This window comes from Dipodomys ordii, unplaced genomic scaffold (assembly GCF_000151885.1).
Source record: "Dipodomys ordii isolate 6190 unplaced genomic scaffold, Dord_2.0 Scaffold62, whole genome shotgun sequence".
Taxonomy (NCBI): domain Eukaryota; kingdom Metazoa; phylum Chordata; class Mammalia; order Rodentia; family Heteromyidae; genus Dipodomys; species Dipodomys ordii.
In genome coordinates, this window is record NW_012267278.1 from 3,801,394 (window position 1) to 3,934,990 (window position 133,597).

The 133,597-nt window shown below is 41.9% G+C and overlaps 2 protein-coding genes and 1 long non-coding RNA gene across 6 annotated transcripts in view; 1 reads left to right on the forward strand and 2 right to left on the reverse strand.

Annotated features, from left to right (window-relative positions):
* Nucleotides 1-29,003, forward strand: part of Atg5 (autophagy related 5) — a 75,825-nt gene extending 46,822 nt beyond the window's left edge. For both annotated transcript variants that reach the window (XM_013022439.1, XM_013022440.1), the window contains 2 exons: nt 14,367-14,484; nt 26,892-29,003. In XM_013022439.1, the coding sequence (XP_012877893.1) occupies nt 14,367-14,484; nt 26,892-27,028 (255 nt within the window). In that variant the 3' untranslated portion in view covers nt 27,029-29,003. The remainder of the gene's footprint in view (nt 1-14,366; nt 14,485-26,891) is intronic.
* A 52,936-nt stretch (nt 29,004-81,939) lies between these two features.
* Nucleotides 81,940-94,806, reverse strand: LOC105990093. Its single transcript, XR_001175282.1, has 2 exons — nt 94,652-94,806; nt 81,940-82,179 (listed from the first exon to the last, which is right to left on the reverse strand). It is a non-coding gene; the product is annotated as an uncharacterized LOC105990093 (long non-coding RNA).
* A 2,403-nt stretch (nt 94,807-97,209) lies between these two features.
* On the reverse strand, nt 97,210-120,541 carry Prdm1 (PR domain containing 1, with ZNF domain). Of its 3 annotated transcripts, XM_013022441.1 has the most exons (7): nt 120,253-120,541; nt 118,293-118,541; nt 111,214-111,333; nt 107,295-107,547; nt 101,170-102,275; nt 100,641-100,769; nt 97,210-100,252 (listed from the first exon to the last, which is right to left on the reverse strand). In XM_013022441.1, exons 1-7 carry the CDS (start codon nt 120,292-120,294, stop codon nt 99,677-99,679), a joined length of 2,475 nt encoding a protein of 824 aa, XP_012877895.1. In that variant the 5' UTR covers nt 120,295-120,541; the 3' UTR covers nt 97,210-99,676. The 3 variants fall into 3 exon arrangements, with proteins under 3 accessions (XP_012877895.1, XP_012877896.1, XP_012877897.1); XM_013022442.1 differs by lacking the exon at nt 100,641-100,769; XM_013022443.1 differs by lacking the exons at nt 111,214-111,333; nt 118,293-118,541; nt 120,253-120,541 and adding an exon at nt 108,616-108,690.
* Between the last annotated feature and the right edge of the window lie 13,056 nt (nt 120,542-133,597).

The window sequence follows — 133,597 nt, forward strand, 5'->3', positions numbered from 1 at the left end:
GACCATGTTTCTGTCATTTACATAACAGTTTAGTATGGTGTGTGAGTTTCAGATTTGTGTTCCTGAAATCCAGGTGCTTCAGTATGAGCCAGTATTCTAGAAATGAGGTTAATGACAGGAAGTGTTTCAGAAATGTAGCCAAAATCTTATTTAGAACATATATCTAAGAAATGGTGATTTAATAAGGTTACCTGTCAATACAAAATGGTTATGAAGTCTTTTGTTTTGTAATGAAAGCTAGGTATATATCATTTCCATTTTTAATATATCAAGAAGTATAGTGCAATACATAAGTAATTTTTCAGCATTTCACCATTGTTTGTTCTCCTGAAATAGATATATTTTCTCTGTTAAGAATAAAGCATAAATCCTCATAAGGACAAACCGTATTTTATTTTTCGTGTGTCCTATAGATGTTTTCAGACTTTGTCCTAGTAAATAATTTGCTTGGTGTTGATTGTTTCATCTAAAACTTTCACACCTTTAAAAAGCAATAGGTAAATTGAAGCCTGTAGGTGGCAGCCCAACACAGCAAGTTTTGGAAGCCATTACCGAGTAAGCTACTACTCAGATCTATTTAGGCTTAATTATTGCCTTTGAGGTTTTTTTTTTTTTGTTTTGTTTTTTTTTAATGGAAGCAATGTAAACTGTTTTGGGCCAGATTTTAAAACCATAATGTATAGGAGTTGGAACAATTTGATGCAGATGATGTGCAGTTTTGATTTTAGAGCATTGATTGAGAATAAACATGACTACTTTTTGAGCTTTTTAAAAATTAGCCTTATCTAGTAATTTCAGATTAACCTGATGGGAAATATTATGTCTGTCTTTATAGCTAGAAAAATGTAAATGAGCCAAGTTAATGGTATTAGTCCCAATTAAAATAGTCAAAATAAGCTAGGTCATTGTTTCATTTAGTACTTGTGAAATTAAAAACAGGCATAGTAATTTAAGCTAACTATATATGGTAACAATAATTAATATTTGTTGTACTTAGTGGTTGATACTGTTTTAATTATTTTTCCTGGATTTTTTTACTTTCTCATCACTATTGGCCTCTCTGTTATGCACTAATATTGTTTTATTTTTTAAAAAACTGAAATAATTGAGATTAATATTGATAAATGGGAACTTGTTCAGGTTCACCTATCTATTAATTAAGTAAGCTCCCCTTTCTCGTGGGTTGCCAGTACTAGGGCTTGAGCTCAGGGTCCCTTGCTTAACTATTTTGCTCAAGACTGGTGATCTACCACTTTGACATATGTTCAGTTTCCAGCTTTTTGCTGATTAATTAGAGATAATAGTCTCTTGTATTTGTCTGTCCAGGCTAGTTGCCATTTGGGATCCTTAGATCTCAGCTCTACGAATAGTTAGGATTATAAGTGTGATCTACCAGTGCCTAGCAGAGGAGAGTCAGTATTTGAATCAGATTATGTAGTGTGGCTCCAGAGCTTGTCTTTTATATTTAAAATTTTTTATTTCTTTAGTTTTTCCCCTTTACTTAATTTTCATTTGAGACTGAGTTTCAGTTTTCATACCTATCAAGCTTTTTATTATCTTTCCTCTGTGTAGAGAAAATGCCTGAACAGGCCTGGGAAGGTGGCTCAGTGGTAGAGTGCTTGCCTTGCATGCCTGAGGCCCTGGGTTCGATTCCTCAGCACCACATAAGCAATAAGAAAAAAGCCGGAAGTGGCGCTATGGCTCAAGTGGTAGAGCGCTAGCCTTGAGCTGAAGAGCTGAGGGACAGTGACCAGGCCCAGAGTTCAGGCCCCATAACCGGACCACCCAAAAAAAAAAGAAAAGAAAATGCCTGAGCAGAAAGTAAAACCATAATGGCCTCCCTTTTTAATGTGAGTTTAATATGTAGAAGAAAGTATTTTAAAGTTTATTTTCTCACTTTTATTATCATTTATATTTTACAGCACTCACAGTTAATGTGAGACTTCCTATGGAATATTGTCAGCACTCCTATCAAATGCCAGGATAACCTGTACCTTAGATTCCTGATACTACTAGTCTCATATGATGTTAGCCATAGCAACCTATGCTTAGTCCTTGTCCAAAGAATGTTCATTCCCTCAACCTAATTCAGAAATATCTCTCTAAAGCCCTGATTAACTTCTTTATATCCTATTAACATTTTTATTTCAGTTCTTTTTATATTATGTAATGATAGCCTCTAGAATATTTCTTAGGATGATCATTCATCCTATTGACAATTTCAGGTTTCAGAAATCTGCTTAATCATTTATTTCAATAGTGAAAACAACTAATTTTTTCCTGTTCTTCTCATAAATGATTTTCATATACCATGCCAAAACACATAACACCTGTCAGGGAAGAACAGAATTACTAGGCTTTGATTCTTAGTAGTGGTTCCTTCTTTTGGGTAAATATGAGAGTTGCTTTTGGTATAGTCATACTTTAAAAATTACTAATGCTAATACTTTCAAGAAGGTTGTATATAAGAGAATATTAGATAATGTCAGAGTCATTTGTGAATATTAGAAAGAAAATCTATTGAAAAGAGAAAGTCTAATTATCTTCTTTTTTTCAGTCTTAAGTGGATATCAGAGTTGTTGGGTCCTGTTTCTGATTTTGAATATTCAAGGTTTTATAGGATTTCATATTTACTTTCCTTTGTAGTTCCATGCAATTTTTCAAATAATAATTACTGAGATGAAGCAAGTACAGTTATATGTACAGGAATGCTGACATGTACACAGATTATATTGATACCACATATACAAAAAGTATTGACATCAGATTCAGACCATCTATAACTTGGTAACTTGGCTAGTAGCCTCTGCAGTTTGTGATATATTAGAATCGTAACTCTCAGTTAAGAAATACAGTCTGACAAGGTATTGGCACTCTAATTTCTCTTTAGAAGAAAAGGTTAGATTTCTCATTGGAACAAAAGAAAACATTTTAGTTTTGCTCTTGCTGGGTTTGTCAGGCGGGGCCAGATGCCCCTCCCTACGCCTTTCACAAAATCTCATGTTGGGATAGGTGACAATGTTGTCTGACATCTTGTATTCATATGCTGTTTTGTCGAATGTGGGAACTTCTTTGTACAACTACTTAAAGATAATAATAAAAAATGTTAAAAAAGAAATATAGTCAGATATAAATATTTAGCTACGTTGTCTGATTTTACAAAATGGAAAATTTTATAGAGTATATTGCATACTGAATAGATGTATTTTACAATGTCCTCCTTAAAGACTGATATAAAGGAAAGTCAATGCTGGTTTAAGGAACTACTTACTATTTGAGAGTATTGCTTAGAGAATTTAGAAAGGCTGAGAGAGAAAGATCCCTAGTAATGAAATCTAATTATAAATACATTCAGTAGGATTGAATTCACATTTCAAAATCATATTAAGATGACTGCATGTCTTGTGGATGTGATCTTTTGTGAAAGTCGTCCGCCTGTGCCACATGCATGTTGGGACATACTTATGAATACATAACAAACTAATTGAAATTGTATTAGTGAAATTATATCAATCACAGCTTCAAATGATTATTGAGTTCATAGATAAATTATGTATAGTTACTGGTCACGTTAATGTGAATGAACCAGAAATCAAGCTAATATAAATTACTTATTGTTGAACATTTAGCCATATTAGAATTTGTTTTCATGTCTTTGTGAAATTAGAAATTTAGAAATGTAGAAGTGGCACTATGGCTCAAATGGTAGAGTGCTCACCTTGAGCTGAAGAGCTGAGGGACCGTGCCCAGATCCAGAGTTCAAGCCCCAGGACTGACCAAAACAAAAAGACTAAGAAATTTAGAAATGCAGGGAAATAATATATATTAAGAAATAGCATATTTTCAAAGCTAAAGACCTAGTACTCTAGTGTATGCTTATTAATATTTTGTCTATTTTTGTAAAACAAATATAAACAGGTTACTTTACATACACTGTAGGAAAGAGCTCATTGTGCTTGTTTAAAGAATCTATTTCAGTAAGTCTACCTTGGTTTTCCTTTTATCTTTTTTCCTGCCCTCTTTCTTATTTTTTTGCTGCCTCATCTTTTCTTCCTTATATCATCCTTTTTTCTTTGCCTCACTAATCTGAAAAGTGTTTCTACTACTTGTAGAAAGCATTTCCTATTTTAATTAAAGTCTTGAAGTTTACATTTTAAAGCAGAGCTTTGCTAAAGGAAAACTACCTCTCTTAGCTTACATTTAGCTTTTCATCATGATGAGGATAATTATCTGTTGCTTCTAAGAAGGTAAGCCATAGCTAATTTCTGACTCTGTTCATGTTTAAAGTAACTTAGAATCAGCTTCGGAGAGTTCTGACGTCTGCTTATGTAATGTAGCATCTATCTTCACTAGGTGTTCATTTTAGCTACAGATGCTTCATATAAAACAGGGTAGAGTAGCTTTCAAAAGGATTTGCACATCAAAGTGTAACCTCTGCTTTTTCATTGCTTCAAGAATGCTTAATCGAGTAGAATTAACAAATTTGCTTTCCCCCAAATCATTGTCATTTTTAAAGAAGATATCCATACTTTTAACTTCTAAGCCTTTCTGTTCCATAGCATAAATAATGAAGAAGTAATATTAGTTTGGGATGGTTAAACAATGGTCACAATAGATACTTTTGTAGTTCATGTTTTGTGCAATGAGGAAAGTTTCCCTTAGATGCAATTCATTCTGAGCAATGACACTGCCATTCTTGAATTCTTTTTTTTTTTTTTTTTGGGTCCAGTCGTGGGGCCTGAACTCTGGGCCTGGGCGCTGTCCCTCAGCTCTTCAACTCAAGGCTAGTGCTCTACCACTTGAGCCACAGCACCACTTCCGCTTTTTTCTTTTTGCTTATGTGGTGCTGAGGAATCGAACCCAGGGCCTCAGGCATGCAAGGCAAGCACTCTACCACTGAGCCACCTTCCCAGCCCCCATTCTTGAATTCTTAAATGAAATTCTTTGAATTAAGCATCTCATTTTAAGTTTTAGTACCATACTCTTCTCATTTTTGTAGTTTGGTTAATAGTTATTCATGAGGCATGGGTCATGAGACAGCAAGTGTTATGTTAGATGCTGTTGGCTCACCCATGTAGCTAACTCAGGAGGCCGAGATCTGAGTATTGTGGTTTGAAGCCAGCCAGGCAGGACCTCTTAGGTCCAATTAACCACAGAAAAAGGATGAAGTGAAGCCGTAGCTCTAGTGGTAGAGTGCTAGCCTTGGGCACAAAGGAGCCCAGGGACTACACCCAAGCTAGTGTATTCTTTGCAGAATTGTTTTTAGTTCAATCCTTTTCTATTTCTCAGATGGATAAATTAAATTACATCAGACTTTGATGTATAAAATTCTCTTAAAACCATATTTTAAAAAAATCATTGCTTTGTGGTAATAAAAAACAATTCTTAACTATTTTAAAATTTGAATTATGGAAAAGAAACATAATATGACCTGTTGAACTGGAGTTTTGGACTATTCTCTTGAAATAAAATAATACTATTGGGATGTATGAACTTAATTTGGATTCTATATACAGTCCCCTGTTCATATATTATACAGGAGCCAGAAGTAGATTTTTGGCTCCAGTGGTAGAGTGCTAGCATTGAGAAAAGAAGCTCAGGGAGAGCACCTATACCCTGAATTCAAGTCCCAGGACTGGCACAAAAAAAAGGGGGAAAAAAAACCTCACCAACTTTATTGATGTATAATTCTGATATCCAACAGGTTATTTATTTAAAGAATACTATTTGGCAGACTAAAAGCTGTAACTATTGTTCTGTTTATCAAAATGAATACCAGGAAGTGGAAATGTGTTTTTTGGGGGAGAAGGTAGAAAGCACATGTGGTCATTATAGTCAATGTACATAGCGTAAGTATTGAAATATGTAATTTGAAGGTAGGGTTGGGAAAGACAAATGTGGAGAATGATGGAAGGAGGGACATTGACCAAGAATGATTGTATTCATAACCTGATTAATGAATTGCATTCTTTGTAAAACTACTTAATAATTTTTAAAAAGGATACTGTTTGTTAAATTTAGGATATTCTAAATTGTTTCTGCATATTTTTGATATTTGTTATTTTCTGCATATTTCTAAGCAGTTAGTAATTACGATATAATGCAAAGTCCTTTGTTTATTTCATGTCCATATATAGTCAAGGTTCATTCTTATAGTAAAATATTAGTACCTCATTTTTTATAGCTTAGTAATGTCTCACTGTATGCTAATTTAACATTTTGTTTATCTTCTTAACCAGCTGGTAGACATTTGGATTGTTTCTATTTTGGGCTATTATGAATGTATGCTGCAGCGAACACTCATGTATAAATTTCTAGTGGACATTTATTTTCAATTACTGTGAGTAAAGTTTTAGGAATAAAGTCATTGGGCAGTTGTGTGTAATTGTTTATTAAATAATCTTTTGAAATATCATATTGCCAGTCTATTTTCCTAAGCATCTGTACCACTTTACTTGCCTAACAATAATGAATGAAAACTTTAGCCTCCTAGCCAACACTTCCTATTTTTTGTTGTTGTTGTCCATGTTGGGGCTTGAATTTAGGACATGGGTGCCCCTGAGCTTTTTTTTTTTTTGGCCAGTCGTGGGGCCTGAACTCCTGGACGCTGTTCCTCAGCATTTCAGCTCAAGGCTAGTGCCCTACCACTTGAGCTACAGTGCCACTTCGGGCCTTTTCTGCTTATGTGTGCTGAGGAATGGAACCCAGGGCCTCATGCATGCAAAGCAAGCACTCTACAACTGAACCACCTTCCCAGCCCCCCTGAGCTTTTGTGCTCAAGGTTTACACTCTGTCACTTTGAGCCACAAGGCCACTTCCATTTTATTTGGTGGTTAATTGGAGATAAGAGTTTTATGGACTTTCCTGTCTGGGCTGGCTTCTAACTGCTATCCTCAGATCTCAGACTCCTGAATAACTATTATTATAGGCATGAAGCCACTAGGGCCCAGATCCTATATTTTCTCTCAAAGGGTGTTTTTTTTGTTTGTTTTGTTTGCTTCATTGTTTTTTTAATTTATTTATTTTGTGCTGGCCAGTGGCTTTAACTTTTGTGCCTTTTTTGCTTTCTTCTGGGTAGTCAACTTGCCAGAACTTCACTTTCCAATGTCACATAGCTCCTTTTAAAATTCATTTGTTTTTGTTTTTACTACTTTGATTATTTGTACAACTTAAAGTCCTGCTTAATTTGTTTTATGTAAGTATGTCCTAAAGATAAACAAGTTCTTCAGGTACCTGTGATCATGCCTGTAATCATAGCTACTCAGAGGCTGAGATATGAGGATGTAGTTTGAAGCCAGCCTAGGCAGAAAGGTCCCCAGGAGGCTCTTATTTCCAATTAACTACTCATAAACTGTGGAAGTGACGCCATGGCTCAAATGATAGAGTACTGGTCTTGAGTACAAAGAAGCTAAGGGACAGTGCCTTGGCCCTGAATTCAAGCCCAACAGCTGACCCCCCCCCCAAAATTAAAAAGTTTACATTCAAAAAGTTCTTGACTTCCAGAAGAAAATATTGATTACATTATTCCCCCTCCCCTTTTTTTTTTTTGGCCAGTCCTCAGGCTTGAACTCAGGGACTGGGTACTATCCCTGAGTTTCATTTGCTCAAGGCTAGCCTTCTACCACTTGAGCCACTTCTAGCTTTTTTTGTGATACTGATGAATTGAATCCAGGGCTTCATGCATGCATGCTAGGCAAGCACTCTACTACTAGGCCACATTCCTAGCCCACATTATTCTTGTATTAGTCTTTATAGTTTGATACAATAAAAACGCAGAAATTGTTTATTTATTTGTACCAGAACTGGGGCTGTGTTCAGGGCCAGGGCATTGTCCTTTAGCATTTTTTGCTCAAGGCTGGTTTTCTAGCTTTCTACCACTTGAGCCACAGCTTCAGTTCTGCTTTTTTGATAACTAATAGAAGATAAAAGTCTCATGAATTTTCCTGTTCCAGCTGCCTTGAAATTGTGATATTTAGATCTCAGCCTCCTGAGTTGCTCTAGGATATTATAGGCATGATCTAAATCTTAAGGCCGATAATAGTGCTAACCTGTAATGCTGTTGCTAGTATGTCACAAAATATATTTGGTATTGTCTAGACAGAATTAGAATGAATATAATTTAAAGAAGACTAAACAAACTTTAAACCAGATATGTGGATATTATTTGCAAGAGTGCTTTTCTTTAATCATAGTCTCAATTAAGACACTGCTTCTTTGAGATTATGTGTCCCTAACTATAGTAATGACAGCTTTCCAAATGTTAATTATTATTTTTTAGTGTTAGGAATATTAAAAATGAACTTCAGACACTACTACTGCTTATTTTCAAGTCTACTTTCCTCTGTAAAAGATAGTTTCCTTCCCATTCCTTTCCTTGTTCCTTCATTCCCCACTACCAAGACCGTTTATAGGATCTGGGAAGGTGGCTCAGTGGTAGAGTGCTTGCCTTGCATGCCTGAGGCCCTGGGTTCGATTCCTCAGCACCACATAAGCAAAAAGAAAAAAAAGCTGGAAGTGGCGCTATGGCTCAAGTGGTAGAGCGCTAGCCTTGAGCTGAAGAGCTGAGGGACAGCGCCCAGGCCCAGAGTTCAGGCCCCACAAAAAAAAAAGACCATTTACTGTAAAAGTCTAAAAGCACTAATATTAATTTGGTCTTTTTTTTACTATAAAAGTGTGGATATATATGTTTTCCCCCATGTCCTGGGGCTTGAACTCAGGGCCTAGACACTGCCCCTGAGCTTTTTTTCCTTAAGGCTAGCACTCTACCACTTGAGCCACAGCGCCACATCTGGCTTTTTCTGTGTATGTGGTAATTTAACAGGAATAGGTATATCTTAGGCCAAATACACCTGTCAGTTTGAAGTATTTATCTCTTGTGTTTTTGATGCATATATCATTGTTGGTAAAGTCTAGCAGTATATTCTGTGTAAAGCCCTGGTTCCTTTTACTTTGTACCACATAGTATTAATAAGATAACAAAGAAGACTGAAGGTTGATTTGCTCTATAATGAATTCTCTAACTTTTCTTTGATTCTACATTTAATAGTTTAAAAGAGGAATGGAAAAGACCTAGTCATTGTTGACCACTTATTTCATTAGTTTTTTTTTGGGGGGGGGCGGAAGGAGTGGAGGGGTTGTGGGGCTTGAACTCAGGGCCTGAATGCTGTTCCTGAGCCTCTCTGTGCTCAAGGCTAGTGCTCTACCTCTTGAGCCACAGCTCCACTTCTGCCTTTTTGGTGTTTAATTGGAGATAGCTGGCCTTTGCTTAACTTTGTTTTTCTTTGCTCAAGCTCTACTACTTGGCCCACCCTCCAATTATAAGCCTTTTGCTAGTTAATCTGAGATAAGAGTTTCACTTGCATTTTTGCCCAGGTTGGTTTCCAACCAGGATCCTCAGATCTCAGCCTCCTAAATAGTTAGGATTACAGCTATGAGTCACCGGTTTAACTCTTTATATGTATTTCTGTTATCATTTACCACTGTATTACAATATGTGTTTTTGTATAAGTCAATAAATTTATTAGCATAATGATGTTCTATTCAATGTACAGTAAATGTTTTACGGCTATTTTTTATATAGTTTTTGTTGTTGTTGTTATTCTTGCATCAGTAGTGTGAGGTCCTGGTCCCAGATACTACTATATTTTAGGAGATTTGCCTTGTTATCCCTATGCTTTTGCTTTATGTTCCCTTTAAGCCCTTTTTAAGCAGGAAACAACAATATTCTTTCTTCTCAGTTCTCATAATACCTGTTATCACTGTTAATGGAATGTCATGTATGTGATTCAGTAAAATTCTGTATTATGATTTATAGTCTGATTGACAGTGTAAGTTTTTTATTTGAAATTCGATATTCAATGAAATTTATATTCTAAGTTCTTTACTCATATTTAATAATATTCTGCATTGTGCTTTTTTAAAATTAAGAATCTTTAAAAAATGTTTACTAGTATTAATAGTTTGTAAGGTTTGTTTTGAGACCAGGTTTCCCTAAATAGCCCAAACAGGCCTGCAAGTTCCTATGTAGCCCAAGCTGTTATAACTCTGCCTTCTGGTGTTGGGATTAGAGGCACATACTCTCTTGGCTGCTTGTTTGAAAATTGAGTATCAAGCTGGGCATAGTAGACTGTGCCTATAACCCCAGCCACTAGAGAAGAAAAGATCACTTTGTTTCAATGAGTAGAAACTCTTAGTGGGATTCTTTCATCTCTTGATGGTCACTGACTATAGCTATAAATTATCATATATAACAAATCAAAATCTCTTTATTCACAAAAAATGTCTTATCACCAAAACTACAAAAGCTCATTAATACTAAGCTAGGAATAGAGTTGACTATGGGGTATGTGTTATTATAATCATTATAGTATGTAACCATCTTCTTGGTTCATACCTCAACATAAACCTTTATTAGTGTTCTGTAAAATACTATAAAGTATCACTTGGAGGTGGTAGGGTGTTGAGACAGGATCTGGCCTGGAATTGTGCTATCACTGCCAGCTTAAAGTCACATTTAATAAGAATTATTTTGGTAGGTATGTAGTGGTAGTACATTGTGATTTTTTACTATATTTCTTTAATAATGATGTGTTGAGCATCTGCTTAAAAAAAATCATTTCTGTGTTCTCTTTAACAAAATTTCTGTCCCTATCTTTTGCCAGTTTTCTAGATTGTTTTGTGTGTGAGTTTGTGTGTGTGTTTTGTAAGTCCATGAGGGGTTGAACTCAGGGCTTGGGGGGTTCAACTCAGGGCCTGGGTGCTGTCTCGGGGATCTTTTGCTCAAGGCTAGTGCTGTACCACTTTCCGACATAGTGCCACCTCCAGTTTTCTGGTGTTTAATTCCTGCCTGGCTTATTCAAACTGTGATCCTCATCTCAGCTTCCTGAGTAGTTAAGTGTGAACCACTAGTGCCCAGCTCCTAGATTCTTTATTTTTTTTAAAAAATATTGAATTTTGAGCATCTGAGCATGTACCATATATTAGAAATTCAGACTTTTGTTGGAAATATTTTTTAAAATCCAGTTTATCAGTATTTTATTTAATGGTAGTAGTACTGAGGAAAGTGCTATACCTGTCTGAGACATGCTCACCTCTTGGTATTAAGTTTTAGATGTATTTTGGATAATGTCCTAAAATGACTTTGTTTTTTTCTTATTTCATGTAAGTGAATACTAAAATATAAGCTGCTGAATTTCATGATTTGGTACCTTTTGTATCAAGACAAGTGAATTTAGAGTAAAGAGATTGAAACTCAGAGATATAAAAGTTTGTACTACATTTGTATGATGTTAAGTTATGCATAAGATAATGGTTACAATATGCACAGCAGTGTCCTAATATGGTGGTGATCCTGGTAGCGGTATGGGCCTTTCAGTTACAAGTTGCCATATGCCAGGGTTATACTGTACATTTCATTATCTCAAAACCTATACAATGTGGGTGTTACATCCATTCATATAAATCCATATGTGAGTTATTTTCAGTTGAGGTAATTGAAGTTTACATATGTTAGATATTGTGCCAGTAGTTCCAAAATAAATAGTGGAACCAAGACTTTCAACCAGTTCTTTCTGGCTTCAATGCCTACCCCTCTTTTACAATTTTTTGTTGTAGTATATACTGAAATCAGTCATAAGACTCAAACTCCTATCTCTATTTGTGGTAATGTTCCTCTTACATTATCTATATATTTTCCAATTTTTAAATTTCTGAAGTAAGTCAGCATTTCTTGTTTTATCATCACTGATGTTAACCTACTTGGCTGTGCTTGGGATAGGCTCTTTCTTTGCACTTGCAGGCAGCCCTGAGAGTTGTCATGATACCACTACAGAATTTAGTATTGTTAACTAAGTGACTATGTTAATTGCACAAGATTGTTGATGAGCAGACCTTTTTATAAATAGCTTTTCAGTGCAGAGACTGGAAGGAGAGGTGCTTAGAAATAACAGGGCTTTTTTTTTTTTTAATATGTAGCTAGTGTGACTTGAGTATTCCTGGTTATATTGTTTTCAGGTAATTTTATAAGAGCTAAGCCACCTTACAGGTCAGACTATAGGTAGTCCATTTTGAGTGTTTCTTTAAACTGAGAATGCATTTCTGCCCTTGTTCTACTGTCCCAGCTGTCATTATATAAACTTGTCTTATTCAGTCAACTTCTCGCTGGCTAGCCTCATTTTACCTTTTAACCAAATCATCACACTCAGTGGGACTTGCCATTAGACCTCATCACTTCACTTCCTTTGCCTCTTCCTAGCCCAAAGTGCATGGTGGCTGTCTTGTTGCGACTGCAGTCTTCTAGCTGTTCCTTCCATCTGAACTGTTAACCCTTATTATCTTTACCTAGTGAACTACTTGTCTGGGCATGCTCTTGTTCTTGGTTTCAATTTGTGTGGGGAACTATGGGCTGCTTAAACAAGTACACAGCCAGGCACAAGTGGCTCACGCCTGTAATCCTAGCTACTCTGGAAGTAGAGATCTCGGTTCAAAACCAGTCTGGGCAGGAAAGTCTGTGACACTCTTACCTCCAATTAACCACCAGAAAACTGGAAGTGGCACTGTGGCTCAAGTGGAAGAGGGCAAGCCTTGAGCTGAAGAGCTGAGGGACAGCATCCAGGCCCAAAGTTCAAGCCCCATGGCCGATGGGGAAAAAAAAAGGCACAGGATGGGGGTGGGGGTGGGCAAGGAGAGAATTTTAGGGACAGCGCCCAGTTCCAGCTTTCAAGCCCTAGAATGTGGCTTGAGGAGCCAGACTTTAGTGGCTTACACAACCTACTCAGGAGGCTGAGATCTGAGGATTGTGGTTCAAAGCCAGCCTGCACAGGACAGTCCATGAAACTCTTGTCTCCAAGTAAGCATCAGAAAAAGCCAGAAATGGAGCTGTGGCTCAAGTGGTTTAGTACTAGCCTTGAGGAAAAAAAATCTTAGGGACAGGCCCTGAGTTCAAGCCCCAGGATCCCTCACTACATACAAAATTTGAAGTACATTAATCATACATTTAAAAAATTACTAAAAAGTTCAGTTTATGATGTGAATTATGTGCAATTGCATATTACTGAGATCTTATTTCTGAGAGAGAGTGCAAATGAATGAATTCGTGGTCAAGAAAAAGTGGTAGAAGATGAAATGCTCGTCATATACCAGTTGGCAAGAGCCTCTGTATTCTGGACCTTGATGCATCCATCAGTAGGGTAGTTGAGGAAAATGAAGCTGTTTTAAATGTGGGTAAAGTCATGTAAATAGTATTGTAAATATTACTCAAATTCTTAGGAGCCTGTCATGCCATAGAAATTTGCTTAATAAATTACCTTGAAATTTTATAATAGACTTGAAAATTTTTCTTTATTTTTTGAGGGGTTTGTTTGTTTTTGGATTTATTTTGCTGGGAGCCAGTACTGGGTCTCAAACTCAGTCTTTATTTTTTTATAATTTTTTGGGGGGGTCTGGTCATGGGGCCTGAACGCTGTCCCTCAGCTCTTCAGCTCAAGGCTTGTGCTCTACCACTTGAGCCACAGCGCCACTTCAGGCTTTTTTCTTTTTGCTTATGTGGTGCTGAGGAATCGAACCCAGGGCCTCAGGCATGCAAGGCAAGCACTCTACCACTGAGCCACCTTCCCAGCTTAAACTCAGTCTTAAGCTGGGTCTTAAGCTCTTGCTTGGCTTTCTTGCTCATAGCTGGCACTCTGCCACATGAGCCACACCTGCCTCTAGTCCCCCAATGTGTTTAGCCAGAGTTTATTGTTGAACTTGATTGTTAGGTCTTACCAGACTATTACTTGCGTTATTTTTTTGTCACCTTTGTCCCTTTTTACTTTTAAATATATTCTGATCAGGGGCTGGGAAGGTAGCTCAAGGGTAGAGCGCTTGCCTTGCATGCATGAGGCCCTGGGTTTGATTCCTCAGCACCACATAAGCAAAAAGAAAAAAAGCCGGAAGTGGTGCTAAGACTCAGGTGGTAGGGTGCTAGCCTTGAGCTGAAGAGCTGAGGGACAGCGCCCAGGCCCAGAGTTCAGGCCCCACTACCGCCCCCTCCCCAATAAGTAAATAAATAAATAAATTCTGATCAGAATTTCCCTCTCTGTTCTTTTTCTGTTTTGTTTTTCAAGGCCTGACTTTTTTGAAGAGTTTGGCCAGATATATTTAGAATGTCTTGTGCTCTAGATTAGCACAATTGTATCCTACGGATTAGATGTGCTTGATTTATCATGTTAAAAGTGTTACCACATCTCTGATGTTAGGTATCTTGATTACACCTTACAATGCCAGCATAAAAATGCAATGATCTATTAATCTCTAATTAGCAGCAGCAAAGGTTTCATTGTTTATTCATTTTATTGGCTTATTTTATTTTTATTTTTTTTTTCAAATAGACAACGACAGAACAGCCTTTTATTCAGAAGCTATTTCGTCCAGTGGCTGCAGATGGGCAACTGCATACACTAGGAGACCTCCTTAAAGAAGTCTGTCCTTCTGCAGTTACTCCTGAAGGTAATGTTGTGCATAGCAACATTTCTGTTTTAAACGCTTTGTTACTTAGGTTAGGACAAGCTTGTTTTCATATATACCTCAAAAATATAGATAGGTTTATGGTAATTTTCTATAATATTTTTGGTGTTCCCATGATTTGAGCTGTCACATAGAGTTAGATGTGGAATTTCTCAATAGTACTATTATATTGATTGTATTGGTATGTAAAATGTTTGCAGACATTTCATATTTGTACATTAGGGATGCTTAATCATACCCACATATGCACATGCACACACACATTTCTTCTGTTAATAATTTCCTAATGACTGGATTCTAATTCAAGCCTATGATTAATCATTATTGATTAACTTTAGGAGAAATTTTCAGTGGCACATTGCCATGTTCACTGAAACATTGAATAGCCTTTTTTATTGTATTAGTTTAGTGAAAATTAAGGCATTATTATGAAATTAATATTTTAATGTTGCTTGTGTGTGTTGCCAATACTGGGGCTTCAACTCAGTTTCTTGTGCTCTAGCTTGCCTTTTTCACTCAGGACTAGAGCTCTACCACTCTTCAATTAGAAGCATTTTTGCTGGTTATTTGGAGATAAGAGACTCATCATAGACTTTCCTGCCGAGGCTGGCTTTGAACCAAGATACTCAGTTCTCAGCCCTCTGAGTAGCTTGGAATACAGGTATGAGCCACTGACACCTGGCTCTATTATGTGTAATTTATGGTTATTTTTTCCACAACTCTGTAACTTTTCATTTTATTTTGAAGAATAAAAATATTCCATTTTGGTGAAGTACCCTTAAGTTCCAATTGTGATTTAGAAAATCTTGTTTTTTTTTTTAAACTGGTCTATTGCTCGAACTCCAAGCCAAGGCTCAGTCCCTGAGCTCCTTTTGCTCAAGGCTAGCACTCTACCACTTAAGCCACAGCACCAGCTTTTTCTGTGATTAATTGAAGAGGCTCATACTTTTCTGCCCAGGCTGGCTGTGAACTCTGATCCTCGTAGCTCAGCCTTCTGCATAGGTAGAGTTACTAGCTTGAGCCACTGGCACACAGCTAGAAAATCTTTCTTCTCTTTGCCTCTTCTTTGGTCACATCATAGATATTTTTAGAAAATAATAGTCATTTAAAGAATTTTAAGGAAAATAGCACCAATTAACTGTTTCAGTAAAGAACTGCTCACTGTTTATGGTTTAGTATACCTATATTGTATACACCTATATTTAGTACTCCTGTATATTATGAGGTCTGGAGCATATTGACATACTGACACTCAAGTGTCAAAAACTTTCAACTTATGTGTATAGTACAGCTAAGAACCGGCTGTCATACAATAAAAAGAGAAAGTACTTATAAAACTTAGGTGGCTCTATTGTCTACCACTCCCTACAAAAAATGATTCAAGTGTCAAGGAGGAATTTTGTCTTAATTTATCATATGACATTAGAATGTACTAATATTTATGAAGACGTGCATTAGGTCATTGTTCTTGTGCAGTAACTCATCATGACCTGGTTTATGTGTTGTCTTCTTTTGATTTGTAAGTGCCTAGGGGAGTTAGCCTAGTTAGAGGTAACAGGAAATAATCAAAGGTGAGCTAAGGTAAATTGTTTCTTGTGGTTTTGCTGTAATTAAAAATGACTCAGATTTAAGATTCTGTACTATACCTGAAGTGAAATACTTTATTTGTTCATTAAGAACAACATATGCTAAAGTTCCAGTAACAGAATCTTAGTGTTAGATTTCTACTTTTGAAAAGATAAACATGGTAAGCTTTGCCTATCATATTTATTTCCCGTTCTGGTAAATTAGGTTGAAATACAATTGCCCTTTTTCATCTATCAATTGATGTCAAAGTTTTGTTGGTTAGTCCTGTAAATGTTGGGCACCTCATAACCTAATTTCATACTTCACTTGCTTTACATGTGTAAAGAAAGGCTTATATTCCATGATAAATAAGTAGACACTCCCTGTATCACACTTGCCAAGGAAAACAACATTGTGACTGTTGGTTTTCCCCTGTCCGTTTCTGTCCTGCTTCATGACTCCTTGATATCTTTACAACTATTATTTATCTCTAGGCTTCCCTGTGATGCTATAGAGTTCATTATCAGCCATTTTCTCTGCATTGTCTATACTACTTTGTGATATGAAAGATTCTAAGATGCGAAGGACATAATCCCTTCCTTATAAGCCTTTGGTCTAGTTGGATTAGACAGAAAAATTTACAGTTACTGTATGATCATGACTGCATATAGGCAAAGAATATTAGGAAGAGCTTAGCATTGTCCTTACTGATTTTGGAGAACAGAGTAAGAACTCAAATCTTAAATAAGCAATGAGAGTTGGGGGCATAGCCCAAGTGGTAGTAAGAACGAGACCCAGAGTTGAACCCCACTACTCCACAACTCCACTGTCACCCACATACAAGTGTCATAAATGGAAGATAACAGAAGCTAGGCAAATTAAAAAACAGTAGAGGGTCAGGTCACACATCCCACACATTCATTGTAAATCCTTCACCCAACCACCCATGGGCTGGTTGCTAGAGGGTGATTGGAGCTGTAAAATGTTCCTGTGCCATTTGCTGAAGAAGCAGAATTTTTCTGCTTTTTTCACATGTATGTGCATAAAGTTTTCAGTAACATCAGAAATGTTTGAAAGATGCTGAGGAACTTCGTGAAGTTAAGCCTTAGAAATTAGAAAATCCAGTTTGGGAATTGTAACAAAATTATTTTATTCTTAATATGCTTTTTAGAAAGATCACAGAATAATTGCTATAAGTTAGAAATGAAGTTCATACTTTTTTCTCCCTTTGTTCAGTATGATTAGATTGTTTTTGTACAGTAAATTCATTGTATGATGGGATGGGGTGACACATTTTTTCAGGCACAAACAAGAAACATCTAAATCTCATGCTGACCATAGCAATGTTTGGACAGAATTAAAGCTAGTTGATCACATCTTATGACCTGAGATTTGAAACCTTCAGTAATCATCTGCATTATGACACTTCCTCCTCTTGCAACACAAGCCAAGCCTCCTCAGATTGCCGGTTTAAGAGTTAAATAATAATGGTTTTATAATTTCAGTATTTATACATTTATTTAGAATTTGAATTAGAATAGTTTCCCTTTGTACTTTCCCATATTTGAATTGAGCAGTCATGAAATGGGTCAGCACACACACACACACACATTGTCAATCCTTATTTTAATATAATTTACAAGTATCTTGCTGTTTTTAGTATTTCAAACACTGAAAAAAAATTGTTTTGGTAAAGACAACAGTAAGTTAAACAAAATCAGCTCAGTAAATTTTTCCTTCTTTGCCTGTGTCTCAGGACAGAACTTGATTTTCATTAATACTGAGTGGCAACATAGAGCTAATTTCTTTTGTGATGTTTATCTGGTGTGATTTGAATGTCAGTCAAATTTTCTGTCATCAGAAGCTTTCTTGCTGGTGCTGCCAATACCTGTCATTCTCGCTCTATTTTCATTAGTTGTGGGCACTTTCAGGCAGTGTTAAGTGATGTTGGGTAGATTGCACTCTTGGTAATTTTGCAGCACCATCAGCATTTATATTATCATAGGTGCTCATATTCTCAGTTCTTGGAATGGTATTAAGAGAACAGATGGGCTTCTGTTGTATTGAAAATGGCCGATATAAATTGATTGGAGATGATAGTATTCATCAGACTGACATCCAGAATTTTAATAATTCAAGGGCAATGACTAAAACATCTCCAAAAGTAGGGGACTTTCTTCTCATATTTTGAACATCATCAGAAACTTGTCAGAATGAGTCTTATAAAATATACTCCTGATTTTGTTACTAATTCTAACAAGCATGACTTCTTTTCCAGCTGCCTTGAGTGTAGACATCTCACTTTTCATCAGTTTAGAAACTGAACATTAAAGAGGACCACAGTGGTATTTTCAGAAACCCTTAATTACCAGCCTTTTCAAACAGAGTCAAAGATTTTATTCCATATATATGGGCCAGTTTGAGCTCTCTCAGTGCCTGCATGTTTTGCTGGTTGCTACAGTTTTCATAGAGTTGGTCATTATTTGTGTGTTCTTACCTGATAATAACTATCAAAGTTGCCACGTTTCAAAATTGCATTCTTTTGGGAAATAGGGCTTTAGTGCATATGTGTACTATTTTATAAAGTAAGGTTTTTTTTTTTATCTTGTGTTTTCCCTGTTTTATAATTAACTGTGCGCTCACACATGCATGCATGTACACACCAGTACTGGGGCTTGAAATCTGTCTCATGCTCTTACTTTGCTTTTTTTGCTCAAGGCTGGTGCTCTGCCACTTGAGCCACACCTTTTTCTAGCTTTTTTGCTGGTTAATTGGAGATAAACATGTCATTGAGTTTTCTGCCTGTGCCAACTTTTTACTATGATCTTCAGATCCTATTACTCAGCCTCCTGAGTAATAGGATAACACATGTGAGCCACAAGAACTTTAGCCTTTTTTTAATAATAATTTTTTTAATCAGAGTAAATGGTTACATAAATTTCACAGTATTGTAGGATAGTAATACTTAAAGTTACAAACATTTTTTTTGGAGGGGGTCAGTAACGGGGCTTGAACTCTGGGCCTGGGCACTGTCCCTGAACTGTTTGGCTCAAGGCTAGCCCTCTACCACTTTGAGCCACAACACCGCTTCTGGTTTTCTGGTGGTTAATTGGAGATAAGAGTCTCAAGCACTTTTCCTGCCTGGGCTGGCTTTGAACCATGATCCTCTGATCTCAGTCTCCTGGGTAGCTCAGATGAGTCACCAGTCCTGGCATAGCTTTAATATTTTTGTACAAATTGAAAAAAAAAGCTATACTCATGATAATTGCAAAGTCAGTTTATATAAAGAAGCAATTTAGACATGTTATAATCCTCCTACAAATCCAAGTTCTAGTTAATGAAAGAAAATATAATCTATAGTAAACTATTTACTGTAAGCCAGTATCAAACTCATTATGAAGATAGACTTGCTCAAAGTATGCTGAAAGATACATTCCACTTAGTATAATCATGTTTAAATCTATAAAAGGCCCGCCTGTTTAGTAAGTAGTTTTCTTCAATTTATCATAAATTCTTGGCCTTAGTTGGCTCCTTCTCCTTTTTTTCCCTATGTCTGCTTTGTCTTGACACATGGACATTATTGACTAATCTTGGTGATATACAATCTCTTAATATCTGAGACCATTGATACATCTTTCTAAAATCAAAGAAATCTAATTTCCTTCATTAATAGAGATCATGAGATTGCTTAACCTAACAAAAAATGCCTCCGAATCCCCTCTTTAATTATTGTTCCTTATATTAAGCCCCAATGAGTTAACATTGCTTTCTTAAAAGTGGGAAACAGAGGCCTGTACATCTAATGTTCCATTCTTGTACTTCATAACAAAATTCGCTTGCTAAAATAGTAAACTATTTATGCAGACAGTTTAAAGCAAACTCTTTATTAAAACAAGTTCTGTGGAACTTTAGTCTAGCCATGTATAAAACAATACAATTATTTTATAATCTTTACATGGCTTATAATGGTCCCAACTAGAATTATTGCTCATTTAAAGAGATAAAATACTTTGAGCATATATTTTCAAAGTTCTACATTTAGTGAATAAATCTTAATATCTTAATTTTGGTGTTATGTCAAGAGGCTTTATAAAAGCTTATTAAAAAGATCTTACTAAATTTTAGTTAGATTTTCAAATTTATTTCATGTCCCCACTAACAGATATAGAGGCAAATGAATTATGTTTGGGCATGGTTTGAAATTATTCTTTAAAATATTAGAAGTTAAGGCTCTGAAAATACATTGGGGCTAAAACAATACAAAATGTAAGCTAGAAGACGTATAAATAGGTAAAGGTACATAGGATGTATTTACTAGAATTTGTATTCAGTAAGTCCGCACTGCTAAGAGAGTATAGGTCCGGAAGATGTTAATGTAAGTATTTTTAAATGGTTTGTTGTTCTCTGATAAGCAGCACTCTCCTTCTGTTTGTGATCATAGGATAAAAGCTCTGTAAGCTTGTATATGTTCATTTTTACTGCTACATCGTGTAGTATGCTCTTAAGATTGAGATCTCATTCCCCAGGAAGCATTTCTGTCCAAGATTAATTGCCCTTTTAAAATCAGCGTTTGATGTATTCCTTTGGCTATATCCTGGCTTGGTTTAACCCCCTTTGACCTGACCTTACTATTACTGCCACGGCTAAGTCAAAATCCTTCACCATGATGTATGCACTTCAGATTTCAGCCTGTGCTTTTTCATGTCGATGGATTCAATTACTTGGCATTTTACTAATGAATGTATCAGAGGTTAAAAAATTTGTCACATAGAATAAAATTGTTCAGACTAATGGTAATCAAAAAGCTTGCCTATTTGTTTAAATCTTCTTCAGAAGTATTACATATTTTTTCCAAAATTTTTCTCTTGACTATAATATATAAACATGAAGTCACAAAGCTAAATACAAGACTCTAGACTTTTATTATTCCATATTCAAAGTTAAGACTTTTGAAAAGAAAAAATTTAATTCATATTTTCTCATCAAAAGCTTATAATCCCTTAAAGATAATACCATCCATTTTTTTCTTTTTTAAACTAAGAAATTTTATTAATGTATTAATAATAATTATACTCAAACGTGTCAATAGAATCATACGTAACTTCTTTTTACACTTTTAGGTTATTTATATTGCTTATTGAAATTTGCTTTAGTAATAAAGACTAATATACATGTTGCTATGGATTTAATTTCATTAGTAATAGAGATTTTTCATAGGCCAAACTCATTATGATTTCTTCAAGAATAGTACACAGAAAGTAGGAAAATATATAAAAATATTTTGCTATTTCAATTATTTTTCCCTTTATCTTCCTCTCCTTTTACATAAAACAAAATAGAAGAAATCATACATGGTTAACTGAAGCTAATAGGTAGAACATTTAGTTAGGAATCAAGCTTATTTACAATGAGGAAACATGTAAAATTAAGTTAATTAACATGTGAAACATTTTAAATCAAACACATGCTACCATGGGTGCCACTGTTTACAGAATATTGAAGGGCAGAAAACAGGAAAGCAAGTCACAAGATAAAGGTTTTATAGTATCATTGCAATAAATGACCTATATTATAGCTAATTAGACATCTGTTCCTAAATAGGTCACATTTTTATCCCGCATTTTAAATCCCCTAGAATACTACTGGAAATGTCTAGTTCCTGGAAGGGAAGCTTTCCAAGAAGTGACAAAGATCTATGCAGTGTTTTCACCTTTTTATTTACAGTATTTTTATTATTTGTGCAAGTCCTGGGTCTTGAACTCAGGGCCTGTTATTGTCCCTTATCTACCCCGCCCTTTTTTTGGGGTGGGGAGTCAGTAGTGGGGTCTGAACTCTGGGCCTGGGAGCTGTCCCTCAGCTCTTCAGCTCAAGGCTGGCACTCTACTACTTTGAGCCACAGTGCCACTTCTGGCATTTTCTGCTTATGTGGTGCTGAGGAATTGAACCCAGGGATTCATGCATGCAAGGAAAGCACTCTACCACTGAGCCACCTTCCCAGCCCCCTTATCTCCTATTAATCACCAGAAGTGGACCTGTTGGTCAAAGTGGTAGACTGCTTGCTAGCTTTTACCAAAAGAGCTCAAGGACAGCACTCAGACCTGAGTTCAAGCCCCACGTCCAACAAAAAAAGGCTTAGTCTTTTAAACAATAGAATCATAATATACTAGTGCTTATTTGACTTAGGAAGTGTATTGTACTGAATTTTTACATTACAATAAGTTTATGCAGATGATTTATCTACATTTATTTTGAAAGTACTTTCAAATATTTAATTTTTATGGTTATTGAGTTTTTAATTTTCTTTTTTTGTAAACATCGTCCAACCTTAATAATCTTTGCCAATCCTGTAATTGAATCCATGATTTTTTTTATATCTTTTGGTATATTGAATACTAAAAGAATTCTCATACCTTTGCTCCTAAGAAGAGAGGTTCTTTGCTTTTTGTTATTAAGCTGTGACCTTTTAAAAACTTTCCCTTCCTTCCTCATTTGTTTTCCTAAGTATTGTTTTTGACACCTGGGAGGGATGGAGAAAAGATTTAGTCACATAATTGAAAATATGTACTAAACCAAGCCCTGTGTCAGCAGATACTCCATTTAATCCCCATTGTATTCCTGGAAATTTAAATTCTGTATCCACAGTCTATGGTGAGGAATAGAGATCAGAAGTTAACTGAGTTGCCTAAGAATTCAAAACCAATAAGTCATGGTGACTGAAAGAAATATTTTACTGTTTATTCATTAAAGGCCAATATAGCAGAGCTGGAAGAATACTAGTAGTCCTTTGCACCAGAAGTTTATATGAGACTCACAGAGTATGTCAAGCAGCCATAGGTTCTAAACCAACCATCAAGACTTGGAAGACAATCTCCATATAACATCATCCAAAACTTCTCTATCTTTTCCTGTGTTATATACTTGATGGCTATACACAACTTTTAAAGAATAAAGCCAGTACCAGTATATGTACTAAGACTGACTCTAGAGAACTCTATTCCAGAGATTGATCCAGAAAGCCTGGAGACTTTCTGAATTTCCCATATTATTCTTATTGTAAGCTAGATTTGTAAATTGTGCATCTATACTGATAACCTCCTTATATTTAAGGAAATCATCTGAAAGAGAAGATACCTGACTACAGTATTCATTATAAGAATTCTCTCATGTCTTATGCATACTACTATATGTCATCATGGTAATTGTATATATACCTATATAGGCTTTTTTTTTTTTTTTTTGTCGGTCGTGGGGCTTGAACTCTGGGCCTGGGCGCCGTCCCTCAGCTCTTCAGCTCAAGGCAAGCGCTCTACCACTTGAGCTACAGCGCCACTTCCGGTTTTCTGGTGGTTTATTGGAGATAGGAGTCTCACAGTCTCTCCTGCCCCGGCTGGCTTTGAACTGAGATCCTCAGATCTCAGCCTCCTGAGTAGCTAGGATTACAGGCGTGAGCCACCAGCGCCCGGCTTAGGCATTTGTTTTTATAGTTTATAATTTCTTATTAGTAACTGTGCTGGTGTACACAAGGCTGAAGGAGTGGATTCAATGTCTTGCCCCTTATACCTTCCATAATTTGAAGACCACAGGCCTACATCCTGTGTCAGCAGTTGGCCTCAAGAAATGTGGGGGATAAATTTCAGTTTAGAAATTACCCAGACATGTGCTTGTGGCTCACACTTGTAATTCTAGCTACTTAGGAGGCTGAGATCTGAGGATTGTGATTCACAGCTAGCCCGAGCAGGAACGTCTGTGAGACTATCTCCAATGAATCCTCCAAAAGTTAGAAGTGGTGCTGTGGCTCAAGTGGTAGAGCACTACTTATGAGCACAAAAAGTTCATGGAGGGGCTGGGAAGGTGGCTCACGGGTAGAGTGCTTGCCTAGAATGCGTGAGGCCCTGGGTTCAATTCCTCAGCACCACATACACAGAAGAAGCTGGTAGTGGGCGCTGTGGCTCAAGTGGTAGAGCATTGGTCTTGAGCTGAAGAGCCCAGGCCAACTTCAGACCCCAAGGCCGACCCCCCCAAAAAAAAAAAAGTTCATGGATCGTGTCTAGGGCCCTGAGTTCAGTCCTCAGGACTGGCACTAGAAAAAGGAAATACACACTGTAAGCTGGATGTTGGATGTAGCTCCTTGGAAGGCTTAAATCATAAGAATCATGGATTAAGGACAGTATAGGCAAAAAAGTTCATGAGACTTCTTTTCAATCAATAGCTGAGTATAGTGGAGGATACCACTACATCCCATCTGTCTCTGAGGCTGATATCAGGAGGATTGTTTCAAGCCAGCCTGGGTTGAAAACTCTGTGAAATTCTTACCTCAAAGGAAGAAGCTAAGCATGGTGGCATGTGTCTTCATCCCAGGTGCAGTCTAAAATAGTTGGATTGTGATGTATGATCCTCTAAACCTGGACAGAAAGCAAGATTCTATCTCAAAAATAATGATTGCATAATGGCTTAAAGTGTTAGAAGACTAGCTTTGGGCAGAAAAAGCTCAGGGAACAGTTGGGCCCATGGCTCACACCTGTAATCCTAGCTACTCCCAGGTCCCAAGTTCAAACCTCAGGACTAAGGTGCGCATGCGTGCGGGCGTGCGTGCGTACACACACACGCGCACGCACACGCGCAATATATCAAGCCAGGTACTACTGGTGGCTCACTATAATTCTAGCTACTCTGGATGATGAACCTGAGGATTACAGTTCAAAGCCAGTTTGTGCAGGAAAACCTGAGACCCTATCTCTAAATTAAGTATCAAATTATTGAAGAAGTGCTCTGGCTCAAGAGGTAGGGTGCCAGCTTTGAACAAAAATGCTAAAGGACAGTGCCCAGGCTCTGATTGAGCCCTAGTACCAGCAACACCACCATCACAAATAAGCTATATAAAAATCAAAGCTATCCCCCAAACTGACATGTGTGAATGAAATACCATGTAGAACTACATCATTTGACTTTTCTCTTAAGTTACCTAATTTTATTTTATTTATTTTTCTCAGTTGTTGGGCTTGAACTTACAGCCTGAGTGTTGTTCTGTGTTGCTTTGTGCTCAAAGCTAGCACTCTACCACCGATTCTGGTTTTTGAGTGGTTAATTGGAATAAGAGTCTCACGGAGACATTTCTGCCTGGGCTGGCTTCGAGCCTCAATACTCAAATCTCAGCGCTCTGAGTAGGTAGGATTAAAGGCATGAGCCGCCAGCGCCTGGCTAGTTTGCCTAATTTTAAAAAGATCTTCACAGGTTAACATTTTGAAAGACACAAGTGGGGACGGGATGAATGTATAGTTTGGTGGCAAAGTGTTTGTCCTGGATTAGATGCTTATACTGTGAGTGATTACACATGTCAGGTACCATGCTAGTCAGTAAGGGGTACAATGAGTAAGAGCAAGACTTTAGATACAATTCCATTAAAAATGCAGTCCCATTCTAAGAATCCTTCTGCTCACAATCATGTTGTTTTGTAAAGTCAGAAAACAAATAAAAATAAATGCAGAATAAGTGTAGGCTGTCAAAAGCTAATTTTACACCTTAGAACTGTTCTGTTGGGATACTGCAGTGATATATCCACTTCTTAGTAGACATCTAGTAAATGTGGAAACTGGTGCTGGAACTTGGTATCTGATACTTTATGCTCATTAGCAAGTGCCGTATCACCTGAGCCATGCCTGCAACTCCACGGTAAAGATTTAAAAAGTAGTCCCAACATCCAGCCAGAGAATCAGTGCTCCCTATTCAGGGCTCTGATACCATGATCTAACAGACTTGCCACCGTGTGTGAATAATGCTTATGTTATCCAACTTTTATACAGCTGGAACCCCACTGTCCCTTTCTTGAATTAGGGCTGGTCTTTTGTCTTGCAAACACACTGTATCATTGAACTATGCCACACGTGTTCATTTGCTTTGGGAATAGTGTTTGGGGTAATGAGTTATAACATTTATTTCCGTTTCAGAGGATGCAGAGGTGACTCTGACATTCACACACAGAAACTCTTACACCACTGTACATTCATTTTTTGACTCAGTGCTAAGTATGAACAAGATTCTGAGAATATTAGAAATTTGTAATAAGAATGCAAAGAGAAAGAACTATATAGTGAAATGGTTTCTGATATTCCAAGAAAAATATAGTAAAACCTTGGCAATCAAGAATTTACAAAGACTCAGGGTTTATCCATTTTGATACCAACACTTATAGTATCCTGCATGTTATAGTTTAATCTTTTGTTTATACATGATTTATGGTATTCTGTACATAGTTTACTCTTTTATATGTAGGTGATTTGTACTAGTTTTTTAAACAGCAGTCAGCACTTTTAGAGATAGGCTTGGAGAGATTACAGAGAACAAGCCTAAGTACCCATCCAGTTTGTCAAATACTGACCCAGTTCTTAACAATTCTAGTCACATTTCTGTTGTGCATTTTAAAACTAGGGACATTATTTTTCATCTTCCTGTCATTTCTAGTGGCCACCTGCTTTTACTGTAGAGCTAAAGAATTTTTGTCCGTGGGTTTACTGGGCTGTTTTCGCCACTATAGTTTCATTAACGTCAGTCTTTGGTAAGCACAGTAAGCACAGTAATTAGGAAAGAACAAATACTTTCACATATAGCAACCGAATTTTTTTATCAGAATTCATTGTAAGCCTCAGGTTTCTGTTTTGTGTGATACATATTGCAACATTTAAACTTTCTCCAGGCCTGCTTTTCCTGTTCAGAGGACAAAACAGCTTTAAAATCATGAAGGATTGTCAAAAGGCAAAAGATTACTATTTTTTCTTCAAAGTTTTGACTTCTATTGATTATTGTTGGGGGTTTCTTTCTTGGAATAGATGGGGAAAAGAAGAATCAAGTCATGATTCACGGAATTGAACCAATGTTGGAAACACCTTTGCAGTGGCTCAGTGAACATCTGAGCTACCCAGATAATTTTCTTCATATTAGCATCATCCCTCAGCCAACAGATTGAAGGAACAACTCCTGGCCTGAATGGAATCTCCCTGACCCAGGATTTACCAGAGCATGTCACCCTTTGCTGCAAAATCAAGTTTGGATAGAGGCAGCCTAACAACACTTGGCTGCTGCCAGCCAAGCAAGAAGAAGACTCCCTGTGAGATAAGCGACTGGGCTGGCCTTGCTTTGCATCACCGCTGCCTCTTCCACTGTGTCATTAACCCCAGCTACAATGTGGAAGACAGACACCACAGGACCACTGCCGTCTTCTGTCTTCTTGTACAGTATAATGAAGTTGAGGCCTTCGGCCTAAGATGAAAATGGAAATACATGCCACTCAGTTTGTGTTTCTGATTAACAAATTAACTGGGTATTTCCTGAAATGACCATGGTTGAATTTTAGATCAAGAGAGTGGAAACATTGGTTGAATTTCCAAGAGAATTAGACTTAAAGTAAAAGAGAAATTTGGTTATCAATACCTTATAGTAATTTTTTGTAAAAGATAAAATTACAGTAAACCCATCTTTCCTTAATGAAAATTTCCTATGTTTACAGTCTGTCTTGGTATGCAAACAATCTTGTAACTTTGATAATGAACAGTAAGAGATTTTTAAATAAAGCCTCTAAATTTGTTTTGTCATTCAGTAACATAGAATTTTACCACTTTTCAAGTACTTTCTGAATCCCATGCAGTAAATCACTTTCTATTCTGTGTGTTACCATCTTTGGCATGGGTGGATAGAGGGCAGAGGGCAACTTGTCTCAGGAGCTGTCATCAAATTTACTGCTGTTGATTTAAAAATCTGTGTTCTCTACACACTGAAAGTATAAATAATGTTAACCGTCTTTACTGTTTTATCAGTGTAAACTTGTCAGATCATAGTATACTAAGTATCTGTATAAGAATTTTGCATTTTCTGGAAAAGCCCATTTTGTTCCGAGGTAGTGTTTTTCATTGGCTCCCTGTCTAATCTTTCACTGTGACCCCTGGCAACCAGTTTTTGAAGCCTAAACATCACTTAGTTCCTGACTGCAGTAGCTTTTCCTTACCTTTACCAAAAATATCCAGAGGTATTACTGGAGTTCTTAAAAGGAAAGTTTGCTGCACTTTATTAACAGGCTGTGGGGATTTTCCCAGTCAAATGTGTTTGTGCATTACAGTTTATTACTTGTGAGCTAGCCTGCTGTCCATATTGAATGTCAACTCATTTGAGTATGCTAAAAGAATTATACTATGATACAATAATGGTTTTAGATTCCACAATAAAAATGAATGTTTTTTCTTACAAAAAAATTATGTGAATGATCAAATGAGATCCTACTAGTTCTGATTGCTTTCCTTTCTTTTTTCCTTTTGTGATTTTCACTGATTAGCAGCAAGTTTATTCCCAGAACAAGAAAGCCAAAGAGCAAATATTCTGGAATGGGAATTCTAAAGCACAACCAAACAGAATAATAATGTAGGGTAGCACTGAAGAATCAAAGTGCAAGTACAAAAGAAAACCGGTGGATGTAAACAAAGCAAAAAGTGCGATTTTAGTAAAGGCAAGGGGAAAAATAGCACTGTTTTGAGTTATGTAAGGAAAAAAAAAATCCACTGACTTGTATTTTTGCAAAAGACGTTGGTCTGAATATGATTGTTCACATTAAAAGAATTTATTCGTCTATTGGGTTTGGGGGTTTTCCCCTTGATGTTTTGACAGACTGAAGTGAGCACCACTAGGCCAGAGGATCAGAATGCCAGGGGGTGCGGAGTGGTGATGACATATGACGAGAACGCAGCCATACAAGTTTTCCATTCGCTGTACCCGGGTGAGGTTCTTGCAGTGGACTTGAGTGAGCTACTGACCTGTACTTCCAGATTGGAAAGTAAATTTTATCGAACACATGTTACTTGTTCATTGTGATACCAGCATCATAACATTATTTTATTCTTCTGTAATCCCAGGTAAGTCCAACTCCAATGTCCTAGAGGAAGAATAAAGCCAGAAATTAGTGCTGGTTTAAATTTAGCTTTTTTTTTTCTTTGAATCTTTCAATTTTATGGTTTATTAAAAAATGAAGGAAATGTTGTGTCTGTCTTTATTCGTAGAAGTTGAAAATAAGCATATATGATCCAAATTAACCATAGAAGAAACCATTTAAATTTTCTTATCTTAAAACTGTGGTGCACATTTTCCAGGGGAGAAAAAATGGAGGGTAAAGAACAGAACAGCAGAGGACCTCAGATCTCAATGTTTGGCTCATCCTGGGCAGTCATCCTTCTCCCCCATATACTGTTTGGAAAACTGAAAATGTTTTCCAGTTTCTGGCATTTTTGACTAGAAATAAATCAGGCTAAAGTAAATCATTGGCCTTCATAATGCTAATATTGTTATCTCAGTTCTTGGCATGGATATAGTCAATTGATAAAGCATCATAGTGGTTGTATATTTTGCTTTGGGTTTTTTTTGGGGGGAGGGGGCTTGATTAGGTGTCCATTGCTGCACGTATTATTGGATATTTGCTAAGCAGTCATACTGTGTACCACTTGAACTATCCTCCACTTCTTTTTGTTTTTTGAGATAGAATCTTGCTAACTTTCATCCAGGATGGAATACAACATGAAATCTAGCTTTCTTGAGTAGCTGGGTTTATGGTGTTAGTCATCACCCCAGCTGAATTACAATTTCTTTATGTATCTAAATACCTGCAGTAACCTACTTAAAGTTCAACAAAGCTGATCTAGTGAACAAGATAAGATTATGGTATGTGGAACACATTTCATTCTGAGTATGAAAGGAGTCTGAACACTAACTAGTCTTGTTACACTTACCCTATTCCATGAAGTTGATTGATTTTATAGGAAAGCATTATGTAAGATTTGATACTGAGTGGCAGGACTGCAATAGTACTAACTGGGATGTTCTGTGTGTTGAATGCACTTTTTTTCTTTTGGTTTGGGTGTTTTTTTTTGTAATAATTCTAATTTAGAAAATTTATTTAAGGTGACCTTTGTAGGATGCAAGTTCAAAAGTAGTAATTAAATTGATAGAAGATCTTATACTTCTCTGTCGGAACAATACCTCAGGCATTCCCATTATTAATGAGATAGTTTCTCTTTATAAAATATTCTAGAGAACCAATATAGTAAGTAACAATGTTACTTTGCAAGTCCTGCTGACTGTGTAGAGTCACAAGGAAGTAGATGACCAGTTCATATATATATTCCAGTGGTAGTTCACAACATTTTTGTAGTAGCTTTGTTTAAAATACAATAAAACTTGAAATTACATTAAGCCTTAAACACTAATTTATAGAAAACACAGGTTAAGGGAAACAATTACCTTTTTTGCTTAATTAATTTCATCTTAGTCTTTAAAAATTGTATCCATTGGAACTGCAAATAATTTCACTGGGTTATTTTCAACCTGACTATAAAAGTCAAGGGGCATTTCTGTAAAAATTCTTTACTGTGTATTCCAGTGCAGCCAAAGGATTGTTCAGGTTCTCTCCAACAGGAATTCCACGTTAAGTTATCCAAACTTAGTAGCAGATGTGGTACCACTATGGAATATAGTCATTAACAATAACCACAGAGTGACAGGCTCAATTTCTAGATCCTTAAGATGGTTTACTAAGCACTTAGGGTTTTTAAGTACCTCACTGTTTTTGTTCACCCAGAATGTGTTAGAGCGGTAAACAGTGAGCTAAAGATAATTGGGAAGATTTAGAGATGTCCACATTCTCTGACAGCAGTGAATTCCTCTGAAGTGATGAGTGTTCCTTTCCTCTCCCCTCCCCTCTCCTCCTTTAAACCACAAAAGTACAACCAAGCTTCTCTTTGCTTTCCTTAAGTCTTTCTTAGTGAGGTAACTAGCACATGTCTAGTGCTTAGGAAGTATGAGAAAAAAACAACAAAAAAAAACACATTTTAAAAGTTGGTCTTAGCTGGGTGCCGGTGGTTCACACCTATAATCCTAGCTACTCAGGAGGCTGAGATCTAAGGACTGCAGTTCAAAGCCAGCCCAGGCAAGAAAGTCCATGAGACTCTTACCTCCAGAAAACCAGAAGTGGCACTGTGGCTCAAGAGGTAGAGTGCTCACCTTGAGCTGAAGAGCTCAGGGACAGTGCCCAGGCCTAGAATTCAAGCCCTGTAACCGACCAAAAAAAAAAAGTTGGTCATACATACATACATATGTATATATATATATATATATATATATACACACACACATACCAGCTATAAAAATAGGAAGGGCCTTGTCATTTAGAAATCGATATACAAAGTTCAGTTGGTTCGGGTGGCATCACTGACGGGAGACTTGCTTACTCAAATCAGCCACTTTCAGTAGGAACCACTGAGGACTGGATCCGTGCGTCAGTCCACATTTCACTTGAGATGTAGTGTAGACCGCAACACATCTTTGTTTGAACAGAGCTCTAATTTAAGCTGCCCCTCAAGTTGGAGCCATTCTTACCAGGCATCTGGAAGTATTTATTAATTCTGACCTTTTCATAAATGAGTGGTTTGTGTCTTGCTTGCTTCTAAGCCCTCACTTTGAAAAATGAGAGCTGTTTTAACCCAACATTTCCCAAACTTTCCTTGACTAGATTTTTTTTCCCCCCTCAAGTATACTTGAACTCAGCTTGGGAAGTACTACATGGAGATTCTTAGATGTTAATGGTTTCAGTTTTGCAGCATTACTTTTACTCCTCCTTTATGTTGTTGTTGGTCTTGCGGCTTGAACTCTGGGCCTTGTACTGTCCCTCAGCTCAAGGCTAGTGCTGTACCACTTGAGCCACAGTGCCACTTTATTCCTCCATTTTTGACAACTATTTGAAAGAAGCTCCAAAGCTGGCGACTCATTTTCAAACAAAATTATTTCTTGTCTGTCCTTTCATCCAGATGTGTCCCATTTTGTTAGTATGACTCTTGGATTTTTTTTTTTTTTTGCCATTTATGCTATGTCATACTTGCATGTAATGGATTAAGAAAAACCTTTCCTAGTCCTTCACAAGGAGAGTAAACAGGAATTAAATGGGAATGCTTTGCTTTTAGAGAGTCCCTCATAATGCAAATTTGGAGAGTTGCTAAGCTGGGAATCAAAAGCACTAGAACTGAAGTTATAGTCATACAGGGTCAGCTCTCAGAGTGTGGGTCTCTGGTACTACCACATACAGCAGGTATTTTTTCTTTTGCTTTTTTTTTTATTTAGTTTGACAAAGTTGGTGCCTTTTAACAAAGCAGTTTATGAATACAATGCATTTTGATCAAGAGTCACTCCCTTCAACATACTCGTTCTTCCCTTTTCTTAATTTTTTTGGTATATTGCAATCTTTTTTTTTTTTTGCCAGTCTTGAGGCTTGAGTTCTGCCTGGACATTGTTCCTGAGCCTCTGTGCTCAAGGCTAGCACTCTACACTTGAGCCACAGCACCACTTCCGGCTTTTTCTGTTTAGTGGTACTGAGGAATCAAACCCAGGGCTTCTTCATGCTTGCTAGGCAATTACTCTACCATTAAGCCACATTCCCAGCCCACAATGAATTCTTGACTACATTCTCCTCTTTCCTCCTTCTTTACTCTTTTCCCCTTAGCCCCAATCCCCCCTCTTGCATGTATCCATTTCCTGGTGCTGATTTTGTTGGGCTTTGACCTAGTCTAAAAGATTATACTATTTGAGATTTTTCATAGAATCTATTAGTCTTTGGTTAGGTAACCACTTGAGTATCACCTAATGTGTTTACTTATACATTTATAGATTCTTTCTCTCCTCTCCCCCACCCCCTCCCATTGGTCATGGGGCTTGAATTCTGGGCCTATGCACTGTCCCTGAGTTCTTCAGCTCAAGGTGAGTGCTCTACCAGTTGAACCACGGCACCACTTCCGGTTTTCTGGTGGTTATTTGTAGATAAAGAGTTCCAGGGACTTTTCTGCCTGAACTGGCTTTGAACCATGATCCTCAGATCTCAGCCTCTTGGGTAGCTAGTATTACGGCGTGAGCCACCAGCTCCCGGCTTTTTTGGTTCTTTCTATCAAACACAAGGGAAAACGTGCAAACTTTTTTTCTCTGGGTCTGGCTTACTTAATATAATTTTAACTTTTTTCCAAGTCTTTCCATTTCCTTATGAATGGTCAACATATGTTTCTGATCTCTAGCTAGATAATGAATTTTTTTTCTTTTTGAAGATGCAATGGCTATTTTCTGTTTTGACTAGTATATACATTGCATATAATCTATGTTTTAAAGAGCTAGAAGGAATTCCAGAGCTTATGTGAGCTCTGTTTGAAGCAGTTATTGGTAACTGTGTGAGGGAATCTGGCCTGAGCTGTATTCACAAGCATGCCAGGACTATCAATAATGTCTTCTTATTGACTGGAGGACTATGTTGTGCCCATAGCAACTGACCAAAGAAGATCTGGGAGTTTTCTAGACACTAAAAGGAGTGGAAGAGGAAGAGCATCTTAAACACTGAGCAGAGGCCTACTGCTCATCAATTGCTTATCACCAGTTAAGATGTTTGCACACTGTCCTGAGCATTGAAGACCCTGGAGATAAAATGATGTTAATGGATGTGCTTACCATGACTTGGCTCTCAGCCGTAACCTCTGATAATCCAATCCACTTTGGAAGGGTTTTGATATTTGTGTTACTTTTACAGAGATATCTAACTCATTGGCATAAATTATGTCTGATCTCTATAATTTTGTGCAAGGCTAGAGCAAAAATTGTTTTCCTGATTATGCCATCTTAACCATATTGCCTTTAAATATTTTGTCATTCCTAGTGCTTATTTCTAAAACTCTATAGCATCCTAGTCATGATTTTGGAATTATATGAAATGTCACCCTATCCTGGTGTCTCCGATGTACATTAATGGTGCTGGTATTCATGTGGCAGAGATAATGATAACCAGGTCGTAGAGCAGATTTTTTTTTTGCACTAGTATTTTTTTTTTGGGGTCCGGTCGTGGGGCCTGAACTCTGGGCCTGGGCTCTGTCCCTCAGCTCTTCAGCTCAAGGCTAGCGCTCTACCACTTAAACCACAGCGCCACTTCCGGCTTTTTGCTTATGTGGTGCTGAGGAATCGAACCCAGGGCCTCGAGCATGCAAGGTAAGTGCTCTACCACTGAGCCACCTTCCCAGACCGTGCACTAGTATTTTTTAATTGCTATAAAGGTGATATATGGAGGAGTTACTGCTATATAAGTCAGGTAATAAGTACATTTCTTTCTGGGTAATGTCACTCCTTCCCTCATTCTTGCCCAGTTTTTCCCTCCCTTCTCTTTCCCTATATACAAATCGCATAGTTCATTTTCAACATAGTGTCTAGTGAGTACCACTATAAGATCAGATATTAAAGTGGAGAGAACAGGTTGTCATGGGTCAAAGCCAATTGACTTGGACTCAACAGTACATGAACCATTGAAGTTAGTCAAGCCATCATAACTAGCAATAGTTCAACTAATATATTTGGTGAACAATGATCATTCTAGGCAGAATAAGGTCTATACACTATTCTTTCTCTCTTTGTTTTGGAGTTTAGGTAGCGTAAACTGGCCTTGAATTTCTGATCCTTCTGCCTCAATCTCCTGGGTGCTGTGATTACAAGTGTATATTATACTGTTAAGATATAAATGACATCATGTCAGTTCCTTGGTCAAAACATTCCAGTGTCTTCTTACCAAGAAGGTTGTAGATTTCCTACCAAGTTTTGCTTCCTTTGGTCTCTGAGAATGCTGCCTATTTCTCATTCCCTCAGTTACTTTGTTATCTGATTTTGCTCATCTTATCTCTTGATGTGGACCAGGTAATTCTTCCTGAGGCTTTCCTTGATTTCACCTCTCCCTGCAGGCTTGCTTCCTCATTCTCTCCAGATATCTGCTAGTATGGTGTTCATTCATAGAGGCATTTTCTGACAACTTTACTAAAATCACGTCCTACTCCCAGGCCCTCTCTTACTGTCACCCATGTATTTCTCCTTCATAGAAATTCTTTCTCTGGGGGCTGGGAAGGTGGCTCCGTGGTAGAGTGCTTGCCTTGCATGCATGAGGCCCTGGGTTTGATTCCTCAGTACTATGTAAGCAGAAAAAGCTGAAAGTAGCATTGTGGCAAGTGGTATAGCGCTAGCCTTGAGCAGAAGAGCTGAGGAGCAGTGCCCAGGCCCAGAGTTCAGTCCCCATGACCGACAAAAGAAAAAAAGAAAAATTCTTTCTCTGAAATGATGTGCCTCTTGACATATGGCTATATAAGCATCATTGAATACTTATAGTGGCCCAGGCACTGTTCTAAGTGCTTTCCAAGTATTAACTCATTTCATTTTAGAACTAAATTAGTTACTAATATTTCCCCAGAGAGAAACTGAGACACAGGACAACTATACTTGCCTTGTATGATGAATGATAAAGTCAGGATTTAAATCCAGACAGAGCTCCTGGCAGGCTGAGTCAGGTAGGTCACAAGGTTGAGGTTAACTTGGGCTGTACAGCAAGCCTCTGACAAATAGAAGACCCAGGAACGAAAGGTCCAGAGTCTACCCTTGTACCCACTTCCTGCAGTTACCTCGGCTTACCTTTGTTCTCTCAACAGACTGCTGTTGTTCATGTTGTTGTCTTAGGAGAACTGAGGCTTTATTCTCTTTGTATCACCAACAATACCAGTGGTTTATTAAATATTTGCTGAGTACATGTTTCCACAACTTTCTTGTTTGTTTTTATTATTTTTATTCTTTGTCAGTGGTGGGGTTTGAAGTCTGGGCCTGGGCACTGTCCCTCAGCTCTTCAGCTCAAGGCTAGTCCTCTACCAGTTGAGTCCCAGGGCCACTTCCATTTCCCTGAGTGGTTTATTGGAGATAAGAGTCTCAAGTACTTTCCTGCCCCAGCTGGCTTTGAACTGGGATCCTTAGATCTCAACCTCCTGAGTAGCTAGGATTAGAGGTGTGAGCCACCAGTGCCAGGTTGTTAACTGAACTTTGGGCCTGGGCTCTGTCCCTCAGCTCTTCAGCTCAAGGCTAGCCCTCTACCACTTGAGCCCCAGTGCCACTTCCGGCTTTTTTCTTCTTAGGTGGTGCTGAGGAATCGAACCCAGGGCCTCAGGCATGCAAGGCAAGCGCTCTACCACTGAGCCACATTCTCAGCCCCGGAAATGCTTTTTTTGAAGTGGCTTTTGAACCTGGTCATGAAGAAAGTTGAAACTGGACAGAGGGAAGAAACAGTGATAGTGAGCTGGAGAGAGCCACATGAGCGAAAGCTCAGTGGATGGGTTGTCCTGTCCAGGCAGGAGATATTACTAGAATATATAGCTTGTATTCCCTGTTTGGTCTTCTCCAAGCCACAAGAACAATGCCTGCAGCATAGAAGCTCTCCACTTGTTGAATAACTAAATTACATAGTTGTGGGAACGATGGAGAAAAGTGAGTGTCATACTTGGAATATGGTAAATCTAGCTGATACCCAGGGTGTAGAGGAATTGAGGATGGAAAGAGGGATTCCCCCACTTTATACATCTAACCCCAACACACTCATTTATGCTTTCTTCTCATCATTGGAGTACAGAGGATAGTTGCAAAGTTCTTTTAACTGTGCTTAGTCATATTGGCCAGGAGTGGAAATAACAGAATTTTTCAAGAGAAACTGAGATTGAGTAGAATCACAAAAACTAGTTCACATATTACAAACCTATAAACTATATTGTAGTGTCAAATATGTAGACCTCTTGGAAAGTCAACCACCAATATATAATAATCGTCAGAACAGTCTCAATCACAGAGGACTGGTGAAGTAATCCTATATGTTCCAAAAGCCTTCTGTTTTTACATCATATTACAAATATAAGCTAGCCACAGATGGCTCTCACTTATAATCCTAGCTACTCCAGAGGCTGAGAGCTGAGGATCATAGCTAAAAACCAGCTTGCTTAGGAAAGTCTACGATACTATCTCTAATTAATGGGCAAAAAAGTCAGTAATGGAGCCATGGATCAAGTGGGAGAGTGCCAGCCTTAAGTGAAAAAGCCAAGAGACAGTGTGCAGACCCTGAGTTCAAGCCTAAGTACTGATGTGTATACTTGTGCATGTACGCCCACCCATATCTACACCCATACACAATGTATTGTGGCAGAATCCTTCCTGGAAACTACTTTTCTTGTCACAGTGCTGTCTGCCATCTGCAACGGACTGTCTGCACCCTGCTGATTTCCTCAGTCAAGTCCAGCTAACAAAGCCAGATGTCAGAATAGAAATCTCCACGTCTCTGGAATATCAGGAAGAGATCAGGGATGAGTGTGCTCTAGAAATGCTGATGGATTTTGAGGGGCTGGTCATTTTGGTCAAATGAGTATAAGTTATCTAGAAGCCAAAACAAATCAAATGTTTTTAGGAGTGGCACCAATAGTGTTTTCATTGATTAAGAATTTCTCTGTGACACAAATACAGTTATACTGGCTTGAGCAACTAAGGGATTATTTTGACTCATATCCTAAAAACTCCAGAAATTGATCTAAAATTTATATCCTCTTTATGAGGTCCACATCTGTTTCATTCATAAATATTGCCTCTTCTGTGTCCTAGATCCTGACGCTGGCACCTCTGGTGACACAAATACCTGAAAGGACTTGGGAACTTACATTCTTCAGTACATCATCTTAGAAAGAGGAATTTCCTACTCACTCCCCCATCCTCACACACCCATTGCCATGAGGACTGAGGAATCTTTTGCCCAGAAGCTCTGCCAAATATTTCCTCAAGCCAAATTGGCTTGAGCTGAGTCATAGATCCACTCCTGAACCAAACACTTGGCCTGATTTTACATATTCTGATTGGCTTAGTACATCAGGGCCCAGCCCCAAGCACGTAGGGGTTCCCATACACATAGTTGCTAGAGAAAGAAGAGAAAGTAGGGAAAAGGTGGTTTCCTCAGAAATAATCCTGGGTGTTTTGTCAGAAAGGAGAAATAGGTTCTGGGGAGACAACCTATGAAGTTTTATGGCATCTGCATCATTATTACTATGATAAAGGCAGAGTTAAGGTAATGCAGATATAGCTAGGTAACTCCAGTTTCAAACCCTCAGCTCTGCCTGCTTCCAAGCTACCTCTTCAAGTCCCAATTTCTTCATCTGCAAAAATGTAAATGCTAGTGCTTCAGGGAACATCAAATTCATATAGCAAATAGATATCTAAACATACAAAGAAATATGTTTTAAAAATCCAATATGAAGTATTCTTTGTGTGTGTGTGTGTGTGTGTGTGTGTGTGTGTGTGTGTGTGCGCACGGGCATGCCAATCTGGGGCTTGAACTCAGGGTGTAGGCACTGTCCCTGAGTTTTGTTTGCTCAAAGCTAGCACTCTACCACTTAAGCCACAGCTCCACTTCCAGCTTTTGGTGGCTAATTGGAGATAAGAGTCACATGGACTTTGCTGCTCGGGATGGCTTCAGACTCCATCTTTAGATCTCAGCCTCCTGAGTAACTAGAATTACAGGCATGAGCCACTGGCATCTGGCTCTTTGTTGTATTTTTTTTTTAATGTGTCAACCATAGTCATTGAAGCCAAGATTGATCCCACATGGCCTCTGGCAGGACAGAAAAGCAAATGGAAGAAAGATTGGCCACCACCAGTGCTGGGCAAGTCAGGGCTCATCCCCTGCCTTCATTGCAAGAAAGAAGTTTCACTGGTTCAGAACCAATCTTAGGCAGCAGGTGTTCAGTGCTGGGTGTTAAAGTTTCAGCTTTGATTTTTCTATGAAATCGTTCAGGTTATTAAAATGTCAGCCCTATTCTCTTGTTTAAGAACTGGTTTCATTTCTAATGACACAGCACCATCGTGCCATTCCTTGATTTAGTCACGAGAACCAAAACTAATGTGTGGCTAGTTTCATGTCATTTTTATAGCAGATAGTACAGAGAATAACAGAGTCTTGTGAAAACAGATGTATTTGCTAGCTGTGTCTCTATCTGCAGGCTTCCAAACTCAAACCCTTATTTCTGCTGGGGCTCACTCTTCAGGGCTGGTCCCTGTGGGAGATGCTCTTTCAAGAACAAGAGCTTGGCTGTTCTATTCAGGAAGAAAAAGCATGCCATCCCTAAACCTTGTACATATTCTGATAGTTTCAGACCTTACTTCTCTTAAGAGAAGATCCCTGAGCATTACTGTGTATTATAAATACACTGGATAGTTCTTTGTTTGATGAGTCTCTGAAAACTGGTAGTATTACATTAGAATGTGAGCCTATATTTGGTATTTCTGGAAAAAAGCATTGCCTTAAGAATAATGCTTTTAATAGCAATACAATCGCCTCACAAAAGTATTATGATCTACAATGGTTCCATAAGAAGGTTAAACAATATTTACCTATAAAGAAATAGAATCATTGAATCTAACAGGATTTCAGAGTATTATAGAATTTAATTAGAAACCTGAGCTAACTTCAGTGTCATTGCTTGATCTCTCTTGTATCTGGGTTTCTTTGTATATGAAATACAAATAAAAATAATAAATATCTCAGGGGATATAGTAAAGATTATATGAACTAAGTTGGGCATGGTAGCATATGCATATAACCCAAGCTGCTTAGGAGATGAACACAGGAAGTTTGTGGGCTTAAAGCTGGCTTAGCTAAAAGTAGCAGAGACTCTATCTTAAAAATAGGAACAGAAGGGCTAGACATGTTTGATGGTTAGAGTGCCTGCCTAGCAAATGTGAGCATGGGAGTTCAAATCCCAGTACTCCCTAAAAATAATAATAAAAATAAAAACAAGATGGCTGGAGAATATGGATCAAGTGGCAGAGTATTGCCTAGAATATGAGAAGCCCTGGGTTTAAATACAGAGAAAGAAAGGGGAAGAGGAAGAAGAAGAAGAAAAAGAGAGGGAGGGGAGGAAAGGAAGAAGGGATGGAAAGGGAAGGAAGATCATATGAACTAATATATGCAAAATGTTTGGAACAGCACCTAGTACAGAGCCTGCTCTTCATATCCTTCCCTACTGGCTTGCCTCAACCTCAGCCATCTGATCTTTGATCTCATGCTGTTTTCCAATGTTTGCTTCTGTTCAAATATGACAGATTAAGGCAAGCCTTGCTTCCATGCTAACAAGCTGGTGTTCTCCACAGCCATCCAGCAGTCTTCCCTTGTTGTCTTTGAGGGCTAAACAGGACTCCTAGGGGTACGAATTTTTAAAGGTATTTTTTAGATATAAAGTATGTCGAGGAAGACCCAAATCACATAGACTAGATTTGGCTTATTTTTTGCTTTGACTGTGCTGTTCTGTTTTTGTTTTGTTTTGTTTTTGGGTCTGGTCATGGGGCCTGAACTCTGGGCCTGGGCACTGTCCCTCAGCTCTTCAGCTGAAGGCTAGCGCTCTACCACTTGAGCCACAGTGCCACTTCCGGCTTTTTTGTTTTGCTTATGTGGTGCTGAGGAATCGAACCCAGGGCCTCAGGCATGCAAGACAAGCGCTTTAACCACTGAGCCACCTTCCCAGCCCCTGTGCTGTTCTGTTTTTAAGCCCAGGTTCTAGAACTTCTTGGTCCAGTTTTAAACATTTCCTCTGTTTGACCAAATTGTATATACTAAAAATATTTTTCTATATCAAGCAAAGTAAGCCAGACCCAAAGCAACATAGGTTGCATGTTTTCCCTCATTTGTAATCATTAGAATGTGCTTTTAAATCTGTAAGTAAATCCAAATGAATAGTTAAAAAAAAATTACACTTGGAAATAAGAAATTAAATACGACTCTAAACATTTACCCAGTGAGACCAAAGGAAAATGTTCTTAGGAGAGGATCACAAGGGCTCAATAGCTATGTGTATATGGTCATATAAAATGATATATATGGAAATAAACTCCAAGAAGTGGAAACAAGGTTTTTTAGTTTACTTTTTGAGGTGCTTTTATTTCTTTTCTGCTTTTTCCCCCATTGTGGAAATGAACTATACAACTTGGGAGGGACATCAGTAGGGAAAAAAAAAAAAAACTAGGAGAAAATGAGGGAGGAGTGACACTTTTCAAAAGAAATATACTTAATATCTGGCTTATGTAACTGTAATCCCCCTGTATATCACCTTACAATAAAAATAAAAGAAATTTGTTCTCTAAAAACTAAAGATAATTTTCACAGGGGTTGTAGGTACAGCTCAGTTGGTAGAATGCTAGTCAGTGAGCAAAAGCAGAATGTATCAAGTTTGAATCAGTCTTGGACCTAAAATAAATGCTTTCTACAATGAAATTGCCTGTGTGTGTGTGTGTGTGTGTGTGTGTGTGTGTGTGTGTGTGTGTGTGTGTGTGTGTGTGTGTGTGTGTGTGTGTACATGTGCCAGCATTGGGGCTTAAACTCAGGGCCTAAGGTCTGTCCCCGAGCTTTTTTGCTCAAGGCTAATGCTCTACCACTTGAGCTCCACTTCTGGCTAATGCTCTACCACTTGAGCTCCACTTCTGGCTTTTTTGGAGATGAGTCTCATGGACTTTCCTGCCCTGGCTGGCTTCCAACCTCAATCCTCAGATCTCAGCCTTCTGAGTAGCTAGCCTTACAGGTATGAAACACAGGCACCCCACATTCTCTGCATTCTTTTTTTAAAAAAAATTCTTTTATTCATTCTGTCAGCTGATATTCTCATGCCCCTATGCTTATCTGAGCAGTCCAAAAATATTGGGAGCCTTGCCTATGTACCTCTGATCCCCTGTCCTAGGTTTGGAATTTCTTGAAGCCTAGCCTATTCCCCCATAAGACCATAGACAGTCTCTTTGGGGATCAGTTCATGAGAAGACATATGAATCCTTTTCGCCTTTTTCCTCTGCTTTGATATCCTTTCTCCAAGTCTCACAGGCCTTTCTGCCAGAATTTAGAACTTCGGCAAGGAGAGACAGATTCCCAAGCCTTGGGCTGCTTGAGCCTATATTTGGGTCTTTTGAGGTAATGTGTCCAGTGTTGTTGCATGTGGTCAACAACACCCTCTATTGGTGTATGTTTTGGCAGAAGACCTCCCATTTACTCAAACAAAAGAGTATATCTTCTCATCTCACTGTGTTTTCCTTGGTCTAATATCTTTCCTCCCACCTCGTCTCACTGGCCTGCTTTTCCCTGATTCCCTTTCGGGGCCTTTTTCCTTTCCCCGGGCCTCTCTTCATGCCTTGGCTGTCACATGCCTGGTCCTTCTGTGTGTCTCACTTTGGTTTCTGTTCCCTCTTGTTCTTTTTCTTTCACTTTCCCCCACCCACTAGTCTTTTTAACAGTTCTCTGTGACTTACAGTGTGGGAACATGGTACTTGCTACCTCCCACATCACACAGCCACCGTGGATTTATTTCGTGGGACCAGCCTTCCTTCAGTGAACCACTTCGGGAAGAAAGATACATGCACAGATGTCAGGGCCCGCTTTCACAGTGGTCCCACTTCCTGCCCATCGCAGGGGACAAGAGTAGGATCAAAGATGGAGGCCACAGAGAATCCCCTAGACCTCCTGACACATTCTGTTGGGCAGTGGTGCTGGGTGTGAGCCAAGACAGTACTCAGAACAGCTTCAGTCTATGAAAGCACAAGTGGGGCGGGGGTGCTGTGGGGGTTCTGAAAGGAATAGCATGGACTGTGCGGAAGAGGTGGGGTAACGTGTATGACTGACACCAGGGAGGTTTCTAGTGCTGACATGACTGGGCCCCCTAATCCATGAAACTCAGCTGAAACACCCTGGCCCAGTCATAAGTAGAAATCATTCTTCCCCTTTCTCCCTCAACACTGCACATGTGGGCTTGTGCAATCTGTTCTTATGTAAAGGTTTGCAAAATGGTCCCAGAGGAGGTGAAGTCTGGGATTGCTTGGTTAGCCATCTGCTAGGATGGCTGAGACAGTATGGATGCAAAGTGGGAGAAGGAAGGGGATGTTAAGGCTGCTGGGAATGGGGTCTTTTAGGATAATTTCAGAAAGCAAGAAATGTTATTTCAAATAGGAAGACCTGGATTTGGCCCAACACTCTTCCTTAAAGGCAGTTGCCCTTTGAAGCCAGGAACTAGATTAGAAATACAGTTCATGTCTAAGAAAGAGTAGGTTTCTGATAATCATCCATTTCCTGCTGGTTTGATGAAATGACCCTTGGGAAGAAGCCTTGAGGGCACCTGCTGCAGCCAGCCCCAGCAGCTGAGTGAAAGTGACTTGTGCCCCCAGTGCTGCCGGCTTCTGAGCTGCTGGCATGGCCTGCTCTGGCCTGCTCTGGAGCCAGGTGGAACAGGATGGGTGAGAAAGGATTGAACCAGGTCTTTTCCCATCTTCTTAAGTTCCAGAGCAGAAATGTACCTAATCTCAGCATCCTCTTCCTATCTCCTAAGGAGCAGGTGTAAAAACTCACCACCCAGAGTTGGACCATGTCATCCATATAGCATGTGTTAGAAACTTAATACAACAATGCTGAGAGGTACAGCCTAATGAAAGTTAATGAGGGCCAGGGAGCAGAGGGAGTGGATCAATGCTGTTATCACCAGAGTGGGATTTTACAAAAGTTGGTTTTTTACCTCTCCTCCCTCTTTACTCTTCCCTCCATTTGTTCTTCTGCCATGGGATGATGTAGCAAGAAAGCTTGTGTCAGATAACACCCCCCCCCTTTCAATCTTGAACTTCCTGCCCATAGAACCCTGCCTGAACCAATAACTTTCTGTCTATTATAATGTACCCAGTGTCTGGTATTCTATGATAATCAGGTTCATACCTATAATCCTAGCTATTCATGAGGCTGAGATCTGAGATTCTGCCAGCCTGGGCAAGGAAGTCCATGAGACTCTCATCTCCAATAAACCACCAGAAAACCAGAAGTGGTGCTGTGGCTCAAGTGGTAGAGCTCTCGCCCTGAGCTGAAGAGCTCAGGGACAGTGCATAGGCCCAGAGTTCAAGCCCCACAACCGACCAAAAAAATGGTTCTTTCTTCCTTCTTTCCTCTCTTCCTCCCTCCTTTTCATTTTTCCTCCTTTCTTTCTTTCCAATGTTTTCTGACAGTTATTGGGGCTTGAACTCAGTGCCTGGACTCCGTCCCTGAGCTTTAGATTGCTCAAGGCCAGTGAGCTAGCATTTGAGCCACAGCTCCACTTGTGGCTTCTTTGATGCTTAACTGGAGATAAGAGTGGTGTTGATCTGTGATCCTCATATCTCAGACTCTTGAGTAGCTAGGATTATAGCTATGAGCCCTCAGCGCCAGGCTTCTTTCTTTAAAAAAATTGGACCATAAACTCCTTGAACCAGTCACCAAGTCCCATTCATAGTCCATCCTACCATCCTATCAAGCACAGAAGTTGTCTTTTTAATAGTGACTGAATGAACATTTGTTGAATCTATACCTAATGCTTTCAAGGAAGGCCCCAGGACAGTAAGATAAAAGATGTTGGGATGTTGGGGCCTAATGCACCTTAGATATTATCTATTTCATTTCCTCATTGTTTGGGTGAGGAAACTGAGATCCAAACCCATAGAGTGACTTAGCCAAAGTCACAGAAGCCTTGACTGGTGGAGTTAGTGGAAACATTCTTCCCTATAAGTCAATACTTAAGCAAGTCAGTAAGCTGACTAAGTATCTGTGTTTAGGCTAATTGCTGCTACTCACCAGAGTAGGGGTATGATGATAGATGTTAGAGGTAATATATTCAGGAACAGAAGCTGTGGCTAAGAACTAATGTGAACAAGGCCTCTGCCACAGTGTAGGTCCCCTGACCATCCCCCCCCCCAAGGTCCTTTTGTTGAAGGCTTAGTCATCAGGATGACACTCCTGAGTAATTGTGGAGACTGTAAGAGATAGGGGCTCTTCCAGTCATGCCCTTGAAGGGGACTGTGAGGACCTCAGCCTCTTCCATTTCCTCACTTTCCCATCATGAAGAGAACAGTTTGCTTCAACTTGTGCTCGACCATGATTTGCTGCCTTGTTACAAGCCCAAAGCCATGGAGCCAATTGATCATGGATAGAAACGTTCAAAACTGTGAGCCAAGACAACCTTTTTCTCTTTATAAGTTAGTTATCTCAGGTACTTACTACAGTAATGGAAGGTTTACTAGCTCTGTCACCTTAGATTGGCAGTACAAGCAGTTCTAGCAAGATGCTGAAAGAGCCCAGGCTGAGCAGAGAAGCTCAGGGGTGGATGCTAACTCGAGCCCCAAAGACAGTCACTGCAGGAGAACCCAGGCTCTAGGTCAGGGCCAGCTTACCCACCTGGGAACCCAGAAGACCCAGTCCACCCAGAGAATGATCATGGGCTCAAAGTCCTATCCCAGGTCAATCAGTGCCTCCCACAACAGTCCTGTGGCCTCTATAGCATGCTCCAAGAAAAGACACAGCCACACAATTTATAGGAGACTTCTGACTTATACACCTGGAGCCTAATAAGTGGGTATTTTTTGAATCCCTGCCTCAACTTTCCAAGTACTGGGATTATAGGCATTTGCCACCATATCCAGGCTGGTGTGTGTGTGTGTGTGTGTGTGTGTGGTGTGTGTGTGTGTGTGTGTGTGTGTGTACCAATCCTGGGACTTGAACTCAAGGCCTGGGTGCTGTCCCTGAGCATCTTTTGTTCAAGGCTTATACTCTACTACTTGAACCACAGTTTGGGCTTTTTGGTGGGTTTATTGCAGGTAAGAATCTCATGGACTTTCCAACCAGAATCCTTAGATCTCAGCCTCTGGAGTAGCTAGAAATACAGGCATGAGCCACCAGCACCAGCATTTTTTTTTTTCTTTGGTGCTGGTCCTGGTTTTTGGACTCAGGGTGCTGTCCCTGAGCTTTTTTGCTCAAGGCTAGTGCTCTACCAGTTTGAGTAACAGCTCCACTTCCAGCTTTTTGGTATTTAATTGGAGATAAAAGTCTCAGAGACTTTCTTGCCTGGACTGCCTTCGAACTTCAATCCTCAAATCTCAGCTTCCTGAGTAACTAGGATTATAGGCATCAGTCACTGGCACCCATCCCAGACTGATTTTTTAATATTTATCCAGGTCTTAGAGGAGGAATGGAAGTTTCCAGCAAATTAGGAGAGCTTGCCACCTGGTTTACTCTATAATTTAGCAGCAAGAGAGGTTGGGCCTTGGAGGCAAAGGTGAGTTTGGCTTTTTGGCCCTCAGGCGTTTCTGATCAGGTCATTAGAACAAGTAAAGAGTTTCACATAAAGAAAGAAGAGAAGCAGAAATATGGTCAGAAAAGTTGATGTTAAGAGAAATGAACCCCAAGTTAAGGACTTAAATGTTTTTTTCTTTCTTGCTATTGTGTCTAACATTTATAAGATATTTATTTGTTGCTTTGTATGTCCCTCCCCCATGGTATAACTCCTGTTTTCACTGTATTTGATGTTGGTATAATTTGTGGAGGGGAAGGGAAAAAACAAATTGTTTAAATAGGGATACAGGTGGACCCATTGCAACAATAAGATGTACAAGATGTTATGTCGAAAATGAATTTTACAACTTTGGCAGGGGGGGGTGGAGAGTGGGAGGGAGGTGGGGGGGGAGATGGGAAGGGATGGGAAGGGGAAACAAAGGAGGAGGCAACAATGCTTGATAAGAAATGCACTCATTACCTTGCCTATGTAATTGTAACCCTCTGTATGGTATTTTCATAATTTTAAAAAATGTGTTTCATAAAAAAAGAAGAGATTGAAGAGAATACTGGCCAAAGATCAAGAGAAGGGAAATTGCACCCAAACATGAAATAAAATCCTTGGGGGATGATATTTGCATGTGCCTTAAAGGCTCACTTGAAGACTGAGTCAATTTTACCTCAGGATAAAGGTGGGAAATTAAGAGTGAATTAGAGAGACTGCTTGTTGCTCAATTTCACAGGATGTAAGGCATTTGATAACACAGACATCGTGTGGGCTAGGCTGGAGGTATGTTCTGGGTTTACAGCATGGGAAGACTCTTGAGCCACAGGCAGCACTAAGCTTGGGCGATTTTGAAAGCAAGAGAGACCACAAAAAGGTTGAGGACTGGACAGGATAGACTCAAGGGAAACTGAGTGTGTGAAATGGATAGAAGTAAATATAGGACATGAGGATTCTTTCCAGACCATGAAAGTTTGACTAGGCAAAAGTCGATCAGTCTTCATGGTGGATCTAGCAGTTGGAATATTAAAAAAAGGTGACAAATGTCATAGCCACTGCATGATGATAAAATAGCATCCAGCAGAGCTCTCCCCTCAATCCAGCTTTTCTCCAGCCCAGTCTGTAAGTTGCATGTCTGTTCATCCCAAGTACTGCTCAAAAGGCAAAAGTCATTCATTTGAAGAGCAAAGAATGTCCAATACCAGGCAAAAAATAGTGAATCCTGAGTGAGAAGTGTGGCTACAGAACAATGGGCTTGGGGGGAGAGAATGACACCCAGCTGCAGCACAGGGTCTTCAGGAAAGAATGGCAGCGAGTCACTGACTGGCATCTAGATGGCAAATTTGAGAAAGGAGAGGGTAGCTAGGTATGGTAGCATGTGCCTATACTGGAAGCTATTCTGGAAGCCAAGGCAACAGAATTGCTTGTAGTGAGGTGTTTGGTACCAGTCTGGGCAACATAGCAAGAACTGGTCTCCCCAAACCAAGCAAACAAGCAAAGTAACTGTGACTGGACTTCGGGTGTGATTTAGTGGTAGAACATTGGAGACAATCCCAGCATTGCCAGGAAAAAAGAGAGGAAGGGAGAAATGTAGGAAGGGAGAGAGAGAAATGAGACAGGAAGGAAAAAAGGAAGAGAAAAGGAGAATAATCTAGTATTTCTCCTCTAAACTACCAAGCAAAGCCAAACTTTACCTTATCCCATGTATGTACACACACACACACACACACACACACACTTTTCACTCAGCTATAGCCTAATGACTTTAACTCAAACAACTTTTCCAATGACAAACACAGAAAAACAGTTAGTCCTGTCCATGCTTAGTTGTGTTGTTCTTGAAGACAACTTGGTAGCCATAAAATTGTCCTTTAGGCTATTCTTTAGACAGTGGCCTTCTCGGCCTCTTTCCTTGACTGACTGCCCAAACTATGGCTGAAACTTCCTAACCATGAATTTATAGAGTAAGAAGCATACAACACCGTCTTTGTTCTAGCACTACCAGACCAGCTAAGGGCAGACTAGGCCAACAGAGCTGTTCTCCTTCCCGCTCCGTCTGGGTAAGCACACATCTTCCACCCTTACTTTAAAGGCAGACAATTTGTTTTTATCATTTGCCAACACAGCTGAGGATGATTATTAATTAATCAAAAACACTGACTTTTAACTTCCCACGCTCTCTGCAGAGATGCTCCAGTGACAGCTTGCATCTGGGCTTCAGAGCTGTTTAGATCGAAGTGGGTACTGTGCAGCAGAGACTTGTTTTTTTTCTGGTTTCTTCTTCTTAAAACACAACTCTAGCTTAATCCCATTTAGCCAGTAAACTTGATTTTTAAGGTGGTCTCATTTTGTGGAGCTTTTGTTGGTCCTTTTATACAGCTTCCTTTGAACCCAGAGATGCTGTGTCAGGATTTCACAAAAAGGAAATAAGTTCAGAGCACATTTTCTGTTCATCAAAAGCTTGAACCCAAAAGCGCGCGCGCGCACACACACACACACACACACACACACACACACGAGCAGTATGTTTCCATGAATAATGAAACACCATTGTCTTATTCTGCTCACAGTTGTCTGTTCTGGTATTTTCCTACTTGAAAGACACTGGGATGGATAACCTAACAGTTTCTGAGAGCAAGTTTGAAATGCTACAGTTTGAAAGATTCCAATAAAGAATTGTGTGATGCAGTTGGCTGAGGGCTAAACAACTCTTTGGAGGGAGCTGCTGCTCAGCCATCATGCTTCTGTGTCCCATCTTTGTGACCAGACAGCAGTTTTCATGGAAAAGAGTATGGAGCATGGAGGGTAGATGTCTTGCTTCAAAATTACACTTCAAAGCTGATGGCTACAAGTTAGATAGTGGTACAGACTTCATCGCCTGGCAGAGACTAGAATTTAAAATTCTGATGTCTTTGGACACTGCTCATACTGATAAAAGATTTTAGGTAAAACCAAACAGGAAGAAACTTAGGGCACATTGCTTCCATTTAGTGAGAGCCCCATCTTTGTTTCATAAATCCAACAATGCAAACTTTGAGAAACTGTGTTGGGAATAAAGAGTAAGAGATTGTCAGGTGCTGATGGCTCATGCCTGTAATCTTTGCTACTCAGAAGGCTGAGATCTGAGAATCACAGTTCAAAGCCTGCCCAGGCAGGAAAGTCCCTGAGACTCTTATCTCCAATTAACCACTAAAACTCCAGAAGTGAAACTGTGGCTTAAGGGTAGAGCACCAGTCTTGAGGGAAAAAGCCAAGGGATAAGTACCCAAACAACAACAGCAAAACAACCATTTTCCTCTTACATTCTCACATCCATCTTTCAGTAATATGCGTCTCTCAAGCCAGTAACTTCCTTCTTCCTGATGTGGCTGAACTGGTGCTCGGAGTTTTTGTTTCTTCTCTCTGCCCTCCTGCCACCTGTCTACTTTCCCCATTTCGTTAACATCTCTGCTCTCCAGCAGAGGTGTATAAAGGAAATAGAAGATAAAATCTCCACCTGTCATAGTCCATTTTTTTCTTATCCACAACTCTGGTAAAAGCTGAAGAGGAGCCATTTGTTAAGATCAGAGTTTAGATATGATTTTCAGATTACCTATAGAATTCATTTATTTATGATTCCCCTCCCAACCAATAATGGGAGGCCATGTTTATCTTGCAAATTTTCCAAGAAGTTTGGAATCGAATTCTGCAGTCATTTCTAAGAGTTGCTCAATAGAACCTGATAAGGTAAACCTAGTTAATCTACTTTATATCTCAGTGACACAACTGGTATAGTAGCTGTGAATAAATTCCCACTCCATTGTAGGAAGCCAGTTGCCTTCAGAAATAGAGAATTTTCCTGTCTATTATTGGTCAGGGCAAGAATTTAACTCATTCTTGGATAATTAAACATTTCTGGACATCTATTAAATTCTTCTGAATGAATAGAAAGAAGCAAATTGAGTAAGTTCAGATTTTGTGTCCAAGTAATAGAAAACAACTAAAACAAACACAAATTCCCAAAAGTGGACAGAGAGCTGAAAGACTTTCAGGACTCTGGCTCACCCTCCCTAGGTTATTCAATCTATCTACCTCCACCTCTCTCATTTGTAACTACCCAGCCCTCTTGCCTAACTCCCCATTTCCCCTCGAAACACAGGGTTAGGGAGACACAGCTGACCCAGGATCCTAAATCAACATGCTGACAGGGCCATTCACAAAGTAGAGATAATTCTCTGATTGGTCCAGCTTGGTTCAGGTATCTGCTTGTGGCCCAGTCAGCTCAGTTCTGATGGGAGAGTTGGTTCATGAATCCAGATATGGCTGCTGGGCAGAGAGGCAGTCCTCAGGAAGAATATGGGGAGAGTCATAGTAGGACTGCTTCAGAGTGAATTAATTCAACAGGAGACATGGTACCTACTTCCCTCCTCCTCACAACCTTGATGTTGGAAGACAATCAAAATCATTTATTGCTAATTACTATGAGGAGAAAAACTAATTATAATGAACTCTTTTTAATGATGAGTAATTTTTTTTTACTTATTTTTATTGTTATTATAAAGATGATGTACAGAGGGGTTACTGTTTCATAAGTCAGGCAATGAGTACACTTCTTTTTGGATAGTGTCACTCCTTTCCTCTCTCCCAGTTTTTCCTTCCTGTCCCTACACATAAGTTGTATAGTTTATTGTCTACATAGTGTCTACTGAGTATATAATGAATTCTTAGGAAATAAGCAAAGTGACCCAGCTTCAGTAGACTAGGTAAAATATTTTTAGGATGTACAAAAAGTGGAACCAACACACAGCACTGAAAATAAATGAGCCACAGTCACTCCTAGGTGAGGGTGAGTCCCAACATTATAATGATGTGTAAAAAGTGCAAGTCATGGAAAAACACACACACATCAATGATTTTACTTACACAAGGTTTCAAAGCATGCAAAAATGGACCCAATATTACTTAGGCACATCATCTATGGAATACAGCTACGAAAAAGAAAATGATAGGTTAGAATCAAGAGTGGTTACAGGTGACACGAAAATGCAATCAGAAGACAGAGAGCTTCATTTCTATTTTTTTATGCTGAGTGATGGATTTGGTGGCACTAATTTATCATTATTTAAGGTTGTGGCTTACATGGTAGAACACCTGCCTAGCAAACACAAAGCCATGAGTTCAAACCTAAGTACTACCAAAAAAAGATATTTTTTTGCCATTGTTTAACCTATATTTATCCACTCATTCTATTATGTATCAAAAAATAAAAATGCGTGGCGTTATGTGTAACCATTTTCCTGGCCTAGGTGATGACTGGGTTGTGCTCACGTCGTTGGGGGCAGTAGGGAGAAATTGGTGGTCACATGATTTTCTGGTTTCTGTTGGCATGACAACAGCCCTGACAAAGGAAGTGTCTGGGTGGCCTGTCAGCACTTGGCACAGACTGCTTTCTTTCACCTGATGTTAAGTTGCAGCCATTACTGGTCTCGACTCCCAGCTCAAGCATCATAACCATCTGCAACTAAGAGATCTAACTGCTCAACATTTCCATGGAAACATGCTTACAAACTGCAAGTTTCTCAAAAGGCTGAACATGGAGCTACCATATGACTCCAGAATTCTACTCAAGCACACAGTATATATACCATTGTTTACACTAGCACTGGTCCCAATAATAACCAAAAACAGAAGCAACCCAAGTGACTAGCAACAGTTCAATGGATGAGCAAAATGTCATCTATCCATCCCCAGTGGAATATTAGTCACCCATAACAAGGAACTTTTTTTAAAGATAGGGTCTCACGGTAGCCCAGGTTGGCCTTTAACACATGATTCTCCTGCCTTGGCCTCCTGAGTTCTGGGCTTATAGACATGTGCCGCCACACCCAGTTAAGAAATGAATTCTGATACATTGGAACAGTCTAATGAAATATCCAGATACCAAATGCCAGATATTGTATACTTCCATGTATATGAGATACATAGAATAGGTAAACTCATAGAAAGTAGAATGGTGAACGAGGGAAGGAAAGTTACTTTTTAATGAGTATAGAGATTTTTATTGGGGAGAATGAAAATATTTGGGGCATATTGTTATGGTCTTTTTTTTTTTGTCAGGCCTGGGGCTTGAACTCAGGGACTGGGCACTCTCTGAGCTCTTTTTGCTCAAGACTAGCACTCTCCCACTGGAGCCACAACACCACTTCTGGCTTTTTCTGTTTATGTGGTACTGAGGAATTGAACCTAGGGCTTCACACATGCCAGGCAGGCACTCTACCACTAAGCCACATTCCCAGCCCAAGTGTCAGGGTCTTATAATATCATGATTCTATTAAATACCAGTGAATTGTATTCTTACAGATGGTTAAATGATTGGCATTTACCACTGTGAAAAAGAAGTACAATTATACAATAACACACATCTGTATGAAGGAAAATGGTTCTGGGGAAAGCAGACTCCAGCCTTCCTTGTAAAGTCCTGAAGACTATTGAAACATCATTTCCAACAGTGTTTTCAAATGCAACAGAATGAGTACCTACCTCCCAGAGTTTGATGTTTCAGCTTCTTGTCTATGGAGGAAGGAAGTCTGTGGCTATAGGGCTAAACAAGCCTCAACAGAGGTGGACAGGGAAGAGGGTGTCAGAGGCTGGGGCTGCGTTAGTGCTGTGGAGCCTGCTTCTGAACTGAGGCAGCACCTGCAATTCTGCATCCCAGCCAGTGAATGCTGCACTCTGTGGCCTCTGGCCAGTGCTTTAGAGGAAGACAAGGGGAAGGGAAAATGCATTTTGGTCAGTGCATCTTCTGGTTGCTTGCTTGCTTGTACGAAGAATTGAATTCAGGGCCTCATACCTTCCTCCTGCCAAGTACCCTCCAAACAAGAGCCACCCTGGATGTGGTCTGATCGGAAGGGAACCCTTTTGGTGAGAAGTTCTTCCTTCCCTCTTTGTCTCAGACTGTCTCCCTCTCTCCCTCTCTAACAATCTTCCAGGAGAGGTAGGAGGCCCGGGGATGGTAGAGTACTTCCTTGGTGATGTGGAACCAGGAAAAGGAAGACCCATAGCCTGTGGGGGAACTCCTATCTCTTTGAGCTTTCTGTTTCTGCCCTGCAGTCCCATTGTTATGTGGCAGCCCTCAGGATCTGCTTGGTGAGCCTCTGCCTGTGGGTTGTGCTTTAGGGAACCACAGGGGACCTTGGACACAGCAATGCAGAGACAGATCATGAGGCATTGACAGGAGAAGCTGGAGGGAGGGACAGTGAAAAAGGACCAGGGTGGACTTGGAGAGGAAGGACTACTTCCAGGAACTCCTGGAAGGCCAGAGAGATGGGGGAGCTGAATGTTCTCACTTGGGTTACTCAGGAGACAGGGTGATGGGAGGTCTAGGTTTTGTAAGGATTTATTAACAGAGGGAGTGCAAGCTCCCATGGATTTCCTTCAGACATGGTCATTTACGAAGGTGTGTGGGATGTGGGTTCAGACCTTGTGTGTTCAGCCAGCCCAATAGCTATACTACCACCACCACCCCCCACCAGCCTCTCTGCGTCTTTATTTTCCATGTATTTTGGGAGGGTTATTTTCCATTACAAAATATTCCGCATGTGCTCCTTGTGTGAGTCTGAGCGATGCAGAGCATTTGAAGGCATTTTGTTTTTCAGCTTTGGTTGGCAGACTCTTGCTTGGTTCACCACGCTCCTGCTTTCCTGTCCATCCTGGGTCCCTCTCTCAGCTTGACAGTGAGCTCCCAAGGGCCATTCCCAGAGCATCCCGAAGGACTAGATACACTCCATATTAACTGACAAGCTCCTGACGCGTCACTAGTGAGAGTGACACAGTGCCCAGGAGAAGACGTTAGTGCATATGGCAAAATGTTAACTTTTCAATTCCAGTTGCTTTTACCTGCTTTGCATCCTTCCCCTCTTCTTTTGCAAATAGAACCCCAATTTTAGGGGAGCCACTGCATCCCCATCTGTGACATGAGTAGTCTACAAGGGACCACCCCGTATCCTTTGTACCACATGGGACTGGCCTAGGCAACAAGAACAGCGCATCCTCTACTGCAGTGACCCAGAGGACATGATCTACTTGCTGGTGATGCTGGGTTGAAATCATGACTGCACTATCAGCAAAGGGCTCTCCACCTGCCGGGAGCTAAGAGCATTACCCCCTCCCGACCCCCCCCACCCCTGTAGAGGAGACAACCTGAGTATAAGTGGCCACTATTGCCTCACAAAGAAGCTCTCAAGTAGAAACAGTCAGATAAGTGGATATTAGGCGAAATGAACCCCAAGGACGCAAATGTTTTTTCTTTCTTGCAATTGTTTCTAACATATTTATAAGGTGCCATGTGACTTCTTTGTTGCTTTGTATGTCCCTCCCCCAGGGTATAACCCCTGTTTTCACTGTATTTGATGTTGGTATAATTTGTGGAGGGGAAGGGAAAAAAACAAATTTTAAATAGAGATACAGGTGGACCCATTGTAACAATGAGATGTACAAGACATTATGTTGAAAAAAGAACTTTACAACTTTGGCGGGGAGGGGGGAGGGAAAGGAGAAGAGGGGAGATGGGAAGAGGAAACAAAGGAGGAGGCAACAATGCTTGATAAGAAATGTACTCATTACTTTGCCCATGTAATTGTAACCCTTCTGTATAGTATTTTCACAATAAAAAAAAAAAAAGAAGAAGAAGAAGCCCTGCCTGAGGACAATGCTAGGCAGAGAAAAGAGATTCAGTACAATTGACATGATTGATTTCATCACAAGGAGTTAAGTGGTCCCTGAAGCTACCTGGAGTTTTTAGTATGAACCAGTTTGAATGGAGTTTTTCACTGGTAAGCAAAAAAGGGTAGAATAAGGCTATTCTTTTTAATAATTGTACTAAACATGATCTTCTAGGAAGAACAATTGATTTGGTGATTTCATTTTTGTCTTATGCTGGAATTTATGGATTATTAGCTATAAGAGTATGAGTGAGATAACTCAAGTGAGATCCATTACTTGTTTGTTAGACCTAGGCCAGGGCTTAAACTTGGGGCTTTGTGATCTAGTTTGGCTTTTTCACTCAAGGCTGGCACTCTCCACTTTTGTCATTCTGCTGATTTAAGATCAGAGTCTCCTGATTTGTCTGCTTGGTCAGGCTTTGAACCTTGATCTCAGCCTCTTGGGTAACTAGGATGAGAGGCATGAGCGACTGGTGTCCAACTATATTTGCAGTTTTAAGTTAATGTGATAATTGGGCAAAGTAAACAGAAGACAAGTAAGATCTCAGTGTTTAAGAAATTACCTTCAGTTCTAAGTGCAGAAGAAGTTGAGGCAATACATTAACTCTAGAAACTGCTTTGATCTGCATACACACAAACATAGGAGGCAGAGAAAGGAGGTCACAATCCAGTTGCACTTACCTGGGCCTTGCAGGATTTGCCGTCTTTCTTTATGCAGAACAGACATAAAACAGATGGATGCATGCCTGCCTAAGTTAAGTACTAGATGGTTGGCTTAGAAGGAACTAGAAGACTTACTCCATACTTCATCTCTTATTTTTTCCTATTTTGTGAATAGGTGTTAACTTGGTTGTTGTTCCTCAGTCCTTGGTTACAGGAGACATGCTTCAATTTTAACTTCAGATATACTACTGAGGAAGTGGCGCTGTAGCTCAAGTGGTAGAGCGCTAGCCTTGAGCTGAAGAGCTGAGGGACAGCGCCCAGGCCCAGAGTTCAAGCCCCACGACCGACAAAAAAAAAAAAAAAAAAACTCCAGATATGTTACTGAGTCCTTGTGTGGCCTTGGAAAAAGCCTCTTAACCTCTTGGCCTCAGTTTCCCTGTCTGCAAAATAAGGATCATAATTCAAACTGAGATGCCTCATTGGGCTGCTGTGTGCATTAATTATTGTTTATAGTGCAAGTGGAAGTCGAGCTGTGTTAATTATTATTATCATTCCAAAATCTTCCAGCCAGATTTAAGCCAACCGCTCACCTTGCTTTTAGTTTCTGAGATCTGACAAGATACAGCCCAAGGCCATGAGCTGGGCCACAAATCAAAGGCTAATCAACAGGTGATGTCTATCTCCCTGGATAAGACACAGGTCCTGCATGCTCTGGCTCTCCATAAGTTTTGGCTCTGGCATTCTGGAGCAACCCAGAGCTGTACTGTACCCAAGCAAGAGTTCTGAAGCAGCTGTCACATTTCTGTCCCTCACCTTTTTGTGTACCTGCCATTTAATTTACTAAGAAGTCTGAAGATCAATAAGAAGAGCTCACCCTGTCATTAGACAGGCCCTAAATTGCAACTTCCAGCTGAGGGGAACTTCAGAAGTATTGTGATTGCTCATGAAGACAGATGACTAACGCTTTCTCCTGGTCACTTATTTGGCTTATGACTTTGGCATCTATGCTCTAAGTACAACAGTTATCAGATTGTCATGTACCTAGATGGGAACAATCAGGATGTCCAGTTTCTTGTAGTATGCCACTTTGCATAGTCCTGGATTGTTTATGGTTTTTCTCCACTATAATTTGAAGTTGAGGAGACAGATGGAGGAGAGAAAGCTCACTTCCCCTCCCCAGCATCCTTCACCATCAGTTTTAGCATCACTGTGTGTTTAACCCTCTGCAGTGGCTTTATTCTCCCTCATTCAGTGCAAGTTGGACAGACAATTCCAGAAGATCTGGATATTTGCTGTAAATAAAGCATTGTTGTTTAGAGAAACAGCACTAGCTGGTACCAGTGGCTCATGCCTATAATCCTAGCTATTCATATGGATGAGATCTGAGGATCCTGGTTCAAAGCCAACTCAAACAGGAATGCCTATTGACTCTTATCTACAATTAACCAGCAGAAAGCCAGAAGTGAATGTGTGGCTCAAGGGGTAAAGTACCAGGTTTGAGTGAAAAAGCTAAGGGACAGTGCCCAGGCTCTGAGTTTAGCCCCAGTACCTGCATACGCCTGTTTACACACACACACACACACACACACACACACACACACACACACGAAAGAAAAAAAAATGATACCATGGGCTGGGAGTGTGGCTTAGTGGTAGAGTGCTTGCCTAATATGCATGAAGCCCTGGGTTCAATTCCTCAGAACCACATAAACAGAAAAAGCCAGGAATGGCGTTGTGGCTCAAGTGATAGAGTGCTAGTCTTGAGCAAAAGAAGCTCAGGGACAATGCCCAGGCCTTGAGTTCAAACCCCAGGACGGGCAAAAAAAATTAAAACAAAACAAAACACAATGCTAAAATGTATCACCAGCTCTCGACGCAGGGAAATTTGTTTTCTACTGTATTGTCAACTGTCCAGGATATCTGTGTCACCTATTTTTTTTGCTGTTGTTTGTTCGGTTGTTTTGAGACAGAGTATGAAATTTACTGTGTAGCACAAACTGGCCTGGAACTTAATCTTTCTGCCTCACAGCCTCATGAGTGCTGGAATTATAGTTGTGTGGTACCATAGCTGGCTTAGCTATTTCTCTTTGTTTTTGTTTTTGTTTTTGTTTTTGTGCCAGTTCTGGGGTTTGACTTCAGGGCCTGTGCTCTCACTTGGCTTCTTTGCTAAAGGCTGGCACTCTTCCACTTGAGGCACACCTTCACTTCTGACTCTTTGCTAGTTAGTTGGAGATAAGAATCGCATGGTACTTTTCTTCCCAAGCTGGCTTTGGACCATTCATCTCAGATCTCAGACTCCTGAGTAGCTAGTATGATAGGCCCAAACCCCTAGCACCTAGCTTAGTTTTAAGAAAATCCTACGCCTTCCCTCGCCCTCTCACCCCACCAAATACTACCTCTACCTTCTCAGTAAATTTAAGCCAGTTCTGTCCCAAGGGTAGAATAGACTGTGACTTGCCTATATGCCTGACATACTATTTCAAGACCATACCACACTTCTTCACTTAACTGCTTCCAGCTGCCATCCTGGTTCTCAATGCCAAGCCCCCACCCCACCCTGACCCTCACTTTCTCCAGCTGCGCAGTCTCCTGGAGGACAGGCAGGTACTGTCCTGCGGGTCCTGGCTCTTTTGTCTGCTCAGCAAGCAGGCAGAGTCTGGGTGGTGGTAAGTGCTAGTGAACTAATTAATGATTGTAAAGCACTTTGAAAACATAAAGAAGGAGATAAATGCCAAGTATTATTGTTATTAATGATGAGGATGCTGTTGAGTCATCCTTTGCCCTCACTGTGGCCGCATGCTGCTTTGTGAACTAGAAGGCGCGCTCCCCTCCTCCCTGCAGGCACTGTTTCACACTGAGTCAGTGACCGGGGTGGAGGGCAGGGGCCAGGAAACCTCTCCTCATCTCCCACCTGCTCGCGGCTGGCAGGCCGACATTTACCGAAAGTAGGCTCTGAAACTGCCTCTCTGTTTCCCATTCACCTGTTTAGTAAGTTCACTGGTGTTGACTTGAGGTCTCAAGTATGCTGCTCAGACTCCAGTCCCTCCCTGAGCACAGGATAGAGTTCAAGCTGAAACCCACTTTCTATTTAGCAGCTGGATTCACTTACACAGATGATAAGCATCTCCCTTGTATGTCTGAAGGCTCTATTTTTCTTCCAAATGTTTCTGTGTGTGCTTTTTTACTTTGATACAGTAACTTGGTTAGGGACAGCAAACTTTATTTCCTCCATTTTACAGATGGCAAAACTGAGGTTTGGGGCTGAGTGGTGATGGCTCACGCCTGTAATGCTAGTTACTCAGGGGGCTGGGATCTCAAGAGTATGTTTCAAAGCCAGCCTAGGTAGGAAGGCCCAGGATACTCTTATCTCCAATTAATCACCAGAGAGCTAGAAGTGGAGCTGTGGCTCTACAGGTAAGCTGTCTAGCCTTGAGCAAAAAACAGAGACAGTGTCTAGGCCCTGAGTTCAAGCCTCAGGACTGGCAACAAAAAACAAAAACAAGAATAGAAACCTGAAGCTTAGGGATAAAGTGAGCCTCATGAAGACCTCAGGGCATTCACTGTTTGGACAAGGCCAGGATCCACTAGAGCTGAGCAGTTCCCCCTGACACATGAGGAGTCTGTAGACAACACCAGCTGCCTGGAGAATGTGCAAGAAAATGGTAAGTATCCACCACAAGTTTGAATAGAGCAAATGTGATCAGGAGTCCATTTTTTCTCTGTAACTGGGGTAGTGACTAGTGGTCAGCAGTGCAGTGTCCCACTTGGAGCTGGCCATCTTAGAGTCTGACATTCCGTAGAACACATTAGGTGTGTATGGAACCTTCCCTCCCTCCTTTGCAGATGACAGAACTAACTTGCTAGTAATGGACTGAACCAGTTCAGAGTTGAGGATGTGTGTGTGTGTGTGTGTGTGTGTGTGTGTGTGTGTGTGTGTGTGTGACTGGGATTTGAACTCAGGGCTTCATGCTTTCTAGGCATATATTCTACCACTTGAGTCATTCCTCCAACATTACTTTATCTGGTTATAGTCTTCAGAAGAGGCCCATTGAAAGGTTCAGATATTGCTAGTAGGCCTCTGCTATTTTATTCTTTATTTATGTAGCAAGTATTGGGGTTTGAACTTAGCTTTTACACTCAAGGCTGGTACTCTACCACTTGAGCCTAGTTAATTGAAAATAAGAGTCCCATGGATTTCCTATCCAAGCTGATTGAACCATGATCCTCAGATCTCATTCTCCTGAGTAGTTAAGATTACAAGCATGTTCCCCAGAACCCAGCTGACAAGCTTCTCCCATTTTAGTTAGCTCTTATATTATACAATCCCTTTACAGAAAATACCTCTTATAGTGGGTATTCAATAAACCCTATAGGCCAATCTAGATCTAAGATCTCAAAGGTGGGCTGTGGGGTGGGGAGATGATGATTGGCCTGTTCTTACCACTAGAGATGGAAAGGGACCCCAACATGACAAGAGTCACTGTCTGAGAAACCATTTCAAAGGGCCTCCCAATGACCACCACAGCAACTGTGGCTCTGCTACCACCACATGCTGTGTGCTCCCTTGAACAAGACCTGTGGCCTAGTGCTGTGATTGATCTGAGGCGCCTGAAGACAGTCTTCTTTCAAGTACTAAGTTTATGATGTAGCTACTGTGTGTTTAAAATTGGCAGCTCCAGGTTACACTGAAGTTTAGAAGTACATCCAAAACACCGCCATGGCTTAGCGTGGCCCTTGGGAGCAAGGCAGGGCAGGCATAGCTTTAGGCTCTGGCCACTCTGGCCCCACCCCCTCCCTTTCTCATTTCCCAGCAGCCCCTGAGCTGCCACTGCTGCTCCCATCCGACCACAGCCTTGTGATTGCTTTCTTCTTTTTTCTTTTCTTTCTTTCTTTTTTTTTGGGGGGGGGGGTCCGGTCGTGGGCCTGAACTCTGGGCCTGGGCGCTGTCCCTCAGCTCTGCAGCTCAAGGCTAGCGTGCTACCACTTGAGCCATAGCACCACTTCCAGCTTTTTTTATTTTCTGCTTATGTGGTGCTGAGGAATTGAATCCAGGACCTCATGCATGCAAGTCAAGCGCTCTACCACTGAGCTATCTTTCTTTCTTTCTTTCTTTCTTTCTTTCTTTCTTTCTTTCTTTCTTTCTTTCTTTCTTTCTTCCTTTCTTCCTTCCTTCCTTCCTTCCTTCCTTTCTTTCTTTCCTTCCTTCCTCCCTCCCTCCCTCTCTCTCTTTCTTTCTTTCATTGACTTTTGAGTGGTGTTTAGCTTCAGGACTTAAGGAGTATCTGGAGGAAACACAGGGGAAATGGAATCCAGCTGGGGACCCCTGCCAGAGGCATCAATCATATCCATTGGAGTAGAGGAAAATAAGCCCAGCATGTATTGGAAAAGATCCAGTCCCTCTTTTGGCTTTTCTGGTGTGGGTAGCATAATTCACATTGGCCCAGGAATTAAAAAAGGGATTGAATGAAAGAAAATTCACTTCTCAAAGCTAGAGTCACATCACCTATGACAACCATCCCTCTCTCCATTTCTCAGCACAGCTAATGTGGATGGAGACCTTAATGTACCAGGCAATATTGCAACCAGTCTCCTTTCACTGTCCCACCCACTTGGGAGTACAACTGCATAGACAGGGGACCGAGACACAGAGAAAGTAAGAGGTATACAGCTCATAGATTGTAAAAATAGGATTGAAACTGTTTCCTCTTGGCTCCAAGGACTGTGCTCTTTCACTTCTTGTGCATTTAGATATCAGGGTACTACCCAAGTCCTTCTAGCCCCATCAGCCCTCTCAGGCTGAGGGGGTGTTCTAGGATCTCTTGTAGACATGAAGAAATTGAGCTGGGGGTGGGTCAGGTAGGGTGCTGGTATGCTGCTTTTGCGTATCATGTGACTGGGGGAGGTATGTTTTGGGGTGGGGGAGTCCTGGGGCTTGAACTCAGGGCCTGGATGTTGTCCCCAAGCTTTTTTGCTCAAGGCAAGCATTTTACTACTTGAGCCACAGATCCACATCTTATTTTTTGATGCTTAACTGGAGATAAGTGTGTCATGGCTTTCTGGTCCAGGCTGGCTTCAAACTGTGATTCTTAGATCTCAACCTCCTGAGCAGCTAGGATTCTGCCCTGGGTGCAGAGAAGGCAGCTTGCTCAGGGGCTCTACTGTGGGAAGAGCAGGATCTTACAACCAGTGAGAGAAAGCCAGGCTCCTAAGCAGGGAGAGGGAGGCAATGTTAGAACCATTGCCATTTCCTGTTCCACATCCACACCACTTCCACTTCCATCCTAATCCACTTCTACAGTGCTTTAACAATCTCATTTACAAACACAAAGGCATAGGTGCCAGGAGAAAAGAATTCCGCAAATACTTCCCACACTGTTGGAAAGATGCGTATATACAGTTTACCTGGCTAGGCTTCCATGGACTGCTGGTTCCTCCCAGGTACCCTTCACTGGCCTGTTCCATCAGCAGAAAGTTCAGGTTCACAGAATCTATTTCAAGCATTGTGAACTCTGCCCAGAATGCTAATCCATGTTCCTATTTGCCTCATCAATGTGAGAATGGTCCTCTCTTGGAAGAATGACTTAGAAGCTGGACACTCATGACTCATACCTAGTTATTCAGGAGACTGAGCTCTGAGGATCATGATTCAAAATCAGCCCAGGCAGGAAAGTCCAGGAGACTCTTATCTCCAATTAATCAGTAAAAAGTAAGAAGGGGATGTGACTCAAGCAGTAGAGCACCAGCCTTGAATGAAAAGGCACAGGGGCAGTGCCCAGGCCCTGTGTTCAAGTCCCAGTACCCGTCCCTTCCCCCCCCACACACACACATGAGTGACTTGGGTAGAGTGTGACAGGCAGGAAAGCAACATGCTCCTATTCTTCTACAGAAAACCTCTCATTGGCCTCTGTGTCCATGCATTGTAATTACTCCTCCCAATACCTCTGCTTGGGAGGTAAGTGATTACCTCTTTTTTTTTTTTAAATAGATTGGGACAGGGTGGATGGAGCTATGAAATGACTTTCTCTAGCCAGCACCTCCTTCCTCCAAAGAGCTGGGACTAGGATCTTTGGACAGTTCCACTTCTCAGGTGACAAAGGCCTGATCACTGGGTCATCTGGCCACCTTTCCCTTGTCATCAAGTACCTGCCCCAGAGCACACAAAGGCAGCTATTACCACAAGGGTTGGGTAGAGGGTGGGTAGACCCAGGAAGAATCTCAAAGAGAGTAGAAGAGAAAGAGAGTAAAAATGCTATCTAAAGTCCCAGAGGAGGTTAGAGGTTCTCTCTGACTTCCTGTAACTAGAATCCTAACTAGCCACATGTGAGGAAAACCAAATGTCATGCGAAGTAGTGAACTTATCACCCTTGAGGCCTTAAGGCAAAAGGTCAGAACAACCCGTTTTCTAGCAAAGCTGAAGTCCCTGCACTATTTTTAGAAACTTCTTGAGTTTGTCATCCCCCTATGATATGAGAAGAACCAAAGAATTAAAGTTCATCACCCAAGAGAGCAATGGCCCACTTTTTTCCACCTTAGCTGAGGGCTGCTAGAAGTATACACTGAACAAGTTAACAGAATGAATCACAATCATGAACGCACTGGGGCTCCTAACACTTAAAGGACTTGGGTGGAGAATCAAGGCAAACAGCCTGTCATTACCCCATCTGGGAAGCTCAAGGTCACCAGAGTGGTTAGGAGTGTGGGCTTTGAAGTCCTAAAGCAGATCTTCGTGCAATCCCAGCTCCACCTTCCACCGTAGCTATGGTACCTACAGTGGCCTGACCTCTTTGAGCCTCAGTTTCCTCATCTGTTAATTAGGCCTTGTCATGCCCTCCCTCCCAAGGTGATTGTAAGGGTTGTGTGATAATATTCATTCCTACTAAGCAGGCAATGAATAAGCAGCTATTATCATGTTCTTAAGTTTTAGGTATTGTTTTCTTTTTTTAATTAAAAGGATAACTCTTTTCATTGACTGGAAGGTTGATCTAAGTACTCAGTTTCCTTAAGGCTCTAAAACATACTATTCCTGTGAGCAAGTAGCGAGTATCTATGATACATGACTGATTCTGTTGGCCTGGAAGGTCCTTGTTCTGCTGTTCTTCACTTCCCCTGGGATAAGCACAGACCAAAATGGCAGCCAGTGCTGTCTTGACTGACCTACCTGGTCCTGCTGAGCCTACTCTCACAGTTTGATCCAGGGGATCAGAATAATTTTCCTTACCACAGAATTGTAATGATTGAACTTTATTCAGAACCCTCCTGAGAATCTGATAGATATTATAGTTCTCTCCCTACCATTGCTTCTCATTATTCACTGTAGTTTTATTCTAACATGTCAATGGGAACACCAAATTAGCAAATACTAAGCCATTACTCCTAGCAGATACAAGGATAGTTTCCTGTGAGCTTGTGGTCACCTTTCCATCAGATAGTAAATACATAGCCATGTTTCTTGGTGAAGAATATGCGTGTTTCTATGTGTTTATGTATGTATATTCCATGTCTTCTGTGTATTTCTATGTGAAGAATATACATATATACAACCTATTTACATAAACATATATACGTACACACACACCAAACATATATAGTTCTTTAACAGAACTCAACACCAATAGCATTATAAGCCATTCTTGAACGAGGCTTATCTAACACATGCAGTTTCGCAGTAAGGCACATCACAGCTTTCCGTCCTTAGGGTCATTCACAGCACTTCAACACTGCATTGAGGGTCACTGTAAACAGCAAAAGCACAAAGAAGTAAAAAACAAAAAAACCCAACCATAACAGTTGTTTATAGCATGAGAACTAAAACAAGAAGTCATAGCATGGCCTTGTACAACCTCAAGGAGGCATGGGGATTATAAATAAATCTTAGTGAGTAGATGCATCTGCCCTGTATGGAATCTGTAACAAATGAGGACTGACTGAGCATCTCTGGGATCAAAACCCATGGAAGCCAGTCCTGTGGGACATGGGACAGAGTGAAGCATTCCATCTTTTGCAACTTATGGAAGCCCATCTAAAATAGGAATGAATGAATAAAATGTCTTTCTGTAAGCAAAGGAGTTTCTTTTACCAGGCATTTCCATTCCCCACTCCCTTGATATTTTACAGCTCTGGAGTTTGCTCAAGGTCTTGCAATCACAGAGACATTTGTGAAAACAATATAAACTAAACATACTTGATGCTCTCTTATGTTTACTATTGGTTTTAGCAGCAACTCTGGTTATACCTATGTGAAAAAAATATGCTTTGCAGAAAAATCAGAGGAAAAAAGAAAATAAAAACAGTTGTTGAGGTGGCAGAATATAATTTTTTTCTTTAAAATGTGATCTTCAATGTTGATCTTATGTGATCTCAGACATAAATAAACAAGAAAAAACTTCAATTAAAACAATATGTCTGGAAAAAATATGTCTTGGAGTAAAAAAAGGCCAATCAAAATATTTTTAAAAGAGATAATTAATAATCTTTTGCCGGGTGCCAGTGGCTCATGCCTGTAATCCTAGCTACTCAGGAGGCTGAGATCTGAGGATTGCGATTCAAAGCCAACCCAGGCAGGAAAGTCTGTGAGACTCTTATCTCCAATAAACCATTAGAAAACCAGAAGTGGTGCTGTGGCTCAAGCAGTAGAGTGCTCGCCTTGAGCTGAAGAGCACGGGGATGGCGCCCAAGCCCAGTTAGTTCAAGCCCCACGACCAAAAAAAAACCCAAAAAAACTTTTATTACTTCTCCCTTGGAAATTCATCCACCTTGACAAAAATGAAATTGAGCTCTCCATCCCATCCTTCTGTCCCATAAGATTTAGAGAGCCATATTGTTCCTCTCTCCTTTTTTTTTTGGTGCTGGCACTGGGGCTTGAACTCAGAGCCTGGGCACTGTTTCTTAGCTCTTTGCTCAACACTGGCACTCTACAGTTGAGCCACAGCTCCATTTCTGGCTTTTTACTGGTTAATTGGAAATGAGAGCCGCTCTGACTTTCCTGCGCAGGCTGATTTTACACTGAGATCCTCAGGTCTCAGCCTTGTAAGTTGCTAAGATTACAGGTTTAGCTACTGGCACCTGGCTTACTGTTCCTTTTCTGAGCCCTTTAAATGCTTTCCTCCTGTACTCACAGGATGCTAAGACTGAAAGTAGAAAGCTATAATAATCAAGTGGCACCAGGTGACTGACTCTGGGAACATGTGATCTTATAAAACTTACCAGCTCACACTGTGATTTTATGAAAATTACCATGGAGAATTTACCAGAGGGAAATTACCAGTGGAAGTGGCAAAGTGGTCTCAAATAAAGCAGTTGGAAATAAGTGAGGCCTGCAGCCTCAGAGTTCTTCCTATGATGCAATTCACAGGCCCAAATGCTGGAACAAGGCTCCTCCTGAAAAACTAAGCAATCAGCCAATCCCATTTTTGTTTTGTTTTGTGTCCGTGGGGCTTGAACTCTGGGCCTGAGTGCTGTCCCTGAGCTCTTCAGCTTAAGGCTAGCACTCTACCACTTGAGCCACAGTGCCACTTCTGGTTTTCTGGTGGTTAATTGGAGATAAGAGTCTCGGGGCTGGGAAGGTGGCTCAGTGGTAGAGCGCTTGCCTTGTATGCATGAGGCCCTGGGTTTGATTCCTCAGCACCACATAAACAAAAGGAAAAAAGCCAGAAGTGGCACTGTGGCTCAAGTGGTAGAGTACTAGCCTTGAGCTGAAGAGCTGAGGGACAGCGCCCAGGCCCAGAGTTCAGGCCCCACGACCGGACCCCCCCCCCAAAAAAAAAAAGAGTCTCGCGGACTTTCCTGTCCAGGCTGGCTTTGAACAGCGATCCTCAGATCTCAGCCTCCTGAGTAGCTAGGATTACAGGTGTGAGCCATCGGTGCCTGGCTCCAATCCCAGTTTTACTAAGCACATTTTATATGCCAGGTTGGATCACATGTGGCACAAACTAAGACCCATCAAAACTGATTGTTGGTTTTAGATCATGGCTCACTTGGAAAGGCAGACTTTTAGTCATCAAAGAATACTCTGTGAGAGAGAACTACGGGAGCAAGACACCAAGCCCCTACTGGTGTCATGCCAAAAGCCCAGCTCCAGAACAAGAGAAAGTTCTTGTCTTCAAACATTATCTATGGAAGAGACAGAGAATAACTATTAAAATAAACAAACTGGATCATGTCTGACAGAGCCAGAGGAAACCAGTCCAGAGGGCAAAAACAGCACATATAAGGAAGGAATTCTGTAGGAGGGTGGAGAAAGATGAACTAATGTTGGACTTTATTCTGTAGATTGGGGATGCTGCTATTTCTTACTTTCCTTGCTGTAACAGACATTGCTAATCTAATCTAAGACTCTCTCCCACCAGGTCCAGCAAGATCTCTGAAGCAGGCACTACTAATCAACTGGAGTTGATGTGCTGGTTATAGAGTATTTATGATCATACTATCAACAGTGGGAAGCATGAGACTATTAGAATAAAATCTTTTTTTTTTCGGTTGGTCGTGGGGCTTGAACTCTGGGCCTGGGAGATGTCCCTTAGCTCTTCAGCTCAAGGCTAGTACTCTATCACTTGAGCCACAGCACCACTTCCAGTTTTCTGGTGGTTTATTGGAGATAAGAGTCTCACAACTTGGGGCTAGGAAGGTGGCTCAGTGGTAGAGTACTTGCCTTGCATTCATGAGGCCCTGGGTTCGATTCCTCAGCACCACATAAGCAAAAAGAAAAAAAGCTGGAAATGGCGCTGTGGCTCAAGTGGTAGAGCACTAGCCTTGAGCTGAAGAGCTGAGGGATAGCGCCCAGGCCAAGAGTTCAGGCCCGATGACCGAACCCCCCCGCACCCCCCCAAAAAAGTCTCACAACTGTCCTGCCCAGGCTGGCTTTGAACTGTGATCCTCAGATCTCAGTCTCCTGAGTAGCTAGGTTTACAGGCATGAGCCACCAGTGCCCAGCTTAGAATAAAATCTTTTTAAAATTTTTTATTTATTTTTATTGTGAAAATACCGTTACAATTACATGAGCAAGGTAATGAGTACATTCTTTTTGTTTGTTTGTTTGTTTGTTTGTTTTTTGTCGGTTGTGGGGCCTGAACTCTGGGCTTGGGCACTGTCCCTCAGCTCTTCAGCTCAAGGTTAGCCTTCTACCACTTGAGCCACAGCGCCACTTCCAGCTTTTTCTGCTTATGTGGTGCTGAAGAATCGAACCCAGGGCCTCATGCATGCAAGGCAAACACTCTACCACTGAGCCACCTTCCCAGCCCATGTAATGAGTACATTCTTATCAAGCATTGTTGCCTCCTCCTTTGTTTCCCCTTCCCATCCCTTCCCATCTCCCTCTCCCTCCACTCCCCCCAACCCCGCCTCAACACCCCCCCCAAGCCAAAATTGTTAGAATAAAATCTTAAGGAAGATTAATTTAAGCAAGGGACACAAGGTCACCTACAGGGATCCTGAAGGCCATTTAGAAAATATTCACTGTGTATGGTTACTAAACTCTTATTGCGTGCTGGTCCTTCATCCATTTTCAACAACCTCAAAGGGTAAGTATCATTTCTTTTCTTTGAGTAGGTAAAGTGAAACTTAAAGAAGGTGTCATTTTCCCAAGTGGAGAAGCCAAGATTTGAACCTGTTATGTGTTTCCAAAGCCCTGACTCATTTCACCACAAAATGCTGACATTTTACGTGCAAGGTGAGAAGAACTTGGGATAGAAATGGAAAGATTAGACAGAAATGAGAGACATTCATGAGAACAGACTGCAAGGATAAGGTCAAAGATAGTAATAGCAAAAGAAAATGTCTTGGTTTGTGCATGGAAAAAAGATTTGAATGGCACACACTGAACTTCTGAGGAGTAGGATGAGAATTGGGAAGGCATTATTATTTGTTGCTTTATAAGCTTCTGTATATCTTTCAAAATCATAGATATGGGCTGGGAAGGTGGCTCAGTGGTAGAGCGCTTGCCTTGCATACCTGAGGCCCTGGGTTCGATTCCTCAGCACCACATAAGAAAAAAGAAAAAAGCCAGAAGTGGCACTGTGGCTCAAGTGGTAGAGCGCTAGCCTTGAGCTGAAGAGCTGGGATAGTGCCCAGGCCTAGAGTTCAGGCCCCACAACCGGACCAAAAAAAAAAATCATAGATATGTACATTATAGAATATACAATATGCCATATATACACTATGCCATAATGCACATATAATATACATATATTATATATTATTATATGTATATATTATATAATACATCTACATATACATATATTAAATATGTATATATATTATATTACATATATTATTATATATTACGCATATATTATTGAACTCAGGACTTGAGCACTATCCCTTAGTTTTTTGCTCAAGACTGATGATCAACCACTGAACTACATCTCTACTTCTGGCTTTTTGCTGGTTAATTGGAGATAAGAGTCTCTCAGACTTCTTGTCTGGGCTGACTTTGAACCTTAAGCCTCAAATCTTAGCTTCTTGAATAGCTAGGATTGCAGGTGTTAGCCACTGGTGGCTGACTAAGAAACATATTTTATAATTGACAGTAACTCTAAGGTATTTTTCTCCTGGGTGACCAAGAGATTCCACTGATAGAATTCAAGTTTGCTTTTAGACATGTTAAGGGAGGCTTAATGGTGGGTTGTGTTCACGGACTACTAGGCTTTCATTCCAACTCAGGACGCAGGCATCTTCAAGCTTGCAAAGACTGGGTCTTCATTTGGGGGATGTCTTCCAAGTAAGCCATACTGTCTGTCAGTAGACTGTTTCTGCAAGGCATCCCCAAGCTAAGTGCATCAGAGGCCCATGGTAAAACTTGGCCTGGAACATAGGACCATAGGCCTGGAACATAGGAACATAGGACTCTAGACCTATGTTCAGTGGTGCCAGCTAAGTGGGCTGACACCACTCTGAACATATTGTGTTCGCTCACAGCGCCTCAGGCTGGCTCTGGCAAGTTGGTTAGGCAAGGAATAAGAAGACTGCTTCTAGCATCCTGGTCCCCAGAGAGACTTTGCATCGCTTGCTTGACCTCCCAGTGCCCTACGGGGCACATCTCTGTTTACCTCAAAGCAATGGGGTTGTGAGTAATGGCTAATAAAACGAGCGATGTAACAGCCAGTCATTTACATATCACAACCAGAGCAAAACCAATAATAATAATGACATGTCTAGGAAAAACAATAGTTCTCTGAAAATTTGAGAGTAGATTCCTGAGGTGGGAAGACTGATGCCCCGTAATCGTCTTACTCAAGCTGCTTTTTAATAGAAGGCAATAAGCACAAATGAAACCATCATCATAATGTATGCCATGCCATAAAAAGTAATTGCTGGCTCAGCCAGGCTCCCTGGAGCAGGCCTTCCTCAGCCGTGTCTTCCCTGCCAGCTGTAGATTTCGCTTCCAGTATGGCTGAGGAGCTGGCTCCAGGGTGGGCTTATACCCAGAGGACCCAGTAAGCTGATACGTATTGTCCCAGCTTCCTACTTCTGAGCTTGTGGGGAAGCTTTGAACTCCAGGAGTGGGCTGTTTCCTCTGAGGGAGAGCATAGTATAGGGAGACCCAGGATGAGCACATGTGCTCTCTCCCCCTCCCTCCCCGTTTGTTTGCCATATGTGATGCTTCCAAGCAATCTGGTTGGGCTTGGTGTGACTAACCCAGCCTATGCAGGCCTCTGTGCAGGAGGCCCAGTCTCAAAAGCCTCCATTAGTTTCCAAGAAGCTTCGGCCATAAGTAGCTCCAACCCCAAGGACCCCAAGGCCTAATAATGTGTGATTTCCCTGCAAATCGGCCTACAAACAGCTACCAACTGTCCCCACATGCCAATAGCCCCATTGGTACTGGGGGATCCGTATGAATCATCCTCTACCAGGCCCTCATCATGTGTCATCTTGACAGTTTATGGGCTGACATTTGACCCGCAGTCGCTGCGTCCCCCTGGTCAGCACCTCCTCACCCGGAATGCTACTTTCATTTGAGAAGGTGTTGTTTGAGAGCATAATTTCACACTTGTGGCCTTTGATAGGGAAATTCCTCCTGAGCAGTGATAGGTTGGTCTTGTGGTAGCTGGGTGTCATCCAATACTTTTACCTAGGCCAGCTCCCCAGCTAGATCTGGGAAATTTGGGAAAGATCCCAGTTTCTTTAGGAAATAGCAACCCAAGTATGGTGGTAGCCCTGCCCTGAATTACTCAGACTTTCAAAGTTGATTCACTTCTGTGATACAGAGAATTGGGGAACCAGGCAGCCACCCTGTTACACACCTCTTTGTCACACATAATCATGTAGAATCATCTGGCACAACGTGGATGGCTGTACAAGGAGTTATTGTAAATTTTATTTGTAGAAGCTGGAGGGAGGCCTAGGCTGCCCGGAGGCTTCATCTCTGGAGATAAGGGATCCGGAGCTTCAGTCATCGTGGACTTGCTCTGCAATATATCTTCATGGTATCTGCCCTCTCCCCTCTCCCCTGCCACCCCTCAAGTGTGCCCCTCTTGGGCCGCCCACTGGCATTCCTTTCATCTCAGAGGAATCTCAGGCTGATGTGGTTGGTGGCTCTTCCTTCCTTGGCAAGCCTGGTGAGCTGAAGGCAGACAGGATCAACTCTGCGGAAGGCCTGCAGCCAGTAATCCCTCCAGCCAGCAAATCTCTTTGCACCTGCCTCACTTCCTCTTTCTCTCCTGTCTGCCTGGGCCTGTTGCTTCTTTCCCTTGACTGCCCACAGGCCAGAGTACAAGTACACACTGCTTAGATTCACAGAACTCTTAGTCTCTGAACTTAGAACTGATAAGCAGCTTCCCCTATTATTCTTTTGTAGGGCCCCTGGAATACATATTGCTTCCTTTTAGTTATAAGACTACAATGCATCTTCCTTCACTCTTCCCACCATTTATCCCAAGGCGCCCACACCCCTCCCCCCCACTCCAGCCAAGTACACAGTTCCATCTTCACAGAAGTGCATTGAACATCATGGCTGTATTTACCCTCCATTCACCTTGCCCTTTCCTTAAAAAAAATTAAAAATCCAGCATGTGGCCTGAACACTGAACATTCAAGTGGTGATTACTGTGCACAATGAAGATGGTATTGAGGGGGAAATGATTTTTTTAGAAAATAAGCTTTCTGTTGGGTTAGTTGGTCTTCTAAATCCCTGGGGATTGTTCTTTTAAGCTTCATTCCCACCAATGTGATGTTTATGGCTGTTGCTATTATTAAAACCAATTTTAGTAATAACCATAATAATCTTATACTGAGCCAAGGTAGTCAAATAGTCCACAGGAGTGAAGTGCACATCCATTAACCACTGGAAGTTCTTGGGCCTTGCAGTGCTGGGCCTCCTACACAGAGGCCTGGACTTCAGGCCTCTGTGATGTCAACCCCAGTCAGAGTGCTCCGAAGCAACACATAGGGTAAACAAGTAGAGGGGACATGTGTTCATCCGGGCTCTCCCCACTGCTGGACTTCAAAGCTTTATCTATAGATAATAGAGCCCAAAGTTGCTGGCACTGTCGGAAAAGAGATGACTCCGTTTGGTATATGCCTTCTCCCCCCCCTATGATGAACAAAATCACATCAGCCTCAGATAGGACAGCTCAAGTGCTTTTTTTTTTTTTTTTTTTTTTTGTGAGAGAAGGTAAGTAGCCCAGGCTGGACTCAATGCAAGATTGCCTCAGTCTTGCATGTGCTGGTATTATAGATGTCACCACTTATGTTTGACCTAGAATACTGCTGGGGTTGTTGTTTTTGTGTGTGTGTGTGTGTGTGTCTGTGTGTGTGTGTGTGTGTGTGTGTGTGTATCTACGCCAGTCCTGGATCTTGAACTCAGGGCCTGGGAGCTGCCCTTGAGCTTTTTAGCTCAAGGCTAGCATTCTTCCACTTGAGCCATGGCTCCATTTTCAGCTTTTTTGGTGCTTAATTGGAGTCTCATGACTGGCTTTGAACCACGATCCTCAGATCTCAGCCTGCAGAGTAACTAGAATTACATGCGTGAGCCACCACCAGAATCCTTTTAAAACAACAACAGAAAGATCAAATTCAGCGGGGGTACTTTGAGGAGCAATATAATGTTTCTCCTTTCTGAAATACTTTTGACAAAGAAGACTTCCCCCGAGAGAGGGCACAAAGACTTGATGGTGTTTTGCCCTTTGTGTGGCTCTGATACCACCCAGAAGGTGTCTTGACTGTGTGTCACCAGAGGGACTACAGTGGGTGGCCCAGGGAAGTCAGTGCCCCGCCCTCGAGTTGTCAGTCAAGAAGCAAGTGAAGCAGGAACCAAGGGGACAGCACCCACCCTTGGACAGCCAGTGTTACATCACCGCAGGAGGAGTTTCTGCGGAACCAGAAGGACTGAGTTCCTTGCTCACTGTGCGAGGCAGCTCCTGGGCTGAAGTGAGCATGGGATGCCCTAGGGAAACCCTCACTGTGCATTTTCTTCTCTCAGCGCGGCTCTCTGGGCCATGCAGCAGGTTTTAAAGAGAATACTTTCAAGAATCACCTGTGATTCCTGGGCCTCACTGCAAATCTTTCCAGTCCGGTTTTCTAGAAATCTACACTCTGCCCATGCCTACTCCCTGCCCCCTGCCCACCACACACACCGCAAAGGTCTCTCATGCAAGTCACCCACCTTGGTGAAGCTGCTGAGGTGGTCAGCCGAGCCTGCTTCCAGTCTTACCCCTCTCTTTCCTCACAGGCAGCTTTGTCTTCTGATCTGCCTCCCTGGTCCCCAAAGCCTGTTATCTAGGGGCTCACATCTCAGAGGCTGAGATCTGAGGATCACAGGTCAAAGCTAGACAGGGAAGTAACATGCACAAGACGCTTATCTTTCGTTAAGAAGAGGGGAGGGGCAGAATTGGGGCTATGGCTCAAATGTAGAGTGCTAGCATTGAGCAAAAATGCTCAGGGACAGAGTTCAGGCCCTGAGTTCAAGCTCCAGGACTAGCACCCAGGCTGTGTACATGTGTATGTGTGTGTGTGCTCGTGCATGCATGCACACATACACACACACACACATGTACCACCAAACAACCTGCCTCCTTCCCCCCTACCCCTTATCACCCCAAAATTTGTAGTTGGTGGTGATGGTGGTTGGGCTTGTCTCTTCACACACCAGCTCGGGAAAGCACCCTTGCAGGACACTTAAAGCAAAACTGTTAAATTCTAGGTGTTTTCATATTTTCTAATGAAAAAACGGTACATTTCTTATCGAAGAAAAGATCAATATAAAAGATGTAACATGCCATAAGGAAGAAAACAAACTTATGAGATCTCATAACTAACATATAAATGAACTTTTCTCATGCTTTTCATTTTATGATGATTATGTACTGTTTTATCATTTGGGGATACAAAATGCCCATTGCTCTTTACCATGAAGATTGATAAGATCTGAGTCCTCATCCTGCTGGGGAGTCTCCTTCCTTCCTAGAGCATCTCTGCTCAGTCCAAACAGTCTGGTCTTGTTGCTCAGTACAGGGCTGTCGAGAATTATTGTCATTATCTACAATTTTATTTCCTTTCCTTTCATTTTACTATTTTATATTGATCATTTTATTCATGTCATTCTTGGGGCTTGAACTCAGGGCCTGGGTGCTGTCCCTGAGCTTTTTTTTTTTAAGGCTGGCATTCTACCACTTGAGCCACAGCTTCACTTCTGGCTTTTTAATGGTTGCTTGGAGATAAGAGGCTCACAGACTTTTCTGCCTCAACTAGCTTTGAACCTTTATTCTCAGATCGCAGCTTCTTGAGTGGCTAAGATTACAGATAAGAAGCATTGTCACCTGGCACCTTTGATTTCAGAAAGTGGCTTTTGTTTGCTTTTGGACCTAGAACTCAGACCTGCCTTTTTGAAGCTATGGGGACTCCATGACACAACTCCAGGAAGCCAGTTATTCCTCACCAACTGGAATGGCTTAAGTGATGCCGGATTCAAGTCTGTCTGGCTCTCTCTTTCTCTTGCTTAGTCTCACTGTGTCTCTGTCTCTCTCCTCAACCTCTGGCAGAAGTCAGGATGGTGGGAGGAGGCTGTTGGCAGATCCATCCATTCATTCAGGGCAACTGTCCTCTCAGCCAGGCAGGCTTCACTTTTTTTTTTTTTTGTCTTGTCATCATGGGTCTTGAACTCAGCCTGGGAGCTGTCCCTGTGCTCTTCAGCTCAAGGCTAGTTCTCTACCACTTGAGCCACATGGCCCCTTCTGGTTTTCTGATGGTTAACTAGATATAAGAGTCTTACAGACTTTCCTTGCCAGGGCTGGCTTTGAACCAGGATCCTCAGATCTCAGCCTCCTGAGTAGCTAGGATTACAAGTGTGAGCTACTAGCACCCGGCAGGCTTCAGCCCTGATGACAAGTTCAGACTCCACCCACATGAATTCTCTTGGACAAAGTGGGATGGGTGTGGGCCAGAATTCTAGGATAACTTTTTTCATTGTCAGGTCAACATATACCAATCAGAGATGTTCTTACAATATTGAACCCCGTGGACTCTCATTCAGAGCTCAATTCCTTTCTTCTGGCAGCATGTACTTCCTGCTGCAAAGTCCTCTCAAAGGCAGAAGATGCCTTTGTCAGTCAAGCAAAAAAGAGAGGAAGAAGAAAGTCCTGCCATAATTATCTTATAGGGCAGAAGTGAAATGTTCCATCCAAATGATTCTTCCTAAGGTGAAGAGCCGGTTGTCACGACTGCTCAGAAAAGAGGTGGCAGACAACTTTTGAATGTCATATTATCTCAACTAGGGCATATAAAACAGCAAGCCAGGTGAGGTGGTGGTTCAAACCTGTAATTCTGGATACTTGGCAGAAGAGATTTGTAGATCCCAGTTTGAGGCCAGCTTGGCATAAAAGTTGATGAAACTTCCTCTCAACCAATAGCTGGATGTGAGTGTTACTCCAGGGCTCAGTGGCTAGGCACAGTGTTATACGTCTGGAGAAACACAAGGAGGAGATTTGCACTTTTGGCTTGTGCATAAAGAGTGACCTTACCTGAAAATAACCAAAACAAAAAGGAGGCATGGCTCAAATAGTAGAACACCTGCCCTGAGTTCAATCCTTGCCATCATAAAAAACAAATTAAAACAAAACTAGCTAAAATTAGCTAAAAATTATTTCTTAACAGTAATTCTCCTTTCTATATTCAATTCCATAATATTTTCCCACTGCTAAAAATCATGTGTTTAAGCTTTTTTTTTTTTTTTGGCAGTCCTGGGGCTTGAACTCAGGGTTTGGGCACTGTCCCTGAGCTTCTTTTGCTCAAGGCTAGCGCTCTACTACTTGGCTCTACTTCTGTCTTTTTTGATAGTTTAGTGGTTATAAGAGTCTCACAGATTTTCTTGCTGGCTCCAAACACAACCCTCAGATCTCAGACTTCTGGGTAGCTAGGATTATAAGTGCAAGACAACCAGTGCCCAACCAAGCTATTTCTTTTTTTTAATACTTAAAGGATACTACCTTCTCCTTCTTACCATTCCCAAGTCCTAGTCACTGGTAATAAAAATGTTTTAAATATAAATAATTCCTGAGAAATCATCTTAAAGGAAATACTCGCTGGACTCATTCTGATCAATCCTGTGAATCTGGCTTTCTTACATCACAGCATTTAGCCTTTTTTCCAGGCCCTGTCCATCCTCAGGGAACAGGGATTTTATACTGTCCGAAGTCTTCTGCTGCAGAACAAAAATCATTTGCTAAAAATTAACTTATTCTAATAAACCCAGGTCTAAACAAAGTTTTGAAAGTTCAGTAATGTCCTCCAAGCAGAAACATTTACAGGGAGTGGGGGAGGAAAGAAAAAGGAGGAAGAAAGGAGAAGGAAGGAGGAGAGAGAGAGACAGACAGAGACAGAGAGAGAGAGAGAGAGAGAGAGAGAGAGAGAGAGTGGAGCCAAAAATGAATCACAAATGAGGACCTTCAACCTGTGTGGACACCCTTCTAATCACATTCACTGCTTGACTGTTCTGCTCTCCTGGAGGCCACCCCCAAAAAGTTCCAGCCTGCTGGAAAATTTAAATAGCAGGTGTTCCACGTAAGCTTAATTGTGTACTATTTGACACAAAATGTTAACAGTTGAGGCTGGGTGATGAGTACACAGAAATTCATTTTGCTCTTAAGAATATTTGAAATTTTCCATAATAAGATAACAAAAATGTTCTTGGGCCTGGGAAGGTGGCTCATTGGTAGAGTGCTTGCCTCGCATGCACGAGGCCCTGGGTTCAATTCCTCAGCACCACATAAGCAGAAAAAAGCCAGAAGTGGTGCTGTGGCTCAAGTGGTAGAGCACTAGCCTTGAGCTGAAGAGCTGAGGGCCAACACCCTGTTCCAGAGTTCAGCCCCCATGACCGACAAAAAAAAAAAAAAATCACTTTCTCAGAGCTGGGAAGGTGGCTCAGTGGTAGAGTGCTTGCCTTGCATTAATGAGGCCCTGGGTTTGGTTCCTCAGTACCACATAAGCAGAAAACGCTGGAAGTGGCATTATGGCTCCAGTGGTTGAGCGCTAGCCTTGAGCTAAAGAGCTGAGGGACAGTGCCCAGGGTCAGAGGTCAGGCCCCACTACTGACAAAAAAAAAAATGTTCTTTAACCATATACTAAGGTAGGGTTGGAAGCTGGTGGTTTACAGCTGTAATCCTATTCAGGAGCTGAGGACTGAGGACTGAAGTTCAAATCCATGAGACTCTCATCACTAGCAAAAAGCTGGAAGTATTGCTCAAGTGATAAAGCACCAGCCTTGACTAGAAAAGTCAAGCAAGAACTCAAGGTCCTGAGTTCCAGGTTCAGTACTGGCACAAACCAAACAAAGCTAAGTTAGTAATAATATAGGGATGTTGAATAGGTCAATTTCAAATGCAAACCTCCATTGCTTCATCCTGTCACGTCAAAACTGACAAGTTCATTTTGCATACAGGAATTAACTGAAATAATCACACAAAAATGTGCCACAAATCCAGTTCCTTTCCCTCTAGTAAAATCATATCTTTATAATCCAGGAAGTAAAGTAGCATTATTCAAAAAAGGGAGGGCTACATTCCAGGTCCTCCAAAGGGATTAGGAGATTTTTCTGTGTGCCTGCCTGAGCTCTTGCCTGGGTCAGCCATGAAGCCTGCCCTAGTAGAAACCGTCACACATACTTCCTAGACGATGGAAGTGACTGGGAGCTATTGCTTCATAACCTGAGAGCCTGTCACTCAGTGATATAATATTCTGGTCATTAGAACCTAGTTTCATAAATGATGATACACCTTATCTTTAGGATAAGTTGCATGCAAATATATAAAGTAAAACTTGGCCATCCACAAGGCTTAGGGAGAATGAGTCACCTTTACTCTTGGTGTTATGGTAGGTTTCAGGAAATAAAATCTCAACAGGAGTGCATGGGAATTCCTTTACATGAGTCTTTTCATGATACTGCACTTGGTCCTGCTCTGTACTTATCTTGGTGATGGAACACAGGGTGATGAACACAGTCACTGCATTTCTCAGGGTCAGGAGAGCTATGGGTGGAGCTATCATTCCCCACAACAAGGCCTCACCTTGATGCCTTGGTAAAGCTCTTCAACATGCTCAGTTTTCAGCTGCCTCTGCTGCCCACTGTTGGAGGCTGATTTGTCTGTATCTTCCCTTTCATCCTGACTTTTTGGGCACAAAGTATCCAGACTCTAGTCTAAATGGCTCAAAATGAGGGGCTCCACTAACTCACTACATGCTGGGTTTTAGCACCGGAAGTTATGAACTCCATTTCTGGTGGATCAGGATATTTTTTTGTTTTTTTTCCTTTTTGTTCCAGTACTAGGACTTGAACTCAGGGCCTGAGCACTGTCCTTTAGCTTTTCCACTCACAGCTGGCACTTTCTAGCTTTTTACTAGTTAATTGGTGATTAGAGACTCATAGATGGGGCAGGGAAGATGGCTCAATGGTAGAGTGCTTGCCTTGCATGCATGAGGCCCTGGGTTTGATTCCTTAGCACCACAAGCAGAAAAAGCCAGAAGAAGTGCTGTGGCTCAAGTGGTAGAGCACTAGCCTTGAGCTGAGGAACTGAGGGACAGTGCCCAGGCCCAGAGTTCAGACCCCACGACTGACAAAAAAAAAAAAAAGAGTCTCATAGACTTTAATGCCTGGGCTGCCTTTGGACCACAATCCTCAGGTGTCAGCCTTCTGAGTAGCTAGGATTACAAGTGTGAGCCACCCCTGTGTGGCATTAGAGATCAGTGTTCTGAAAGGATGAGGTCTTATTGTCAAAATAACAGCCGATTCTCATACATATGCCATTTCTGTGATATAATCTGTAATCAGGATATATATCTGGGCTGCTTGTCAGTGTCTCCAGAGGAATCCTCCGGGGAGGAAGTAAGAAGTGAAAGCACTTGGGCTCAGGCCAGACACCAGGGCTCCTTGAGGAAGCAGTGAGCTTGAACAACTTATTCTTCAGCTTTATGATCTCATGAAACACAAACTCACCTATAAGGAAGCACAGTCTTTAGTTGTTAATTAAACACCAGTTTGGTAAATGAGATGACCAAGGCTGAAGATGTGGCATTATCCATTTAGAGACCCAGTGCTTCTCCTCAAATGTTCGTAGAGTCATGTACGAAGACAGGCTGAAGAGCCCCTGTGCTATGGCTGAAAGTAAGGAGTGAAGTTAGCTTAGGTGTTTTTTCAAACAAAATTTGTATCGTTATTATAAAGGTGATATACAAAGGAGTTACAGTTTCATAAGTCAGGTAAAGAGTACAGTTCTTACTGGACAATATCACCTCTTCCTTTGCTCTCCCTTTCTCTCTCTCTCTCTCTCTCTCTCTGCTTTCCCCTCCCAACCCCATCTGTAAGTGCCAACACCTGTTTATCTACCAAGACTTGGGGTATTGGACCTAAGGAAGGACTGTTGAAACTTTTCAATGAGAGCCACTCAATAGTTAGGAAAGTCAAGAGAAAGGCTCCCTGCTTCTACCCAGGAATGGGGAAATCCTCTCTGTGCTGCTAAGCTGCTGGGCTATCACCTTGAAAAAACAAGATGGTTGGTGGTTTTTGTTGTAAACATTGAGCTCCAAAGGCATACCTTAAGCAGCTGGATGATCCACTTTGAGTCACGCTGCTTAGGTGGTGGAAATTCCACTACAAAAGCAGGAGGCGTTGGATGAGACTAGATTAAGTCAGGTGTCTATGGAAATGGGCAGAGATTTGAGGCAGGACTGAGATAAGCTGGTTCTTGTCCACATGAACTCCAAGTAGTCCAGAGCCTGTTTGCTGAAGTCATTATGAAAGAGGAAGCTCATCTTAGTAAATAGAAAGTAAACTTTGTCAAAGTACACAGGTGAGATTTCTGGCAAGATGTAGGTGGCCAGCACCCAGGAAGAATGAAGCTTCCACAGCCAACCAGGGGTCCCCAAGTTCAGTCACCTCTAGGCTAGATTTGATCACATACAGTGGCATCAAAGAGCAAAAGAGAAATGGGTTTCAATTGAGAAGAATTTTGGCCTTTGTTCCCTTGTGCCTTTCCAAAAATTAGAATAATTACTACTTGTTTTTCAATAGAGAAAAAAGGCAAAAACTCTCAACTTGTTTACTGCTTTATTCTTACTATAAAAAGAATCTGAGAGCAGGGCTCTGGTGGCTCACGCCTGTAATCCTAGCTACTCGGGTGGTTGAGATCTGAGGATCACGGTTCAAAACCAGCCCAGACAGGAAAGTCCGTGAGCCTCTTATTTCCAATAAACCACTCAGAAAACCAGAAGTGGCGTTGTTGCTCAGGGACATCGCCCAGGTCCAAAGTTCAAGCCCCATGACCTACAAAAAAAAAAAAAGAATCTGAGACTGTAGGAAGTTGCATGTAACCGACGATTGATAGAAATCAATGTATTTCAAGGTACACACATTGTGTGTGTTGGTATTAGGGCTTGAACTCAGGGTCTGGGCACTGTCCCTGAGCTTTTTTGCTCAACTAGTCCTCTACCACTTGACCTACAGCAACACTTCTGGCTTTTTTGGTAGAGAATTAGAGATAAGAGTCTCATGGACTTTCCTGCCTGGGCTGACTTTGAACCACCCTCCTCAGATCTCAGCCTCCTGAGTAGCTAGGATAACAGGTATGAGCTCCCAGTGATGAGTTTTCAAAGTACACATTTTTGATACAGAAACTTGGTCCATGACAGGCAAATACCCTTGAAGGGTATCTGACCTAGAGCTAGGTGTGTGTGTGTGTGTGTGTGTTATATCACCCACTTCATCTCCAGCAGGAGAAGGAACTTTCTTTTTTTTTTTGGGGGGGGGGGTCCAGTCATGGGGACTGAACTCTGGGCCTGGGCGCTGTCCCTCAGCTCTTCAGCTCAAGGCTAGCGCTCTACCACTTGAGCCACAGCGCCACTTCTGGCTTTTTTCTTTTTGCTTATGTGGTGCTGAGGAATCGAACCCAGGGCCTCAGGCATGCAAGGCAAGCGCTCTACCACTGAGCCAACTTCCCAGCCCAGAAGGAACTTTCTGGATCCTCACCCTTACCATATACCTGGTTTCAACTGCCTGCACTGTCAGCCCTTGGAATTTCCTTCAGGCAAGTTCTAAGTGTGACTTAGCCTGTTTGCCCTCATAGTGTTGAGTTTTGGAGATATCACTACTATACCTTTGTGCCATGGCTACAGACAGTCCCAGGGGGACTGTCGGGATGCAGTAGTGTTGTGAGAGCACAGTGGGTTAGAAGATCTAGAGTGAAGTTCCAGCTTTGCCCTTGAGGCCTGATGTGGCTCAGAAGGTCACTGTGCTCTAGAACCTGCCTGTATAAGGATAAACCAGGAGAAATTTGGAGCTGAGACGACATGAGCCATCTTATGACAAGGGCCAGGACCACTTCATTCTCTACATGATGATGGGGATTCAAGTGACAAAGGATACCCACAAATGTGACAGTTGCTATAGGTTCTCAGGAAGCAAGAACCTTCTAGCTTGCTCTCCTGTGTCCCTCTGACTCCCTTCCTTTTGAATAATGGTTCTGAAATGATAACCTAAAGTGTCATGTTACATGTCATGCATGTGGGCCTCCATTACAAACCTCTCCATCCTTCTCTTAATGTCAGAAGCATTAGGTTGGAACTGACTGGAAGGAGACAGGGCAGGAAACACCCACCCCTTCCTTCAGTAGAGCAATCTTAAAACCTCTTGAAATGAATTCACTACATCTTCAGACCTCTATGAAAAATTCTCTCCCTACATGTCTCTCATAATTCTTTGGTTCTCAGTAGGAGAGCTAGCCAGATGATCAGGGCACATGTGTGTGTGTGTGTGTGTGTGTGTGTGTGTGTGTGTGTGTGTGTGTATCTGTGTCTGTGTGTCTGTGTGTTTATTGGGGCACATGCACTGATACTAGGATTGGGATTCAGGGGCTGGCACTATCCCTGATCATCTTTTGCTGAAGGCTGGTATTCTATCACTTGAGCCACAGCTCTTCTTCTAACTTTTTTGGCAAGTGGAGAATAAGAGTCTTATGGTCTTTCTTGCCAGGCTGGCTGGCTTTGAACTATGATCCTCAGATCTCAACCTCTTAAGGAGCTAGGATTACAGGTATGAGCCAACAATACCTGGCTAGGGCATGTTTTTAAATATTATTTATTCTTTTTCACAAATATGAGCCTGGTACAAAATTCAAAACTTATAGAAGACTAGTAAATAAGCTCTTCTCCACGATGTAGTATATCTCCTGTTTCTTCTCTGAAGGCATGCACAGTGCCAGATTCCAGCGAATCTGTTCAAAGCTATTCAGTGTGAACACTGGAGATGTGGCTCAGTGGTAGAGGGCTTGCCTAGCACGTGCAAGGCCCCGGGTTTGATTCCTAGCAATACAAAAACAAAACAAGGCAAATTCAATGCATGGGTATATATACTCCTGTTTTTCCCTTTCACAAATGAAAATACAGTACACTATTATACTTTCTCTTTCAGTCTCTTAAAGTTATATTTAGGCCTCTTCCATTTCAGCATATACAGAGCTGCCTCATTTTTTAAAAAATACAACATAGTAGTCTATCATATAGATGATTGTAATTTTACCAGTCTTCTATTAGACATTTTCCAAACTGTTATTATAGTGAAAAATGTTGCAATGAATGTTCTTATACATATAATCGTGTCATATTGCTCCTTGTTTTGCATTGTTAGTTTTATTCTCATGTGTAAATGTTTGCTCTTACTTTTCCCCTCCCTTCTTTCTTTTCTCTGCTCCTTCTTTCTTTCCCTCCCTCTTTCCTTTCCTCCCTCCCTGTCTTCCTCCCTCCCTTCTTTCCTTCCTTTGTTGAGCTGGGGATCAGATCCATCTGTATTTCAAACTGTGTTTTAATGAGATTGCAAGTACCTAGTGGACTAGAGCAAACATTGTGCTGTCTTGAAACTCCCAAAGTAAAGCACAACATTATACTCATAGGTTGGGTCTCAGAAATATTGGATAAATACTCAACTATAACTGGGCATACCTGTAATCCCAGCCCTCTAGCTGAGGCAGGAAGATTATAAATTTAAGGTTAGCCTGGGCTACATAGTGTACATAGACTCTGCCTCAAAACAAAACAAAATAACTCAATCAAAATAAACAAAACCCTCAATTTTGCCAGTGATACATACTTAAGAGAGAAGCACATGGTATTTGAAAGGTTAAATAACTTGCCTAAATTACAGCCAGTCAAAGGAAAGACCAATAAAATAAGTAGATAAAAATAACCTAGATATCTAGATATGTTCTGAAAGTAGAACATGTTCCCAGCATGTACATGTAGACTCAGAATAGATAACCCATTGGCTGCTCTAGAAACAACTGCTCTAGAAAAATCGGTCATCTTGGGAGGCTGGCAGATGCCTTCAGGTTTTGGAATTCCATCTAGCAGGTGTTGACTCCAGTTCACAGAATGGTGTCCTAGTGACCCGGAAAAGTTAAAGTTAAGCATCGTCCAGTGAGCTTGACTGAACAGTGGAAGATATTTCCTCTCTAGAGGGGAATCTAATTCAGCTCAGAGGAAGACAAAAGAGGGGACAGAAGAAGGAAGGAAAATCTGGAGGAGGACAAGCACACCCTGAGCACATGACAGCTCCTGAATAAATCAGGAAAAAGAGGGAATGAGTAGATGACTTTAATTGTCCTGCATCAGCTGTCATGGGTGATACACGAGGAGAATGCTTCTTTGTTAATAAACAAGGAGGGTGTTGTTATCATGATGCCTAATGAACACTCATTATGATCTGGTAGTTCAAAATGTGTGGTCTGATTGGTGGACCTCAAAACAATTATGTCGACATCTTCTAGCTTAAGGATCATACAGCTCTGCAGTTTCGCAATCCCATTACCCCTTCAAAACAAAAAAGGCTTGCAGACACTAAATGTTGTGTTTAATCTTCCTGAATCTCTTCAGGGATTTCTAAGACGTCCACCTAGAGTGAGTCCAGTGTCCACATCAGTTTCTTTTGTTTTGTGTTTCCGAGCTAGTAAGTTTCCTTTGCCCTTAAGGAAAAAGGATGGGGGAGAGTAATGAATGTTTCCTTTAGTCTTTAGACTCCACACCTCAACCAATAAAAGCCTGGCCATCAGGTTTATGGGTTGGAAAATAACTTGCAAACTCTGCCACATGGGGCAATGGGAAGCATGGATGCCACATGGTACTGAAATGCAAGAGTCATTTGAGGAGCATAATTATCCAAGGTGGCAGTTTGGCCAAGATGGAGGGAGACACTCCTAAGCTTGAGTAAAGTGCCCTGGAATCTGAGAGGCTACTGAAACCATCCACATTTCAAGTTCCTACCTCGCCCTGTAGGGTTGGCATCAACCTCCTTCCAAGGCCCTCCTGAGCACCTGCAGCCCTGACCCATAGGGCAAAGAGCCACATGCTGACTCATCAGCTCCTACAGCACGGAGCCAAGAGCTACAGGGCAAGTCCACCTGGTTTCCTTTGCCACCGTGACCAAAACACCACGCCAGGCAGAGACTAGAAGGGAGTGTCATTGGTGGATGTGGCATTTCAACAAGGCTTTGTAAATGTCAATACATTTTTATTACACTGAGCAATAAGCTTTACACACATTGGTTTGTAGAAATGGACTGAGAGGTCATCTGGTTTAACACTGCATTTTGCAGATGTGGAAACACACATGGAGAAGTCTTGCTAAAGTCACCCAGCTGGTCAAACCTACTTGATCACCTGCTTTCCAACATTCTCCAGCACAGTGCTCTTTCCATTTCCTGATACCTGCTGCCCCCAACACCCGCAGCGTTCTTGCTACTGCTCTCAAGTGTATTCCTTTGACATAAAACAATGGCTGGCTGAAAAGATTTTGTGCATCCTTATTAAACATGAAAGTGTTTTGAAGGTAAGACCTAGGACATCGTAGCAGTGAATGTCTTAATGTAAGGTTTGAAAAGTCTAAAACAATTTAGAACTTTCTTTATGGCTCCGTCCAGAAACTCATATTTCTGAAGATAGAAATGTGTTGTGTCCTATTTCAAGAAACCAACCATTTATTCTTTTCTTTAAAGTTTGCCAAATTGGCATATGTTAGCTATACAAGAAGGATTTCATTGTGACATAACTGTACATACATAAAATATATCCTAATCAAACTTACCCATCTCTATCGCTCACCCTTATTCTTCTTCCAGCTTAAAACAATTTCAACTTGTTTCATCGTTCTATTTTCATGAATACATATAAAATCTTCGACCATAATCACCCTCTCAATTCACCTGCCACGTTTCTGATGATACCCATCCCCCCAACAGAGCCTGTTGGACTTTCTTTGTCATTTCTTGTCATCACTACCTACTCTAAATTATCACCAACTCATAACAGCACATATTTTCTAATCTGGCACCAGATTAGACAAGTGTTGTAGTTGATACTTTGACAACAAGGTTTCTTGTTGTTTCTTGAAGCACTGAAGTCATCCTCTAGCCCATGCTAGGCAAGGGCTCTCCACTCAGCCACTATTGTTGATATTCTCTGTTGATATACTGCCCCATGCTAAAGTCATCCAGCTGTTCTAACCCATGGCAGCTAGTACACATGCAACAGAATGTAGAATGTGGAATTTTCTATTAGCTATTTGAACGCAAATATAGTCAAAAGGCATACTGTTTTTACTCAAATAACTTCTTTGACCCAAAGAACAACATAGGCAAAAAATATCAAAAGCACCTATAAAATTAAAGGGTATATAAAAATCAAAGCTAGGCCTTACTGTTTTTAAACAAATTTGATCTTCTTTAATAGTTATTAAAATAGATAATTTATGTAAAATAGGCCAATAAATTAATTGAATTATATAATACACTTTCTCTTCTGAAGCAGATATTTCGTTGGGTCAAAGTCGTGGTCCTGTTCATAACTGGCACTCAACCTGGCCTGGCCCAGTGCTTGAAGCATAACAGTCAGGCAATAAATGCTCCTTGAATGGATGGATGAATGAACGGGTAAAAACACTGGAATTCTTTATTTACAGGTGATAAACCCATAACTTGAGACAAAAATAGAATTTTAAAAATCTTAGGATTTTATGTATTTGTGAGTCTTATGAGAGGATTTAAAAATAAGAGTGTTGGTAGGGAAGATTTCATGAGCACTTTTCATTCAGTAAATAGGTCAAAAGAATACACCAATCATATCTATACAATGTGAATTACCTTTCAGACATCCTTCCACTCTATCTAATTTGATAGTACATGATAAAGAAGGTTTCAGAATATGTTTGAAATTACATCTTTATTGATCTCTGTATTTTTGGGGATTGAGGCTGATGTGCTAATGTAGAGCATATAGGAAAGACACAGCTCCACCACAGTTACTATTATATGATATTAAACAAGTTAAGAGTCCCTCCCCCACGGTATAACCCCCTGCTTTCACTGTATTTGATGTTGGTATAATTTGTGGAGGGGAAGGGAAAAAACAAATCATTTAACTAGGGATACAGGTGGACCCATTGCAACAATGAGGTGTGTAAGTCGTTATGTGGAAAAACGAACTTTACAACTTTGGTGGGGGGTGGGGGGAGAGTCGGATGGAGGGAGGGGGGATTATGGGAAGGGATGGGAAGGGGAAATAAAGAGAAGGCAATGCTTGGTAAGAAATGTACTCATTATCTTGCCCATGTAATTGTAGCTTCTCTGTACGGTAGTCTCACAATAAAAAAAAAAAAAAAGTTAAGAGTTAAGAATGTTTTCTAGATCCACTTGGTCAAGGTTCTTTCCCTGATTCAGCTAATTTATATACCCATTCTGGGTTTGTTTTTTGTTATGTGTAATATAAACGTACCTTAAGCTAAGCAGTAGGGACTCATGCCTGTAATCCTAGCTACTCTGGAGGCTGAGATCTGAGGATTGTGGTTCAAAGCCAGACCAGGCAGGAAAGTCCATTTAACCAATAAAAATCTGTAAGTAGAACTGTGGCTCAAGTGATAGAGCTTGATAGCACAAAAGCTCAGGGACAGTGCCGAGGCACTGAGTTCAATCTGGGACTGGCACTAACTAACAAATAAATAAAACCCTTACCTCAAAGGGTATTTGTAAGGATAAAAAGAGACAATGCCTGAGAAAGATCTAGTAACTTATTCGGGAGACATCAAATGTGAGGTATTCTTTTTATAATTATTGTTGTATCACGGAAGCTGTATTTAAGGCTCATTTTTACTTTCTGTTTCTTCTTCTGGAACAATGCCATTTTAAATGAATACTACAGAGGAAAAATAGGTGTGACTCATGAATCATGTGTTCTCTGGAACTTTAATCTCTAGTTCTCTTCACTTACCTCATGAAGCAAATGAACCAAAGAAGGAAAAGCCGTGATCAGAGTTAAGAGAAGATGAAAATTGACTCTAAGAAGTGCTCAATGAATTTCTAGAAAGCTTATCAGCAGATGGGATGATCAAGCAGTCCAGAGTATTTTCAAGAGTCTGTAAGACTATTGGAATATGATTTCTACATCTCGCCTTGTATTTTTTAGCTTCCTAGCATTTCTAGTGTTTTAAAAGTCTCAGAGTTAAGAAGTATATTGTAAAAGCCTGGAAGCTTTGTTCTGGTCTGGGCGGGACTCTGATCTATTGAAAAACAAGCCAACTTCGTTCTGAGCTTGAAGCTTGACAGTGCCATTTACAGTGACACAGTCATGCAGTAAATGAGCAGAGACATTCCAGAGTTCATGACTGTTGTGTAACAACAACACTTCAAGGGTGGCTGCAGGCCGGAGGTACAGCACGCTGTCCCGCCCCTGTGTGCTGTGTGGTAAATATGGAGGAACCACTCCCCTGGAATGTGCCATTGCTCAAAGGCCTTCCTCTCCATCCCCACCAACCAAGCAGCGCTGGGGTGGGCGGGAGCAGGACTGACTGGAGAGACGACTCTATTTTCAGGGAATGACAAATTGATGGTGCTGATTGGGTGAGAGTCGTTACTGCCCTCTGCTCTTGGACAACCTACAGGGAGGATTTGTTTAGTAGTGACTTGTATGAGGAAGTGTTGCAGAGCAACAAAGCACCCAAACAATCTGCTACCACAGAGGACATCAACCAGGGATGGACTAGCAAATTCTCTTCTCTATGTCCCAGCAAGCACCAGGTTGCTGGAGAGGACATTCCATTCCACTGAGAGAGAGAAAGAGAAGGAGAAGGAGACAAGATGGCAGGCCTAAATTACATGTGCAATGGCCCAAGAGGCTTGTAAACATTGAAGGAGTTGATAGTTATTTTCATTCCTGACTGGTTTGGTGGGACAAATAACAGCAGAGTGCTCCTAACTGGAGCGCTGAGGGCATACAGTTGGAACTCTGACCCACAGTGAGTGATGGACGTTCATGACAGAGCCAATCCAACTGCAGGCCTGTTGATGTTTGAACTCAAAAGAGGTCTTGGTAAGGAAATTAGGTGTAAGGTCTTAACTAAAGGAAAACACTTGTGATCACTAGCACGATCAAGTGTCACTACCCAGGGGCTGAGGGGAGAGGGGAAGTGGGCACTGGGTGTTTGAGTACAAGGTTTCAGCTTTTTTTTTTTTTTTTTTTTTGGAGTGTGTGCTAGCAGTGGAGCTTGAATTTTGGGCCTGGGCGCTTTCCCTTAGCTTTTTCACTCAAGTCTAGTGCTCTAGTATTTGACACATAGCTCCACTTCTGGCTCTTTTAATGGTTAATTGGAGATAGAATCTCCCCAACTTTCCTCCCCATGTTGGCTTTAAACCTCAACCCTCTGATCTCAGCCTCCTGAGCAGCTAGGATTATAGGCGTGAGCCATTGGCACCTGCTGAGTTTCAGTTTTGCAAGATAGAAAGGTTCTAGAGACCTGTTGAACAAGGAGCATACAGTTCATCCTATTGTACTGTAGGCTTCAAATGCTTAAGATGGTACATTTTAGGTGAATGTGTTTGTGTCAAATAAAGAGAAAAGAAATGGCACCTAGGGCAGTCTGCTCTAATACAGTCCAGACTAGATGTAGTGCCTTGTCCTAACCTCCTCTGTTCCCTTGCAGGCTCCCATTAGGACAGGTGCTAAGGAGACAGGCAGAAGCTACTCTCAGTCTGTGCAGTGTCATTGTGGCCACTCTCTGGGCTTCCCAGGACCACAGAGCCCTTGAAGTGAATGCTTTTTTCTTTGCTTAATCATCTATTTCTCCTCACCCCAAGAGAGGAGTGTAGTGATAAGTATGAAAGAAGATTGACATGCCTCTCAGAGGTCTAAGGACTTTATGGAGGCCAGGGAGATGAGCTTCGGGACCTCTCCTCTCCATTCTCCCCTCAGCACCTCTCCCTAATCCCCAACACCTTCTACCCCCACATGCACCATCAAAAGGGACTTTCCCTCTCTAACCACCGGGGTCTCCAGCGGTGAGCAGAAGGTGATGACAAAAGACATGATGTGGTTTCTGCTCAGTTAGAAGCACAGGAAAAACTTTCAAACAGCCCTTAGAAGGAAGAGACGCCCAAGCACGGAAGGAAGTCTGCACCTTTAGCAGAGACATTACCCTGCCTTTTTTTTTTCTTTTTAACTCTTTCAGAAATACCTGCTTCTCTTTTGGAGAAGCCCAACATGTGTCTCGCTGAGCCTCAGCAGAGCCCACAGAGAGGCAGAGTGAGCGTCCACCAGCGAATGGTCATTTCCAAGTCACCTCTTTTGGACTCATTGGATGTGAATAAAATTCAGACCAGAATTTACGAGAGACTTCTCTCACATCTAAGTTGTAAGATTCCTTCCTTGCTTGCTTCCTTTTCTTTCTGTTCAGGCAATCTTTTTAAGAGGACATAATTCTTCAGGCTAAAGATGAGCAATAATATATATCATGCTCGTACACTCCAATTGGAGGAAGAGTTGAAACAGCTGTGAGCTATCTAGGAAGGGTTGAAAGGTTTGCTTTGGATAATGTCATTTTCAGTCTGGAACCCACGTGCAGCATGCAGGTCAAAACTAGAGGAAACAAAAAACTACCATTTTGAAGCAAGATAACCATAAATCTCCTAGGGTTTCGGTTAGTTGCAAAAGTTATATGGTTGGTGGGAATATGGAAAGTCTTCAGATAATCTTTAATGGAGTTGTGCCATTTGCAATTCCATTGCTTCAGACAAAAAAAAAAAGGAGGAGCAGACTGCTCTTTCTCACTTTCATCCTGCCTCCAGGTCCATCAGTCAGCCATAGATGGGCAATGTTTAAAACAGAACATACCTTCTTTGACTCAAAAGCAGCATGGTTTGTTTTTATGTGCACTTGAAACAGAAAATATGTCTATTTGTAAATTTCCCTCCTTTCTTTTCTTTTCTTTTTTTTGGTTGGTTGTGGGGCTTGAACTCTGGGCTTGGGCGCTGTCCCTTAGCTCTTCAGCTCAAGGTGAGCGCTACAAATTTCCTCTCCTTTCTAACAAACACAGATTCCATGCTTCAACATGGAATGGACTTTCAAGGTAGTTTACTCATAAAAAACCATCTGAAGGTGGGCGCTGGTGACTTATGCCTGTAATCCTAGCTATTCAAGAGGTGGAGATCTGAGGATAGCAGTTCAAAGCCAGCCCAGGTAGGAAAGTCCATGAGACTCTTATCTCCAATTAACCACCAGAAAACCAGAAGTGGCACTGTGGCTCAATTGGTAGAGCACTCAGCTTGAGCTGAAGAGCTCAGGGACAGTGCCCAGGCCCAGAGTTCAAGACCCACAACTGACAAAAAAAAAATCTGAATCACCCCATGCCTCCTCCTTGGGGATCATTGTGCCCCTTAGCTGTAATCAGGTCTCTGATGCATGCTCTGAGAGGGAGGGGCTAGTGTGGTGCCTCAGTTTCCTCTTTGAAACCCCATTGACCTGTGGCTGACAGAACTTCTAAAGCCTGACATCGATTCTTCTGCTAAAATACCAGCAATACAGACTCTTTGGCACTTTTAGAGGGGTAGGGATGCCACCCCTGGAATGATGAAAACCTTACAGTAAGTGAAAAATCTGGAATGAGCCTCAGCTTCAGAGGCATGAGTGTTTGCACAGGGTTAGAAACTGAAATATGTCCTGACTGAGGGAGAGAGGGACCTAAAGGAGGTGGGGGCAGATGAATAGAAAGAGGGATGGTGGGCAAATACAGCCATAAGGCTCAATGCACATTTGTGAAAATGGAACGGGGAAGCTTGAAGAGTCAGGTGGGGAAGAAACAAGGCTGACTCTGATGAAGATGCACTGTGTATGGAAATAGAAATGCTAAGTTACAACCCATTTGTAAAGCTAGTTGAAGGTAGCAATGAAAACGAGGAAAAAACTTTAAAAAAAACCAACTACACACACACACACATCAAACCAAAAAGTGAAATGGATTCTGAACAATGGTAGGCCAACACTCAATCTTCTCTTCCTGACACATCTTAGAACTACATAGGAGTCAAACTCCTGATGAAGCAAAAGATGGTCACTTAGTGTTATAAAACTCAGTCTGCTAATGTAGAAAGCAGAGTTGGTGTCCAGTTTCAGTGTGTACTTGTTAGGTATCATGGGCATCAATCTTGACATGCTATGCCTTTAGTTTGCCAGCCTTGTCTACTTCCTTCTGAAAAAACTCTGGGAGGAAGCCGGGCGGTGGTAGCGGCTCACACCTGTAATCCTAGCTACTCAGGAGACTCACCTGAGGCTCACTGTTCAAAGCCAGCCTAGGCAGGAAAGCCCATGAGACTCTCATCTCCAATTAACCACCAGAAAACCAGACGTGGTGCTGTGGCTTATGAGGTAGAGTACTCACCTTGAGCTGAAAAGCTCAGGGACAGTGTCCAGGCCCAGAGTTCAAACAGGCCCAGGACCAAACAAACTCTGGGAGGAGAGTATGTTGCCATAAGCCTTTCCACCTGCACATGCCAGGACTTCCTGCAACAGCAGCAAGAGCAGATAACAAGATCTCACAAGTGCTGCCAAGAAACCCTCAGCCCTACTGGCCAATGGACAGAACAGCAAACAGTCTGTTGTTTTTTTCCAGCCCCTAGGATCCCAATGAGCCACCTGGAGTCTGACACAGAGATGAGGGAGGAGGAGGATGCTCACCCATCAAGTGCTCACAAAGCCCTTCCATGCAGCTTGGGATTGATGACCACTCATTTCCCCCTCACCTGGCCTTGAAAGCAGGTACTCATGAGTGTTTAGTTGTGTGTGCAGATCTAGAACCTTGTCCTACTTGAGGTACGAAGTCAGGGGCAGGGGGCAGCCTGCAGTGTGGGAATGGCTCATGTCCTTATTGGACACTGGCTAATTTCATGACATTGAGTCTACCTAGCTTCCTGTGGTCCCCAACACTTCTGCTCACCGTCCTCTTCAAGGCAGCTGAAGGAGCATAGAGCCACACTGGGGGAACTGACCTACTTCCCAAGTGCTCCCTGTACTGCAACTATGCAAAGGGGTGGAGGGAAAGCAGCTACGATTGCAATCGCCTTTGTGTCACCTGAGCCCAGATGTGCTCCTGAGGAGAATCGCCTGCACTCTCAGACTCAGCGCAGAGCTGCTGTGTCCTGTGGGAACACATCTCCAGGAATGACGAGGAGCACTCACTATGACACCACCTTGCCTCTTTGAGGAGTCAGGGGACAAGCCATGGCTTTGGGCTCCTGAGCCTCCAGTTGGCTTCGTTTCTCACCAGGCCGCTCACTTTCCCCTCATCCCCATTCCTTGGTTGGCAGATACTGTGCGTGTTCTTCAGAGGGGTGAAGAACAGGCTTGGGGTGTCAGCAGGTTGCAGAGATAACCAATTGGGGTGGGGGGAGATGTGTGCGTGCACACACACACACACGTGTGCCAGGACACGCATGTGAGTGTTCAGGGAAGTAAGGTGCCCCACCCACGATGTGGTAGTGGTAGTGGGGGGGGCGGTAATCACAATGAAACTGAACACTCAAGTAGAAAACAGTGTCCGCCCACAGAGATTGCTGCCACCAACTGCTACAGTGAAGGGTAGGGGCAGAGTCACTGCTCAGGTCAGTCTCAGGCTTCCACGGGGCTGGTGATTCAGTAATAACTGGAAGCACAATTGCTTTTTTCACTCACTATGTTGTTTTTTTTTAACGGTTTATTCATAAAGCAATTTTTTTTCACTTTTCACTTATTTCCAAGCCCTTTCGCATCTATCTACTCATGGTTTCTGTCTTGCCTTAACCTTTACCTCTCTCGGCTCAGTTTTTCTTTATTCCCCTTTTTAAACTTTGAACCGTTAAAAGTGGTGTCGGGGGCCTCGATTGCTTTGCTAACTGAAATGTTTACTTTCAACATCTCTTTAAGGGTCGCTGCCCTGGGTTCTCAACTGCCACTATTTCTGTCCCCTCACACACTTAAATCTTCCTCATTCACCTTTCAAATAGGCCTTTTCTTTAAAAGAAAGGAAAAAAAAGGAAAGAAAGAATAAAAACCCGTTAAACATCCTAAGATTCAGTCTAGCAGGAGTTTGATTAAAGCATAACCCATGATTTTCATTAGAAGAATCCTGATTCCCATCAGATGAACATATTAATTCTGGGGGAAAGTTCTCACAAATCAGCAAGATCTCTGCAGGCCAAAAGAAGCCACAATAGTTGTTCCCATGCAAGCTTGCCCCTCATTTCCATTTTCCCTGACATCTGCTCTCTAAACAACAAATATCTGCCTATAGCAACAAATCAGAGATCCAAGGAAAACAAAAGGGCAAAAGAGAAAAGGATGGAATCTTAGTATATTAAAGGTAGAATACTTCTGGCAGGCTGGAAGACAACCCAGGAATGACTCCTATTTTAAGAATCAGGAAACAGAGTCCCAGAGAAGTCGCAGGACTTTCTTGAGAGTATGAAGTTGAGAAAGAGTTGAACCAGGACTAGAGCAAAGCCCCTAAACTCTGAGTACACTGCCTTTTTTTCCAGAAGAGTAGAAGCTCAATCTCAGTTTCCACCTTTGGAGTATTTTTAGACTTTGGCCCTGAGAACCATGGAAGAGTTACTGATCTTCAGTAGTTGGTCGCACAAGTACAGCACTATCAGATTACTAAGCTCAGGCAGGTAAGAAACAGCTGTGTGGAAGGGGATGAAGGTGTGCCTCACTTCCTTTACCTGTGTAGATAGGGGCCAGTACTTGGGGAAACTGACACTGACAGGAGGAGGCAAGGCAGAGAGGTTGCCTCTCCTCTCTGGTAAAGACTGCACTGGAAACTATCCAGCCTGAGTGTTGCTCTCACTCAAGTAGTGCCAGGTACAATGCCATGGAGGATGGTGCTGTGCCTCTCTTCCATCCTCTTTCATGATCCCTGAGAATTTCAATGTGAAATCTCTTTTGAAGGATTTTACAAAAGATACAGCAGAGTCTATTTCATGGTACTTTGGAGTCTTCTTCAGAATTTGTCTAATTACACAATTTGTCTAATTACACAACACACACACACACACACACACACACACACACACACACACACACACACACATGTCCTAGGAGGTTTGGGGAACATTACAGAAACACTTGCTACCAAAGCGTTCGATCTATCTTGTCCCAGGTACGAGGTTGCTAGAAATGCTTGAATTGCAGAGCTAAGATGTACTTGTGCATCTCGTGCTTTCAAACTCACCTCCTCTAAGTGCTCTAAGCAAAGAGACGCGGCTTCTTCCCATGGGAAGGAACCCGCATGTTACACACTTTACAGGTAACTAGTCTCAGCTTTAAGCTCCCGTGCTTCCTTTCATTTCTTTGCTTGGCTGTCCACAAGAGATCGTGGCTGACTGCCATTATCCACAGGTGAATCCTTCAGATGCTGGAAGCTAGGAAGCTTTGTCATAAATCTGTGAGAACAACCCCCCTTTGGTTCACACATTGAGAAATTGCTTACCAAAGATATCCAGTGGTACTCATCTGTTACTTCCTCTTGCTTCATAGCGATTGATGAAGACTAAAAGATGACTCGGTTCGTGTTTATGAGAAATAAAAACTTTCCATCTTATATTCAAAGAAGGAGATGCCGATAAGGCCAAATCTGGTTGAGTATGTGCCAAATCTGAAAGGAAAAGCAAATTTGGAGAGGGTTTGTTAGTTTATAGTATTCTGTGAAACCGGGCGATAGAAGAGTATTTGCATAAATCTGGCCAAAAATAACATTTTGGAATCTTGCTGCACTTTTTGCCTGAATCATACATTAAGGCTGTATTGAGATTAAAATGACTTCTTACTTATTTAGGGAACAGCTGGCACAGCATTTGGAGCAGATGGACTTGGGGATTCTGAGCTGTTGAAGCTTGGAAATGGATCTGATGGAGGCTTCTCCAGGAGGCTAGAAACATTTATTATAAGCTCTGTCTACCCAGAAGTGAACTTCAAAGAGGTGCCCAGGGCTCAGAATGATTTCTCCTGGCCGGAAGTGAATGAAATCGACATGTTATAAACCAAGAACTCAGTGGAATCGCAAAGGAAACAGGAGCATCTTCTGGTCCGGTTCAGTGAGCACATTGTGACGTTCCACTTCATTATTTGTTTTAGTTGCTCTGTGTTACAGCCTTCCTTCCTCGACCAGATAATCCTCAAGGCCTAGCTGTACATTAGAAATCTTTTCCCATGTGCCTCCAATTACTTTCATTCCTCTGCCCTTTCTCATCATCTCCTTTTAGAGACAGCAAGACACACACACACACACACACACACACACACACACACACACACACGAAGAGCCTTACTTAGGACAACTAAGGGATCCTATATCAAGCTCATTTCCTCCAATGAAAAAAACACCCTACCTAGAAATGTCCCCACAAAATCCTATGGTACTGTATACTGTTTCATGGTGGGAAATTTTAGTCATTATTTCTGTACATAGATGCTATTTAATTAGATTCAGAAAAAATTCAGAGGTGACTTCTTTGGTTTTGCTTCATCGTGTAAACAGCCGTGGGAAGCCTGAACCCAATAGCATATGGACTTTCACCAGAGAGCTTATTATCTTTCTATACAGTATCTTCTTAAACAGTTAAGTCCCTCCACCAGTGTTTCCAAGGTCTAATTCAGGAAAACAAGACTTTTCCAAGTAAAGATTTTTTTTTTGGTCAGTCATGAGGCTTAAACTCTGGGCCTGGGCGCTGTCCCTCAGCTCTTCAGCTCAAGGCTAGAGCTCTACCACTTGAGCCACAGCACCACTTCTGGCTTTTTCTGTTTGTGTGGTGCTGAGGAATTGAACCCAGGGCCTCATGAATGCAAGGCAAGCACCCTACCACTGAGCCACCTTCCCAGCCCCCAAGTGAAGAATTTTTTATTTGAGCTTGCAATTACTGCATTATGGATCTCATTGGGCTTTGTTTTGAAAAACTGTTTCAACCATGGTACTGCAGAGTTTAGGAATATGAGCAGCACCTTTTGGTACATTTGTGACAAGAGGGTTCTGGTTTTCTTAGTTCCATTTGCATGTTGGTGGCATCCCAAATTCTTGGCACAGATGTCTAAGTGAATTTTAAAGACGAAACATTGAAAACAAAGGAAAACATAGGGTAGTTTTGAGTGTCCAAATATAGAAATGTTATTCTCTTCAGATGGAACTGAGAACTTGGTAATGGATGAAATGGGAACCATAAAAATCACTTGCAAAGGGCTTCTAGATTTCTTCACGGAAGGCACTATCGCTTCTCTAGAAGCCTTTCCTACTCCTATCTACCAAGTCATCCTCAAATTGGATCGTGCCTTCTTTCTGGAAACATTTTCTGGCCCATCCCGGGATAAGCATGTGGACTCAAACTCATCACTTACCTCCTAGGCTGTGGCCATGCCAGTACAATCCCTGGGGTTCACACAAATCATGCCCAGATTCTGGCAAAAGTCAGCTTTCTGAAAATTCGCTTTGAGTGCATGAGTCGCCTATTTACTTTCCAGGTGAAGAGACAAAGAGGAAGATGCAGTGTGAGGCAGTCATTCCCAGTGGGATGCACGCATGCGTGTGTCAGACACTGTGAAGCCGGCTGTTCCCGAACCTAGGTCCCTCCCCCACCCCTGGGCTCAGCCTGCACACTTGCAAGATGAGAAGAGTCAGAAGGCATTTCTGAAATTGATTCAAGCCTTCCTGACCTCTTGCCACGGTATCTATCAATGAAGGCTAACAAATCTTATCCCATTTACTCATGATTGAAATACTGTCTTAGAAAATGTTTTTAGCTCATAATTATAGAAACCTGTTACACTGTTGAGTTATGAAGGATACAACAGATCAGTGCTGTTAAATTTCTCTCTAGTAGACCAGGAAGGAGGGGGGTAATCAAGACATTTTGGCTGGTGCTTCTTAGAACACACCAGGGGTTGGGACAGGGGAAGGGGAGAGGCAAACTGTGTAGTGGACTAGAGTCACCTCCCACCCCCTCCCAGTTTGGATAAGATATAGTCTACTGGCCCCTCCCTCATGACAATAGACAAGCATTGTTTTAAGCATGAACATTTATATTTAATTTACATTTTTAACAATTTGCACATAAATAACAATGTAAACCGGTACGTAAACATAAGATAAGTTTTGTTCTAGCAAAGTAAAAAGCCAATAACTTTGGTCAGTTTTAACTTTGAGTAGAGGAAAAAAAAATAAAACCACTGTTGATTGTGGGCTCAACATTCACATGTAAGAGGCCTAAGAGGAAAAGAGGTGATAAGAGAAGAAATCTTTACAAAAATCCTCAAAGACAAGAACACACAAAAGGAGAACACAGGTGTTCATTGGGGATTCAAAATATTTGGTGTCAATGTCAGTGTGATGCTTTGGCTCACCTACAATTAAGGACTGTGTTTGTCAAACACTGATATATCAAAAATTGTCAGTCTTGAGCTATGGGTATAGCTTAGGGGTCAAGTGACTGCTAGCATGTGCTAGGCTTTTGGGCAAAAAAAAAAAAAAGTCTTGTGAGTTATAGGAGCAGATAATAAGGCTCTTAGGTTTCCCTGGATTGTTTGAAGTTTGTTTAGTTGATATGAACAAAATGTTAAACATATAAAATAGGCTGAATAGTGATGTGTTAGTATTTAGGAAGGAGGGAGAGGAGGAGAGGAAGCAGAGTGGTGAAAACATAGTAAGTTTTGTATTTCTGTGACTTGACTGTGAGTGACCACATAATCATAACCTGGCAAAACAAAAACACACCTGAATCAGATAATCCTTTAAAACCCAAATGATGGATCTCTTTTCTTTCTGGGTGTGATGTGGTCCTAACCCCAGCATGGGAACTTTAGGCTCTCCAGTAAGAGGCGTCAGATTGAAGTAAAGTCTCAAAAAGAGGTTCTTTTGCTCTTAGGAAAAGTAGGTTCTTTTACATGGCTTGGCTCACAATTGAAGTGGTTATAAATATATTATATATATACATACACATGGTATAGTGGTATAAATAGATTTATAAATATACACCATTCTTTGCTACACTTTGAATGCCAACAGGTAATCTTTGGGCTTATTATAGCACAGTAAAAGATAGAAAGATTGGGTCTATCTTTCTGGAGCACACTTACTCTGTATTCTCTAGAATAGCAAATCATGAGCTAAAGACATCACTTTCGGCACTCCTGGACACACTCAATGAGGTAATTATTGTTGAACAACTTTGCAATGCCCTTTCATCTTCAGTTAAATTAACGATAAAATGCAAAAACACAAAGACTGAGGAAAGTGGAGTTTTACAGAAAAAAGAAATATAATTAAATGTGTTGGGGATAGGAATCTTCATTACCCGCATTTTACCTAAGATGACCACAATACCCGTTTTCCTTCTGTTTGTTTTTTGATTGTGTTTTAAATGTGGTCCGAGCCTATCTACTTCAAATCCTTCCCAGTACAGCACCACCTTTGTGCAATTTTGACATTTACAAAACAAAAAACAAAAACAAAAAACAACAATAAAATGGCACCCAGACCGAAGCCCTCAAGTCTCACACACACAAACCCTCTGTGCTCTGGGACCATTTCTCAGTGGTTTTCAACATGGAGTTTTGTCTTCTTCACATTTTTAGATAATACATTGGGATGCAAAAGTCATGTGGCCACTCTGAATGGTCATATGATTTAAGAATAGGGAGGGAATCTTACTTTTTTTGAGGCACAGGTTGGTAAAACCTTCCTGTTATATTTTTGGTAAAAATTGTATAAATGAAAACATTGTTTTTAAAAACCTATCCACAGAAACATAGAAGATTCCTTTTCTTGTTCTTTCTATTCAAGTTATTATTGGGTAATTATTCTGCACACATACCCCCAAATTATACAATGCTGATAAAGGATCCTATGAGTCAACACACCAGATGTCTAACTTTGGCAATACCGAAACCTCATTTTCAAAACAATATAGAGAAAGGTTGACTGAAGTCATAGAAATCTTAGGTACTTAAACAGATGTGCAGAAATTGATCTATAAAGAATGGCCACAAGACAAAAAAAATACATTTATACTCAAATTACAAAGAATCTTTCCAGTCATTGTAAACTTTTTTAATTATTGCTTTTTTGAATGATAAACTGTATAATAAATTATGAAGGATTATCATTGAAAAAATAATTATGGCTAGACAATAGTCTTAGTAATGGGAAGGCTATGCAAACATATCCACACAAATATTCAAAATACACAGGTTCAAATATATAGACATGAGTGTAAATAAGTATATATAATATGTATATATATATATATATATATGTATATGGAGAGTCTTTGCCTCATTTATGCCCTGAGATTTCGGTTACTTTGGAGTCCTTCTTTAATTCCAGGTAGGTGAGGGAAATCCACCTGCCAAGAAGAGAGAGCTGTCTTTGTAGATCTGGAATTATGTACAAGCAGTTTGCTTACAGGCACCCTGACTCACCCAAGTCATAACTTAAGAAAGGAAACAAAACACTTGTTTTCTGGAAATCTTAAGGATCCATCGGTTCGACTGTTTCTTGTTTGACCTTTACAGGTACCAGAGGTAGTGGTTTGCTGCGAGGCAACTTCATGAGGGAAAGGTCTGGTGACTCATAGAGGCCGCACCCCGAGGAGAGGAGTCCGCTCCCCAGGTTTCTTTGCAAAGCCACTTTCAGGTCAGTTTCTTCTTTCTCTTTTCTGACCACAGCTAGAATTTCCTTCTCCACCACAGAAGTCAAGTCAAGGCTGTCCTCCATGTCTTCTAGCCGGTCGGCATTGTCACTAATGTCAAACTTCTCGATTTCTTCATTGATGCGGGTCAGGTTGTCCATGGTCAGTCCGCTGGCGGGGGCCACGGGACAGTTCCCCTTCAGGTGCACCTGGAGGCTACAGAGGTGGATGTAACTCTTATGGCACTGGGCACACTTGTGGGGCCGCTCCCGGGTATGGAGTCGCTTGTGGAGCTTCAGGTGCACAAACTGGGTGAACTTGGCAGGGCACACTTTGCATTGGTAAGGTTTCTCTCCCGAGTGGAGTCGCAGGTGGGTTTTGAGATTGCTGGTGCTGCTAAATCGCTTGTGGCAGACCTACAGTGGAGGGGGGGGGGGGGGAGGAGGAGAGGGGGTCAAGGAGGGAGACAGGGAAGACCAGAAGATTAAGACATATCAACAAGGAGGAGCAAGCTGACCAAGTCTCCTGGTGGCACCCATGTTGTAGTACTCAGCAAATAGGGATGTGGGCGTGCAGCCCACGAGATGCTGCTTGTTTCCCTACGATTTTCCCACCCACTGGAGGCTGGCTGTGTCATCCATTGCTGCAGGGTGTCAGTGGGCACGGGGGGGGGTGGCATGGGGGGAAGCTGCATAAGGCCACCACCCCTATCAAGACAGGATCCTTGTGGGGGGTTCACAGGAAGGCAACTCCAGACATTTTCTACAAAGCTCAAAAGTTCTACCCAGAAAGCCGTGCGCGCACCTGGCATTCATGTGGCTTTTCTCCTGTATGTACCAGGTAGTGTTTCTGCAGGTGGGCGAGCTGAGTAAAACCCTTGTTGCAAGTCTGGCATTTGAAAGGCCGCTCTCCACTGTGGACTCTCAGGTGGACCTGGGAAGAAGCCACACGGGTAGGGGGGTGGGTTAGCTGTGCTGTCAAGATGGGGGTGAGACGCAGGGGTTGGTGATGCAAAACTCCCAAGAAAAGCATCAAGACAAAGTCTTCAAGAATACACAAAGCACCTGGGTTTTTAGAACGCTCTATCTAGTAAAGGCTTGCGCTAAAAGAGCAAAACTGCTAGGCTAGCAGAGCATGCCACCAGCCCGATTTCCACATGTTTTCTATCAGGAGAGAGCTGGCAATGTGTCCTAAAGCCACAGAGCTAGGAATGGCAAGAGGAAAGCAGAATTCACACACAGCAGGCCCGGCCTGGGTCTGACCATGAAGCTTGTAACCAGCAGCAAGGAGTTAAACTAAGTGCCCTCGTGGGGCCCTGCTGTTTAAGGCCTACCTTGAGATTTGAGAGCTGGCCAAACGTCTTGGCGCAGACATTACACTCATACTTGATCTTGCCATTCTGTTTCTTCAGTGGGTAGGGAAGCGTTTTGTAGCCCGTCATGTTTCTTTTGTTCTTAATGAGATTCATGGCTTCCTCGCTGCTGGGGGCTGCCATCACTGCTGAGGTAGCTTTGGGTTGTACCACGTGCTCTGACGTGGCGGCTGTCCCCGCCGTCGGAGAGCCACTGGTGGGGCTACATGTCTTGTCCTTCATGCTGGCTGCAGCCCCAGTGAGGGAAAAGGCACTGTGGGGTGCTGGGACCAGCACCTCCCGGGGATGCTCTGGAGGAAGCAGCCTCCGGGCTCCATCAGAGGGCAGGGAACTGGGCAGGGAGGCTGGGGTGAGCATGGGATGGGGCAGGCTGCCCCCTCCCAGGAGGTTACTGTAGACAGGGTACAGCCTGGGGAACAGGCCGAAGTTGTTGATGCCATTGATGTTGCCGACCGCACTCAGGCCGTTACAATTCATGCCATAGGGGGGCAACAGGAACTTGGGGTAGTGAGCATTGTAAGAGGGGATGAACGCTGGTGGGAGGTGGGGGGCAGGGGCGCATCCGGGGTAAGAGCCTAGGCCTTCCGCAGAGGTGCCATAGGGTGTATTCAAGTAGGTGTAGGAGTCCCGATGTTCTTGAGAGCCAGGGGCCACGGGGGACACGGTGGTGCCCGGACTGCTGTGAGGACTGGAACTTTTGAGGCTCTGCTCAGGGCTGCTTCTTGCGGAAGGACTTGGAGTTGTAGATGACGGGAGCGGGGAATGAGTGATGTAAGTCGGCCTCTCCATCCCATAGGCCAAGGAAGCTTTCAGAAAGTCTTCTGGCAGAGGTGCCCGGATGGGGTAGACCACCCGAGGGTATAAGGGGCTCCTGACTTTCCTAAAGTCATCCAGGTCCTTTTCTGGAGTGAAGGGTGAAATGTTAGAAGGGTACAAGTCCTTCCCTTTGGAAGGGTTGGAGTCCATCTTTAGGATTTCTTTCACGCTGTACTCTCTCTTTGGAACGTTCTTGGGGCAGAGTTCATTTGTATCAGCACCAGCTTGCTTTGGGTTGCTGTGTGTTGGTGCTGAAATAAAGAGGAGGAAAAAGGTGGTTACTCAGCAGGCTATGGTGAGCTGAAGTGAAATCATTAAAGCGGTTCTGTTCTTCTGAAAACCTGAGCAGCATCTGGTGACAAACAACCACCACCTGGCTCCGAACGCTCCTTCTTGCTCTTGAGGCCCCCGGCCACCCACTCAGAAGCACTGCTGTTTCCTCCATAGCAAAATGGGGACAGTAGCAGAGCCTCTGGATGCCGATGCGTCCCTCTGTACAAACTTTATGACAGAAAAGGGCTGTTCACACAAACACGGGCTAGTATCGAAGCTGGAGGTGGCGGGGTGTGTATATGTGGAAAAATACTGGGGTTGTCACCTGTCATTCAGATGCTCTGTTTAGGTTGCCTAAAAGACATCAGTGTACCCCACAGACTAGATGTGAAAGATAAAGATTCATTTAAAGTAATACATAGCCATTCATTTTCCATTCGACTCTTGTTTAGTAGGAACTAAAGATAGAGCCCTGTTCAAAGTGTCTGTGCCAAATGGATGAAGGGCATGAACGCCACCCCTTAACGCTTGCATTGGCTGACAGCACCAGCATTTCACTTAAGTTCTGGTCTAACCAGGCTACCAGCAGAGCTGTCTCCTGGAGTCATGAGGTGTGACCAGTCACCTCTGCCAAACCACAACAAGTCCTTCCTGAGCCAGTTCAATTACTTATAGCACCAAGGAAAACAGAGGCATCTCAGAAGAAAGCATTTATCCCAGAGTCGGCAAAGATCCCTCAGTAAACAGACTGTTTAGGAACACCAGCCATGAGGACAGTTTCAGGCTATCTGTGGCCCTGGACTGTCCACCACATGGAACAAATGAGGCCTTCAGGAAAACACCTGTCAGAGCAAGAAACATAGCAAAGCTTCTGCTCAGGCCTTCCCTGCAACCAAAGAAACATGGGAGATGTGCACTGCTTTCTAGAACTCTCACTTAAACCAGCACAACTGCCCTCAAGAGCATACTGAAGGCAACAGTCTGAGTGTGGGTGCAATGTGGAGTAAGAGTAAGGCTCTTTGGCTCTGGCAGTGGAACAGGTGGTAGGTTCTGGGATTGTACTGAAGCCACTGTGTAAGTACTCTTGGTCATCTTATAAAATGTACCTACTTGCTGGGCACTGGTGTCTCATGCTTGTAATCCTAGCTACTCAGGGGGTTGAGATCTAAGGATCATGATGTGAAGCCAGCTTGGGCTGGCTGAAAAGCCATGAGATTCTTATCTCTAATTAACCAGAAAAAAGCTTGGGGTGGCTGGACCTGTGGCTCCCGAGTAGAGCACTACCAACCTTAAGAAAAAAAGTTAAAGGAGAGTGCCCAGGCCCTGCAGTTCAAGCCCATATATTGGCACCTAAAACTATAAACAAAAAAAACCCAAAAATAAATAAAATAACCAAAATGCATCTGGCTTGCTTTCACGGAGGAAGAACTCTAGGCTTGTTACCCTGTAAGATTCTGTTGAACTCCAGAACTAAGCTTTCAAATCCAGGCTGACAGGCTGTGGGGAATTTGATTCCAGTTAGAATCTCTTAGAGAATGTTATCTGCTCGTTGTTATCATGGGCTCCTCTGGGCCAGCCAGAAGCCCCAGAATAAACACGGGGAACAACAGTATCAGGGAAGAGGCTGTTGGAGGGAAGTGATGGAAAGGTTGTTGAGGGAGGATACTATCTGAAGCCACTAACCTAAAATAAATACTCCTTATCAGGCCAATATCAGTCTTTCAGTAAGGCCCAGCAGGCAGGAAGTGCAAATTGTCACTTTTGTTTTTTAAAGCTGAAGTGGTTGAGGCAAGGAAAGACACTAAGCTGGAAAATGGAGAGGCCAGGCATCTCACAGCCTTGGAAAGGAATTTCATGCAGGGGAGGGTGGGGGCGCACTGTAATGCATGCAACAAAAGTATGGAAGAATCACCTCCTAACTTTATAACTTGTGTCACATCTACGAGACAAATTGTATCTAAGTATTAGCACCCCCCACACACACACACAGTGGCTTTTCTTACTCCTATCATCTTCAAGGTAACAAATTTGGGCTATGAAAAACATCAAAACTTTGAGTCTGTTCACAGAATTGAATATGCTTTCATATATAGTCATATGTTCTTTTTAAGCAACTCAGTTTAATGTGATTATTGAACTAACATAAAAGTAATGATTGGGGCCACATGACCAAAAAAAAGTCATAACCTTTCATTTTCTATGAAGAAAAAAAACAAACCCTCTGGCCATGCACTGGTGGCTCATGTCTATAATCCTAGCTACTCAGGAGGCTGAGATCTGAGGAATGCAGTTCAAAGCCAGCTTCGGCAGGAAAGTCCATAAGACTCTTATTTCCAATTAGCCAGAAGTGGCACTGTGGCTCTAGAGGTCGAGCACTGGCCTTGAGCTGACTTGAGCTGAAGAGCTCAAGGACAGCACCCAAGCTCAGAGCTCAAGCCCCACGATTGACCAAACAAACAACAACAACAAAAAAAAAACCAGCACACAGTGCCTGGTGTACAGTCAATCTATAATAAGTGTTTGCTATCTCTGATGTTTTCAGCTAAGCAGATTTGTACCTTATTCTAAAAAAAATATTCTGAGAGGAGCGAACGTTAGCCTCTGTGAAATGCTCTGTAGGTGGAAATTGTGAAGCCTCTATGAAGGTACATTTTAAAAACTCATCCTTCAGCAGCTGAGTAATCAGGAGAGCTGGTGTCATTTCTGACTCTCCTACTTAGCACCAGTTTGAGTTAACATGAAAAAGAAAATCAAGATCTGTTTTTGTTCTTAAATCTTAAATGGCTGTAGGCGGACGGAGTCATTTCAAGAGTGAACTGCTTCTGAAGGCTCTGAATGGCTTAATTATGCCGACTCACATTTTCGATCTATAATAAGAACCCCAAGACTACAAGAAAGAACCTAGAAGTTCTGCAGTAGGCAAAACAAAGTCTGTTTTCAACTGAAACTGAGAAAGCAGATTAACATTTAGAAGTCTATAATTTGGTCAAGTGTTTTCTAGATGGGTTAGATAGATAGAAAAAAGTAACCAAAAATAATTGGGTGGGGTAGGAACTTAATAGTTCATTTTTTCCTTTTGCTATACTTTAAAAAAAATGCCAAAGTGATTTCTGGCCACTTGCTCTTCCTTAGTTTGTTCTTGTCCATTTGTTTGTCCCTTCTTCTCAACCATCACGACCACGAAGCCCTAATAGGAGGGCCGCACAGACTTCTATTATGCTCTAGCATGGAAACCCAACACAACTCATGTGAACACATAATCTACCTATGAGGCTTGATGAAATAGTGGAAATTTTCCTGATCAGAGTCTCAATCATCAGTTGCCACACCTAAGCCAAGTAGTTTCACAATCAGCAGCAGGAATCTTGTAATGTGACTAGTTATTGTTATTATGAATGCTGGACAACAATGATGAGGACCTAAAGTTGCTAACTTGACACTTAGAAAAATTTTGCAGAAATCCAAGGGGACATTTATTTGGAGAAAGAAAAGCAATCATTTTGTCACATGCGAAAAGACACAGAGTGCTTCTGAACATAGGAATCAACACTTGAATCTTTGGGGAAAGAAAAATACTAGGTTTTCAAAATCTTTGATTAGCACAATGTAAGGGTAATATAGAACAGGTTTCTTCATGGTTATTATTATTGAGTGTGTGTATGCACACGGGCTTACAGAAGGGCATAAACTCAGGGCCTTGCACTCTGGCTGGGCTTTTTCCACTCAAGATGTACTCTCTATTACTTAAGCCAACACCCTCACCTCAACCTTTATGGTTATTCAAAAGCCAGTGGTATGGGGGGGCAGGGGGGCCTGGGGATGACTTGCCCAGTAGTCTTACTGTTTTAACAAAACAAAAATCAAAGACTCTCTAAATTCGTAAGTGATTAAGCTAAAGAAATGGAAGGTGATACAGAAGAGGAAGGGAGAAGGTTAGGGAAGTAGTACGTTTCCAGGAGAGGCCATAACGGAGTGTAAGTCCATGGAAACGCCATTGTCCCTTTGTCTTAGTTCCAATTAACCACCCAAAAGCTGCAAGCAGAACTGTGGCTCAAGAGGTAGAGCCTTGAGCACAAAAATGCTAAGGAACAGTGTCTAGAACTGGCACAGAAAGAAAAGAAATTGGTGAGTCTGGGGGTGAAGGGTAACTGGGAATTCTTAGACTTTCCTTGAAATGTTCCTTTAAATTAAAAATAATATCAAAACAAAAAGTAATAAAAATCTCAGACATAGTTTTAACTTTGGAACCAAAAGGAACTTCCTTTTTAAACTGTATAAAATTTAGCAGTCTAAGGACATACAACCATTGTTACAACTAAAGTTAGAATTTTAAATTGATTCTTAAATTATTTACACATATCTCTTGAGAAAGACTAAAGCGAAGAAGGCTTCTGCAGAAAGAGGTCATGACAGCAATGTTAACCAAATGGAGAAAGTAAAAGCTTATAAACCAAGGAACTGAGAATTTGTTAAGATAAACTGATAGGTGGTTACTGTAATACTGATTAGAAGATCAGATTAATTCGTTTTACCATAAGGAAGGAAGCTAAGAAATAAATTCTTTAGGGTTATTCCATTTGAATAGTAGTTGAGAAAATTATGACAAGATGTTTTCTAGAAACAGCCTCATCAGCCTATGACTTCTTATTCAAGTGTGCATCTCCACATTATTTCAACGCATGATTTCAGCAGTGTGCCGGGGACAATCCTTATTCAATTCTCAACCCCATCTTTTCATGCATACATTAAAGTTTGGCATACAGGATATATTTCTTACTGTAACCTTCTGAACTCAACATTCAAGGTTGACGATCAAGTTTCATAACAAGGAATAGGGACTATTTTTTTTTAATTCCTCTTTCTAGTCCCTTGTTTAAGCCACCTACTTTGTAAAACAGATGATGAAGACATGTAATTAAACATGTTATTAGCTCATAAGGGCAGAATGACATTACTGGCATTAAAAAAATCATTTTTTTGTCTTATAATCCACTTACTGAGATTCATCCCTGTGAGCTCTCCAGGATAAGGGTAGTGGAGTCTCTCTGCAAAGTCCCGACAATACCACACAAGAAGTTCCTGGTTGGCAGGGATGGGTTTAATGGTGTAGAAATAGATGTTCATCCCGTTCTGACATGCAGCCAGGCTTTGCTCCTGGGCATAGTGTGCCGGATTCACATAACGCATCCAGTTGCTTTTCTCCTCATTAAAGCCATCAATGAAGTGGTGAAGTTCCCCTCTGGAGTAAATCTGTCCAAAAAGAGAAAACAGACTTGGTGTTTCTGAAAGGAAGCTAGCCCAAAGCCATGGAACTCCTTCTCACCACCTGGATTCCGGCTCCCCTCCACTGCCCAGCTAGACAGAGAATCAGTCAGGGTGGCAGAAGTCATCCTGAATCAGCAAAACTCAGGGCGGAAACAGGTAAGGCACTGTCTGTCAGTTACCTTTTCCATTTCAGTTCTATGGTCTTTTCATGTGTGGGGGACAGCGGGGGGGGGTGGCAGGAAATAACTGAAGAATGAAACTCAAAATTTCATCTAAGGCACGGCTTCAGACTGATTTCAGCCACTACAGTGAAGCACAGCAGTGAATGACAAATGGGCGACGCTGCTAACCTGAGTTCTGATCATGGTGACTTTTAGTGCTTTGAGTCACTGGGTAGAAGAGCAGGCTGACTGCGTCAAACTGAGGCTCAGCTCTTTCTATGGCCTCGGTGCTAGCTGTTTCCTACACCTCCGCCCAAGGCTCAGACTATGCAAACATCCTCCACCCCCCAACCCTTGAGTCCTAAAGTAACACTTGTTCATATGAATACTTGGAACTGTGCCTTTTTGTGGAAACACTGGGTGGGGCAAAGGTGAATTTCACCTGCCATAACAAAGACAGCACTGGGACAGAGGCCAGAGTTTGACAGTGTACAGAGAAGTCACTTTTCCTCTTGGTAAACATGTTCAGCCCGGTGCTGCTTCTTTTTAAGCCACAGGAGGGAAGAGAGAGTCTCGGGGAGACTACCCCCATATTTGAGAAGAGCTTGTCTAAAACACCACATGCTGAGCCCCAGGCTTGAGCTTTTTTTGGGGGGGGGAAAGCCCCCAAAACTAAAACAACAGGCAGAAAGTGTGTGGTTCCTTAAAGACAATAAAAGCATAAAGAAGAATTCCAAGTCTGTCCTTGAGTAATACTACCTCTGGTTCACAGCTGCACATAGGGTGCTAGTCAAAAGACAGAGTTAAGAATAGGAAAAAAAAAATCAAAGGATATACACTCACTGAAACCACATGGCAAAGCTCGCTCCTAACCCTTCGGGGAAGGTCTCACCTCTCCCTCCGACTTAAGTTTTCTTCACCACAGATAGTCAGTGCCTGGCCATGTGCAACTGGGGTCCCTCAAGTGGCGAGGCACCTGATGGCTCTCACACGACAGCAAAGAGACCTCTTGCCTCTCCGCCCCTGACTATGCTAGTCTATGAATCGGTTCTGTATTTCGCTCCAGTGCTATCAGAAATAAAAAGGAACTCTGTCCCTTTAACACAGGCAGTAAACATCAGAATCACTTTCTTTTAAGAGTAACTTCCTGTAAATTGTGAAGGGGGAAATACATGTGGCTTCATCAAAGCAGCTTGTGAGAGCATTTGCGGTGTGTTTTGTTAAGAGAAAATGGAACAAGGCTGGGTGCGTTGGGCTATCAAGAGGGGTTTTCAAGTTTGTTTACTCTCATGAGCAAACTTCCAGGAACATAGGGTTCCATCACTCTAGCCCTTTTCACTAGGGCGGAAACTGCTTTCTAAAGCTACTGGTATCTTGATTCCAGTCAGCTTTCCACGGACTACCATTTACTGTATCCTCATTTAAAAACAGAACTGCCAACGCCATGAGGTCACACACATACAAACACACCCACCAGAAAAGAAAAGAGTGCAGACGTCAAATGAACACGGTAGCCTGTCACCTGGCTGCATTTCCATCTATTATCAAGAAGATTCAAAACGTGCTGACTCACAGTACAGTTACAAGAAATGTCACTGCTTTCTCAATTTGAACATCTCTTTGCCTGTGTAATTTGCATAAAACTTTTTCTTTCCTCCCAACAGATGTTCAGATTCCTCCTGCCAGCAAAACCCAGGATGCTTTTAGCAACATCAAGAAGTTATCTCCAACTATATTCTTGCCAAATGAAGGAGAGATTCGAATAAATCCTCCTAAGGAAATCTTTCTCGGGAGGCTAATTGCTACGAAGGCTACTTTTTAATTTAAAGATTCACTAAAAGTAATGAACAGGAAACTGGGATAGATGTGGGAGATTCTTAAGTAGTTCTTGCCTTTTAAAAAAATGATCCCATACTAATAAGACAGGCTGTACTGTCTTAATTCCAACCTTTTGAGTCAAAAACTAATATACCTATGGCTCATATCTCAGAAGAATTCATTGGCAATAAAAGCAAAAAATAAAGTGCATCCTTTTTTCTATAAGTGATGTAGTGAATATATTTTAAGCATGAATAATTATCACATAACAATGGACAGCATACAATTCTTAGGGAAACTGTAATTGTTCGCTTATGCTCAACAAAGAGTAGAATACCCTTCTGGAACTTAAAACTTCCTGGATTAAAACAAAAAAAAACACCTCAAATTTCCTGGTAATAGCTTCTAAGTAATTGCCTAACAAAAATCTTTTATGATACTTGTCGAAAAGATATTAAAATTTTTAGGTAAAAATACCAGCCAAAGTGAGCAATTCAATTTGGTTATTATCATGTAGTTATTTTATCAAAGTTTCACCCAGTATGTTGTTTATGTTAAAATATTAACACAAATAAATATTAACATAAAAATTGGTTGTGAAACTTAAATAAGCATTGCTGTTGTTTTTCATTTTGGTATTACTGAGTAGGCAGGTGTCCACCATTTGAGCCAATTGAGAAAAACAAATATACCAATAACATGGGAAAATGGAAGCTGACTTCTCTCTGTTTAGTCTTGATTCGGACTCCAACTCAAAAATTCAATCGAGAGCCTTTGTAAACCTTGATATTCCAAAGGCGACATATAAACTAGTCTTTTTTGTGCTGGTTACTGGGTTTTGAACTCAGTGCTTTCTTTCTTTTTTTTCTTCTCAAGCTTGGTACTCTACCCCTTGTACTACTTAAGCTGTAGCTCCACTTCCCACTTTTTGTTGGTTAATTGGCACAAAGAATCTCATAGACTTTCTTGGTTGGACTGTCTTTGAACCATGACCCTCAGATCTCAGGAGTGAGCCACCAGCACCTTGTTGTAGAGCAGGTCTTTTGAATGTATGATAGAACCAAGTTTATCATCTCACACTGTGTGAGCATTTTCCTATGCTTTAGAAGTTAAGTTAAATTTAGTTTCGTGGTGCAGTTGAATTTAAGGGCCATTCTGTGGTTCTTTTCTCTTCACTAAGCCCATTTTTCACCTGTCCTTCATTCAGAGTTTTTATTCAAAATATCATTTATGAAAACTTCATTCAACTAACATTAACTCAGCAAGCAATCAAGAAGGGGTGAAATCTAAGGCTTGGTGACTCATTACTACTTCCTTGAAGAGAAATAAAAATGAACCTGGCTCAGAAGCAAACAGCACACCATTTCCTTTCATCACAAAACTCTAATGAGTTGCAAAAATTAAGTCCCACAGAGTCCATTATTGCCAACAGTAACTACCCACACTTTGTATCTCTGGACTGAACATGTAACTAGTTTCCATACTCAGAATTCCCTATTCCATCAAGATCCTCCCCTCTCCCCACACGCCCCAAATACTTGTGGGCAGACCCCAGCATTTCTCAACACAGGGCTGAAAAAGGAAGTAATCCTATATGTTCTTACAGCTTTAGTTTTTTCCCCCCTTAACACTAAAAGCCTTAATTTGTTGTTGTTGTTGTGTTCTTACTTACCCGCCAAAAATATTTCCTGTTGGCATTTTTGGGAACTGTTTCACTGGTGTAGATTTCACCTACTAGGGGTCCAAATCGAGTTCCCTGTGGTATGTATTCTTTACTCAGCACTCCAATAATCTAAAAGGACAAACGTAGGAAACAATTACTTGCACTGTGACATGTTAGCCGCTCTTGTTCAGTGAATTGAATTGTCAAGTGGCTATGCAGTCAACATCAGAGACCAGGCATTAATGAAGCCTCAACAACTAACAGGTGTCCGCAGACCAGGCTATCTACAATCTCAAATCCCAAGCACGTATTCAACCAAGCATTAAAATAGTCCACAGGATTATTCTCCACCGATGGAAGGTCCTTTACTTTTCTTATTACTCTTCGTGCTAGATCAGAGAAGATAATAACCATTCTGTTTTGAGAATAAGACACAGAAGAATTAGATGGTCAAGATTAGACAATTGTAGCTCTCCTCCTAGTTTCCTATTTCATTCTCCCTCAAACCATAAACATAGTGTACTCTAGGGAAATAAAACAGTTTTAACCTCAGAAACCAAAATAATGCTCTTTAGTTGTTCCACAAAGGCTCAGGAACCAGAAACCAAACACATTATATTTTCTTCATCCCAGATGAGCTCTCTGCTCGATACCCCCATAGCTTGTAAGTTCTCTTTAATTGGAAGAAAGATCTTTCAAGTAACTTTGTTCTTCTCTGACATCTATTCAAGAGTGGTCAAAGGTCCTCCTTTGAGATGGAATTTGTACTGAGGAGCTGTGAGTTCTAAGCACTGTGGGTTCTAAGATCTGAAGAAATGACCTTCTTAGACTCAATACATTTTGATTCTGGAAAGCCTTACCAAAAACATGTTAACTGTGTCACAGTTCCTGCTTGATCCTAAGTTTCTTTTGAGAGAATTAAAAAAAAAAATCAAACAAGAATCAGGAAGCAATCCATCATTATTCAAAAGAACTCCAGAAACTTCTCCCTTTCCTATTTTTGATTCAAAACAGCCCACAAATTAATTACAGAATACCTTTTGAAATAGACAAAGGGGTGGAGTAAAAGATAATATTTATTACCAGGACTAGGGGGTGTGGTTCAAGTGGTAGATCACTTGCTTGCCCAGCAAGCACCAGTTCAACAAAGAAAAGAAAAAGGAAAAAAAGAAACAAAGAAATCAATAATATTTACTTCCAGTTCTATTATCCTTGATAGCACCTGTGCGATTTTGGTCCTGAAATGTCAGATGCTGATACAAGAAAATGCACTGGTTCAGGTGGTTCACAATGGAGCGTGAAATTTGGGTTATGAAATCCACTGCTACCTGTTAAAGCTCATCAAGAATTTAAACCGCTGTCTCCTAGAGAATAGGCACACCTACCCAGATGTCTTTCTGGTGTAAGTTTCTTATCAGGAAACGATGTATTTTTCTACAGTAATTTAGTATTCAATATACATGTCAGTGGAGCATACTTAAGATGAGAGAAAGAGAGAGAGAGAGAGCAAGAGAAAGAAAGAGAATTTCCTATACCTAACACAAGTTGAAACAAGGCTGGCAAGCTCTAGTGTTATTTTTGGTCCTTGATGAATTTCTGGCAGAGAGCTGAAAAAAGCAGATGTTCATTTCATCCTCCTCCTCTGCCTTCATTTACATCTATCTGCCCTTTCAAGAACAGTTCATCATTATTGGTATTTGTTAACAGCTCAACTGTTAGGGACAGGAGGAGGCATCTCAGAGCAGTCTTGAGATAAAAATACATTCTGAAAACTTGAGTAGACTTATTTGTTCAGAAATTCATTGTCCAGGACATATTATTAATTCAGAAAATTCATGGAATTTTGACACACAAATTTGTGACACACAAATCATTAGGCATTCACATGGAAGTGATTATTCCATAACACTGAAATGACAAACAGGAAAAACAAATAATACCATTTGTTGGTGAGCCAATAATTAGCAGCTGATATTTTCAACACATCCACTTTAAAGTAGTAATTTTAAACAAGGTACTCAACTGGTTTATCAACATTGTTTTAAATTATAGTCTCTGGGAGTCAGAGTTTGATTACCAACAAGGAACAGTACATGAAGGTCACAAGTTTTCTTCCAAATTGTCATTCTTCTGTAGAATATGATTGGTTTCCAGTTATCAATCTTACACTAAAAAAGCACATTTTTTTTCTTTTGGCACCAAAAGAAAACTAGAGTAAACTAGAGTCATGTTCCTACCAAAGTGGGATGTATGGAAGGCTCAAGATGACAGAGCCTCAATAGGAACCAATCACTGGGAAGAGATGAAGCAGTATCCCAAGTTCTTGCCACTGACAGATAACCTTCCAAATGTAATTTTAGTAGGCAAGACCTGAGGGTACTAAGAAGACAGAAGGCAGGAGTGCTGGTTTGGCCTGAAATCTGTTACTCTAGTGGCTAAAGCAGAAGGTTGATGAGGTCCAGGCTCATCATGGGCAAATTCACAAGACCCTGTTTTCAACAAACAGCATCAAAGTACAACAGCAAAAACTAGATGAAAAAGCTTCAGCACAAGGTTATCTTAACAAAGGAATGAAAGACAGCCCTAATATTCAAAATTCCTACTATATAGAGAACTGTAGAATATACAAAAAGCTAACGCTTAGAGATACAGAGATGCAAAATCACTGTAGAATTTGGGGATTGGAAGGAATCCCGTAGCTCATAAACCACCTATGTCACTGGGTGTGGTAGTTCTCTGCCATCCGAGCATTTGCAAGGCTGAGACAGGAGCCTCCTCATATGTTTGAGGTCCATTTGGCCTATATAGCCAAGATTCTGTCTCAAACAAACCCAAACCAAACAAATACATAAATAAACTAAAAATAAGTCACTTATATTTGCTCAAAGCCTAGAATAAGAGATAATAGACACTTTCACCTCAAATTCATGTTCAAAGAAAAACATAAAGCTTGTAACACTCTAAAATTAAGGAGTTCATCCAGATAACTGGAATGGGGACAGAAGGAGGAAGAGGAGGAGGAAGTCATAATCTTGTCCTTGAGAATCATTGTGTATCTTAGCAGAGTCCTTCTCTCTCACCCATTATTTACAGTATTCTGTCCTAGAGACAAGAATATGAGGCACAGAAACATGTTGCGTGTTTGGAATTTCAAAGTACAAAAAGACCTAAGAGTGTATTCACCTAACTCAGGAAGGAAAAAAAAAATCTTATTGGAACTGACCAGGGTCCTAAAGAATTATTGCTGGGGACAGGCTGCTGTGTGCCTTCTATTATCCTATCAGGGAGAGGACACTGCCTTCCACACATCCAGACTTCACCTGCCCCAGCGGAAGCTCTTTCCTATGTACTTTATGTGCCACACAGGCCCCTTTGCCAGTAGAGAACATCTGTCTCTGTCAGTGGCCTCAGCTATAGAACACACCCTTGAGGAAGCTTCCAGACCAAAAATCACCCCCCCCCAAAAAAACAAAAAACTACCCCAAAACAAAAAAAATGGGGCTTCTTCACTTTATACAATGGCAATTTTATAGCTAAGATGGGTTGGATGGGGGTGCTGGATGAAAGTCTGATAATAAGGACAATCTTAAGTGTGAAAAGTGAACTGTTTTTATTTAGAATGCATGTAAACCCGCACAGAGCAGAGGATTTTTAAGCAGAAACAGTATTCGGATTTCAAGGTAGTCTAAGCATCCTTACCTCAACCGACACTAGGATCATCTTAATTACTAGCTATCTCTTCCCCTCCCTGAATTCCACCTCAGAAAAAGGACTCAATTAAAATTCTCTGTTGACGATAAGGGTATTCGCTTTACAAGGACTCCTGTTCTGTAGTGGATCAAGACCTTTTAGTTTGTAGTTTGCCCCATTTTTAGAGGAATGGACAGAGAGATGTTTTTTTTGCAAGTCTTCTTCCTTCATTTTGTCAGTCTTAAATGTGGTGATTTCTTGGTTTCTCACCTCCCAAATCAAAGAGTTTAAAGATAGAAATTGCATGTTAGGTGGAGATACTTTTTGTTGTTTGATTTTTGTTTTTGTTGGCCCTGGGGCTTGAACTCAAGGCCTGGGCACTGTCTCTGAGCTCTTTCTTTTTTTTTTTCTCTAACAACTAGTACTCTACAGTTTTGAGCTACAGGGCCACTTCCAGCCAGAGATACTTTTACAGATGGCCTGAGAATGGACCCTTGAGTTGGTCCTCATGATCTATCCCTGTTGATGTTTTAGCCCAGGACTTCAGGAGGTCATACTGACAGAAGACAGTGTCTCTTGGGAATAAGTAACCCCAGCCCAGAGCAAACTTCATCTCAGAGACCAGTGTTGAGATGGATTTTTCTAGAGTCAGGTATTCACAGATTAATTCAAGAGGATGAAGGGGAAAACCCCTATAAGAGAATAACCCATCAGTTTAAAAAGCTCTAAAAGTTTGAATAAGATGTCTGTTTGGTTTTTAGTTCCAGAAATAAAGAAGCAAGAACAGCTTTAATAAAGGTACAAATTTAAAAGCAAAGGTCAAAATCAGAAATCTGATTTGTATGTTTTGTTTTTAAACCGAGGGTGGAAAAAAGGTGCTGACACATAGCACAAATTCATAATGAAAAATGATCTTGTTGAAAAAAATTCCCCAGGATGTCAGCATAATAGCCCATAATGTGACATCTTCTATTTTAATGAAAGTCCTTAAAGAAGGGCAAAGTAGATTAGTCAGATAAAAACCTACAAGTAGAAAAGTTTCTTCCCTCTTTCCGTGGCTTGTAGGACAAAAGAACCAACTGAATAATGACAGTGTAAACACCTCATTGAACCCTAATGCTTCTGTCCTGGAACTGGTTTATGGATAGCACACCCTCAATGGCTCATCTCCAGGGAGCTATTCCTTCCCAAAGTTCAAAACAGAAAAAGACACAGGGAAACAGGTACAGATCTCAGAGTAAGCTCAGGACACAGTCATATTCAAATCCTTTTCCTGGTTGCTTTCGTGGTAAGGGACTGAGCAGTCTCTCCTGGAGTCAAGTGCTTCCTTCAGTGCAGTAAAATATGGGGAAATGGAGGAGCACCCTGGCCTCTGAGCGGCTTTTGCGCCTTCAGTGATATATATTCTGTGGCTTTTTGTTTGCTCGTGTTTTGGTTTTCTTTTCTTTCTTTTTTTTTTGGGGGGGGGGAAAAGTGTTAAATATCCTGAAAGAGGGAACTCTATGTTCAAAAGGGGGGGAACCAGCAAATAAGCCTAATAAAGGATCTGTCTGAAACATGCTGACAATAAGTAAAGCCACAGTGACACCAAGAGGGGCCAGTGTACCATCATCTGAGAAGCACTTGTAGGAGGCGGCAGAACTTTGTTTCCACTGCCGAGTCTGGTTCTAACTACAGCCTGTGGGCAAGTGACTATCTCCCTGAACCTTGGACTAAATGATCTAAGAGCATAACTTGACTCACCTAGGATTTTCAGTAGAAGGATGAAGATTGAAATTCAGTTCAGCTTTTAGCTGATAATAAAATTGTGAGATAATGAAGGGTAGAGATGCCCTACAGAAAAAAGAGTTCTTGATTTCAGTCCTCATGGACCGAGAGGACAACAATGATACCAATGAATCTTGTGAACAGATCAATATTTAATCAAAACTGATAGGAGGAAAAAAAACACACACTATACCTTTCAAAACCACAGCCAAATCTTCAAGACCCAAACAAATGCTACATTGATTCCAAAGGCCACATTTTTCGAGACTTTCTATTGAGAAGAGCATTACTTTCAGGAAGAGGTATAATTAAAGCTGACCTCTGGGGTTAATTTTTTTTTAATTACATTCACGTACAACTACAATTTAAATTTTGCTTTCTATAAAATTTGCCACTACTCTCCCATTAGGAAAAAAGAAAAGAAAAAGGAAAAAAAATTGAGCTTTCATGAAACTCCAAGTAGAATTGTTCTATTTAATTTCAGACAGCTGTGTCTCTCCTCCACTAAAAGCACTGAAGTCAGACACACAAACAGGAAAGAGACAAAGCGTTTCCCAAACAGACTCCCGGATTCCTTCAAATGCTGTTGTTCCTTAGGGAAGGCGAAAGTGATTTGACATCACTGTAATGAATGGGCCCAGCAGCAGAGCCCTGTTCTGGCTGCAGATGATTCCCCTTGTACTGTTTTCCAAAGGCAATGGGACTACAGAGAGCACAGTAGAGGGTGGGAAGTTTGCTGAGGTTCAGATTCCTTCCCCTCTACCCAGCCACCAGGGAGAGCAAACTACAGAAGCCAAATTTCCCAAATGGGAGGTGGTTCTGCCAGTTATTTCACAGCTAACCATCACACCTCACTCTAAGTGTTATATAAAAGGGGTAAACACAAATCGCTTGCTCATTCCAAGTTTAGGTTTTCAGCCTCTTTGAAGCAACAAAGAGCATACCCACTTCAGAGGCCAGTAAGGAATGGGCCTGTCAAACCCAGCCAGAGCAAAGGAGCTGCGGCTGATGGGCCAGCGGTTAGTGAAGTCATCTGACAGAGGACACTTTTACATGGCTCTCTGGCTTGGGTTCTGCCAGCACTTCAGTTCATAAACACGTCAAGGTTTTGAGAATAATTTTAGAAACCCAGCTAATAAAGCTGGCTCGTTAAAAAGAATAAAGCCATCGCATGAGCAGAGGGAGACAAAATGACACATGAAATCCTTCTTTTCTAAGAAAAAGTTTTCTCCCTGAAAAAACAAACAACACCCAACTAGCAAGCAAACAAACAAACAAAAAAAGACCCTGGGAAGAGGAGGGCTGGTGGGTGTTGACCTCTCCCACAGCCCTCTGGCAATGAGTGACACAAGGTGTGACCCTCCGTGCTACTGCCCACCAGCTTTTCCAAGGTATGCCAATTTGCCAAAAGATTTAACTGTGGACTAATTAGTATGGAACAGCTGAAGGCTGGAGGAAATGAGAAGGAACTGACTTTGGGACCGAGAAACCCAGGAAAGAAGTGAGCATCTGTGGCGGATCCAGTCTTTGCTGATCCTTAAAAGAGATCTATTCACCCGGGGAGCCATCAGTAGGGAGACTGGGCGCCAGGTGCCAGTGTAGCTCAGCCATCAATCAACCTAGAGGCTTACCTCTTTGCTGTCCGTGGCATACTTGAAAAGCAGATTCCTGGGTAAGGAGGCCTCTGCCTGCACCGGGGTCCCCCCATCAGAGCCCGAATCCCAGGGGTGATCGTTGACAATGTAGGTACAGTTCAGTTCAAACTCAGCCTCTGTCCACTGAGTCATGTCCGCGTCCTTCATGTCCATTTTCATGGTCTTCTCGGTCTCCTCTGCCAACTCTGGAACCTTCACAGCACTGGAGCTACACTTGGGGGCAGCCTGGAAAGAGAAGGGAGAAGGTTTTTTGTCTTTTTTTTTTTCAAATGCTCCTCCACGATCCTGCCGATCCCCGCAGCTCCCTGCGCGAGCCTGTGACGAAGACTTGAAAAGCAGATGTGGTGCACTTGGTACAGTTGAGTAAGAGCCCCCCTCCCCCCCCAAACCCCCCGCGTAAAGCAGGCTGGCTTGAAGAAGCAAAGTTCTTAACAAGAAAAAAAGAAAGAAAATGATCCCCTGCACTCAAAAAGCGGGGGGTGAGTGAGGAGGTTTGGAGGAGAAGAAGGTGACAGGCTCGTTGGAGGGAGAAGTACCCTGGAACAATCTCGGCCTTCACCTCTCACGGCAGAAAAATGTGGTGGGCGCTGCTGCTGCCGCCCTGCGTCGGGACGGCCCGGGGTCATGGCCGCCAGCCCCTCAGCCCCGCCGTGGAAAAGCTGCCTCCGAAGAAAAGTGTCACAAACAAGGGGAGGAAGAGGAAGGAGCTCCGTCTGCCTCTGAATGAAGCTAAAAATGGAAAGCGCGTGTGGTGCAGGAGCGGAACCCGGCCAGCCTTTTTCCAAAAGGGGAAGACCGAACTTTCCCACCGGCTCCCAACTCTGAACCAACTTTCAAAACAACTGCCCCCCCTTCCCTCCCCCCCCCCGCCAGCGTCCTCCGCGTGGAAGACAGACGGAGAGGGGTGCGTCTGGCCAGCATCCCGGACCTAAGTTACCAGCCTCTCCCAGCTAGCTTCTTTGGACCACAGACGAAAAAGAATAAGAAAGAGAGAAATGGAAACATGCCCTAACTTTCTTTGGGATCTGTGGGTATCTCTTAAAGCCAAATTGGCGGGGGGGGGGGAATCAATCAATCAATCAATCAGAACAATATATAAAACTAGTCAAGAGAATTCCCCGAAGGGAATTCCTTTCGGAAGCCTCAGCTACAAATGAGCACTTTCCATTTAAACCTGAAAGTGTGCAGATTCCCAGAAGCCCAAGCTTGGGCTCCCGTGGACTGTAACTAAAGTTATTAACCAACGCCCAAGACACCCAAGATAAGCCCACGTACACACATGGCGAAGAATATTCCCGATTTTCTATACTTGCTCCTAGGGCTATGGGAAGGGGGGGAGGGAGTGCTTTCCAAAGAGAAAAATCGAGGTAAACAATGTCTTTCACGCGTTCCCGGCACAGGCGCGTCGGTGGAAAGTGAGGACCGCGCGCGTCCGCTTTCCACGGGGAATCGGGAGCGCGCGTCGCGGAGAGGCTTCGGGCTGAGTTTTACGCTTGTTCCCTGGGTCGCTAAAAAGGATCTTTTTCTTAAAAAAAAAATGCTGCGAAGTTGTCTTTGCCTCCGTGTCCATTTGCACATTTTAATTTCCTTCTAACGTGTATGGAGCAGTCACGCTGCCAAATAAAAATGGAAATACAATGAAACCCGGAGAGCCGAAGCCCGCCCAGCGTGGGTACTTTGTTGCTGTTGGTGGTGGGGGTGTTGGCAGGAGCAACTACTGAAATTTCAGCGAATCGCCTAGTATGTGCAGAAGCGAAAGGGTTACTGATTCATAAGGAAAAAGTCTTCTAAATGTTTGACAGCCTCACGCGCACCCGAGTGTCTCTTGCTTTTATTGAGACTACGTGATAAGAAAGAAAAATTGAAGGAAAAAAAGAAGAAGTTTCCAGATCGATTTTGGTTTCCAGATCAAATCAAATAAAATCGGATTCCTTACCAAGGTCGTACCCACACGCTTTTCCAAGCAAAGATCCAACATCGGAGGTAAGTCCGGCTCATGTCTACCCCGTCCGCATTTCTCCCCGCGTCTCCGAACGGGCGCAGCAGTGAGTGGCCGTCGCACGCCTCGGCCGCTCGCTCCCCTTTTCTACCGCAGCTCGGGAGCTCGGCCGGTCCCCGGGCTGCCTTGTGGGCGCACAGGTGCTGCGCGCTGCGCTTGCCTCTCCGCGACACTGGAGGGCCCAGCGAGTGTCTCACCCGCCGCGGCTCCGTCTGTGTTAACCAGACCGGCGGCTTTCCCCTCCCATCCAGCTGCAGATTAACCACTCGTCTCGTACACTCCCACCGGCTGCCAGGGGTGGGGGGCGTGGCCTTGTACCTGGGCTGCCCGGGGTGGGCCGGGCCCGACCGGGCCGGGCTGGGGCGCGCCGCCGCCGCCGCCGCCGCGCGCGCAGGGCTCCCGCCTCCGTCCCTCCCTCCTTCCCTCGTATTGCGAGAGCCGCCGCGCTTCCTCCCTTCTCGTAGAGAGACATTTCAACATTTACGAGGAACCTTCCTACTTCCCTTTCTAAGCCCTCCGCGTTTGGCTTTGGGTTGCATTGTATTCTAAATGCTGCAGACCGCTTTGCTTCCGGTCGTGTTAGAATAAAGTGTGTGTGTGTGTGTGTGTGTGTGTGTGCGCGCGCGCGCGTGCGCATGGGGTGTGGGGGGGGGAGATGAGGACGCGCGCTTCAGTAAGGAAAAATCTAAAAAAACTCAACTTAAAAATCATCCGCTGGCTCCCGCCGCGGTGACAGGAGACCGAGAAACTTCCCTGGAGAGATTCCAGGGAGATGGCTGTGGGGGGATCTCCTGCGATGCCAGGTAGCCCTCCTCCCTCCACCCCACCCCGACCCGCCCCGTGCGTCCCCCCCCACACACACTTAGAACACTTCATTTCTCCCGCTTGGCTACAATTTGGGGGTGCAACCGACTGGGTTGCAAGGGAAGAGAAGAGGGTAATAGTCAGACAGATGGAGCGCGAGGCTCCGGGCTCCTCCTCTCCAAGCCCGCAGGCGGGCTCCGGAGGTACAAGGAAGTAAACTGGGGGGTTGGAGGGGTAGCTAAGGGGGGCTCGTGCGCGTGGAAGGCGGTCGGAGGCCGTCGTCCTGAGCCTGGCTGGCTTTTCCTCCAGCCCCGGTGCTCTGGTGAAGGAAGGACATCCTGTGATGATGGCATACGGCGTCCTGTTTGTTTATTATTGAGTGCGCGGACCTTGCATTCCTGCTTCTCCTTACAAAACAAACCAGATGCTTTACTTCCTCCAGTGGTCTCCGCGCCCACAGCGAGGGACCCTCTAATTCAGGGCGACCATGATGTCAAGGGTCCATTTGGAGCTAGCACCCCTTCCCAGTTACTACTTAAGACAGCCTTTCCCCCACCCCACCCCCTCAACAAAAGTCTTTCCCCTTTCCCCCTTCTTTCTTCCTAGGTAGTTTTAAGAAGAGCCATCTCTCGATTGGGAAAGATGGGAGAGAACGATGGGAGGGCGGCACTGATCCAAATGTATTGTACTCACTTGTTGAAACTCCTGGGTTAAACAAAAATGACTTAAAATAATAATACAATTAAAAAATCATCTCTCCTTCCAACTGAGATGGGAGTATCTTTGTCTAGCACTTAAAATACCCGTGTGCATACACACCCACCCCCACACACATCCACCCCCACATCCACACACCCAGTCCTGACTTAATGATACCAGCTTAGTCATACAATGAAGTGGACATTTGGGTATTTGTTTACAGGAAGAAATGAAACAAAGCAAAACAAAAGCCCAGACTCCATCATAAAAGCACGTCTGTTTATCTTTAAAATTTCTTTCAGGAAACTTTTCTAGAATATTTTTTTGGAGGGGAGAAAGGAAGGTGAAAGGTCAAAGATTATAAGCTACAAAATGGCATGTGTGTCTAAAGCTCTTCTACAAACTCTGTAGCACACAATTAAAGTTCCCACTAGGGGACAAAAGTAACACACACACACACACACACACACACCCTTTTTAGTATTGGGCCACCTGCTATTGCATGTTGTTCCAGAGGGGACGCTAGCATCCAGAAGAAAGAGGGCATTTAGCTGGCTGATGTGCCAGGGGTATAAAACTAAATGAACAATTCTTAAGAGCTCTTTGAAAGCTTCGAGATGATAATTAAACAGGAGAAATCCAGTCTTCTGGAGAGGGTTTATTAACTGATGCTGAGTCAGTGCCCCAATGGACAGAAAAACAACATAGTCATACTGCAGGCTGGGCTGCTGCTGCTGCTGCTGCTGCTCACAATCTCCGACAGATCAGTTACCAAGTATTTCACTTCCCTTTCAGAATCAAACTCTGTTCTTGCACCAGCAAAAGCTGGTGACTCAGCCAGGATGGAGTGAGGAACAGACAAAAGACAAAAGAAAAAAGAAAAAGAAAGGCTGATAGTCAAGGTGGGAAGAGAGCTATTTTCAGCCAAATATTTTCTTTAATGACTAGAAGATGCCAGTGAGTGAACTCACTGTTAATTAATATCAGCCTGCACTCACCTTCAGAGGTGGTGAAATGGGCTTGAGTCTACAGAGGACGCAAACATCAAATACCAGTGTGGGTCTTAGCCAGGCAACCCTAAAATTAATTCCAGGTGCTCCAGCTGAGCTGGGCCAGGCCATGGGAGGGACTTTGAGGAAAGTAGATTGGGAGGCAGTGCTGGAACAGAAGAACCCTCAAATGGTTGCTTTTTGATGTGGGCCAAAGTGGGGGAAAAACAACAACAACAACAACTCCCAGCCGACTTTTGATTATGATCAGAACAGTGAAAGACAGGCAACAATATCATTTAAAATGAAGGACACAGAAAAGGAAGAAGGATTGAAAGTAAGGAAGCAGACTTCTGTTGTAATATGTAGGTATCACCCAGTTTGAAGAGCTATAGGGCTGGGAAAAGGCCTGACCTTGTGAACTTCACTGACTTTTCCAGAAGGCCCAAGTAGAAGCTCTTCTCTAAAACTGGGAGATGACGGCACCACTATACTGCGCGGACAGATCTGTGTGGTGCTGCCAGTATCTGCGATCCAAAGTCTCAAAATGTTTGTTCTAAGTAATACGTTGGTGCAGTTTTAGTTCCTGTATTGTCCCCCCTTTCCCCCACGGTTTAAACAATCCTCATCAGTTATCTTAATTAAGCAGCGTTAGGCAGAATTCTCAAATTTGGTAGCAATCCTGATCTAGTATTCTCTGAGGGCATCATCACAGCAGTTCCTCACGCCCACCTTAAGTCAGCTTCAGCTACTGATGCAGATTGTTTCTTTTTCTTTCCATTTTTTCCCCTCCCAGCACTTGGGTGGGTTGGGAATGGCCATGTAGGCAGCCAGATGACTGTACAGGGAGGAAAAGGATTCCTGTAGCAGGAAGGGAAACTGAGCACGAATCTGGAGACCTGACTCCACTTATGGGGAACCACACGTGCATGCGCGCACACACACAGCCACAGACACACATTCTTTTTTTTTTTTTTCCCTAAGGAAAGTAAAAAATGGGATAAAATATACTCAAGATGAAATGTGTTTTCATTTTCTAATTCAAACTCCTGCTATACCCAAACAAGGTCAATGACAGGCTAACCACATCAAGAGAACTCCCCCCCCCCCCCCCCCCCCACCCTCTCCTCCCTACTCCCTACCCAGCCACCCACCCTCACCCCCACACCCATTTCCCACTTCCTGCAAGTTAGGCATCTTCATGCTGGTAAACATTTGGGGACCAACTGTAAGCCTGAGCCTAAAAGAGAGGCACTGTGGCTTTGAAGCCCTCCCACACGTCTCAAAGCCAGGCTGAAGAACTAGAAGGGACACTTGGTTTTTAAACTCTAACAGCTCCATTTCAACTCAAATCTCTGGGCTTGGCTTTCCGGCTGCCTCCGTTCTCTCTTCATGCCAGACAAGAAGAGCAAGTATGTGTGTGAGTGAGAGAGAATGTATGTGTGACACATGCTTTGTTACAATGCAGCATGTGTCACTGGTATGATATGTGTATGTTTCAATGATGGAGGAAATCAATTTAAAAATAGCACAAAAACAGCTTCCATCTCTACACAGGTCACCTCCCCCAAACTTTGACCAACAGTGTTAGGGTCTAAACTTTGGGATGGAGTTCCTAAGGATCTCTATGGGATTGGTTTGCAATGAGGTCAGTGTTCTAACTTTTTAAATAAGGGAAACAAAAATTAAAGATGCTGAAGGGCCAAAATAGAGCACTGTCCCTTGTCTAGGAATGAAGATGGGATCTGTGCTCTCCGGAGGCCTTTATAAAACCCACACGATGACTGAGCTCTAGGGGTTCAAAGAATCCCCTGTGTCCTTTTTGGCCTTCCCATCAGACAGGTATGGTGTGTGGTGGTGTGGTGGTGGTATGTGTGTGTGCACGTGCCCGTGCATGTGTTGGTACTGGGGCCTGAACTCAGGGCCTCAAATTCTTAACTTTATCACTCAAGTGTGGTCCTCTATCAGTTGAGTCACATATTCACTTCCAACTTTTTGGTGGTTAATTGGAAATAAGAGTCTCATAATTTTGTCTGCCTGAGATGTCTTTGAACTAGGATCCCCAGATTTCAGCCTCCTGAGTATCTAGGTATGAGCCACAGGTCCACTGGCATTCTTAAAATGCATCATTTGCCTATTTGTACAGTATTCATTTAGTTGACACCCACCAACTCAACAAATAGCACTAGCAACAATAATATTCTCCATGACATTTGTGAAGGGACAAAGATGAGCTTCCAATGAATTTTTCTTTCTAATTATGTGTTTATGACCGTGAGTATTCAGACATGAGAGGGATTTTTAAAAGGGCTGTGGGAAAGGATGTGGAGAAGGGGGGTCATTTTTAAACCCGCAAGGCATCTTTTAATCCTATGTTCGGTGAAAAAGGAATAAATGCACAACCAAAGGCAAAGCACAAGTTCTCACAAGGAGAGAGTGTCAGGGCAGGTGCACATTTTCAAATGCAGCTTCCTCTTACTTCTTCTTGGGATTTGGAGGGGGAGGGAAGAGTAGTTTCCCTACCAAGGAAACTGTGGGACAAATATTCACTTCCCTCATTGAAGGAGGCTACAGAGAAGAGAGAGATGAAAGAGAGGCCAGTACAGTAAAGGGGTGGAAGGAGGTGGGAAGGATGAGCTGAGCAGCAGAACCAGCGAAAAGCAGCTCAGGACACCAGACCAGCAACACCAGGGGTAAGAAAGGAGTCCTGGGGTAAGCCTGTGTCCCTGTGCTTCTCTGAAAACATAGAATACCAACCAAATGATCAAGGAATGATGATGACTTTATTCTCTTAAAAAAAAGTGAGACTAATGATTTCTTCACTTTTGGGGGGAGGTGCCAGTCCTAGGGTTTGAACTCAGGGCCCTCTCATTATCCCTGGGCTTACTCCCACTGCTGTGCCCCTCCCCCCCAAGGCTAGTGCTCTACCACTTGATACAGCTCCACTTCCTTTCTCTTTTTCCTTTTGATAGTTCAGTGGAGATAAGTCTCACAGAATTTCCTGCCCAAGTTGGCTTGAAACTGTGATCTGTAGATCTCAGCCTCCTGAGTCCCTAGGATTGCAGGCATAAGCCATCAGCGCTTGGCTTCTTCACATCCTTTTAAGATTCAAGGCTATAGAAGCTTAATGTGTGTGTGTGTGTGTGTGTGTGTGTGTGTGTGTGTGCAGGGGAGTTAGGAGAGAATAGACAAAATTAAAATTGTTAATACTGTGATCATGTGATCATGCGCGGGCGCACACGCGTGTGCACACACACACACACACACACACACACACACTGCACAGAGAGGATCACAAATCCAGAACTTCACCCCATTTTCCTGCTAAGAAAACCGAGGACCAAGAAAACTGATGGCAATTTCAAGCCAGTGGGTGGTCAAAAGTCTCACAAACTTAGCTCCAATTAAAAAGCAAAAAGTTGCTGGTAAAGTGCCAGCTTTGAACAGGAGACTGCAAGGCTCTGAGTTCAAGGTCAGGAATGGGCACCAAAACAAACAAAAATCTGAGGACCAGGGATCAAACAGTTTAGAAAGAAAGTACTTTCTTCTGGCCTTCCTTACTGTAACTGATCTTAACCAAAACCTCATACCTGGGATGTGAGGTGCTGAGCATTTCAGGGCTGGCTGCTCCCTTGGCTCCCAAAAAAACTGGAACTCAGATGGACCCTTAATCCCAGAGCTCTACATTGGATCCCCAAGTCCCAGTTGGACTGGGAGAGAACCAGCACATCTAAGAGTAAAGCCTTTTAAATGTGAACTGGGGTTAAAGGTGAATATTTAAAAAATCAAAACATAGGCATTGTCTGGAGAAAAGTCCTTTCAATTCCTCCTCGTCTACCCGAGATGCTGGAGGAAAGAGAAGGCAAAGGTATTACAACAAGCCACAGCTTAATAGACACCTTATCTTTTGAGAAACTCTCCACAGAGGACTGTGAATAATAAGCCCCCTTTTAACAGGAAGATGGTGAAGCCACGGGCCCTGACTTATCTGTCTCCATCTTCAGCTCATTGTTTCCTGAAAGTACTCCCTGGGGAAGTGGGATGTTTGGTGACGTTCAATAGGCATCCCCCCCACCCCCAACCCCCTGAAGGTGCACCCTGGAGGCCTGAAGGGCAACACAGTATTACCCCACAATGCAACCAATCACGGAGAAAGTAACAGCCCAGGGCTTTTCCTGCCTCTCCTTTGAAAAGAACTGGTGCAGTCGGTAGGAGAGCTAAGCCCACAATGGCAGTCCATTAAAAGTATTAGGAGGTAGCTGGCCGCCAGGATCCTTTGGAGGAGAGCTTGCTCCTGACAATAGACAATTAAATCTGGCAAATCCCAGCTACTTGCTGATGTTCTAATTCCTCCTAATTGTATTCAACTTGTCCAGGACTCCTGCATTCAGGGATGAGGCAAGCCAGTCTAATCTCCCAAGTACCTGACCTACTTCAGGCAGGATCTCTTCAGTTTTCTTTCCCTCCCATCTGGTCTCATCCTCCTCAGAGCTCCAAAAGAGGAGGCAGAAGGGTGTGTTGATGGGGTTGGGGGGAGGCAGGGCAGAAGGCTGTGTTCAAATCAATAACTCCGAAGGCTTCATCCAGGTCACTAATCGGTTAACAGCTAATCACGCTCATGGGCATGTCCGTGATTAAACCACGCTTTTGCATTAGGCTCAACAAGTGGCACGGGGCACTTTTAGGATCCAACTGCCAGATCCCTGCTGGCTGCCAAATCTGCATGTGCTTGTTTGTGCGGGAGTACATGCCTCAGTGATTCCATTTAGAGCTGATGTTCTGCCAATTGTCTGCCAACACCAGTTGGGCAGAGAAAAGCAGTCAGCCCCACCTGGCCACCCAAAGGATAGAATCCCACCTAAACACATCGGAGCTTGTCCTGCCAGTTGCTTGCATGTGTGCCTGCTCTTCTGTTAGAATCTCTGAGGGGAGTAAATCTTCGTAATTCAGTCTTCTTGACTTGCATATGTAAAAACTAAATAGACCTATTTATGGATTTATTTATTTCTTGGTGTGAAGGATCAAATCCAGGACTTCTGCACAGATGAATCAAACATTTAACCACTGAGTCATATCCATCCTCAGGCCAGGGATTATGTTTTTAGTGCTGGAGAAGAAGTCTTTATAGAACTATGTATTCAAAAGGAGAAAGAAGGAAGTTGAGGAATGGAGCAGTAGAATGGAAGGCTGTATTCAAACCAATTAACTTCTCTACTTTATATCCTAATGAGTGTGTAACAATTTTTCCTTAAAATACATATGATTTACAATGAATTCCAATAGTCAATAATACTTGAACTTCAGACCCTCTGTACATCACCTTTACAATCACACTAAAAAAAAAACCTTAAAATTTTAGATATACTATATATAAAATACCTACAGATGTACTTATAGGCTTTGGGGCATTGCTTCAAGATTGTCAGGGGTGGTGTACAAATATAAACAATCCAGTTCTTTCTTTCTTGTCTTGTATGTATGTATGCGTATGTACATGTATGTGTGTGCATGCACATGCGTGCTGGACCGGGGGTGCTCTCTCTCAGCTTTTCACTCAAGGCTGATGCTCTATCATTTGAACTATGCCTTCACTTCTGTTTTTTTTGTTGGTTAATTGGAGGTAAGATTTTGGGGGGGGGATTTTTCTCCCCACACTGGTTTCAAACCATGATCCTCAGATGTCAGCCTCCTGACTAGCTAAAATTACAAGGTGTGAGCCACCAGTATCTGGCACGCCCAGGTCTTGAGTTTATAATTGCTGGACTGGGCAACTAGTATATTAGAGAGTATATTTAACGTATTAAAGTAATTTACAAAATAAAACGTCAAATTCTAGAGATCCATAAAGTGCTAATAGAAGCCTTCAACCAGTTTAACTCCAGTTTAACAACTTTGTATCCATACAGATGAAAGTTAAATTGAAACAACCAAAATATATCATCTAAACTTAAGAGATGTCACAATGATACTCATTAATGTATATAATTAATACATGGATTGAAAATATACTAAAGGAAATAAAAGCTAAATAGACAGGAAGAAGGCTTCACCAGCTTTTTTTTCTTGCCCTATCAAAAGAACCAGTCTTGTGACTGAAGTCATTTTGAGAAACACAATTTTCCAGTGCCAGCAAATATAAAGCCCTTTCAGCACCCTAAAAAAGATGCCAACAACCACCAAATAGGTGTAACTTTGGTCTTTTGATGACATTGACAATTGTGTCTCATAGGCTGCAATTTTTTTGGCGATCATTAGGAAATGATTAGGAGCCCATATGGAGATGAAACCTTCAGTGTTTGGAGGCAAAACTCTGCTCCTGCATCTGCATCTGTCGCTGAGTGAAGTGCTCTCCCTCCTCTGCACCGAGGACCTAGGAAAAACTGCAGATAACTCACTTTTTCTCTGTGGTCATCTGAACAAGTGGCTGGTGGCACCTAGCAGGGGCTCCACTGATAAACTCTGTCAAACTGCAGCCATTTGTCAGCTGGAGAGAGGAGCTCAAGCTGAAAGATGAACCCAGGAAGCAGATTTATCTGGTGCAACACATTAACTAGTATAAATACCAGCACAAAAAAGTAAACACAGGTTCCCAGCAAGAAAGAACTAATCACAGGTACCTCTCTGCTTAACTCAATGTTCTCCAAGCTTTCACCGCCTCTGATAGTGACACCAATTTGTCTTGCTGTGTTACCCAGAATAGATTTAAACAAATCACAGCTTTATTTCCTTACTGATCTTCTATCTTGTGAACAACTACTTTCATTAATTTAAAAAGGTTCTGCTGGATTTGAAGCAAGTTTCTCTGGTGATAATGTTCCTCCAGCCTCTAGAAGAGAGGTTTTTCTAAAACACTTTTATGAGTGAAATATGCATATTAAATTCAAAATCCAGTTAGATGATTTGGGGTATTCTTGGAAATATTTCTTTAGGCAGTTCAGGGTTTGAAGTGAGGGCCTCAGGCTTGCTAGGCTGACATTCTACCAGTTGATCCATGTCTCAAACCTCAAGCCCTTTTAGTTTGGTTAATTTTCAGATTAGAGTCTATGCTTTTTCCTACGACTGGTTTCAGACAGTAATCCTCACACCATAGCCTTCCAAATATAAGCCATGATGGCCAGCTTGTAGATTAAACTAAGGTCTCAGTTTTTTGCCCCGCCTAGCCTCAAATTGTACTGCTTTCAATTTGTGCGGGGAATACAGGCTTGCACCACAATCGCCACCGCTTTCAGAAGCATTTTCAATTCAGAAGTCCCAATAAGCTATCACCTACAGTGAACAGATAGTCCTGGGTTAGAGAGTGGCTGGTTGATGGTCAGTGTTGAATGGCTTCCTTTTGCCTTGTTGGCTACATTTTGCTCATGCCTTACCAGTAAACTCATTCTATTGAATAGCATCTGTCTCTATGATCTACCTTGCAGGCTGTGGGCCATCAGGGGGCATCTCTGCAAACCTGAACTTGGCACAGTGCCTGCTTGGTAGTAGATGAATGATTGATTAATGTGATGATAAATATTTGGATGAAAACTAGTCTCTCAGGTCCATCTGGGAGTGAAGGGTAGTGGCTCTCAAGGTATGTTCTCTTTTTCTAGAGAAAGCATCCTGCCATGCAGCCTGTGGACATAGTGCTTTCCAAATATTCCAAGGCAGCCAGGCACTGGGGCTCATACCTGTAATCCTATCTACTCAGGAGTCTGAGATCTAGGGATCACAGTTCAGAGAGAGCCCAGGCAGAAAAGTTTGTGAGACTCTGATCTCCCATTAACCAGCAAAAAGCCCGAAATGGAGGTGTTGGATTAAGTGGTAGAATACAATGAGAGGGTACAAGGCCCTGAGTTCAAGTCGCAATATTAGTAGCAAAAGAAAACAAACCACAACCACCACAACAAAAACTTCCAAGGCAGCCGGGCACTGGTGGCTCATGCCTGTAATTCTAGTTACGCAGGAAGCTGAGATCTAAGGATGGAGGTTCAAAGCCAACCAGGGCAGGAAAGTCCGTGAAACTCTTATCTCCAATAAACCACCAGAAAACCCGAAATGGCGCTGTGGTTCAAGTGGCAGAGCGCCAATCTTGAGCTGAAGAGCTGAGGGACAGTGCCCAGGTCCAGAGTTCAAGACCCACCACTGACAAAAAAAATAAAGTTCCAAGACAGAAGACACATGTAGAAAAATATGCAATGTTTGGGAGAAAGAAGAAGCTATCCTTTGATGACAAGTCCACCCGCTAAAAAACAAACACCATGGATGCTGCAGGTAACAGTGGTTCACACAGTCTTTACGTGTTCTGCTTTTATCCATTCTCACTTATATGCATATCTGAGACTTTTTCCTAAAAGAAGTTTCCCCTGCTTGGCTTTGGACCTTTTTCCCCTTCCCAGCTACTCTACCTTCATAATGAGGATTAACTACAGCAATTAACAAGATAAACTCCTTGCTACTTAGTGGGCTGATAATTCGTATGGCAAAATTGTTTTAGGATATGTAGGGCAGTTTAGGATGAAGATAAGTTATGCAATGATTTTGTATAGAATCTATTTGTATGTATGAAATAGAGTTCTACATCTTAAAATATTGTAGCCTAAAGTTACATTTTACTGAACATTGACTTCCTCATAGAATAGTAATTCAGATCTAATGAATCTAACTTGGATTATTGTTTGTAGTGCTATGGAGTTTTGAACTGTTCAGAGACAAATATCATTGTTCTTTATTAGTGTGTAAAGTTTCAGCTCCTCATGCATTTTAAAAATGGAAGAGTAATGTAGATATACAAACAATGCTACCCAATTCTGAGTGACTTTACAGAGAATGATGATTTGAGGTCTAAAGTTTTCACAGCAGTATTTTTTTCTTCACATAAAGTGATACTATTTAATATTTATTTATTATTTAATACTAGTACTATATGATATCCCTACCCTTATAATATGTTTTCTAAACTTTCAGCTTGATTTTACCTATAGGGATTTTTAATGACTGTCTTATGTCAAGTCCCTTAACTTTTGGACCAAGAGTAAGGTAAGGAATTGAGGCAACTTTCTGTAACTCTACCCAAACAGATACTGTCTATATTCAATTAAGGGCCTGTGTCTCTTTCCACTGGAAGTCCTGAAGAGCATCTGATACTAATAAAAGCCTCAGTTAAAACTGAAAAACAAACACAGTGGCCTGCCCGGGCTAGTGAAAAAAGACTTAAAGCCAGAGACATTTATGGTTAATATAAGGCTGTGTTTTATCTCTTGCATTTCCAAGGAATCCATTGTTGCCAAGTGTCATATCCTTATTTTGAATAACACAGGTCACTGGGAATAAAAACCCAGTTGTTTTTAAAGTATACATAATTGGTAAAGAGTCAGAGCTAAAATCTTACTTTAGTTCCTAGAAATCTAATTTAGTACATGAAAATGGTGTTTGGTTTCTTTTTTTTTTTAAGTGTTTTGCTTTAAAAAATGAAGGCTAATGGAAATCGTTTTTTTTTTTCAAACATGGATTCACTTATAAAAGTTTAGTTTTAGAGAAAACCTCTAAGTATGAGATACGTTAATATAGTAAATATTAATCATAAAAACTAAGTTCTTTTTCAACAATCACCATTAATATTCCCCCCCACTTTGACTGATAATCAATAGGACTGATGCTTTGGGGATCAATAGTCTAAAAATTATACAAAGTTAAACCAAAGACAGAAATAATAAATACAAATCTTAAATTATATATACATGTATATTACAAATGCAAAAATTATACAAAGTTAAACCAAAGACAGAAATAATAAATACAAATCTTAAATTATATATACATGTATATTACAAATGCAGATTCACACACACCCCTCAATGTATGTCAGTTTGCCCATCTTTTGTGTCAGGCCAAGGCCTTCTGTATTTCTCCCTGGCTGCAGTACACAATATCTTTATGCAGAAACCCTTCAGCAAGTGTTAGTGGCTCATGTCTATAATCTTAGCGACCCAGGAAGCTGAGATGAGGATCACAGTTAAAAGCCAGTCGCTACAGGAGAGGCCGCAGGCACGCACGCACGCACGCACGCACGCACGCACACACACACACACAGAGGCATTGGCAGTTCCTGAAATATGAATACCACATAGATAAACTTGGGCCAGGTGATAGTGGCGAGCCTGCTGGGAAAGTGGTATCCCCAGATAAATGGCACCAGTCAGGTCCCTCAGCATTTAACATGAAAAGCAAAGACGAGAAGCTCTGATCAAAAAAGCATCAGGTTTGGTGGTGGGCAAAAAATAAACAGAGAAAATGGATTAAAAGAGAACTCGAAATCAAAACATGGTCCCCGAGTGAAGATGAAAACCACTGTCTTTCCAACTTGTGGTTTCAGAGCCCAAGAGGCAGCTTTACTGCATTTGCCCATAGATGCCCATGAAATTATCTGGTGTGCCTTATTCATAAATCCCAAACAGAAAGCTGTATACCTGACATGGTCTAGATGGGCTTTTTATTTCTTGCCACCAAGTAAGTCTTAACAAAAAGTCATTGTGAGCCATTTAGTGTAGATTCTAGCATCAAATATGGGAATCATATATTACCAATAGCATTTTATAATTCTATGTCTCTTACTACTGTGAACATTCTCCAATGTCTACATCATTCCTAACTGACATAGAATATAGTCAATGATCAAACATACATTCCTAGGGGAAGATGGCTCAGTGGTAGAATGTGTGCCTTGCATGCCTGAGGCCCTGGGTTCGATTCCTCAGCACCACATAAGCAAAAAGAAAAAAGCCGGAAGTGGCACTGTGGCTCAAGTGGTAGAG

What these genes read in the sequence shown, in the direction of transcription:
- Prdm1 (XM_013022441.1), bottom strand. Translation starts at nt 120,294, where the DNA reads ATGTTGGATCTTTGCTTGGAAAAGCGTGTGGGTACGACCTTG. An exon ending in ATGCCACGGACAGCAAAGAG is followed by an intron (nt 111,334 to 118,292) that starts GTAAGCCTCTAG and finishes TTGTCCTTTTAG; the next exon opens with ATTATTGGAGTGCTGAGTAA. An exon ending in GCCAGCTCTCAAATCTCAAG is followed by an intron (nt 100,770 to 101,169) that starts GTAGGCCTTAAA and finishes GCTTCTTCCCAG; the next exon opens with GTCCACCTGAGAGTCCACAG.